A 144,179-nucleotide genomic window follows, 5' to 3' on the forward strand; every position below is an offset into this window, starting at 1 on the left:
CAGAATGGATAAAGAAATAAAATCCTTGAAAAATAGGATTAGTGAACTGGAAACAGAAAATAGCTCACTAAAGAATAAAATGGGCAAAATGGAAAAACATTCCAAAGAAAAAATTGGACAATTAGAAAAAGATATAAAAAAAGTGAGTGAAGAAAACACTTCACTGAAAATAAGAATAGAACAAATGGAATTGAATGACTCGAGGAGACAAGAAGAATCAGTCAAGCAAGACCAAAAAACCCACACAATGGAGAAAAATGTGAAATATCTTCTGGGGAAAACAACAGACCTGGAAAACAGGTATAGGAGAGACAATCTGAGAATCATTGGACTCCCAGAAAAATATGATGAAAAAAAGAGCCTGGACACTATTTTCCAGGAAATTATCAAAGAGAACTGCCCAGAAGTCATAGAAACAGAGGGGTAAAATAGACATTGAAAGGATCACCGATCACCCACTGAAAGGATCCTAAAATCAAAACACCAAGAAATATAGTGGCCAAATGCCAGAACCCTCAAACAAAGGAAAAATACTCCAAGCGGCTAGAAAACCCAATTCAAATATAGAGGAGCACAATAAGGATCACCCAAGATCTATCAGCATCCACATTAAAAGATCAAGGGCCTGAATATGATATCTCAAAGGCTAAGGAACTGGTATGCAACTAAAAATAACTTACCCAGCCAGAATGAGTATCTTTTCTAGGGAAGAAGATGGTCATTCAACAAAATAAGTGAATTTCACCTATTTTTGGTGAAAACCAGAACTTAACAAGAAGTTTGATCTGCAAATATAGAACTCAAGAAAACCTAAAAAGGTAAAAAGAAATCTTGGGAACTATATTTATGCTGTAAAGATGTATAAAAAATACATGTATACCTTGTTCTAGAAATCAGAGGTGGAAAGGACATTGTATCAGAAAAAAGGGTAAAGTGAGGGTACTATATCTCACAAAGAGGCAAAGGAAACCTATTATATCTGAGAGAAAGAATGGAGGGGGATGAATATAGGGTATTTTAATGCCATAAGAATTGACTCCTTAAGAGAAAAATGTTAGACATATTCAATATATGGTGAAACTTCTCCCATCTCATTGAAATGTGAGAAGGGAAAAGTGAAAAGGGAAGGAATAAGCTAAGCAGAAGGGAATACAGAAACTGAGAGGGAAAGGAGTAAGATAGGGGAGGAACCTAAGGTGAGGAGGAGGGATGCTAAAAGGGATGGCTGTGAGAAGCAAGTGCCTCAAGTTTAATACTAGGAAGGGGGTAAGGGAAAAGAAGGGAGAAAAGCATAAATAGGAGTTAACAAGATGGCAAGTAATACAGAATTGGTAATTTTAACCATAAATGTGAATGGGGTAAACTCCCCCATAAAGAGGAAGTGATTAGCAGAATGGATGAAAAGCCAGAATCCTACAATATGTTGTTTACAGGAAACACACCTGAAGCAGGGAGATACATGCAGAATAAGGGTAAAAGGATGGAGCAAATTCTACTATGCTTCAGGTGAAGTCAAAAAAGCAGGGGTAGCCATCCTGATCTCAGATCAAGCAAAAACAAAAATTGATCTAATTAAAAGAGATAAGGAAGGGCACTATATCTTACTAAAGGGTAGCATAAATAATGAAGCAATATCAATATTAAACATATATGCACCAAGTGGTGTAGCATCTAAATTCTCAAAAGAGAAATTAAGAGAGCTGCAAGAAGAAATAGATAGCAAAACTATAATAGTGGGAGATCTCAACCTTGCACTCTTAGAATTAGATAAATCAAATCATAAAATAAATAAGAAAGAAGTCAAAGAGGTAAATAGAATACTAGAAAAGTTAGATATGATAGACCTCTGGAGAAAATGAAATGGAGAGAGAAAGGAGTACACTTTCTTTTCAGCAGTTCATGGAACCTATACAAAAATAGACCATATATTAGGACATAAAACCTCAAACTCAAATGCAGTAAGCAGAAATAGTGAATGCATCCTTTCAGACCACGATGCAATAAAATTACACTCAACAAAAGCCAGGGAAAGTAGACCAAAAATAATTGGAAACTAAATAATCTCACACTAAAGAATGATTGGGTAAAACAGCAAATCATAGACATAATTAATAATCTCACCCAAGAAAATGACAATAATGAGACATCATATCAAAATGTGTGGATGCAGCCAAAGTGGTAATAAAGGGAAATTTCATATCTCTAGAGGTTACTTGCATAAAGCAGAGAAAGAGAAGGTCAACGAATTGGGCTTACAACTAAAAATGCTAGAAAAGGAACAAATTAAAACCCCAGTCAAACACTAAACTTGAAATTCTAAAATAAAAGGAGAGATCAATAAAATTGAAAGTAAAAAACTATTGAATTAATTAATAAACTAAGAGTTGGTTCTATGAAAACCAACAAAATAGACAAACCCTTAGTAAATCTGATTAAAAAGGAAAGAGGAAAATCAAATTGTTAGTCTTAAAAATGAAAAGGAGAACTCGCCACTAATGAAGAGGAAATTAAAGCAATAATTAGGAATTACTTTGCCCAGCTTTTATGGCAATAAATTGACAACTTAAATGAAATGGAAGAATACCTCAAAAATATAGCTTGCCCAGATTAACAGAGGAAGAAGTAAATATCCTAAACAGTCCCATCTTAGAAAAAGAAATAGAATGCTTATTAACCAACTCCCTAAGAAAATCCCAGGACCAGATGGATTTACATGTGAATTCTACTCAAACATTTAAAGAACAATTAACCCCAATGTGCTATATAAACTATTTGAAAAATAGGGACTGAAGGAGTCCTACCAAACCCTTTACAACACAGACATGGTACTGATACCTAAACCAGGTAGGCTGAAAACAGAGAAAGAAAATTATAGACCAATCTCTCTAATGAACATCGATGCTAAAATCTTAAATAAAATATTAGCAAAAAGATTACAGAAAATCATCCACAGGATAATACACTATGATCAAGTAGGATTTATACCAGGAATGCAGGGCTGGTTCAATATTAGGAAAAAACTATTAGCATAATTGACTATATCAATAAACAAACTAATAAAAACCATATGATCATCTCAATAGATGCAGAAAAAGCATTTGATAAAATACAACATCCATTCCTAATAAAAACACTTGAGAGTATAGGAATAAATGGACTTTTTCTTAAAATAGTCAGGAGCATATATTTAAAACCATCAGTAAGCATCATATGCAGTGGCGAAAAACTGGAATCTTTCCCAGTAAGATCTGGAGTGAAGCAAGGTTGCCCACTGTCACCATTACTATTCAATATTGTATTAGAAGCACTAGCCTCGGCAATAAGAGTCAAGAAAGAGATTAAAGGAATCAGAATAGGCAGTGAGGAAACCAAACTATCACTCTTTGCAGATGATATCATGGTATACTTAGAGAACCCTAGAGATTCTACAAAAAAGCTATTAGCAATAATCCATAACTTTAGCAAAGTTGCAGGTTATAAAATAAATCCCCATAAATGCTCAGCATTTTTATACATTACCAACAAAATCCAACAGCAAGAGATACAAAGAGAAATTCCATTCAGAATAACTGTCGACAGCATAAAATATTTGGGAATCTATCTACCAAAGGAAAGTCAGGAATTATATGAGCTAAATTACAAAACACTTTCCACACAAATAAAGTCAGACTTAAACAATTGAAAAATATCAGTGTCTGGATAGGTCGAGCAACATAATAAAGATGACAATACTCCCTAAACTAATCTATTTATTTAGTGCTATACCAATCAGACTTCCAAGAAAAATATTTTAATGATCTAGAAAAATAACAACAAAATCTATATGGAATAATAAAAGGTCAAGAATCTCAAAAGAATTAATGAAAAAAAAATCAAATGAAGGTGGCCCAGCGGTACCTGACCTAAAACTATATTATAAAGCAGCTGTCACCAAAACCATTTGGTATTGGCTAAGAAATAGATTAGTTGATCAGTGGAACAAGTTAGGTTCACAAGACAGAATAGTCAACTATAGCAATTTAGTGTTTGACAAACCCAAAGATCCTCACTTTGGATAAGAATTCATTATTTGACAAAACTGCTGGGATAACTGGAAATTAGTATGGCAGAAATTAGGCATGGACCCACACTTAATAATAGTATACCAAGATAAGATCAAAATGGGTCCATGATTTAGACATAAAGAACGATTATAAACAAATTGAGGAACATAGGATAGTTTACTCTCAGACTTGTGGAAGAGGAAGAAATTTGACTAAAGAAGAACTTAGAGACCATTATTGATCACAAAATAGAAAATTTTGATTACACCAAATTAAAAGCTTCTGTACAAACAAACTAATGTAAACAAGATTAGAAGGGAAGCAAATAAACTGGGAAAACATCTTCACAGTTAAAGGTTCTGATAAAGGCCTATTTCCAAAATATATAGAGAGCTGACTTAATTTATAAGAAACCAAGCCATTCTCCAATTGATAAATGGTCAAAGTTGATATGAACAGACAATTTTCAGATGATGAAATTGAAATCATTACCACTCATATGAAAGAGTGTTCCAAATCATTATTACACTAGAGAAATGCAAATTAAGACAACTCTGAGATACTACTCACACACCTGTCAGATTGGCTAAGATGACAGGAAAATAATGATGAGTGTTGAGGGATGGGAAAAACTGGGACACTGATACATTGTTGGTGGAGCTGTGAACTAATCCAACCATTCTGAGAGCAATCTGAATTATGCCCAAAAGTTATCAAACTGTGATACCCTTTGATCCAGCAGTGTTTCTACTGGGCTTATACCCCAAGGAGATACTAAAGAAGGAAAGGGACCTGTATGTGCTAAATGTTGTGCAGCCCTGTTTGTAGTGGCTAGAAGCTGGAAACTGAGTGGCTGCCTATCAGTTGGAGAATGGTTGAAATTGTGGTATATGAATGTTATGGAATATTATTGTTCTGTAAGAAATGACCAGCAAGATGAATACAGAGAAGCTTGGAGAGAATTACATGAACTGATGCTAAGTGAAATGAGCAGAACCAAGAGATCATTATATACTTCAACAACGATACTATATGAAGATGTAATCTGATAGAAGTGGATTTCTTTGACAAAGAGACCTAATTCAGTTCCAATTGATCAATGATGGACAGAAGCGGCTACACCCAAAGGAAAAAACACTGGGAAATGAATGTAAACTGTTCTTATTTTTGTTTTTCTTCCCGGTTACTTCTACCTTCTGAATCCAATCTCCTGTGCAACAGGAAAATTGTTTGGATCTGCACACATACATTGTATCTAGGATATACTAGGACATATTCAATATATATAGGACTGCTTGCCATCTAGGGAGGGGTGGAGGTGGAGGGAAAAATCGGAACAGAAGAGAGTGCAAGGGATAATGTTGTAAAAAAAATTACCCAGGCATGGATTCTGTCAATAAAAAGTTACTATAATAAAATAAAAAAAAAAAACAAGCTAAGGTAAAGATGGAATTTAGATGAATTGTTGATAATGTCCTGGACTGAATTTTAATGTAAGGTTAGATCTATTTTTTATAGATAGTAAATACATTGTAATTCCACTTTGTTTTTAATTTCCTCATTTCAGAATTCCTGTGAATTTTGCAACTTTTCTTCTGTGTCTTTGCCTTCGGAGGCAGGGATTTCAGATCTTAGCAAAAACATTGGGACAACCCAATATAGATATTTCCTGCTTTTTATTAAATCACATTAAAGATGGACCATGGTTTTCCTTTAGATTTCCATCATCCCTATCTCTGTATCATATTTGCTGACAAACATCCTTATTCAATATAAAGAATTAGAGGTCATAAAAGATAACACTGAATCCAAGGTCAGTATTCTGACATAGAGGAGATAAAGCAAATGCATATGGAAAACTGCATATGTGGAAGATGAATATAAATCAACTAAATTTTAAATGGCTTAAGATATCATCTTTGTTTCCCTTTTTTCCCCTAGAATCTATATCAGCTTCTTATTTCAATTCTTATGTGAAAAACAACTGTTATTCTTCAGTCTAGTAAGTAGCCTTAACTGAGTGTCTCCTTTCAAGACAACTAATCATTATAAATCAATAGTTCTTGAAGATTTTTTTTAACCCTTTTGGGAATTTAAAAGCAAAAGTTTTCGAAGGATAACACATAAAAGTTTATTAAATGTTTTGCTTTGTTTTTTTTTTTTTCTACAATGTGTAAATTTATACTTTTCTATAAAATTCTCCATATTTACATATAGGAAGGAAGTTGTAAGGAAAGGATTCTTGGAGGTAAAGTATTATTAGAAAATGAGTGCTCAAGATTCAGTACTCTATAAAATTCCAGTTACAAGCCTATTCTAGAAGAAGGTTAGACTGGGTCATTATATATCCAGCTTTCCTCTACTTTTGAAGAGGAATCATTATCTCTAAACCAGTAACTCTGGTGTCTGATGGTTTTGATGCTATTGTACACCTCTTAGAGAAGTTATCAAAAATCATAGAATCATAGAATTTTATAGTTAGAAAGAATCCTGGAAATCTAATCCAACTTCTATAAATGATCAGATATAGAAACTAAGGCTAGAGAATTTGTTTTTTTCTCATTAATGGACATGACCAGTGGATGGTAGGAACTAAAACACATGTTTCCTGGATCCTTAAAAAGCAATTTTCTGAATCAAAGGGGAAAATCCCTTGAATGTGCACAGAATTATATTTAGGCATGCTTCTGTGCCAAATGAGAAAATAGGAAAAGTTTGTTTTTGACAATCTTCTACCTCTATTTTTTGCATCATTTTTACTTCCTAGGGAGATACAATTTCCATTTCCTACATCTTGTCAAGCTCTTAAATTATGAAGTATTTAGTAACTCCATGAGACCTCTCTCTTTTTAAAAAGAAATTATTTTGGGGGGGACCATCCCCTTCCTGTCTTTCAAAATACATAATATAGAGTAATCCAGAGCTTATTAAATTTTTATTTATGTTTACCTTGGGAAACTATTTTTGGAATTCAGCTCCTTGGAGCTTCTCCCCCTCTCCACATGTTCTTAATGAGCAGGCAGGAAGGGAGATGTGGGAAGAATTTGGTATTGTTTTAATGCCCCTGATAGGAGGAAGTGGCAGAATCTATATTACATTACACTAAGTATGGGGCCTTCTTCCAAGATGGGAACCAGAAAATTTATGGGTTAAAGTTACATAAAGGAGATGATAGGGCAATTCATCCTTTAACTTACTTAATTTCCTGATCAAATGAAGGAGTTTTGATGAATTTTATTAGAAGACTGGTTCAGCTAAGAACTATAAGACATTGCAACTACCACTCCAAAGAGAATATTGTCATGAGCTATCCTCTAGATATGGTGCTGAGAGAGTAATTTTCTCATTGTCATTGAGAGACATCTCAATGTCAAATGACATGATATCTATGTTGGAGCAGGTGCCAAAAATCGCCACACTACCAGTGTGAATTGTTCTGGAGAACAGTGATTACCAAAATGGAGAGATCTTGGTATCTATTGCTTTCCACCATATTAGCATGAGTTCACTTTGGGAGTAAAAACATTATTTTTTCCTGCATATCAATATAATTAAAGAGAACTGAAATGAAAAAAAAAATGATTCTTCACTACTTCCCTATGTCACTCGCTGATTATCAAACTTTAGCAACCACATCTATGATAACTCCAATATTTATAGCTCTTTGTGATTTTTAAAATCATAAATAACCTATAACGTAAGGGAAGCAAATATTTCTGGTTTTCAGATGAAGACACAGAATCATTGATGAAGAGAAGTTAAAAGACATACTCATTTTGTCAGAACTATGACTTGAGTCTAGGTTTCCTTCCTCTTGTTACAATATCCCCACTCTATCTCTATAAAATCCCTGCTAACTCTTCTAAATGTGATTGGCCATTCTTGCATTGTCTAGGATAAACTTATGACAGTAGGGGATATTTTAATTTAGTTGGTTCGCCCTTATCATCAAAGGAGAAAGAAAGACAATTTATAGAGCCAGAAGTGATCTGAAGTTTGAATGATCCAGGACTGACATAATTCATAGAAGATCTTGGCTTATGAAGAGGTATTCATCTTCAGGATTCAATAATCTATGAATGACTACTAACATGCTGAAAGTTCCATGAAGATAGCAGCACTCTAGGCATTATAGGATTTTTTTTATCATTTCATGTAGTTCTTCAAACATAGTTGATTTTATATATTATTTTGAAATTATATATTATTCGAACACAAATGTAATGTGAATAAGTATGAAGATTTAAGTGATTTATCTTTCATCATAATAAGCCTCATGAGTAGGTCTTGAATGCATAACTTTCTGATTCCATGGTCAAAGCTGATCTCTATTTGTCTGCCTGTCTCTCTTTATCTATCTATCTATCTATATATATATATGCATATATTATTTATATTTACATATCTATATTTTTATTTAAACTTATAAGGATAGTAGAGAGTAACTAGACTTTTGATTTCATTGGTATAGATGTTGCTCAAATGAGGAAGCTATACAAACCAAAACATTATATAATATTATATTATTATATTGATGCATGATATTGTGCATATTATATTGTGATGATAAATTTGTGCATGCATAAATTTATTAATTTGTATGAATTTGCTTCTCATACTGTTTCTCCACATAATTAATTTAAATACAGGGCTTATAATTTGATTGTGCATACTTTATCCATTGTATAGAAAACCTTTAAGACCAAAGTCTTATTCATATAGTTGTTTCTTTTCAGGCCAAAATATACACTGGTTTATGAAAAAAAAAATTAAATCCTATGGACCAGAGTGTGGGCTGAAGACTTCTTCCAACTATTTTCTCTGTTTCTGATAAGACAATTGGGATGTTTAAGTGACATGAAATTGACCCAGCGATGAATTCAGGGGGGGATCACAGTTAGATAAGAGATTATTGAGACAAAAGAGAGGTAGACCTGACAGAGGTCAGCAGTTATCATGTTTACCAGCAAGGTGAAAGCCACAGGCATTGATGATTATATTGGTTGTAGGAAGAGTGCTGGGTTAATCAGGTGAGAAACAGGGAGATAAAAGAATAGGTGGTATAAAGAACATAGGTCAAGGGGAGATTTCTAGTCCCTGAAATGATAGTAGACAATTTCCTAGATTTAATTTCTAACATGGTGTGTTCTTTAGTCAAGAAAAGCATTCTATTGTTTTGTGATTTAGCTTCCCCATTTTTAAGATGTTATTATTTCCTCTGAGGAATGGCATAAAATCCTTATATGCAATATATTTTGTTTCCATTTTTTTCTTTTACATGTTTATAGTATATGAGATCTTTATGACAAAAATGAGTTTTAAATGAACAATATTTGACTGATCATTTTCAACATAGCAAATATCTAAAAACAGAAATAGGAGAGGAGTCAAAATGGAACACTAAAATTGGGAGATGTAAGGGAGACTTTCCTTTACTCAACATTTGGTTTTATATTTCCTTTCTTTGGGTTTGTGTTCACATTATGTATGCTACCATTCTAATTGACTATAACTCCTGATTTTCACTTTAATATATCAGTCTAGCATTCATTAAGCACCTGCAAAATATCAGGAACTGTGCTTGGTGCTAAAGATATAAAACCAAAAATAGTAAATTATTATTGTGATACTCCAGTGGTTCTTTCAATGTGGGAATTCACTCTAGCAACCTTACACTGCAATGCACACATATCTGCACATCCTGTGAGACATCATAATCTGTCCATAAAGTGACTAGAGTCATGGTTGGCATTTTTCTTATATTCTCTTCACTTTCTGTGTATAACAAAGAAGCATGTAAGATGACCATTGGTAGTCTCTTAATATCACTATATGAACAATCTAACATTTTCCCAGTTATAAAAGACAAGCACAATTACATAGTATAAAAATACTGGGGTATTAATCCCAGAATCTAAATTCTGCCTTTGCTAATTATTAATTATATCACCATGTGCTTTTAAAATAAAAACCATTTAAGTTTATCAGCAGTCACAATGCTTAACATATATTTAGCAAACACCCTTATAAATCAACTTTCAATCTGACCTTGCAAGAAAGAACTCAACAATACAATTATCAGAGGAAAGAATAAAAAATAAAATAAAAAATGAAAACACAACACAACACAACAAAACAAAACAAAAAAACTAATCAGGCTTGGTTGGGGCAGGTAAGGTAAGAGAAATGAACATGTAACCTAATTTATGTATACCTTGAGCAAGAGTTGAATTAGAAATGCATACAACTAGCAGTAACAATTGTGAGAAAGGTAAAAGGCAAGTAGCGTTCTCTATTTTTCTGTAGGTATTTTTTTTGTTTTTCATATTAAAAACATTTACTATGGTCTATTTTTAAAGAAAAAATATATTTTAAAAGGAGTAAAAGGAGAAGGATGTTAAATATTTTATGCTAGCCAGACCTTGTTAATAAAAATCCTCTATATTGTGGTAACTTTCTCTAGCTCATACATTCTTGAGTGCAGTGTGTGTGTGTGTGTGTGTGTGTGTGTGTAAATATCTGTGAAAGATAGTGGCCTAATTATTTAATGGAAGTTCCAATGCCATTTAGATAAAGTTCTGGTAAAGAGATTAAAGTTTTTTTTTTTCCCCCAAAGATTACTCTGTGTGACTTCAGAAGGATTCTGTTAAAATACTTTACAATCCCTTACAAATGCTCATTATTAATACTGAACATACTAATAGATAAATTGAAGCTGCTTCAAGTTTATGGAATTGTCAGTGGCTCACCTTTACACAGGCTTACACACACACACACACACACACACACACACACATACACACACATTCATTTTGCCTCAAAGCCTGGGGAAGACTAAAAGTTATTGGCCACAAGCACTTGGCTAGAAGTGGCCATATTCAGAGCTATTTAGTTCCACAGCAATGGGAGAAGAGGAAAAGATCAAACACTTTAGTTGGAATGTTTGTCAGTGGCTAGGGGACTCAAAGCCATAGTAAAAGAGTGTTGGTGATTAACTAGACATGGCTTAGAGTTCCTAATAACAATGATTGAGACAGTAACAGAAAGTGGTCATTTCAGGGAGAAGTAAAGGGATGGACAATAAGAAAAATATACATTGGATATTTTTTTCTTCTCTTTCTACACTAAATATATATCTGTACTTTCACGCATCCTCATTCAGTAAAGCTCCCTATCTATTGCAGGTATTGGTGTTAAACATCTGGGCAATAGCTTCAAATATTAGGCAACATGAACAATTTGTATTAATCCTCATCCTCCACAAAAATCTACCATGAAGTGGTACCCAAGTACAGACACTATATGTCTGCCAGGTTGAAATGATTATTAATATCCCCAAATGAAAAGTGCTCATTCATGTGATGTTCAGTATAAGCTGTACTGCCCTAAGTTTTACCAGTTTCCTTATACTACTGTACTTGATGGTCATTGAGATCATTGAGAAGCTGTAATGTTTTAGAGATGATTGATTCACAGAGGCCTCCCAGGACTATGATTTCATTGTTTAAATTCAAGACTTCTAAGATATGGTAATACAACTAGAAGCATTTCAGCACCTGGTCCCCAATGTGGAACTATTCAAACAAGTTCAAAATGGTTAAGTTTAATGTCTCTTTTCCTACCTATGCCAAATGAGAGTCTATCAGATTCATCAGCTGGAGAACCCAATGGTCTAGTTCTCTATCCATAACATCTTGCTTATTTGTGCTCTCAAATGAAATATGGCCATCAATTACTGCATCAATAATGTTAACCAGACACATTAGTCATCCTTTTTGCACAGTGATATTCTTGAAGCTTGCACTGACTCCCTGGAGCAGCTCCTAGTATTTTTGGGGTGACTGATCAAACACTGGACAAAGAATATCTATGTCGTCTTATGTTCACAGGAACCAATTGTAGAAAAGTTGATCCAACTGCTATTGAATCAGTCCTATACGATGTGCATAAACTCCAAGCATGATGTGATATAGATTCTGATGACTTCCAGGATATAGGTTTCCAGTTTGAGGAGCTCTGGGTTCTGTAGTTTTGATATAGAAAGCCAATTGCTGCCATGGTTCAGGAGATAGTACCCTCTATTTGGAGCAAATTCCCAGTGATGGAAGCTTGTCACTATGAAGTTAACTATTTCTGGATAACCCCCAGATAGTTTTCCACCTTAACCAATTTCCCCGGCTGGTAGTTTCTTTTCTATGTGGACAGAAAACTTCAGAATTCATTGTAATTGTCTGGATCTGACAAATTCGGTGGATTTTCCAGTATTCACTTAATAACATCAACAAGATGAGAGAGAAACTTTGCCCTTTCTGCATTATTAAAGAGGGACCTGTGAACTGAAGCAATTTCTACTAAACAGTATAGGACCAGAGGTGAAAATGAAGGAGGGATGGAATGATACAGGTCAAAAAACAGCTGCAGGGTGGAAGAATCTAAGAATTCTGATCTTCAACTAGTGGGAATTTATACTGTGCACAGGTCATCTGAGTACTCATGAGATGATTTGCTGATAAAATCAAAGTTTAGGAAGCTATGGGTGAGTTTGATCAGTTGCATGAACAAACCATGCTGACCTTCATCATTCAAATTCAGATATTTTCCTGAAGCCTATTTTAGTAAATGACACAAGATATTGCATAATGAAAAATTTTGAAAAGAGGAGGCTATTTTTCTTTTTTGGTCAGAAAAAGGGTGCAATCTGCTTGATTAATTTCATTGGTTATCTGAGACACCCTTACTCCAATGATGCAATGTTCAACACCATCCTATAAAAATCTTATGATGTCTATGATTACATTTCGGAAGAGTTATTCATCTTTCTGACCGTCAAACCAGCCCAGCTTTTTAATTTGAGCATATAACTGAATAAGGGCTTGAGTCAGAGAAGTAGTGAGCTTTAGCAAAGTGGCAAGACAGATGAACACATAGTTCTGAGTGTCTATGCAATGTTCCAACAGCGAAAGGGGTGTGAGCACATAATATAAGCTTTGTTAAGCATGTAACTGAAAGTATGATGAACTCACTCTTTCTAGGAAGAAATGGCACTTGCTCAGGCAATCAAGACTGGTGGTAAAGTCAAACAAGGTATTATCTGCCTGGAGTCAGGTCATTATGTCAGTAGTTTTGTAGACTTCTTATATAACTTTTCTAGTTGGATCTTTTTTTGGGTGGAAGGGAACAGACAATGGGGATATGGGTCATATAGCTAGTATGTTTCAAGTGTCTGAGGCTGGATTTGGATTCAGGTCCTCATGACTCCAGACCTGGCGATCTATCCACTGAGTTTCCTATCTTCCCTAGATGTTTTCTTTCCAGATTTTATTGTACCACTAAGTTATTGAGTTTCTTAACCTGTACATGATTTGTCATTTCATGCTCCTCTGTTGTTCCCCCTTCTAACCCTTTTTCTTCCCTTCCTCAAACACGTCAGCTGGTCTCTGCTGCATCACAGATGTGCCTGAGTGCTAGGATTTCCTCTCCCCCTATACCTATAGTCACTACAGTTGTGACAGCCCCTCATTTTCATTTCAAATCTAGCTCAGACTCTTGTTAGTTGTGTAATCCTGGGCAAGTTAGTTATTTCTGTCTCAGTTTTGCTGACTATTAAATAAGGTAGAGAAGGAAATGGCTAACTGCTTCAGTATCTCTACCAAGCAAATACCAAATGGAGTCATAAGGAGTGGAATACAACTTAAAAATGACTGAACAAAAAAAAGTTTTAATCTTGCATTGTTGACATTTTAAAGGCATTGTTACACAAGCACTTGACACAACAATACAATATAACTTTGCTATAATTGAAGTTAAAAGAAAATATTTAAATGTTTCTAAAATTTGTTATTTTATGGGTGTAATTACTCCCACTAATATCTAAATGGAATTTAGATGTTTTTAAATGATCTGCAATGCTACTGATCTATGAGGCTGCATTTGAGTCTTTTAATCTCAATCTCAATTTCTCTCTCTCTCTCTCTCTCCTCTCTTTGTCTCTCTGTCTCTGTCTCTGTCCAAATGTCTATCTCTCTAATATATATATATATATATATATATATATATATATGTATATACCCATGTGTATGTGTGAGTTTGTGTATATGTGTAAAACATCCAAAAACTAGATTTTATGGAATGTTGCTTTCAACGGAATCAAAAATTTATATTAAATCAACCTAATTTAATAATTAGAAATGAAAACTGATGAACTTTAAATTTTCTTTTTTGGAAATAATGTCTCAGAAGCTGGATCTTTGAAGTATCATAGGGATATTCTATTCTTTATTGAAACATTAATGAAATGAAATTACCAATGATTTCTAAGAGTAAGGACTAGATCTTCTCAGTAGATTTTGCTTACTGGAAGGATAAATAAAAATGTCTTTTCAAAGATTTTAAGAACATCAGGGATTTCACTGAAAAGCCCTTGTTTCACCATTCAGTTAATAGAATATACAGACAAATCTGGTAAAAAGAGAAATAGCAAGTTTTATGTTGACTTCACTTTAGCATAGTGTATGTCTGTCTTATGAATGACAGCTGGATAGAAAGATAGATAGATGAAGAAATATGCATGTGTATGTGGACAAAGATATCTATACACCTACATATCTATACATATATGCATATATATTGTGAAGGTGAATATTTCATAATGATTAGTTTATCTTAATCAATAAAGGACTATTTAAATTTTAAATTTAGGAAGTATAGAGATTATGGTTTCTTAGTCAAAGATGACATCATTCCTATAAAAGCCCATTAAAAGGACTAATAAGGATCAATTTCAATTAGACTCATATAGAATGTTAGTATAGATGGAATGGTAACATAATATAATTTTTGCAGGAATTACTATAGTTAAATATCTGAATACTCATTATAGATCTAATTAAGAGAGTTTATAATAACAACTTTAGTATACTGTGGGATCAAAGTTATTTTACAGAAATGCTTTAGGATTTGGAGAATGCACAAATATCATTGTTTTTCTATTTGTGAGCAAGCCTGGAGAATGTTTTTCTTAGAGTTCAGATTATGAAATTTTGAATACAGGTCTTCTTACATTTAACATCACACATTTGGTGAAAAAAATCTCTTAACACTGAGATATAGTTATGTTTCTGATTTAGCTATAAGACAGCAAGCATGCTATGTTTTTATTATAATACTCCATAACAATCATTATCAGAGAGAACAACAGAAAATCAAATATGCCAGCATTTCCTTTGTAAGATTAATAGTCAGAGTGAAGCATATGACTCCATAAAAATGTAAAAATCTATATAATTGTGAAAATCTTGAATCTTCCATGTTGCTATGATAGTTTTTTTTTTTAGTTAAAACCATTAATTATGTCTTTTCTGCTTACTAAATCAGTGTCTTTCATCTTTAGGAATAAATTATTATACAAATTTTCTATGGAGAAATTTTCTAGGTGTCATTGGCAGCTATATGATTATACTTTGTGACTCAGAGTGTGTTACTTGAAGCATTGTTAAAAGTGAGCTCACTATATTTTCAAAAAGGAGAATTGGAAATTTTTTCTGAGAGCATGTTATGTTGAACTGCCTAGTAATGATAGCTTCTTATTCCCTTCCTTCCCCAGAAAAGCAAAACAAATAAAATAGCTCCTTTTACCAAATGAGATAGAATGAGATATAATGGAAAAAATACTGGATTTGGAATTTGTTGTGACTAAAACCTGCCCCTGTTACCTACTATCCATCTGACCATGGGATCAGTCACTTTGTCTTTTTGGACCTCAGTTTCCTTATCTGTAAAATGACAGAGGTAATCTTGACATCTAAAGAATAGGGAATTGATAGATTAGCAAGGAATAAGAAGTCTGCATTCATAATATTATGTAATCCAAGAATTGGGAGATATTTAAATTATAATCTAGGTCAAATCTTTCAGTATTTAAATGAGGAAAAAAAGTCACAGAGTTTAAATAATTTACTGGCAGCTAGTCCCACAGCTAGTTGATGACAATGTTGGGGTCAGAATTGATATCTCCTATTTTATATTTCATTCCTTTTGACAGAACATCAAAACTGCTTTAAGAAAAGGATTATGGGTTTTTCTCTAAGTTTCTCAACAGCTTCATCTTTATTTGAAAAGAAAAAGAAAGCTATATCATCTAACTTTTCATGGTTTTATGGAAGCAATAAACCACTCATATTTCTTTATTGTAGAAACTTTGTTTAAAATCTTTAGTCTCCTTGTAAAGTTAGTATATAGGACTGCTAAGTAGTGCAGTGGGTAGAGCATCAGTCCTGAAATCAGGGGCACCTAAATTTAAATTCTCCCTCAGATATGTATTAGATGAGTGACCTTGGATAAGACACTTAACTCTGATTGCTTCCTGTATGCAGCCAAAGGAAAAAAGAAAGAAAGAAAGAAAAAGGCACACTATATTATATCAGGGTAAAACTTCCTAATTGTTTTTTATTAAAGCATGCAAAGATTAAGATTAGAGGAAACAAATAGATCAACAGAAAAGTGATAGTAATCCTACTTTTCCAATTCAAGGATTATCACCATTCAGTCTGTCAATCACATTTAAAATGTACTTATGAAGGTATTTTGTGGAACAAGGTCAAAACTGAAATAGTCTATGACCTCAAGAAAATTTTATTCCATTAAAATGATCAAAAAAAAATTATTGGGGGGGGGTCACAACATATTTAGGGATAGCAGGGATTATAAACAAAACAAATACAACATGGCCAGGAAGATGATAATGAGTGTATACACTATGATATAAAACTAAGACTTGTTTTTATGAAAAAGCAACAAAATAAACATTTGGCTACTTTGATTAAAAAAGGAAAGAAAAATGACAAATCACCAGCATCAAAAATGAAAAGGGTGAACCTACCATCAATGAAAAAGAAATTAAAACAATAATTAGAGGCTATTTTGCCCAACTGTATAGCAGCAAGTCTGACAATCTAACTGAAATGGATGAATATTTACAGAAACATAAATTGTCAAGATTAACAGAAGAGGAAATAAATTACTTAAATAGTCCCATTTTAGAAAAAAAGAAATTGAATAAGTCATTAATGAAAATCTCCAAGGCCAGATGGATTCACAAGTAAATTCAACCAAATATTTAAAGAGTAACTAATTCCAATACTATGTAAACTATTTGGAAAAATAGGTTAAAAAAAGGAATATTGCCAAATTCCTTCTATGACACAAACATGGTACTGATACTTAAACCAGGGAAGAGTGAAAACAGAGAAAGAAAATTACAAACCAATCTTCTTAATGAATATTGATGCAAAAATATTAAATAACATATTAGCAAAGAGATTATAGCAATTTATGAGCAGGATAATACACTATGACCAAGTGGGGCACTAGTTCAATATCAGGAATATTATTACCATAACTGACCATATCAATAACAAACCAATAATCTCAATGTAGAAAAATATTTTGACAAAATATAGCACCCATTTCTGTTAAAAAACACTAGAGAGAGAACGAAAGGGAATGTTCCTTAAAATAATAAGCAGTATCTAAATAAACCAACAGCAAGCATTATTTGTGACGGAGAGAAACTGAATGCAATCAGTAGACTTGGTGGGGAGGTTACAATTCTACATTACACTAGAAATGCTATCTTTAGTAATAAGAAAAATAAATAAATTAAAGGAATTAGAATAGGCAATGATAAATGAATCTATCACTCTTTGCAGATGATATACTTAGAGAATACTAGAAAACCATCCAAAAACCTACTGGAAACAATAGTTTTATAAAGTTGTGAAACGAGCCAACCATTCTGATTCCAGGCCCTTTGATCCTTTAATGTGGATGCTGCTAGAACCCATATTCCTTATTGTGGCTCCTCTATATTTTATTTGATTTTTTCTAGCAGCTTGTAATATTTTTTCATTGGTTTGATAGTTCTGGAATTTAGCCAGTATATTTCTTCTAGGAGTTTTGATTTTAGGATCCCTTTCAGTAGGTGATAGATGAATTCTTTCAATGTCTATTTTACCCTCTGTTTCTAAAACTTCTGGGCAGTTCTTTTTGATAATTTCCTGGAATATAGTGTCCAGGCTCTTTTTTTCATCATATTTTTCAGAGAGTTCAATAATTCTCAGACTGTCTCTCCTAGAACTATTTTCCATGTCTGTTGTTTTCCCAAGAAGGTATTTGACATTTTTCCCCCATTGTTTCATATATATATTTTTGGTTTTGCTTGACTGATTCTTGGTGTCTCCTTGAGTCATTCAATTCCATTTGTTCAATTCTGATTTTCAATGGATTATTTTCTTTACTCATTTTTTTTATTTCTTTTTCTAATTGTCCAATTGAGTTTTTAAATGAGTTGTTTTGTTCTATGGAATTTTTTTCCATTTTGCCAATTTTATTTTTTAGAGAGCTATTTTCTTTTTCCAATCCACTAATTCTATTTTTCAAGGATTTGGTTTCTTTATCCACTCTCTCTTTAAATGAGTGGGACAACTTATCTGGACACTCTTGTCAAGCTTCCCTTTCCTTTTCCCATTTTTCTTCTAGCTTTTTTGTGAGAGCCTTTTAAATTTCTTCTATGAGGGTCTTTTGTGTTGAAGACCTGATCATATTCCCTCTTTTGGGGATTCATCTGGAGACAATCTGTTTTCAGTCTCCTCAGGGTTTAAAGTCTGCTCTCTATCCATATAGAAGCTATCAATGGTTAGAGTCCCTTTTAATTTTTGCTCATTTTGTCAAAGAAGAATCAAAGAAAACAAACTAGCCAAAAACCAAAACCAAAACCAAAACCAAAAAACCAAAAAAACAAAACAAAAAACACAAATGCAGTCTGCTTTTTTTGGGGGGGAAAGGGGGCGGGGGAGCCGGGCTGGAGCTTCCTCTACAGACTGCAGGGAGGGGGAAGGGGAGGAAGGGGATGGCAGCAAGGCACTAGCAGGACAGCAATGGCTGCAATGGATCTGTGCTCTGAGATTCTGAGAGTGTGCTGAAACACTTGAGGTGGGTGTGGCCAGGTCCTGAGAGACCTTTGCTTTTCAGGGTTATAGTCTTTACCTCCTGTCTTTACAGCTCCTCTGCTGGTCTACTGGTTTGCTGTGAGTGCAAAGTAGCCACACTGTGGTAAAGTTCTCCCCACAGAAAAGGCTGAGATCACACCCCACCCTCCTCAGTCAGCTCCATACTCTGTCAGCTGTGCTGCAGCTGCCTTCTGTCTGCCTCTGGTCTAACCACCCCCACCTGTGAGCAAAAACAGACCTTTTCTGATGAATTTCAAGGATGACTTCTGTTGGTAATTATTTGTGGTTCTAGTACTAATTCTGAGCCTTCTCATGAAATAAATTCTGAGAGCAAAGATGGAGATTAAGTAGACATGTGTGTCCTCTCAGCCATCTTGGCCAGAAGTTGATCCAACCATTCTGAAGGGCAATTTGGAACTGTGCTCAAAGGGCTATAAAATTGTGCATACATTTTGACCCACAGTCTTATTACCGAGTTTGTATCCCAACAAAATCATAAAGGAGGGAAAAGGACCCACTTATGCAAAAATATTTTGTAGCAGCTCTTTTTGTAGTAGCAAAGAATTGGAAAATACTAGATGTCCCTCAATTGAGGAATGGCTGAACAAATTGTGGTATATGAAGATAATGGAATATTATTGCTCTATAAAAATGATGAACACGCTGATTATAGATGGACCTGGAAATATTTACATGAACTGATGCTGAGTAAAACAAGCAAAACTAGGACTACACTATACACAATAACAGCAAGAATGTGTGATGATCAACTATGAAAGACATGGTTATTCTTGGTCATTTAGTGATCCAAAGCAATCCCGATATACTTTGGACAGAAAATGCCATCTACATTCAGAAAAAAGAACCAAGGAGACTGAATGCAAATCAACAATGTTATGTTCACTTCTTTTTTCTGTTTTTTTTTAATCTCTCCCATGTTTTTTTTTCCTTTTGCTCTGATTTTTCTCTCCCAACATGATTCAAAAAGCAATGTGTATTGAGGCAGTTGAGATGGTTGCTAAATGAAGTTTTATATTTTAAGAATCAGAGGTAGAAAGGAAGTACATTTAGATATGTGGGATTAGCCTATCACAATAATGGAGATGGGAGGTAGAATGTTTTCTAGGAAGTAGGGGAGAATAGCTAGGATACATATTAGTAAAGCAAATAATTTACAAAGCATTTATTGCTCAAAAGCCAATTAAAGTGATTAATCAATAACAAAATTTGAAGCATCCCTGATACATTACAATTACATAATTTACAGTAAAATATAAATGGATAATATATTTTATTACATGTCCATTCTTTGCTTTTATAGGCTTTTAGAGTAAGATAAATAATAAGAAAAAAGTCTAGAACTCTGAATATGTGTTCACAAAAGGAAGAAATTGTTTACTTCAAATTTTTTAAGTTTTCCAGGATCTCACACTAAAGAACACCTTATGAGGTCTTGTCCTTTTAATTATTTGCTAACTTGCATTGGACCTTCCTTCCCTTGGATAGCCTTTGTGTAGCCTTTCTTTTACCAGACTGAATAAGAAGTCTAGTTGTAGAGTTCTAGAAACAAAGGGATTTCTAAAAATGATCCATATAAATGTTAAATATAACCATAAACATGTCAAATACTGAAGTTTCACCTATTCAGTCCCTTTTCTACTGCCTGAAGTAGAAGAATTGCACTGGAGTCAGCTATATGAGAAAGTATTTCTCTAGGGCCATAGGAATAAAATCCACATCCAACAGAAGGCAAAACAAAAGTTTTTTTTTTCCTTTTCCTAAAACAAATTTTAAAAGGCAAAGCAGGAGAATAAAAAAGAAAAAAAAAAACAACAAAGAAATAGCAATAGTCATTTGCTTTGTGTTATATAATACAGTGAGAAAAGAAAATATATCTAAACAAATAGTAAGGAAAGGGAAGACAGAAAGGTCAATATCTAAATCTTTCCTGGTTTGGTATCATACCATTAATATTTATTTTTAAATGTTATCAATTATTTCCAAATACACATCTCACGAATGAAAAAATTGGCACGCCAGCTATAAGACTGGATGCTATTGAACTGGTTAAAAGTTTAGAGGGATTTTTCCCTTTGTTATAGCTTGCATACAGTGATTTAAGATTGGCCATTAGCCAGCTGGTCATTAAATATTTTAAATTCTGAAATGAAATGCTTCTCAATGGGCTATACACAGAGTTAAAAAAATAAACTCAACTTCATTACTTCACTTAGGCTCAATCATCATTTAACAAGGTATGAACAATGTCTTTGCATTGTAATGAACTAAAACAAGTGACCTCAGAAACTGGGAATAGCTGCCAAAATTTGAATTACATCCCAAACAAGAATGTCTGTTTTCCCTTACAATCTACTTAATGCAGAATGCATTAGACTCTCAGTACTGCACAGCTGTGATTCCATCTAAGGAGAATAATGCTTGCTTTTAGATTTTTTAAAATGTTCTTCATAATGAGGTTTGGTACCTCTATCTGAATTCACATCACAAAGTTTTTTGCCCAAAGTTCTACATCCTTGAAACACTTGCTGCCTGAATAGTACAAATAATGTAGTAGTGGTAACTATTTCAACATCAGCTCTCACCTAGAGGATTTGTGTAGGCTTTGACAAACATATAAGAGTCGAGGACCATTTTGGAAAACAATCTACTTTTTCTTTCATATTTCTAGCCATATATTGATTTAAGCAAATGGTCAAAGCAATGGAGGGAGAAAATGCTGTCAGTTTACATCATTTATTTCTTTAGTTAGTAACTGAATTGTTATAGGTGATTTCCTGTTGTGAGACTACTATCAAGTGGCCTTAACTTGCCACAGATAACTTAACAAGCTGATGACACCATGCTTTGCAACACTGTGTGGCTGCTTCATTTTAGTTTCAATTAGATAAAGTGACTGTGTGTACTTATTATGAATCTGGTTCTTTTTATGTTTTCATATAGTATAAAGAAGAGCAAAACAACACCTTTGAAAGACATATATCTATATGATGCAATATGAAGTTCATGTTCCTTTACTCTCTATGATACTTAAGACATTTGACCATCTGAAAAAAATGAGTTAACTCATCATAAATGTTGTGTGAACAGCCTTGGGATTCTTTCATTCAGTGAAACTTTGGGCAAATGATTTCTCTTCTTGGACCTCAGTTTACACATTTGCAAAATGAAAGATTCGAATTAGATAATCTATTAAATTCCTTCAAATTCTAATATTTTATAGTTGTTTAGATGATTTAGCCTAGTCTTTCTAAAGTACTTACTGACTATTCCATATTCATTTTAATAATTAGAGAAAACACCACTGAATTACTTTAAATGATATATCTTTATGACAGAATTTAGAAAATATGGAAGAAAAAAAGCAAGGAGAAAAGATAACAGCATTGGATTTCTGCCTTTTCACTTCTGTATGCTGATGTGAGGAGTACAAAAATTTGAATTTAAATTTAAAATTTAAATTTAAAAATATTTCAGTAGATGGGAGCTTGATTACAATAGGCTCCCAGATCCTGTCCTAATAATTTTTTTTCTCATCTCTTAAAAATTTTAACTAAGCGCTCTCTCTCTGATTTATTAACATGCCTGTTTTAATCTCTTATTTACTCATGTTTATAATAGTTTGGACATTCATACCTGAATGTTTTCCAATCTTTACAATTGCTAAACTCAACCCTGATTTCATTTAATTAGTGTATATAAGCTGGTTATCCACACATTTAAGTGACATTACCTCATTTCTTCAATTCAGAGAAGCTCATCTATTGGAATAAAAATGTGAAAAAGAGGAAAAATGAATTCAGATCTATAGTGGTAATGACCATAGACTTGAAGAATGATTGAGTGGAAATAAAAGGAAGGAATGATAATGAGACAAATATTTTGAGAAGGTTGGAGGATATCCCGGCATGTCTGTAAAAAGCTACAACTTCAGGTACAACTTTACCCATCCATACACACACACACACACACACACAAACACACACACACACACACACCACCCCCACCACCATCATCATCATCATTTTTAGAGAAAATATGTTCTGTTGAGTCAAACTTTTCTTAAAAGATAACAAGGCAATAGCTACTAGGTCTGGATCTCAAAGAGATCATAAAGGAGGTTCTCACATGTGCAAGAATGTTTGTAGCAACTCTTTTTTGGTTTCTAGGAATGAGATATTGAGTGGATGCTCATTGATTGGGGGATGGCTGGATAAATTACTGTAGATGAATTTAATGGGATATTATTGCTCTGTAAGAAAAGATTTCAGAAAAGCCTGGAAAGACATGAACTGATGCTGAATGAAATGAGCAGAAAACTAGGAGAACATTGTACACATTAACAGCAAGATTATGTGATAATCAATCATAAAGGACTCCAGGGTTCCTTAAACTTTTTAAATAAGGGGCCAGTTCACTGTCCCTCAGACTGTTGGAGGGCCGGACTATAGTAAAAACAAAAACTTTGTTTTGTGGGCCTTTAAATAAAGAAACTTCATAGCCCTGGGTGAGAGGGATAATCGTCCTCAGATGCTGCATCTGGCCCACAGGCTGTAGTTTGAGGACCCCTGATAGTCCTTTTTAGCAATATAATGATGGGGATGATTCCAATAGACTTGGGATGGAAAATGCCATCTATATCCAAAGAGAGAATTGTAGAGACTGAATGTGGATTAAAGCATACTATTTCCCTCCTCTCCCTTTTTATATCTTTTGTTTTGACTTTTTTTTTACAACATGATTAATATGAAAATATGTTTGAAATGATTGTACATATATAAATATATCAGATTGCTTGCTCTCTTGGGGAAGAGGGATGTAAAAGAGGAGGGAGAAAAAATGGAACTCAAAATCTTATAAAAGTGAATGTTGAAAACTATCTTTACATGTAACAGGAAAAATAAAATATTATTGAGAAAAAAGGTAATAAGATTATAAATTCTTTCTGTAAGCTTTTACATGCTTCAAAATAAGACAAAAGAGTTTCCTAGTCAATGATTACATAGACAATATAATTTTATCCATCTCATAAGTAGAAATAAGAAAGCCCAAGCAATTAACAGAGAACAATTGATGGATCTCTAAGTTCAAGGTTGACAAAGCCCAAAGATTAAATTTTCCCTTTATTGCATGGTCATAATTAAAAGGAAAATTTATAATTTGAAAACTCTTCTTGTGAGCTTCACTCTATCCAACAGGTATCTTCATAGTCTTAGAAACCTGAGAAACTTTTCTTTAAAGAAAGATCAACCCTTCAAATTTTCAAAGAATTCCTTTCCAAAAAAGAAATACCTCCTCAATTCTCTCACATTTTTCAAATATTTTTAGGAAGAATTTCATGTTTAGTTATACACTAGGCAAAGACAGTAGTTTAAAAAGTCTTTGAATCTGAACTGCACTCACCATAATCTGGTTAAAATTATCTCTAGCACTACCTGTAATTATTAACATGCAAAATGGGAGAGGAAATACATTTAGGTCAGATATGATATTCTGATTATGGACCATCAACTGCTCATAGTTTCATTTTAGGATGATGGCTGTAAGCTTTTCAAAAAATTCATGATTTTTATGGAGTTGTTGGAGATATTACATCTTTAATTAAAATGTTTTTTTTTTTCCCCTAGGAATCTTTAATTTAGCTTAGTAGTTTTTCCATTGAAATCCTAGAAGAAGATTTGTGAGTCTTTTACATATTTCAATCTTTGGGGCTTGTTTTTAATCTTCAAGTTTAATAAATTTCATTGGCATTGAAAATTGTTATGTTGTTTCAGAAAGTGATAATGTGACCTAGCATAAGCATCAATGCATTAACCATTATATCCAGTTTAACAAGAGCTACATAGATGAATTTCAAATGTGTGGTCCTGATAATGACTAATGTCTGTGGCAAATGACTAATGACTGAGATAATATCATTTCAGGCCAACCTAGGGAATAGCAATTTAACTGTCTTTTATTTTCCTACTCTTGGTCTTTGTTGGCAATAATTTGCTTTTTCTGGGTATTTCTTCTGCTTCATATATTTCTTGGAGACTTGACCAGGACACATTAAAGATTACAAGTGGGGAGATTTCCAAAAGACTTGAATTAAAGCTAGAGCATTTGGGGAAAATCAGTTAGACCAAGAAAACCTTAGGCATGCTTCAGAAAGTTAGAATCCCTTGAACCCTCTACTAATCCCCAGAAAAGATTTCCCAACTTTGGCTATAATGAAGGAGAACTCCAGTTCTACCCTTAATTTTTCAAACAGGACTTAATGCCTTCATTTCTGAAAAGAGTATTAAGTTTTTCAGTTTAATTTGGATTTCACTTAATTTTCTTCCAGAATGTGAACATGGCAAGTCACAATCATTTAAAACCTCATTGTTATTAAATTATTAAAAGGAAAACCAATTACCTATTCAAAATAACAAATATTTATGGAAAAAGCACCTAATTTGTATAGGTTATATGTATATTTATCATCCATCCATTCATCCATCTATGTATCTATCCATCTATCCATCCATCTACCTACCTATAGAGCTGATCAGTTCTTTCAATTATGTCTGACTCTCCATGATATTATTTTGGGTTTCCTTGGCAAAGATATTAGAGGAGTTTGGCATTTCCTTCTTCAGCTCATTTTACAGATGAAGAAACTGTGTCTTACTTTGGAGCACACACCTAAGAAGTGTCTGAGGCCAGATGAACTTAGGAATGTGAATTTTCCTTATTTCAGGTCTGGAACTCCATCTACTGTGCTACAAAGCACATATATACATGTGTGTCACATATGCTATGTGTATACATGTAAACATGCACAAACATATGTGTTTATATATGAGACTATTGTGACAGTATAATGGGTAGTGTGATGGGAGTCAGGGACTTCTCAGTTCAAATTTTATCTTTGATTATCTACTGTAACCTTGGATAAGTTATGAGAGCTCTCAATGATGCAAAAAACTTTCTAATACTGTAAGTTACTAATGAGGTATCTCCATCCATGAAGGGAGTTTCCTTATCAGAATGGTGAAATCATAAATGTAAAGTTTCTATTAATCTTTCTCAAGTCCATACAAAATTTATGGATATGTATATATACATGTATAAATTAAATTTATCAGATATCTCTAGTATGTTTCTATGCCCTAAAAGTAATAAGCCTTCTTATTGATCTAAAAATAATCAGAACAATTGTTATCTTCTCTATGTATAGGGTAAATGGAATGCCAGATGTTAACTTATGCACTTTTATTCTGCTACTCACTGCTATTTTGAATGTTGGAAGCATTTTGAATGATAGAAGGGGACAAAGAGAGAAGAGGAGGTCATCTTCCAAAATCTGATAAAATACTTATTTGACTGCATGTCATGTGCACAGTGATTATGCCAAATTACCCATAGATGTTGCCGTAGGGTCTACTTAACTTGAACTGTGATGCTATTATTTAAACCTTCCTTGCTTATCTTATCTTTCTGCTCCTCCTGAAATCTTTCTATGAAATTCATTATTTCTCTACCCACATTTTAAGACATTGCCAAGGAATTCTTTGAGTATTAGGCTTTGTTTGGAAACCTCATGATGTGATTGGGTGTGCTAAACACATTCAGGTCTTCAAAGCTGTTTGTCTAGTGGATTTTGAAGAATAATTGGATGCTTTAAGGTAACTCACTCTGGTTTCCATTAGGGCTGCATAAGGGCTTTTCCTCTGGTATGTTTCTTTCTATCTGCACATTTCTGTCGAGACATCATTTTCCCATCAATTCAATTCTCCCATTAAGCATGTAGACTATTATTAGAGTTACTGCAATGTTATGGCTTAATGATTAGAGAGATGGCCACAAAATCAGGAAGACTTAGACTTAAGAATCACTTCTTAAAAATTATATGGCATAGTTTTAGAAACTTTAAAATTCAAAGAACTTAGATTTTCTGTCTGTTGGATTTCTCTTTCAGAACAATTTCAAAATTCACAGCTGGGCAGCTGTTCTTTTATGGTAAGATTCACCAGAAATGAAAATCTAATTGTAACTTCTCAAGTATCAGGGTGCTATTTCATGTCTTCCTTCTGAAACAATAAAGAGTTAAAATAATAAAAGGTTAAAAAAAGAACAAATTCTGATCTGCAGAGTCTCTATGACCCTGAAAAATGTTATATAACATTCCTGTGTCCTATAACTCTCTAAAACTATAAAAAGTTACAGGGAATGTTTAATGATTTGCAAAAGTCCCATTGCTAGGAATTATTTGAAGCAGAATTGAATTCAGGTCTTTCTGATTTGAAGTGTAATATTCAAACCATTATTCTATAGGGAAAAAAAGAGTAACTCTTATTTATCCTATGGACAAAGGGAAATTACTGGAAATTTTTTGAGCAAGGACAGACTTATGCCTTAGGAATATCAATTTGTCAGCCATGTAGAGCTTGGATTGTAGAGACCAGAAACAGGGAGAATAATTATTCTTTTATTTATTTATTTATTTATTTAGGCAAGGGAATCGGGGCTAAGTGATTTGCTCAGTCATACAGTTAAGAAGTGTTAAGTCCCATTTGAACTCAGATCCTTCTGATTTTAGGATCAGTGTTCTATCCACTACACCATCTAGCAGCCCCTAGGGAGAATAATTATGAGACTCTTCATGAAAGAAGTGATGAGAGTCTAAACTTGTCTAGTGTTTGAGAGGAAAGAAAGAGACATAAATGAGAGCTATTATGGAGGAAAAACCAAAAATACTTGACAACTAATTGGGTGTAAAGAATAAAGGAAAGAGGAAGAACCAAGAATGATTCTCAATTTGCTAACCTGGGAGAGTCGGAAGACAGAAACAAGCAGTTTCTGGGTTTAACAAAGATAATGCACTTAGTTAAATTATTTATTACATAAAGTTACATTTTAAAATCCTTGAAAGCCAATATTAGAGAATATTTTATATTAGATGCAAGTATGGGATAGGAACTGGACTTAAACTTTCATTGATATAAGTAGGGTTGTTTTGGTAAATATTTACTAATCAGCTCTCTAGTATGCCCAATATTATTTTAAATTTAATCAACATAATTAACATTTTTTCTATTACTTTCTTGGATTTAAGAAGTCACTAAAACTTTAAATCAAGCCCTGACAGATATCATTTCTGATTTCCAAAGAGTAAATGTTTTCAATGAAAAATTTAATAACTGACTTTCACAAAGTAGTTTGTGGTGGTTCCTGCTCTCCTAGGTAAAGGGAATTCTGAAATGAGGAAGTTTTCTCTATCAATGCAAGTCACTTCTATCCTTTAGACCCCCTAGAAATCTTCATATATCAGCTCAAATGTCCCATCCTACAGAAGGGCTCTTTCTGATCCCTCTTCTGAAATATTTTCTGTCAACTTTGGCTATATTTTTTATAGTTATCCCTTCCATATCACAAAGCTTAAGAGCATAGTACCTCCATAATCTGGAAAATCTGGGTCAGTTTTTTTTATTCTTCCTCAGTATCAAAGAAATATTACACTTTTATTGACTTCTTTCTCTTTATATTTTATGCATTTTTTAGTTTCTAAACTTTTTCTGTGTTGATTACTGGCCTTTGTGTGTCATCCAGGGCTTCTGCAACCCTCCCCCAAATTCTTATTTAATTTCTTATGCCAAACTATGATGTATCAAAATGTGATGGAAAAGTCACGATGTTGAAGAGATAATTATAGTTATTTCTCCTTCTACATTCTTTTTCTTCCTATTAGAATTCAAACACCTTGGTATGAAGATTTTATTTTGTGTCTTTGATTTCCAGGCTTAAAACAGTGCTAGGCTCAGAGTGAGTACCTAATAAAGTATCATTTGAATGAAGCATTTATTTATAATTATGAGGAGGAATTTATAATAATACAAAATCATTCTCCAATTGATAAATGGTCAAAGTATGTAAACAGATGATGAAATTAAAGCTATCTATAGTCATAGGATAAATGCTCTAAATCACTATTGATTAGAGAAATGCAAATTAAAACAATTCTAAGGTACCATCTCATACCTCTAAGTTTGGCCAAGATAATAGGAGAAGACAATGTAAATGTGGGAGGAGATGTGGAAAAAATGGAACGCTAAGGCATTGTTGGTGGAGTTGTGAAATGTTCCAATTATTTCTAGAGAGCAATTTGGAACTATATTCAAAGGGCTATCAAACTATGTAAACCCTTTTATTCAGCAGTGCCATTACTAAGTCTGGATCTCAAGGAAATCATAAAGGAGTGAAAAGGTTCCACGTTCACAAACATGTTTGTAGCAGCTCTTTTTTGTAGTGACAAAGAATTGGAAAGTGAGTAGATGCCCATCAACTGAGGAATGGCTGAACAAGTTGTGGTATCTGAAAGTAATAGAATATTATTGTGCTATAAAAATGAACAAACAGAATTTAGAAAGGTCTGGAAAGATTTATATGAACTGATACTGAGTGAAACAATAGTTAAGAGCAAGAGTGTGCAATGATCAACTATCAGATAATTGGTTCTCCTCAGTATTTCAGTGATTCAAGGCACTCCAATAAACTTTGGATAGAAAACGCCATCTGCATCTAGAAAAAGAACTATGGAGACAGAATGTAAATCAATACATTCCATGTTCACTTCTTTTTTCTGGTTTTTTTTTTTTTTTTCCTCTCTTATGGGTTTTTCCTTTTGTTCTGATTTTTCTCTCCCAACATGACTCACAAAAAAATATGTATCTTAAAAAGTTAATAAACATGTATATCCAGAAAAAATAAAACAACTAATAAAAAAGAAAAAAAAATAAGAAAATGAATGAAAGGATAACATAGTTGATAGAACACTAACTTCAAAGTAAGAAAGCCCTGAGTTTAAAGTCTCTGATATATGTTATGCTGAGCCAGTCTCCATATTTTCCAGGCAAATTTCTTAAGTTGTAAATCACTATCAATTTGTTTACCTGAAAATGTTGAAGATTTCTTCCATGCTAATAGTTCCCTACACTAGAGTAATCACTATTCTAGACCTCCATGTTTCCAAATGAACAAACTGAAAAAGATATAAGTAACAAGACATACAAAGATTTTCATATTTTGACTCACAGAAGGTCCTGTTTCAAAGCAAAGATCTCAGAACTAAATATCTACATTCTGTTCCATTGTCTTTTCCTTTTATTCACTATTTAAAGAAAGGGATGAATCTTATTTCTGGCCTGAAGAACATTATGACTGCTTTGTGGTAATATCACGTTGGGTTTCAGCATTTGGAGCCAAAAGTCAACAACCTCACTCACTCATTTCTAAATAGCTAACTGCTCAGGCAAAGGATAAATCTTTGTAGAATGATGTTTTATTTTATTTTTTTTTTTTGTAGTGAGGTTTTGGCAGAGGGGTTAATTTATAAGTTAAAGCACAATATTATCAATCCAAACCACTAAGCATTTGTTCCATGACATTATCCTAGGCATGGGAAGTACAAAGATCATGTGAAAACAGTACTTAGCATTTTATATCTTATTTTTTTCATATTTGAAATTTAATCAAATTAAACATAGAAAATTTTGCCGATAATTCCTCTCATAACCTGCCCCTTTCTCTCTGATTTTCTTTTACTTTACCTTACATTCACAGAGTCTATAAAGGAGCAACACTGGTTTGACTGTAGTTATTTGAACATAATATTAAAACTCCCTTCTTGGTGAATTCTATGTACTCCTTTTTCAATTTTCATTACACATGGTTGGAACATTCTCATGTCCACTTTTTAGTTCCCCTGGCTTCCTTTAAGAAAATTCAAATTGCAACTTCTACAGGAAGAAGGCCTTTCCAAACCAAACATATGCTAATACCTTTCCCTATCTTCCATCTATTGTTATATTGCGCACCTGTCTAGTTATTTACATGTTGTCTCCCATATTAGAATGTAAGCTCCTTGAGGGCAGAGACTATTTTTACTTTATATCTGTAGAGTATAGCATAGGGCAAATATAACACATATATGGTAAACACAACAAATTCTTATTGAATGACTTAATTCTTGGCAGCATATATGTGTACATATACGCACACATAGTAATAGATCTACTTTCCTACTACAAGAGCTACACAATTTTACATTGTATTAATTAAAAGAGATCCCTTATATTAATCATTAGCCATAGAGTAAACATAGATGAAAAGACTCAAAGATATTCCAAAATATCTCCTATGTTATACACCTATACAAACCTTTTTTTTTTTTTTTTTTTTTTTCATGAGCTGTAATGTGCTGAGACTTGAGTTGATGCACTGAGGTCCCAAGCACATGAGGCTAAATAGTAATTGGACTATACTCTATTAATATACATGCTTGGATGAAGAATGACCCCGTCCACTCTCTGTGCAAGTCTTGATGTGTTGTATAGGAAATGACGATTTTGGTGGGTGGAGGCAGAGGGGAAGAAGAGAAGCAGGGAGAGACTGCTGGCTGGGTTCTGCTCTGGGGGCTTCTGGTCTCGTGGCTTCTGGCCTGGCTGGCTTCTCTTTTTACCTCAGATTCCCTTTTATCTTCGATCTTTCTTCACCTCTACTGAGAATAAAGACTGAAGATTTTCCCTTAACCTGAATTCCTGACAATGGTTGATTTTAAAATACATGGTCATCCCAATGAATCTATAAAAATTAAAAATTTAGCCTGGAGTTATTAGCAATCTTGTGTTAAGATCTTTCTGACACATTTTGACACATGGATATAGAACTAATGATCTGAACTAACTGTTCTGCCAGGTAGAAGGGCCAGCTGTTGAGGCTGAGCAAAAGATTATAGTGTGACTGCTTCTCAAATGGTACTGCCATAGCATATGTTGTTATAGCCTTGGACTCATGGTCTACCTCAAGTTTTTATTATTTTTTTTTCTGTCAGAGAGCTTTGCTAGTCCTTCTCCAAGTCAATCCCATTGTGCTCATTGTAAACCCTATCCATGACATAACATTCTCACCTATTTATAGACAGAATATAAAATTTTTCTTCCAGTACTTTTTAGTTCATCACTTTAACCAAAAAGGATAGGTAGAATAGATAAATCCCTTTCAACTACTTTCATGTAAAGCTACTTCTATGATTCCCTATCACTCACCAGACCAGGAGGCCATGGAGAATTATTTTCACATTATTCCTCTGCATTGCCCTCTCAATAACCTTTTCTCCTTTAAAAGTCACACAATCCAATCATACCAACTCCTCTTTATCTTTGTCATCATCTACAAACTTCCAAATTACTCAATTTTCTCAATGTACTTCGCCTCATATAACCATTTTCAGCCCATCTTTTTTAATATTCATGCTGATAACTACTTGAAACTTGACTTCGAATTTTTTCAATCTCAATTCAAACAACTTTCTTGTTCACCCCCACTAGACTATATTCTGTTATTTTTACATGTTCAAACTCAAATTTTATTCATTTGTACAATCTATAAGATTATGAGTGTCATAATCATTTTTGCCTTTCATATTTCTATTCATATATTCATACTGAATTGGTTTCTTGTTCTAATTGTGGAGAATATTCTTTAGACCTTTCTATCTACATTTTTTTGCAAATCCTTGTTTCTTTTTTTTTTTTTATTTAATAGCCTTTTATTTACAGGTTATATGCATGGGTAACTTTACAGCATTAACAATTGCCAAACCTCTTCTTCCAATTTTTCACCTCTTATCCCCCCACCCCCTCCCCTAGATGGCAGGATGACCAGTAGATGTTAAATACATTAAAATATAAATTAGATACACAATAAGCATACATGACCAAAACGTTATTTTGCTGTACAAAAAGAATCAGACTTTGAAATATTGTACAATTAGCTTGTGAAGGAAATCAAAAATGCATGTGGGCATAAATATAGGGATTGGGAATTCAATGTAATGGTTTTTAGTCATCTCCCAGAGTTCTTTCTCTGGGCGTAGCTGGTTCAGTTCATTACTGCTCCATTGGAAATGATTTGGTTGATCTCGTTGCTGAGGATGGCCAGGTCCATCAGAACTGGTCATCATATAATATTGTTGTTGAAGTATATAATGATCTCCTTCTCCTGCTCATTTCACTCAGCATCAGTTCGTGTAAGTCTCTCCAGGCCTTTCTGAAATCATCCTGTTGGTCATTTCTTACAGAACAGTAATATTCCATAATATTCATATACCACAATTTATTCAGCCATTCTCCAACTGATGGACATCCATTCGGTTTCCAGTTTCTAGCCACTACAAAAAGGGCTGCCACAAACATTTGTGCACATACAGGTCTCTTTCCCTTCTTTATAATCTCTTTGGGATATAAGCCCAATAGTAACACTGCTGGATCAAAGGGTATGCACAGTTTGATAACTTTTTGAGCATAATTCCAAACTACTCTCCAAAATGGTTGGATTCGTTCACAACTCCACCAACAATGCATCAATGTCCAAGTTTTCCCACATCCCCTCCAACAATCATCATTATTTTTTCCTGTCATCTTAGCCAATCTGACAGGTGTGTAGTGGTATCTTAGAGTTGTCTTAATGCAAATCCTTGTTTCAACCAAAGTTTCCCACTTTCATGATTCACCAACCAATACTGTGAAAGCATTTATATAAACTTTCCTTCATTCTTGATCTTATCTTCTTAAAATTTGCCTACAATCACTGATTCTTTTTTCTATTCTTGTTCTCAGCCTGCTATACAATCCTGCAAAAAATCATACAATCAAGTTGATTTCATCTGCTCTAAATTTATAGTATAAAATGTCATAGTGGTTTGATTTCAAAATGAAGAAAAATAAGATTCTAAGAACAAGTCATATAATCTTTTAGAGCCCTCAAGCAAATGTCTAATTTAGTAAATTGCAGCTTTGTTGATGATCTACATGAGTGAAGAGAGTTTATTGAAACATGTAGATACCAATGAAATCATAGATCTGAAACAAGAAAAAAATATAATTTGGGCACAAAGTCTTGCTCACCAACTCATTACTGACTACCTATTAGTCCTAATTGTGTCCTGGTAGGAATTTGGGTTCTTTTGAAACTATGTAAACACACACACACACACACACAAGCTCTTCCCTGTTTCATAAAGTAGAAAAGGCTTAAATAGTATCGTTTCAGCAACAGGCCATTTGTTCTATCTAAAGATGAACCTGTGTGATTGGCTCATTACCATATTGTGTACAACAACCAATTATAAAACCTGATTTTTTTTTCTAAAAAGTCTTTTATTCTGTACCTCTGTTGTTCATTCTCATGAAAAAAATAGAAATAATTTATATTTTAATTACAAATATCTTTGGACTTATGGTGAATTTACCTTCTCACCCTATTATCTGCAAGTATAACCATTTGTAGATGTTTTTGTATGTGCTTTGACAATCATTATTTTTATGGCAAATTTTTTGCTATTAAGTGAAACCGTTCTGAAATCAATCTTATGGAATGTAAGCAATCTTTTTGATGTCACAGGTGTGACTGTGGGAAAAGTTTATTTGTTTATAGCATCTAATTTTGTATAGAAAATGGCTCTTGTCTTGCATACACACAAATATTTCATCTTATTTTATTTGCAAGTATACTTTTGAGATGTCATTTCAATGTATTAGCTTTCAAATTATCTGTAGCTTAAATATTCATGCAAAATAACCACAGTGGTCTTTTCTTGTTTTCAATAATGGTACTTATAAATCCCAATGATTGAGTGCATCATATTTTCTGGATCTGAATTTTTATTTTATTTATATATTTCTACAATATAAAAAAGTATTTTCTTTGCTTGTATTGATTCCAGCCACTCCAATGGATTTACTCATGGAACAACTGTTATGCATTTAATGACCATGAAAATATTATTTCATATAAAAAAAAGATAGAAAATCAGTCATTTAATTTAAATCTAATTTGCAATTTGATTTAATTAATACAACTTCAATTATCTAAAATTTTGTTACTTCAACTTTTAAAAAGTTATAGACTATTTGAAAATCAGCTTTTTATATACCATATTTGATAAATAAAAGATGCTGATAAATGCAATGTTGATATTTTTAACTTTATCTCAAAGATTATTTAACTTCATTTGTACTTTTTGTTTAAAATCACAAACAACGTGATACAAATTATCTGTGCTGTGTTTGTAAAGTGATCTTCGTGGATCTTTCAATAAAAATTATTGTGTCAATTTTGGCCTCATTTGTACAAAATGTTCAACAATATCCACATTGTACTCCTCATCAATTAAAATTGATTTGTTGTGCTGGTCTTTCCTTTTTCCATTTTGACTTAGGCTTTGTTTTCATAGAAAAAGAAGTAAAAATTCCAATTCAGAAATTTTCTCTAAAATCTAAAATAAATCTAGTCATTCCCAGGTGTACTTAACCCCCTGTTTCAGAGAATTCATTACTAAATTGTGGAGGGTTAGATGGATATATTGAAATTTACATTTAAAAACAAAAATACATCTTTGAAATTTTGAATTAAGAAATATTGATTACTAAAATCATTCAAGCCAATTGTTACAAACCTATGAAACCATGAAAGCAATCTTTTGTTTTAAAAGAAAAAATATAATAACAGAGTATAGAAATGCGGGCAGTATTTACTCTTGAACATTACCGCTTTTACAACTTAAAGACAATATAGTTATTATTATTGATTGTACCAGTTTCTAAGTTTAATTTAAAAATAATCCCTTTTCACTTAAGAAATTGTGAACTATGTTATCTAAAAAAGAAAAATTTCAAATTTAGTAAAAGAAAATTATAAAATTAGTAAAATTGACTTGTATTAATATAACCAATAATGTCCAAAGATAGCAATAATCAGTCTTTAAAGTGATCAGTAGTCTTTTTGCCTTTGTAACGGAATTTATTTTCATTATTATCTAACAGTATTTATGCATCTCATTACTTTGGCAGTTCAGCTAGGTACTGTGCTGGATAGAAGGATGGATCTGAAGTGAGAAAAAACATCTTCCTCAGCTGAAATCTGACCTCAGATATTTACCAGCTGTATCACCCTGGGCAAGTCACTTAGCCCTGTATGCCTCAGTTTCTTTGTTTGAGAAGAAAAGGGCAAACCATTCTAGTATCTTTGTCATGAAAACTCCAAATGGAGTCAGGTACAACTGAAAAAAAAAAACTCATTTTAAAATTAAATGGTAGCTATTCATTAGTGTATTTATCATTGAAGAGTAATAACATTTGGCTGAAAAATTTTCCTTGAATATATACATCTACATATGTATATTTGCTAGAAACATAGACTTGTATGTATATCTCTCTATGGAGTGTGTGGTAGGTCTAAACCTATGAATTCATTCAAATAAGAAGTTTGTGTGTGTGTGTGTGTGTGTGTGTGCATTTGTGTAGAGATACACTTCAAAAATACACATAATCAATCCAACTTTACAGAATTTCTTGGGACACAGAAAGATTAGGCTATGATCTTGCAATCAGAATATGTTTGGGGGAAAACTTGAATCCAGGTTCCCAAGTCTAAGACCAGATCTCTAATCATTGCATTATAATCCCTTTCTTTGTCCAGTACTCTAAGAGGTTAACCAAATTAGAAGTTATGGAAATTAGTGTTTGTACATGATATTGAAAGTAGTTTATTGATAATAAAGTAACAAGAATACATAGCATTTATGTTCTGTTAGCAAAGGCAATACATTTTAATTTATTAAGAAAATCTCTTTGCTTCATTTTTATTCTAATGTGTAAATATATTGAGGAATCCCCAACTAGTATTTGAATAGTGCTAATTAATTGAATGAATGATTGATTTATTTGTTCAATAAATTTTTGAGTAGCTATCAAATACTGGATGGAACTTGTGATAGGTGTTATTCATTGTACAATGATGAGTACACATCATAGTCTGAGACCAAGTTTATATAACCTTGAGCTCAGAGAGGAGTAAACATGGATAGTCCCCTACAATTATGACAGTAGGATACAACCCTTTGCAAGATTTTTTTAAAAAACATTGTTCAATATGCATTCTCTTCTCATTACATACATGTTTTGGACTAATTGCTCCTCAACTCCATTACATTTACTTGTCTGTCTCTCTAGATCTAACCTTCACGGATTTCAAGGTTTCTCCTTGAAAAAGCAACCAAGTTAACTTCTGAATTTCTTAGTATTTAAATTGCTTGATCATTTCTCTTTCCACTTATTCCAGGAGAACCACGGACTAATTTTAATTTATTATGATATTGTAGATCATCAGAGACTTTTACTTTCCTTGTTTCTTAAAGCCTAAAGCAGGCATATGCAACATTCAACCATAGCTGCCCAAAAAATGTAAAGTAAGAGCTTCCTTTTCAATAGTGAGAACTAATTTATGTGTTATTAGGGAAAGCAAAATTCACACATTCTTTCATTCAACAAACTTTTAAAGTATCTATAATATGCAATGTACTGTATTATTTCATTCGTAAGCAAAGAAATAAACAAAAAATCCACAATTAAAGACACCTACAGCAAGGTCGTACATTAAGACCTATTCTTCCTTCACTCAGTGTTATACTATAGCCTGTTTACAGCAGGATATAATTTATAATTTGAAATAAAACCTACCCTTGTTAAAATCAATAAAAAGCATTTACTTTGTGATAGAATGCTCTTGATTTTATAAATCATGCTTCTAAATCTGCTTATCTTGAAAGCTCAATCACCTAGGCCTCTTTATTGGCTAGCGTTGGTAAGATTCTACTCTATATCTCAATAATAAAGTTTCTGAGTGTTATTTTTTCAGAAAATTTTACATTCTCTTCTCATTACATACATGTTTTGGACTAATTGCTCCTCAACTCCATTACATTTACTTGTCTGTCTCTCTAGATCTAACCTTCACGGATTTCAAGGTTTCTCCTTGAAAAAGCAACCAAGTTAACTTCTGAATTTCTTAGTATTTAAATTGCTTGATCATTTCTCTTTCCACTTATTCCAGGAGAACCACGGACTAATTTTAATTTATTATGATATTGTAGATCATCAGAGACTTTTACTTTCCTTGTTTCTTAAAGCCTAAAGCAGGCATATGCAACATTCAACCATAGCTGCCCAAAAAATGTAAAGTAAGAGCTTCCTTTTCAATAGTGAGAACTAATTTATGTGTTATTAGGGAAAGCAAAATTCACACATTCTTTCATTCAACAAACTTTTAAAGTATCTATAATATGCAATGTACTGTATTATTTCATTCGTAAGCAAAGAAATAAACAAAAAATCCACAATTAAAGACACCTACAGCAAGGTCGTACATTAAGACCTATTCTTCCTTCACTCAGTGTTATACTATAGCCTGTTTACAGCAGGATATAATTTATAATTTGAAATAAAACCTACCCTTGTTAAAATCAATAAAAAGCATTTACTTTGTGATAGAATGCTCTTGATTTTATAAATCATGCTTCTAAATCTGCTTATCTTGAAAGCTCAATCACCTAGGCCTCTTTATTGGCTAGCGTTGGTAAGATTCTACTCTATATCTCAATAATAAAGTTTCTGAGTGTTATTTTTTCAGAAAATTTTACATCATTGGCTTGATGACTGTGTGGAAAGATCACTGCATTTGGAGAGGAACTATCTTTGAATCCCTTCAGAAGTTTATTTAATTACCTTGGTCAAATAGCTCTTATTTACAAAAATGAGGATGTTGGACGAGATGACTTCCAAGTGCAAATTTTATAAAGCTCATAGGGATAAGTATAGAGACTAGAATTAATATAGGAAATTATATTAATGGGTGAGGAAAATCTTAGTAGTAAGCACCTTTTCTGAACTTTAAATACTTAGATAACTGTCTGGTACTTTTAAGTGACTTGCCTAATCACACAGTTCATATAGTGGCAAGACTTGAAAACAGTTTTTCCTTATTCCAAAGCTAGCTCTGTGTCCATCATGTTATTTACTGTGTGTCCATGAACTTTATAAGACTATTCAGATGTCATCTTACAACAATATGCTTAGCACAGTGCACCTAGTGGGTAGTTAATGTCTGTTGATTGAGGGACTGATTCTAAGGCTTCTTAACAAAGCAGCTCTTTTTGAGGTAGCTAAGAACTAGATGGTGAGAGAGATGACCATTAATTTGGGAGTGGCTAAACAAGCTGTAATATAAGATTGTAATGGAATATTATTGTGTTGTAAGAAATGATGAACAAGATGATTTCAGAAAAACCTGAAAAGACTGACATGAACTAATGCATAGTGAAGTGAACAGAATCAGGAGAATGTTGTTCAGTGAAGAATTGTGAATGACTTATCTATTCTCAACAATACAATGATCCAAACAATCCCAATGGACTAATGATGAAACATATCATTTGCCTCCAGAGAAAGAACTGATACTGTTTGAATACAAACTGAAGCATGCTATTTTTCCCTTTCTTTCTTTCATTTGAATCTTCTTGTACAAAATAACTAATATGGAAATGTTTTACATAAATGCACATATATAACCTACATCTGATTGCTTACCCTCTCAAAGAGGGGGTGGGATAGAGTTTGAAACCCAAAACATTAAGTAAAAATTTTGAAAAACTGGGAAAAAAGAACCTTAATACACAACTTTTAACTGGAATGAATCAAATTTTTATTTATATAAAGTCTTTCTCAAGGAAATTAATTTTTTTTTAACTTTGAACAAAGTTATTCTTACTTGATAAAGAAAAATATAATCTTAAAACACAAAATGCAAGATTTATGGAAAGGTCATTGGAATTTTAATCAGAAAGATCTGAGTTTAAGTCTTTCAATTTATAATATATGAGATATTGGGCAGATCATTTAACCTCTTTAATTCCCATCTAGAAAATGGGGATATTGACATCTAACCTGGTCATTTTTCAGAGTCATTGTCAAAAAATACATCACATAATGGATATAAAAGCAATATCAAAGCTTTCAAGTGCTATATAAAATCATTAATGTTATTTTACATGTCTGTTCATCATCATTAATGATAATATAGTAAAGATGATTAGGTGATAAGTGGGAAGATATTCTTCTAGACTAAGTTTAACTTTTTCTTTGGGGGAGAAGGGTAGGGTTAAATCCTAGAGAGCATTTGGAAGCAGAAATATTCTGGAGTGTTGTATATTCTTTATTGATTATTGATCATCTATTCACCAAGTGGAGTATGCTATATATATATATATATATATATATATATATATATATATATATATAAACATGATTATTCAAATTAAAAAAAAAAACCTGAAAGGTAGAAGAAAAAGTACCAGCAAAGATAAAAATATTTAAAGTTCATAGAATCAGAAAGTGAATTTCAGGAATTCAAATTCATTCTTCATTTTGATTAATTTTTCTAAGTTATTTAACCCTGATTTACATAAGTAATGACATATGAAATTTAAAATATCTATATCAAAGATGACAGAATAGAAAAAACATAGATATTTATGTACATTAGAATATTTCTAGGTAAATGGCAAGTATCTATTTTAAAAGAAAATTTTTTTGAATTTATTAAATTAAGAAATTATTATAAAATTATCCTATAATTAATTGCAAGAGAGCTAGACTCTCAACACATCAATTTCAATGTATTATTACCTTTGAGACAAAACTATAATTTTTTGCTTCACTAAAGCATTTAAAGTTAGCATGCATTTTAGTGTCTGAATAGTTTCCAAATATTTTAATAAACCAGTGAATACCATGAATGAGGATCTGAGACTGTATAGTTGGGGACTGTCATATAATAAGAATTAAACATTATTTACACATGGGCTTATATCTTACTGATTAGAAGATATTCTAAACTGCCAAGTCACATATCATTGATGTATGAATGGCTCTATGTTTTTTGTTATGATACAAATGGCTTTGTGTTATTTTGTTATGATACTTCTAATGAAATGGGTATAATATTTAAATGTTTGTTAACAGGAGGCAGAGTCAAAATGGCAGAATAAAGGCAGAAAACTCACCCAATCTCTTGCCCAAACAACTCCAAATTCCTTTAAATAATGACTCTAAACAAATTTTAGAGTATCAGAACACCCAGAAAGATGGAGTAGAACTTTTTCCAGCTGAAGACAACTTAGAAAGTCAATAAGCCCCAGTCCTGGCTCCCCACCAGTAAAATTGTTTATAGATCTAGGGTTCTCAGAATCTACATTAGCACTGGTGGCTTCTAACCCAGAGATATCAAAGACTACCTGGGAGGTCAGCAGAAAAGGTCTGTGGAACCAGAATGGGAGGTGAGCTCTCAGGGCAGGCTGCCCCAGCACTGGTTACTCCAGCTCAGTCCAGGTCTTGACCTTAAAGTCAACAAAGCAGAACTTCTGAATCAGTGGTGGTAGCTTCTAGATCTCTTACCCCAGAGATACCAGAGGACTTGGAAGGTCAGCAGAAAAGGTTTGTAGCAAGAACATGAGAGTCCAGCACACAATCCAGTGCAGCCCCAGTCCTGGATTCAGGCCCAGCCTTGGCCCTGTCCCAGCCTGGCTCCTGTGCAGCCCCAGTGCCAGTTCCAGAAGCAGCAGACATTTAGCACACTACAGTGGGCCAGGGACACTTCTAACACTTTCAGAGCAGAAAAGAGACTTTTGGTCAAGTTCCTAGAAGGATCTCGGAAAAGAGCTTGAGATAGTGCATCCTCTACTCTGGAAATAAAATCTGACTTTAAGAAAAAAGTAAAAGCTGAGCAATAGGTTAGGAAAATGAAAGACAATAACAACAAGAAAAGCTTTGGACCATAGAAAGTTACTATGGTGAAAAGGAAGAACAAAACATACATTCAGAAGAAAACTAAGTCAAATCTGCTATATCAAAAGCTTCCAAGAAAAATAAGAATTAGTCTCAGGTCATAGAAGGGCTCAAAAGAGATTATGAACATTAAGTAAGAGAGATAGAGGGAAAAATGAGAAGAGAATTGAGAATGGTGCAAAAGGAATTATACAAAACTAATAAGAATTCCTTAAAAAGAAAAAAAAAAATTGGCCAAATAGGAAAGGAAGTACAAAAACTCATTGAGGAAAATAATTCCTTTAAAAATGGAAGCCACTGCCTTTATAAGAAAGAAATTAAAATACAAAAAAGCAAAACATTTTTAAAGGAAAAAAACAGAAAAAACGTGAAATTTCTCATTGGTAAAACTTATTTGGAAAATAGATACAGGAGAGGTAATTTAAAAATTATTGGTCTACCTGAAAATTATGGCCAAAAAAAAAAAAAAAAAAAAAAGACCCTGCTCATTATCTTTCAAGAAATTATCTGGGAAAATTGTTCTGATATTCTAGATCCAGAGGGTAAAATAAAAATGGAAAGAATATACCAATTATCTTCTAAAAAAGATCCTAAAATGAAAACTCCCAGGAATATTATAGCTAAATTCTGGAACTCCTAGGTCAAGCATAAAATATTGTAAGCATCCAGAAAGAAACAATCACAGTATAGTGAAGACACAGGATAACACAAGATTTAGTAACTTCTACATTAATGAACTGGTAGGCTTGGAATATAATATTCTAGAGAGCAATGGAGCTAGGATTACAATCAAGAATTACCTACCAGCAAAACTGAGTACAATCTTCAGAGGAAAAGATGGTCATTCAATGTAATAGAGAATTTTCAAGCATTCATGATGAAAAGATCAAAGCTGAATGGGAAATCTGATTATCAAATACAGAATTCTGGAGAAGCACAAGGAGGTAATCAAGAAAGAGATATCATAAGGGATTTAATATGGTTTACTGTTTACATTCCTACTCAGAACTTTCTGATTATTTTGGGAGTATATATAGTTAGAAATAGTTTTATGTAGACAGAGGGCACAGGTGTGAATTGAATATGAAGGGATAATGTCTAAGAAATGATGAAATTACCAAGATAAGAAAGGGAGAAATTGAATGGTATAAATTATCTGTCATTAAAAGGGAACAAGAAAAAGCTTTTCCAGAGGAGAAGATAAGTGAGTGAATCTTACTCTCATTAGAATTGACTCAAAGAAGAAATAACATACACCCTCAGTATAGGTACAGAAATTTATTTTGCCTTGAAGGAAAATCAGAGGGGAATGGAATATGGGTAGGGGGGAAGGTGATGAGAGAGAATATATTGGGTAAGGGAATGGTCAAAAATACTGCCCACTGTTTATGGGCAAAAGAAGAGACGGTGAAAGGAGAAAGATAATAAATGGGGGAGATAGGAAGAGTAATTTTAAAAAGAATTTTGAAGCAACTTTCACTGATAAGGCCTCATTTTTCAACCATAGAGGAAACTGAGTCAAATTAAAAAAAAAATAAAAGTCATGCCCTGTTGATAAATGATCAAAACATATGATCTATGTCTATTCATACATTCATGCATATCCTTTGACCTAACAACACTGCTACTTGTCATGAATACCAAAAGAGATTTTTTTTAAAAAAAGGAAAATGATCTGTCTATATGTACAAAATATATTTATAGCAGCTCTCTTTTCAGAGCAAAAAAACAATGGAAATTGAAGGAATGTCCCTTAATTGGGCAATTGGGGAATAAACTGTGGAATGTATTTGTGATGGAATATTTTTGTTCTATTGGAAAAATGGGGAGGATACTCTTGGAAAAATCCCTGGAAAGTTCTCCATGAACTCAAGCAAAGTGATATGTGCTGGATATAAAATAAAAGCAATGTTTTGGGATGACCAAGTGCACATGGTTTTGCTATTCTCAGCAATTCGATGATCAATGACTACTCTCAAGGACTTCTGGTGAAAAATGCTATCCATACCCACAGTAGGAACTCTTTGTGTATGAATACAGAATGAAACATGTTCTTGCTCCTTCCCTCCCTCTACTCCCCTTTCTTTTATTCTGTCTGTCTGTCCGTCTGTCTCTCTTCCCTCCTTTCTCTCACCTCCTCTCTTCTCTCCCTCTCTTTTTTAAAAACTTTATTTTTTCTTGAAGTTTTTTTTTTTCCCATTAGGATGGAATATCTGTTTTCCTTAACAATATAGCTTTTTTGGGAAATGTTTTGCATAACTTCACATGTGGTTTCTTAATTGATAGCAGGAATAAGGAAGAGAACATGGAACTCAAAAAGTTTTTAAATTAAAAAAAAACAAATTTAAAAAATTGTTTTAAATGTAACTGAGGAAAATATTAAATAAATAAATTTTTGAAATTCAGTGTTTGTAAGATAAAAATTTAAAAAAGTGTGAAAAGCCCATTAAAAATGGTGTAGAGTGCTCTTTTGGGAGAAAGAGAAGTAGTAGAATTCCTTTCTTTCTCTATGGTGCTTGAAAAGCTTCTAAATCTTAAAGTGATAAAGGAGGCTACCTCCACTATACAATTTACCACAAGAGTCACATAGTCCTTGTTACCTACTTTCTGTTTTGATCAGGTTATATCTAACTTTAAGCCACTATTTAGGAAGTCTCAAATATATATAAGCATCTAATTCTAATCTATGACCCAAGATCATCTAATTCAAATACTTTTTTCTTTATTTTTGTTTTCGTTTCCTAATAGTATTTTTCTGAAACATATCCTCCAGAATGTTAGATAATTAAATATATAACTAAAATATAGAATTATTATTATGGCTAACCAAAAAATGTAGCTCATTAGCAGAATCCTTTGAGTGTAAGCCAATCAGAAATATAATCTATTCCAATGAATATGTTCATTTTTTGTTAAAACTAAAATCAATTAGAAATGAAAATAAATCACAAGGCTTATTCCTGCTTTCGAGCCCATGGTTGCCTAGTATGCCACAGGCTACAAAGAAATAAATGAAATAGGATCATAACAGCTTTCTTTTAATATTTAAAACACAGTTCACAGGATTGACTTTTGAAGCTACATCTTATAAAAGCAAGAGAAATACTTGATGTATTATCTTCTACCAAGGTTATGGTAGATTGGGATTGGACCTAGATCCTGAGACCTTGACCATGAAGGCGAAACACTGGCAAATAGACAATGCCAGTGAGGGTTATATTATAGAATGGACCATCTTGTTTTGAAATTAAATGTATATCTTAAAACACCTTTTTAAATGAATACACAGTATTATTTGAAATGCACTCACATTAGGCATTTAAAAAAATTGCAATATGTCACTATGTTATAGGCACAAGTTATTGTTATAACACTGGGTAAATTTGGCTCGATTAATGTCTGGATGGACCATATTGCATTTCTTGCATATATTCAGTTTGCCATATGTACATACTGTATCATTCTATTTTGGCAGCAGTTTAAAGAGTTCACCATCTGGACTAGGAATAAAGTGATCAAATATACCAGGGCAGGGGAGGAGGGAGTAATAATAGAATTAAAATGAACTACTTTTTATATGATATTTTTATTTCTATAAAGGGTCATAAAGCTATTTTGATTATGGTCTGTTAAGATATCCTTCCCATCAAGAAATCTTTTGCATGCCTAAAGAAGAATCAATTTTTTTTCAAACAGAATTGTTTAGGTAGCCTAGTAGACAGAGTGCTAGACCTAGAATCAAGAAGATATCAGTTCAAATTCTGCATTAGACACTTACAGTTGTATGATCTTGAGAAACTCACTTAACCTTCATCTGCCTCAGTCAATGCATTTGTGAAACAGTGAAAATTGTAGCACTTGCTTTTCAGTGTTGTTGTAAATGAAGATAATACATGAACACATGAAAATGAGACAATATTTACAAAGTGTTTTATTAGCTTTGAAGAGCTAAATAAACATTAGTTATTAATATTATCATAAATAATTATTAGTTATTAATATTACCATTATTGTTATTATTCATAGGTCAATTAGATTTTATGTTGTTTTTATATCTCCTAAGAGGAAGGGAGGTCAGGCAGAATACACCAAATGAAATTTCTCACAGATATCAAAGAAATAATTAAGAACCCCTGATATAATTATCCTGACCCCTGAGGTCTTCTTAACCCCTGAGACTTCTTAAATAGTGGATTAAGGTCTTAAACCACTATTTAAGAAGTCTCAGATATTAGATATAACCATCTAGTTCCAATCTATAATCCAAGGTCATCTAATTCAAATACTTTTTTTCTTTATTTTTGTTTTCTTTTCCTAATAGTACTTTTCTGAAAACATATCATCCATATTGTTAGATAATTAAAAATATAACTAAAATATGGAATTATTATTATGGCTAACCAAAAAAAATACTATCATGTATTTAAAATAAAAAGGGTGATAGCTATGACAAATTCTTTATTCTCAAAAAGAGTTTACTGAGTTCCACTTTAGTACTTGTGCAAAAGGTAAAGTTCTAAGGGGAGAAACAATATTCCTCATGTGTTTTTTCTAGAATTATGAGATTGCAATTAAATTATCCAAAAGCATAACATGAGTCACCTTTCATAGAAGCCTGACTAAAGCAATCTGTTCCTACAACTTAATATTTTCTAAAAATGTCATATTTTCAGTTTGGTTCAAAATGTCACCATGGATTTATTGTAATAGTATAATTGTGTCTTGCCTTAGGATGTGAACCTTGTTTTTCAGAAATATGCTGAGCCTATTTGTATCACTGATTACTAATAAATTCATTTTTTAGCTTCTAAGAGGATCGAAACTGAAAAGTGGCTAATAAAGAATTTTATCTCTCCCTTAAAATTTTGAGTAAAACTGGGGAAGGTCTGAAAATAGTTATATTCTATGGGACTACATCTGGCCAATTATTTGAAGAATTAAAAAAAAATAAACAAGCTGAATAATTTAGGGAAAACATACATTTTTTTTTACCTGATTAGAGAAAATGGGACTGCCTTCACTTATGGTCTCCCTGTAAGCTACCCCACCTTCTGCATACTTTATAAGTCAGAATCCTTTTTAAACAATAATTTATAAGCCCTCGCCAATATGTTTACTTTCAATAGTAATATTAAGGATACAATTAAAAGCAAACACAAACAATGGGATAGCATAGTAATAAAATAATAACAGATTATCTCCTACCACTAGCACCACTATTCCAGACAACATGAGATATTCATATTTTTAGATAATCTTTCATGATAGAAATGTTCTTCCTTCTCAGCTCTGCCTCCTGAAATTCCTGGTTCCTTTCAAGTCTTATTTCAAATGTCTCTTCCTTTAAGAATTTCTCCCTGATTCCTCTACTTGTTAGTGCTCTCTCTCTAATACTGTGTATTTTACCATGGACATATCATGTTTTTATCTGAGAACATGTGGTCTCTCTATTGGAAAAATTGAAGATCATTTTGTATTTATATCCCAAGCTTTTAACACCTGTTATCTGTTATTTAGTATCTGATATTTAGCTAGCACTTAAAAAGTCAATGTTGATTGATTATTGGTCTATTTCTTTTAGATACTTAAAGTGAGACCAGAGAAATAAAATAATTTGCCCGAGATCACACAGCTAGTTAGCATCAATCAAACATAGACTCCAGAGTTATTGAGAGAGAAAGGAGGAAGGAAAGGAGGGAGGGATGAAGCGAGAGAGAGAGAGAGAGAGAGAGAGACAGAGAGAGACAGAGAGAGACAGAGAGAGACAGAGACAGAGAAAGAAAAGAGAGAGACAGTTACAGAAACAGAGACAAATAAAATCTCTACCTCACCATAAGTCTGTAAGTAGAATTTTTAATACAAGTACTTATAAAATTCTCAAAAAATACATTTTTATACTATCTAAAGTTAAGGGATTTTCAACCAGTAATTTGACATTTGTTACTTGGTAGTATCTAAGGATAGTCTCTGAATCATTATGGTGTTTTTTTCTTTTCTTTTCTTTTTTTTTTTTTTTTTTTTTGGTCCTAGTAAGGACAAGTCTATCTCTTCCTAATAATAGAATACATGAGTTTGGGTGATTACTCACACCCGTCTGCTATTATTATAAGTGTGGAATTTTTTCCCCTCTTTTCAGGATTGCGTCTATAGACATAAATTTTTTTATATTTTAAGGTATATTAGACAGTGAGAAAAAAAGAATAATTGTAAAACAGTTGGCTTTGCTTAATTGCCTTGAAAAATGCATTTTTAAAAAGCCAAATTCCCCCCTTCCCATGCACATTCAGGATTCTGACTGTAGTTGAATCCTATATTTGGTAACTTATATAAACTAGAGAAAAATTCCAAACTAGTGAACAAAATGGCATCTCATACTGCATATCTCATTAGATGAAGCTGTTGTATGCCATTGAGAAGATCTATTTTAACTTTCATTTTCAAGTTCTCTCCTGAGGAGAGTCTGCTATTTTATTTCAAGGTCAAGGTTTTTGATGGATGAGCAACATGAACAGTGATCTCAGTTTCACTCCAAACTGGAAAGAACAACAGAACAAAAAATTAATCTGCCCCAATTAATCTAAAATGCAACTAATGGCAAACAATTGTTAGAATGGTTTTACCCTGACATTTAATAACATGAATTACTAACATCATCATCATTTTGCTAGCTCTTAGTTACATATTCTTTGTCCATAGCTAGCAAGATAATGCATCTTTGAGAATTAGGTATAGTATTTTAACTGATTAATATTGCTATTTTTCAGTCATCTGGATATCTAAGACATGCAACCTAAAGTTAAAGAGTAGTTTTAGGAACCTCCAAAATTATTGGTGAAGACTGAATTATGATGGAGTTGGGAAGATTTGAATCACCCTGCGTATCAAATACCTAGGCTAAACCATCTCCTCCATCTTATTTGGTGTCTTTTGTCTCTCCTTTTTATACTTCTATCAATTCAATTAGATAAATGTTTACTAAGCACCCAATGGTTACTGAGCATCCACTAAATGCATGTCTCTTCTTCCCTAAATCAGTTTTACTCCTGTAATACTGTAACATGTGGAGATTAAAGAAAATTAACCAGACTCAGTTCTTCGGTCCCTCTTCAGCCAAGACCCAGGACTGAGATTTTTACTTTCTTCCAATAGTGACATGCCTAAAGGCAAAGACCAGATCAAATTCTTTCCCCAAACTTTTCTAGATTCATAGTCCATTATTCATTTGCATTATTCACATAAGAGTATGTGCATGTGTATATATATATATATATGTATTATATATATATACATATCTATATCTATCTCTACACATAGAAAATGCATGTGTAGGAAATAAAGAGCATTTAAGATGATTGATAGTTGAATATATTATGTAAACATATATATGTATATACAAAATAAATATTTTTCTATCAAAAGCAACATATATATATATATATATATATATATATATATCATATTATTTAATGTGATCACAGGAGTTAGATATTTAACTAATGTACTTGTTCATACCACCCCCATTATGAGCCTTTGAATGTCTCATTTACCTAGGCAAGATTACATCAAACTTTCATCATTATTTTGAAGAATTTTAGGAGAACGAACATTTTTGGGAAGCTAAGGACTTGAAAGATCATCTAGACCAATCTTCTGGTTTTGCAGATAAAGAATCTGCTTTTTCAGAGAAGTTAAAAAGTAGCCAATTAGCAGTGGAGCTAGACCTTTTATGTGAACTACATCTTTGAAAGTTTATTCTCTCCCTCAATGGAAAATGTAAGAAAATAACTATTCATTACCCCAAGGACTAAACTTTAGGGGCATGTTTAACATAAAGTACATATGCAATTTTTAAATTAGAGGGCATAAGAAATAACAACTTTTGAGTGTGATAGGAATTATATCTGCCATTTTATTGGTCTAGAAATTACAGTGAGGAAAGTAAATAAGGCCAACACTTAGCTTCAACTTAAAGTCTTTGAGAACTGCCTAGGATATTTAGAAATTAGAAAACCAGTCTATGTCACAAAACTAGTATGAAAAAGAAGTGAAATTTGAATCTAGTTCTTGAACCCAAAGTGAACTCTTTATCTAAAACAACTTACTGTTAGAATCCTTACAAAGTGTAAAGTCATTAGAGTTGATAGAGACAATAATCATCTAATTTAGCATGGTTCAGTATGATTGATCTGATCTTATAAGGAGATGTTATGGGCCAGAAGAAACAAGGTACTAAGTATAACTGCTTGTGTTCACACCTTTAGAGAGCTCATATAAGCAAGAAGCTTGTAGGGCCAGAGAGTACGCTGGGAGGAAACCCGTAATCCCACTCTCAGATCCCATAATCCCACTCTCTTAGAGGAGGAGTTAACCTTTGGGAGATGATATATAAGATGCAGGCAGAGGCTCAGTCGGGAGTTCGGCTAAAAAGATTGAGAGGGGAGCATCAAGTTAGTTCAGAGAGAAGCCTTCTCTTGGAGGCACAACCAGATTCACTTCATCTCACACCACTGTAGTGGCTGGGCTCCTGCACTTCCCCCACTGAGACCAAGGCTGGTCTGAAAGGCTCTCCAGAAAGCTGCCCAAACCGAGGCAAGGAGACAAGAGATTCATTCCATTTTCCACCTTTGTGCTGGCTGGAGGCTGAAGGACAAACCTTTGGATTTGTAGACATTTGGAGAGAGCTCTTGGAACCAAGCAGAAAGATAGACTTCTAAGAAAAACTAACCGGACTATTTTGGAAAGAGAAAATAAACGTTTGCATTTTATCATCTGGCTGCATTTGGGGTGATTATTGATCTGAACTGAAAACTAAGGCTGCCTCCAGAAAACCTCCTCAAGAAACCTGCTCCCAGAAGAACTATTACATAAAAGAAGAAAAACTCCACAATTTACTATTTCTTAATTTCTAAGCTGCAGTATCAATAACTGAATAATCTTCATCCATGAGGTCTGTTATTTGCTTGCTTTTTACTTCTAAATTATGGCGAGGAAACTGATTTCTATAAATATGTTTTTTGGTGAATTTCCTATATGTATTTATGGACAATATTTATGGACAAAAGTTTTCACTGATTTGACTGGCAAATGTATCAGGCTTAATTCAGTAAAGATAGTGGATTCAATTCTATGTCTGGGACTTCATCACATCACTTGATTGGTTGTTTTCCTTTGCTGACCACATAGACAATATTGGCACTATACAGACAAATTGGACAATAGATTTTCTTACATTTCTGGCTCAGGAGTTCAGTATGAAACTGTTACACAACTGAAGAAAAAGCCCTATGTTTTCTTTATAAATTGCCTTTAACTTTAGTTGAACAAATTGAAATAATAAAAGTTACATTAAAGTATGTTTCTTCCACAAAGAAATATCCATTTTATATGTTTCTGTTAAAGTAAAAAATGGTTTTTAAAGGTAATTTTTATACATGTGAAAGACACATATTTTCCTACTACTTATAATTAACTCAGGATACTTATAATTCAGAGATTTCTTTCCATAATGGGGCATGGATTATCTTAGATAACAATGGAATATAGCATTTATATAGAGTAAAACAAGTTGGTAGAATGCTTGAACCTTTCATAAGACTGCTAATCATAACTCTGGGGTCATCCAGCCTGGATTGGATAAAGATAAATCAGAGCTATGACTTGGAAGGGAAACCAGAACTTTGTTTTAAGATATTGAAATTGGAAGTATATCTATACCACTTTTGGTATTTAAGCAACATATAAACTACTGAGCTTAGTATCTAGTTAGCATGAATAATTGATACAACAGAAAACTACCAGATGGAAATTTCTTTCAGATAATAGCTGCAAGGCATGTGAACTCCCCTTAGGCCTTAGAGCATAGTCTCCCATCAGCCATGGCTACATGATGTCTTGGGAGCTCTGTTACATACTCCCCTCACTTCCCAATTAGGATTGAGGACTACTTTTGTCTGGAAAAATTAGATTCTGGGATAAGGTTAGGAACATTATATCCTGAATATAAAATAATTCTGAAAAATTAAAGTTTTTTCACTTAATCTAATGCAATTTACTTTTCCTTAGGCAAATGGAAAAGTGGATATAAAAACATGATTTTTAAAAATTTAATGTTTTCAGTGCATATAAAAGTTTGATATTTGATATGGTGATTTGTACAGGAAGACTCACCTTGAGTTCAAATCTGGCCTCAGATACTTACTAGCTGTATAATCCTGAGCAAGTCACTTAATCCCATTTGTCTCAGCTTTCTCATTTACAAAATAAGCTGGAGAACACAATGACAAACTACTCCAGTATCATTGCCAGGAAAAACCCAGATTGGGTAAAAAAGATGATCATAATATATACAAATGTGAGGATTTCAGAAATTTTAAAATACACAGTGTGCACCAACTTAAAATAAGGCATGAGTGCTTTAAATATGAATCTAAAAGTCATGTTGAAACAATGGACAATAGCAAAATCTAAAAATACTTTACTCTTTTCCAGGCAAGACACATTGAGCATAAAGCTATAAAAGAGAAATTAGTGTCTAAATATATTAAGAAAATTGCTGAAATCAGAGTTCAGTGCGAAGAAAGTATTTACAGGAATTAAAAACTACCTATTTTCAGACTTAAAATTGTGGGATTGTAACTGTACCATCACTGATTTGAAAACCATTCTGAGGAAAACTCGAAAATATTAACAAAATATATGGTCTGTCATACAAGGACATGTATAGTAACAATATTGTTACAGATAGGAAACAGGAAGAGAGCTAACAAGTCAAAAACATGCAAATACTTTAAGAAGAAGCATATGCCATTTCATGGAGTGAAAATGAAGGCTATTGACAAGTATATGCTACTGGATTTCTTGAATGCAACTGAATGTATTTTACCCCTGGATCTAACCTTTGAAATAGACTGAATAATTTTAAATAGCATTAACGTAATTGAAAAAGAAGTGTCAAATAAGTGGCTAAGGCATGCAGAAATAAAGAAGCAAAAAAAAGAGGGATTTATATTGACAATTCAAAATAAGGCCGTTGCCTCTTGAAATTAAAGATGGGTCATCCTTAAGGAGTCTCGACTCATTCATCAATACATAAAATTCAGAAAAATAGTAGAAACTGTGTAACACACATCACTTCAGGCTGAAAAATATAACACCTATCAAGACATGACCTAGAAGCTATCCGAAGCAATTTAATTTCATGGATTCACAGATAACAAATTCCAATAAACGTGTGCCGGCATGCAGTGATATGAGAGCCACCAGCTTAAGTTAATTCCTCCGTCCACATTCTCCTCTCTTCCACAGTATTACCGTCAGTCTGGACAATGCGGAAAGGATGCCAGACAGTTTGAAGGAATTTTGGCTTCAGGCAGACTAACATAAAATATATCTATAGATTCAGGTATATCTAAAGATTGAGAAGAAGGTTTCTGAGGTCTTACGGACTTTTTATGTTGGCTTCATTGGCTTCCTTTATCACCATGTGGTATGGTTTTATTTTAGGAGTCACTAAGCATGTTTCTAATAAATAGTTTTGTTCTGAACGAACAGACTTTGAATAGTCTGGTGCTTAAGGCATGGGAATTCTATTGGGATGCTATACTACAAATGCAAACCTCAAAATATCTATGAGAATTCAGCCAATCAAGTTTACCAGAATCCAATCATGATCATAACAGACCTATTACCCCTAATTAAGGACATTTACCCATTAATTTTTCACAATTTAAAAACATTTTAGTAGATGACATCAAAGTCTCTCAGTTGCATGGATTAAAGAGATTTGAAAATATAAAGATCTAATAGAAGAACCAAAATCATGTCAAAATAAAATAAGACATCTTTATCATCCTGCCTGCTAGTGCAATCATAGTGAGGATCCTTTCACTGAGTACAAAATATCCTAAATATATATATCCTAAAACTTTTTTTTTCAAACATAAAGAACAGTTATTGTATTGCACGTTTTTGATAGTTTATAGACCATTGAATATAAAAGAAAAATAGCATTAGACTGACTTTTCTCAGGATCATTATTTCCATTTGAATGTTCTTGAATAATATATGATAAAGAATCATAATTATGATAGTTACTTGCTTAAGTTGATATAAAAGAAAATGCCAAATTACAAATAGATTATGTTCAAAAAATTATTTGTAAGATAGCTGTTGGCAACAGAAATGCATTTTTTTTCTTCTAAAAATATTTATAATAAAGTAGTAGAAACAAGTCCACAGATTTCTTTGTCAAGCCATAATCTGGCTGACTCTTTCTTACTATGATGAAAATAGTCTTTCAACATTAGAAATTAATGCAAAACAGAAAACAAGAAGTTAATAATATTATTTTAAAAATCATCAAAACTCAGTTACTTTAGGAATATAAGGTCTAATTTAATGTAAAATAGGATAAATTGGTGGATGGAATTTTTTTTTTTTTTAGTTTAGAGATGTTGATTAAGACTTGAAGGGATCTTTTAAGGACCTTGAGAGTGATGGCCCTGTATCTTCCTTTTATCAAATTTAATATTTTTGTTTGAGGCTTTAAAAACTAAAGTCTGTCTGGAACTACTCATTGGAGGTCTTTGGTACCAGCCCGAACCTTGATCATTGGTGAAGAGTAAAGAGATAGAATTCACAACGATGGTTAAAATAGGAATTTGTTTATTCAAAATACCCTTACATAACTATAGCACACTGCAGATGTACTAACTATATACTGTGCATGTGAGACCACATAACCAACTTGTTATTGTGTACAGATGTTTCCTTGGCACTTAGTATAACTCTGCTTAAATTACAACATACGTTGTCATGCCCCCCTGACTTTTCAGGAAGGCTGAGACACCTCCAGATGTGATAGGGAGCCAAACCAGACATTGTCAACAGGTTCCCTGGCTGGGTTGGAGGGTCTTATACCTCACCCAAAGTTCCCCCACTATCTGTGGCCTGTTACAAAAGTCATAGTTTTATTCATGAGAAATTGAGATTATAAAAGGAAAATTAGTGGCCAATGACATACATATAGCTACTCAGGTGAGAATTTAAATTCAGGGCCTCTGACCCAAAAACCCATGTTCTTTTTCAGTAATTCATGTTATTTTTATGCATTTCCCCTCATCTATGTATATCATTAACCCTACTGTTAGAATGATGAATAATTAAATGTTATTACATTAAATAAAATAATTAAATAAAACCTTAATTAGTTTTTTTTTAAATAGATAAAATAAAGAGTTGAGGATGCTGAGTAACATATCAAGGAGAGAAAAATTAGAAAAAAGCCAGAGGCCAAAGTATATTTTTCAGTAGTTTTTTAGTCATTTCCAGTCCTTTGTGACCCCATTTGAGATTTTGTTTTTTGGTTAATGATGCAGGAGTGATTTGTCATTTTCTGATTTCAGACTTGACACCATCCACTACCCCACCTAGCCACTCTTATGCATACACATATGAAAGTTATTTCCTAGATTCTGTCCTTAGTTTTTCCAGAGGCTACTGTTTGACTTCACTTCTGTGGATAAAACACTTCTATCTTGGACATATTTTTTTCCTTTATCTACAAAAGGAGGAGGTTGTGCACAGTGATGTCTAAGTTCCCTTTTATCACTAAAATTTTTTGAGTCTTATAAAAAATGGCAATTAGAAAGACACTTCTGTTAATAATGTAACACTATTGTCATAATTCTTAGCTGCCAAATCCTTCTAGGTTTGATAATGTGTAATTATACTAAGAATCACTTTTCACTAATATGAAAACAAAGGAGGAAGGTAGTATTCATTTAATATATCCCATGAGTTACCTTGGTAGCAGTGCTAATGTGATTCCAAGACTGTTAACGGCATTAAAACGGAACATGATGTCGGGCAAATAATTTGTCCTCAAATATTAGTTTGAGCTTTTTAAATAATTGGAGATTATTTAATATATAATTAATGTTCTTTCCGTTTTTTCTATTTATTTAATGGGTATATGAATTAACTGAGCTGTGTCTGGTGAAGGGCAGAAAGGTTGAATGCATGATGTCCCTTAGAGAAAAAGAAATCAAGACCATTCTCACCACCAATTGGTGTCATTTTCACAGAACAATTTGTATGTTATCCAGGGGAAAAATAGAGAAGACATAATTTGTGTAGGAGAAAAGAAAGGATTAAGGCCATCTGTTGACAAGTGATAATTGTGGCTACAATGGAAGATCATCTGAGGCAGACCATTTGACTTTTGGACAACCCAGACTGTTAGGGAAATTTTCAATACATGAAATTGAAATATTCTTGCAAGTTCTACCAATTACTCCTAGATTTGACTTCTGAGTCCAAGTAAAACAAATGTAACCACTATTCTACATGGTACTAATTTAAATACTTGAAGACAGTAATCATATTCCCCCTAAGGTTTTTTTTTTTTTCTTTTCCTTGTTAACTCTCTCAAGTTGCTACAATCAATATTAATTTGATACAGTTTAAAATACTTGGACCACCCTGTCTGCTCTCCATTATATACCCTACAACTTGTTAATATCCTTCCTAAAATGAGTCAAGAATCAAATATAATACCACTGTGTGATTATAGCAGAGTATCCACATTTCCCTTATTTTGCATGCTATTTTTCATCCACTTGAGATCCCATTAGATTTTGTTTTTGAGATTCAATAATACTTGATTTATATTGTGTTTGAAATCCAACACCAATGGGTCTTTTTCAAAAAACGAATTTTTGTCTAATCTTGGTTTCTCCAATTAGAATTAATGGTGTAAATTTCTCAGATCCAAGTGTAGAACTTTATATTTATCTTCATTACATTTCACATTCCAAATTCCAAGACCGGGGAATCATTCTAGTCCCTTTGAGAAGTTGTGGAATTCCAATTTCTTCATCTAATTTTTTTTTTTTTTTGCCAAATGATGGATTATCTTTCTTGATCCTATACATTATTCACCAGAATCAAGTAATCTCTCTTAAAATTAAATCTAGCTATAAAGGATAGATCCTTACATAACAAAAATGCAGATAAGGCAACCATGGGAAAAAATTGTTATAGTTAAAATTATTCAGGACACAGACGACAATATAATCATTTCTATCAAGATGTCAAGTTCATTTTTTCCTAACCTTTTTCAGCTGTCATTAGCTATTATTATTCTACTTAAAATCATCAGTGAACATGATGATTTGCAACATGGTATTCATAAGCATTATGTGCCACATGGCATGTCAAATATGTACAGTCTTACAGTGTTTGAATATTATGACATTTTGGTATAAATGTATTAATACAATTCCCCTCAAACTAAATAATGCAGAATCAAATGTTGTTTCTTTCATGAGTCAAGACAGATGCTTGCCTTTTATGTGTTCTGTTCAGTGTCACTGGGAAACAAAACACAAATAAATCAATCAGATTGTGGAGATAACATCTGGGTGTGTGCATCTTTTGGCCCAGGTGAAAATAGGCTCCCTTAGGGCTCTTCATCCATAAAGTTCTGGGGACTAAATACTTGTTATGTTGATCTGAATACTTTAGTATTGTTCTTCAGAGAAATATTAATTTACTTATACTGTAACTATTGCATTTGAACAAAATATAGAGTGGGGAAGAAAGCTTGTTTATTTGACCAAGAAGGCAAATTGTATATATATGTAAGATGGAAGAGCAAAGTATTTAGCTTGATATGTGATATAAAGAAAAAAAAAAAAATAGCACCATGGAATATAGAGCCAAAAATCACACTTAAGTACATCCAAATGTCTTATTTACAAGTAAGGAAACTGAGCCTGAGAGAAGTTAAATATCTTGCACAGGGTCACATAGCTATGAAGTTTTAGAAGCATATATTTTATTCCATATCTAGCACTCCATTCATTATACTATAATGCTTGTCTATAATTAAAACTATTCAAGAATTGGGTTCTCTTAAGAGGCATTGAGATAACTCTCATTCCAATTTTCAATTGTAAACAGGATGAACACTTGAGGATAATTTGAAATTAGTTCCTGTTCTGTGAGAGGTGGGCTATTTTGGAAGCCCCGACTCTTTACCTTCAAATCTGTGATTTTGTGAAACTATAAGAAATCATATCTTATTTGAAAGGCCACACTTATGCTAATTAAGCTAATAAGACTATGAAAAATAAGGACTTTCTTTTGCTAAAGATTTTCTTAAAATTTAGAAGAGAAAACTTTAAAGCAAATAATCAATTTATGTATCATTGACTAAGGAAAAGTCAGTCACCTTTTTGATCCTACTCAAATTCCTCTCATAAAATAGGGCTGATTGTGAAGATCAAATGAAGTAATATATACAATATGTTTTACAATTTGTAATCACTTTATGAAAGTTTGTGATGACCGCATATTTTAAAATCAGCCGGAGTCAGAAATTCAGGTTAAGGGAAAATCTTCAATCTTTATTCTCAGTAGAGGTGAAGAAGGGTCAGAGGTAAAGGGGAATTGGAGGTAAAGGGAATTGGAGGTAATTGCGATAGCAATGTGTGTAGTGAGTCAAGAAGCTAGTCATACCAGAAGCCACGAGACCAGAAGCCACCAGAGCAGAACCCAGCCAGCAGTCTCTCTCTGCCTCTCTTCCTACCCCTCCACCCACCAAAATCATCATTTCCTATACAACACATTAGGACCTACACAGAGAGTGGGTGGGAGCCATTCTTTCTCCAAGCGTATATATTAATAGAGTATGGTCCAATTACTATTTAGCCTCATGTGCTTGGGACCTCAGTGCATCAACTCAAGCCTCAGCCCATTACAAAAGTTAATTTGTAATAATAGAATTAATATTTTTATTACAGCCATATCTTTCTGTACATTTTATTAGTTTGCTCTAGCAGTGTGACAAATAAGCCATATTATGCCTATTAACAAAAGATCTTAGAATAATAGCTCTAGAGCTTAAAGGGACTTTAGAGAATAACCAGCCCAATTTGCCTCCTCTTACAGAATTGAGTACCTGATCAATTAAATGACTTGTTTAGGGTTGCTTAGCAATTGTTGAGGCAATTGAAACCAAGCATTCTTGATATTAAACTTGCCAATCTATTTACTACACTACCTGTTAAGGACTGCTTTGGTTATTTTATATTATGCTTTAAAATAATTATATCACAAAATACTATATATAATACTTCCATGATCATATAGTTTATTTGTCTTTTAATGACTGTGCAATATTTTACTAAATTACATGCTTTATTTTTTGCACTAAAGTTGTATAGAAATCTATTTATTAAACATCTTTAATTAGGCATAAGCCTAACTAAATATAGAAGATATAATGTTCCCAAGTAAGTATAATACTTAAGTATTTTGTGTGCATTGAGTTACTGCAAGATAAAGATATCCATGGCAACAAAATTTAGTCACTTTCAAGCAAGTGAAAAGGTTTGTCTCTTTAACATTTATGGTTTTCAAAATCTTTGCCTTAATGAAGTTTGTGATTCTATTCTCCATAAGCTTCTATATATTAGGTAAATCAATATTGTTTTCTTAAAACCAATAACTAATTCAATAAAAACAACAACAAAAAAAAACCCACAACCCAAATACAAATTATCCATCAATTTTGACACTGTGACATCACTCTAGAGAAACACCAGAGCTTTCATTTGTTTATTCTTAAAAAAACAAAACAACAACAACAACAACAACAACAACAACAACAACAACAAAATAACAACAACAGCAACAACAGCAGCAGCAACAACAGCAACAACAAAACCCTAAACAGCTTCATTAATGTACTAAAACTAAAGGGTTTAAAGGAAACTTTAAAGTTATTTAAAGTCACTGGACCTCATAAAAGGGAACAATTTCCTAGTGCATGCATTACTTATTTTTTTTTCCTGAGTAAATAATGCTATACTAGGAATAAGAGAAAAAATGTGTTCTAATCCCATTGCTACTCCCAAATTGTATAACCAGGAAGAAGATACATAATACTTCAGTTCAAAGAAAGGTTTTAGCTCTATATTCTTGTGAATTTAACTATGAACTCCACACATTCAGTGATTCAAACAATTCAATTCACTAACATTTTATTAAAGTTTATATTATGTGCTAGCTACTAGAACTAATAAGAGAAATAATAAAAACAAGGAAAATGAAGTGAGAAAGAGTAAGAGATGAACAGTTCCATTTTGTACATTTTAAAATTTGAAGTACCCATAGAAGCAAAGAAAATTAAAAGTATTTTTTAAGAAAGAAATTTCAATTCTCAGTAGTCTTATGAAAAAAGGTCCAAGCTATTTATAATTAGGGAAATTTAACGTCAAATAACTCTGAGGTTACACTGCACATCCATAACATTAGCCAAGTTGACCAAAAAGGACTATGATAAATATTGCATGAGCTGTGGGAAAACAGGCAAATTAATGCACAAGAAATTAATGCAAATTAAGGGGAAAGATGAATGGGAAAACAATTTAAAACTATGCCCAAAGTGATTACACTTGTGCATAGTGTTTGATAATAGCAATACAGCTTCTAAATACATACTCTAAAGATACCAAAGAAAATTTTAAAGTATCCATATATAGAAAAATATTTTTCTAGCAAATCGTTTTGCTTTGGCACAGAACTGGAAATGATGAGGATGTCTAGAAGTTAGAGAAAAGTTGAACAAATTATGATTTATTAGTGCAAAGAAAAACTATGGTATTATAAGAAATGATGAAGATGCTTTCAAACAATTGTATGAAATGAAGTGCACAAAATCAAGAAAGAATTTTTTTTGATGATAACAAGATTGAAAACAAATTTGAACATTTTAATTACTGATCAATCCATTGAAAACTTCTCTTTTAGACACAATATGATGTAACATGCTATCTACCCCTTTATAGTGGTCTGTAGTACAGATTAAAATATATGTTTTTTGATCAAAGATGATTTGACATGTTTGTTTGACTATGAATATTTTTGGCAAAAATTTTCTTTTTCAATCTAAGGAATTAGAAGGAAGATAAATTACATTTTCTAACACTGAGAACATTAAAGTGCAAAAAGAACAATCAATTAGAATTAACCAGAAGGCTGTAAGAATTTAGGGACCTGAGCTATTACAGAACTTTGGAGTGAGAGATCAATTCTGGGGAATCATTTATATAATTAAAATAATATGAATAGTTGAGATCACCAAGGAAAGATAGGTAAAGGGAAGAGAAGAAGAAAGAATCTCTGGAAAATATTAAAGTGCAAAAATTGGATACCCTTAAAGACAAAGGGAGTAGCATCAAAGAAGTAGGAGAAAACCACAATTATATATTCTCACCCAAAGTAAAGAATGTGCTGGTATGAGGGAGGATGTGGTCAATAATAGAACAAATATGTTGATACTAAAGAAAATGAGGTCTAATAATATTCAAATTTGAGATTCGTAAGGCATTAGTGAATTTGTCAAGATGTTAATAGATGAGAATATACTAAGTTGTAGGTGACTGAAGAGTTAGGAGTGAGTAGACCGTGAGGAACCTGGGGGAGTAAATTAACATTTAGTTATCAGTGGGAGATCAGAGAATATGTAAGTGTGTCCAGAGGATTAAAGTCAAGGAAAAGCAAAAGTGTAAATACTTCAATTATTTAAAGAAGGGAAAGGTATCTATGTTAACAGATTCAAAGATAGCTTACTTATGAATCTGAAGCTACTGAAGTTTTAAGTTAGCTGAATATTATCTTCATTCTAGGGATCCATGTCTTTCCCGTGAAATGTAAAAGATTAGTATGAAGCAAGTAACCTATTATAGATGAAACAAGTTGGCTCTTGTCAATACAAAGTAAACTTACAAGCCTTTAGAAAGCATCATGAAGATTTTCTCATTTCAGCATCTTGACATCTTGCTTAGTATAACTTTTGATTAATCATAAAAATCATGTATTTTACAAATAGAAGGGATCTTAAAAATCATTCAAGCCTATTGCCCTCCTTTTACAAAATAAAGAAGCTAAATTTCAGAGAGGTTTTGACTTGCCCTGAGCCTAAAAGATAATCCATGGCAGAGCCAGGACCACCAGCTTTCCTATGTCCAGTCTTACATTGTGATGCTATATGCTGTATCCAAATACCAAATAGCATATGTTCTCATCTCCTGCTGTATCCCTACTGCTAGACAGTATTAAATAATGGTTTGATTTCATGTATTTTTAATTGTCAGTTTCTTATAAGTAGGTGCTACATTTTTAATTTCCTCTTTTTCTGTAAATGCACCACATCATTCCAAGAAATATGACTGTGCTGACTGACTCATATTTCCTTCAGTTTGCTGATACTTTAGTCAATTAATTTTTCTTTCAGAGTTTTAGTTTTAGATTCATTCTTTCGGTAGGCAACTATCTGTACCAATTATACTTGATCAAAAGGTGAGGAGATATGCTCCACTACCTGAAAGTTGAAGAAATAGTCAACAAAGACACACAAAAACTTTTTTAAGTGAACACTGTGATGGCAACAATGATAACCATCATTATGAGCAATTAAAATATTTTTAGATTTGACTTAGTGATCATAAACACATAAATACTGCATGCCTTCACTTCAAGAAATCTAAGTAATAAACAGACAATGATGAATACTGAGACTGAAACTGCTGAAATGTCTTCACTTAATGTACTAGTTGGAAAAATTTATAATATATTTGAATTTCTCAAACCCTGATATATTCGTGGGTACAATTAAAAATGAAGAATAATACAAAGTTTATTCTCAATTTCTTTTGGTGTAATCTGTGGGTCATCTATTTTTAGTTTAACATCATCAGGCTTGGATGACTAAAAGTTCAGGATTTCTTGAAAAGCAATGAGGCAGTATTGAAAGAGTACTTGTTTCACTTCCTAAAGAAAAAAAAAATCAGTCCCACTAAATAGCAAAGATGCAAGTCATTGGCTATAAACATTCCTCAACTCTTTTTGTTCCTATAAGCTAATTCATGAAAACCTGCATTTTTCTCTTCCTACTGATTGCTAATGCCTTAATGAAGAATAATTAGCCATTGGTATCCCAAGGTAATTCTCTGAGTACATTTTTAGTCATTGTGAATCAAAGGTTTATGGCCTTTGATTTTAACAACACTGAAAAAATTCACTGCATTTACTACCACTCAGAGGATTTCACAATTTTGCCCAGCAGCTCTGGAAAGAAATCAGTCCAATTTGTCTTGCTTAATTGAAATTTCACCTTTTAAGCTACAGCTGGAAATCAATCTATTTACTTAATGTGTGCAATATTATTCAACCAAGGGCTCCTAAAATATTTTATCATCTATAACAAAAATTAACTGAGGGTGTTTTATAATCTTTTTTAAGACTTTATCTATAATTGAGAAGAAATGTAATAGTTTAAAAAGAATACTTTGTGTATACAGGTATGCATGTTCCTGAAACGTCCTACTTAGATACTTGCTTTTGTCATCTGATTCTGAACTATGCAATATCACTTATATTATTTTGCTTATAGGTCCATTATAGTATGTAGATAGAAGTGGAAATAATTTGAATGCAATAGTATAGTATCTGACAAGCTATTGAAGATATTCCACAAGTAGAATATAATATTAAGTATTTCTTGAGTATGACCACATAAAAATAGAGCCATCAAAGACTTGAAAATGAATAAACTGAGATCAAGAGAAATTTTGTGATTTATGGAAGGTCAGTTATTTGTTATCATTGATAAGTAATCTAGCCCATTTACCCCTCCTTCCCCTCACCCCCTCCCCTAGATGGCAGGTTGACCAATACATGTTAAATATGTTAAAGTGGTATGAGTCTTTTAAAAGTGAAATTAGACAACATCACCATTCATCACTGAACATAGCAAAATGCTTTTTTAAAAATGTCCTTTTTGGGTGCTGTGATGAGAATTGCTGTTTAGGCTGTCTCAGTTCTTGGCTTCTACTGAGCAAAGACTTAGATTGCCAATTAGGCTTAATTGTGATAAATTATGTGCCTTATATGCATTCTAATGGAGAACTACTGCCTAGCAGGTAATAACCCCAAACCACTAAACTAATTGTGGTTAAAACCTTGGGTTAGATTTAGAGTGACCCTAAATGTGAGAGGCTAGTGCTTCATCTACTAGGCCATTATTGCTGCTTTCCAATTTACATACACAATTAATTTTGTGACAGTGTGTGAAGTTACTAACATTAATATGGTTAACAAGGCTTGTCGATCCAGTATGCTATCAGTATCAGCACAACCATATTAAGATGAGAAAGAGAGAATAAAAGAGTGAGAGAGTAAGTGAGGGAATGAAAAATACAAAAGGTTAAGTTTCCCTGAATGTCATATTTGGATGCTTTTCATTTGGATTTCTGCTATAGTTAGTTCCTTTAAGTCTTTTCTACTCCATTAAGGATCCTATTCAAAAGGTTTAAAAGGCAAGAGTAACCTACTAGGCCTTAAGTTAAAGAGAGAAAGAGAAGGAGGAATGACAATCACAACAAAAAAAAAAAAAAAAAAAAAAAAAAAAAAAAAAAAAAAAAAAAAAAAAAAAAAGAAAAAGGTTTTTTACTCTTTGATCATTTTCTTCTTACTGATTAGAATTTCAAAATCTTCTAGTCATGCAATTTAGAGTCCAAGAGTCTATCTAGTTCAGTCTCACATAATATAAAATATACACTATCTTCTCTCTGTCAGCTAACCTCTTTGAAGAAAAAGTCTATATTTAGTGCCTCTGCTTCTTTTTCTTACATTTGATTCTGAACTCTTTGGCAGTTTGGATTTTATATTATCATTTTGATTGAAGTTACCCTGTCCAAAGTCACTAGTAATTTCATAATTACTAATCTAATTTTCCCCCTAAATATCCATATTTCTTTACATATCTTCAATCTTTAATAAGTTTCTCTTCAATATCCTCTTTTCGGATATGAACAGACAATTCTCAGATGAAGAAATTGAAACTATTTCTAGTCATATGAAAAGATGCTCCAAGTCATTATTAATCAGAGAAATGCAAATTAAGACAACTCTAAGATACCACTACACACCTGTCAGATTGGCTAAGATGACAGGAAAAAATAATGATGATTGTTGGAGGGGATGCGGGAAAACTGGGACAATGATGCATTGTTGGTGGAGTTGTGAACGAATCCAACCATTCTGGAGAGTAGTTTGGAACTACGCTCAAAAAGTTATCAAACTGTGCATACCCTTTGATCCAGCAGTGTTACTACTGGGATTATATCCCAAAGAGATTATAAAGAAGGGAAAGGGACCTGTATGTGCACGAATGTTTGTGGCAGCTCTCTTTGTAGTGGCTAGAAACTGGAAATTGAGTGGATGCCCATCAGTTGGAGAATGGCTGAATAAATTGTGGTATATGAATATTACTGTTCTGTAAGAAATGACCAACAGGATTATTTCAGAAAGGCCTGGAGAGACTTACAAGAACTGATGCTGAGTGAAATGAGCAGGACCAGGAGATCATTATATACTTCAACAACAATACTATATGATGACCAGTTCTGATGGACCTGGCCATCCTCAGCAATGAGATCAACCAAATCATTTCCAATGGAGCAATAATGAACTGAACCAGCTACGCCCAGAGAAAGAACTCTGGGTGATGACTAAAAACCATTACATTAAATTCCCAATCCCTATATTTATGCCCACCTGCATTTTTGATTTGCTTCACAAGCTACAATACAATATTTTCAACAAGTACAATATTTCAGAGTCTGATTCTTTTTGTACAGCAAAATAACGGTTTGGTTATGTATACTTATTGTGTATCTAATTTATATTTTAATATATTTAACATCTACTGGTCATCCTGCCATCTGGGGGAGGGGGTGGGGAGTAAGAGGTGCAAAATTGGAACAAGAGGTTTGGCAATTGTTAATGCTGTAAAGTTACCCATACATATAGCCTGTAAATAAAAGGCTATTAAATAAAAAAAAAATTAAAAAAAAAGAATATCCTCTTTTCTTTGTTTACCTAAAATTCCTTTCTCCTGATTTTCTTCATTTACAGCTTCTTTAGGAAGATTTCCTCTAGCATTGTTCACTAACTACTGGTATCAGCCAAGGTACTATCTTTTGTCTTCCACTTTTTCCCCTATGTATTTCTCATTATTTATACAACTGGATTGCCTTAGAAAATTATGCTAAAGATTTTTAATAATTAGAGGAAATGGGATGATGAGTTTTCAACAACAACAACATCTAACTCATCATTATATAAAATTTGCATTTTGAAGGTCCCTGTTTAAAAAAAAAATCATGACAAAGCACACAATCAAAGCACACAAAAACGAAAAATATACATGACGCCACTAAGGACCTACTTATGTGCAGTTGGTTTTTATTTCAATGAATGTAGATAAGTGATTTCATGTGGAGGAACCTGGAATCATCATGATAAAATTGCTTCACAAAGAGTCTGAGGCTTGACTGAAAGGTACCATTATTTTAACTGATTTTTCCAATTCTGCTTTCATTGATGCATATTTTAGCCATTTCTTTCTATGGCTACACAGCTGGGTCAAGTTTTTTCTATGCATCATTGCTGATTTTGACATTGTCTTCTTAGATGGCAGTCTTACAAAGCTTAAACAATCTGACGCTTATGACAAAAGTCCTTTACTTGCATGAAGCAGGGTAGCAATGGAATTCAAACAGAAAAAGTCACTTGGGCAAATGCAGTACCTTTGTCAAAGTTCAAAGCAAATCAAAGTATGCTTTGCTAAAAACCAAGGTTTCAATTAATTAAAAAGTTCAGTTTCAAACTGTGGGAGCAAATTTCATTGACATTAATTTCAGTGTCCCAAAATATGTTTTGTTTTAATATTTTTCAATTAACTAAAAAGGTAAGATTCAAAACTCGAGGAGCAAATTATTTGTTTGGCATCATATCCACAATATCTAAAGTGCTGAACAATCTCAGAATTAGATTGATATTGTTCCTTTTGATGATATTAGAAAAACAGTGCTCTTACTCCTTTTATTTTCTAACTGGCAAAATTTGATTCTAAGTATTAATACATGTTATAAAAATCACAGAATCTCAGAGTGGAGGGGCTCTCAAAGACAATTTGAGGTCACTTGTACATGATGGAGAATTACATTTATAAAATCCCCAGGAAATAACCACCCAGTCATAGCATTAAGGTCTCCAGTCAGGTAGAACTGACTACCTCCTTAAGCAACACATTCCATTTTGGGATAGTTCTAATTGTTATGAAAGATTTCATTATATTCAAAGGAAATTTGCCTCATTGACCTTTTTGCTTGTTGTTCCTACTTCTGCTTTAAGTGAATGTATAATAGATATAATCTTCTTTCTACATGATAGTCATTACATTCTGAAAGATAGTTATCATGGTTCTGCTAATTTTATTTTCTGCAGGCTAAAAATCCCCAGGCTCCAATACTACTTCTGTTAGATGAAGCTATTATTACCACACCAAAATTTTCTCTTCAACAGGCTAAACTTCCCAGGTTTTTTGGATATGATGGGAACTTGAGATAATTTAGATTGTCCTCCTTTAAATACTTTTAAGCTTATAAAGAAATTTTTTTAAAATGGTATTTAATAGAGAAAAAAAAGTATTTACAGATGTGGTCTCATTCTGAAGTCATCATTTTTATAGCCATATGGTGGTTGAGAGCTTGATGGTTGCCAAATAGAGTCTTGTATAATGAATGAAAACATCATTCTAATTAAGGTGTTTCACACAAAGTATAGACTTTCATAATTAGAAGGACTCAATATATAGTTCCAACATTTAATGTCACCTATAAGGGTACCAAGGATAGGTCAGACAGCATAGGTAGGAAAGCTTGGTTCAAATCTTATCTTTTTCAGTTATTAACTGAACCAGTCTAAACTTTAATAGTCTCATCTATAAAGGAAGATGATGAGCATAAAACTTAAAACACTATAAATATGTGAGTTCTGACTTGAATTTAGCCATGGCTATAGGTTGTATGTTACAAAGGCAAAATAAAAATCCAGGTCAAGTCTTTAGATTCTAAATGAAATTTCGGGGAATCTTGCATTTTGAATATATATATATATATATATATATATATATATATATATATGTGTGTGTGTGTGTGTGTGTGTGTGCATGTATGTGTATGTGTGTATGTATAAGCAGAGTTATAACTGTCAGAATGCTGACCAACCAAAAAACATAGTTTACAGGCAAAGATGGGCAGAATGACATATTCCCTTCTCTTTGATTTTTGAGTGGCTCATATATAACATGCAATGAAAGTAAAGGAGAATGAATCATCCTGGTTTACATATGTAGAATGAAATACAACAGCACAGTATGTCAGAGCTTTATTCAGTTAAATTTTTGACTACTGTGAATAGTTGGCTCAGTGGATCCTTCCAGTTAAATGATAGATTAGAAAATGGGTTATAGATATAGATGTGAAAAGGAAAAACACACATACACACACATACACACACACACACACACACAAACAAACACACCCACATACCCACCGAAGATTAACTACCCAAATCTGAGAGTGAAATAGTTTGAGCCCTTTCTACTTTAAATGAAATGAGATTTTTTTTATCTTAAAATTCTAAGAAAACATTAATTTTCTCTAGTTCATAATTCTGATGACATTATTGATTGTACCATTTTCATTCATATTTATGTTTCACCTAAATTATTTTTAAGCCATATATGAATGACAAACTAAAATATGACAGTGTGAATTTGACATATAATCATATCTACCTCAACACAATCACAAAAGATGGTGTACTGTAATAGAAAAGGGCTTGGTTTCATGGGATGAAGGTGTGATTATTGAGCCAGTCATTTACAAGCTAATCCCTAATTTTTTATTGTTCTATTTTTCATCAATGCATTCCTTTCATGCAATATTTATATATTTAATAACTCAACCAAAGCATATTTTTATGGCTCATCATGACAAAGAGGTGACCTGGAATCTTAGAGGCTATGCATAAAAAAACACTAGTTCTAACAGGTTCTACCATGAAGGAAAGACTTTGTGTACAGTACTGGCAACAGATTAACCTTTTTTGTTTTTTCCTCCTGAGAACTATTCTAGATTGTTATAGAAAACAACAACAGCAACAAAAGCAACTTATCAAGAGGCTGACCTCTTGGGAACGCATCTTTGATCATGCTGTGCATCCGAGAAAAATACAAAATGAGTTTTGATCCTATATGGTCCTTTTTCCCTTCTGTATGGAGGTATATATGAAGAGAAAATATGTTGGAGCTCACAGTTTTTACATTGTCTATGTACTTTAATATAGCACTTAGCATTTTAAAGGGAGATTCTTGTTCAGTGGTTTCCATATAATGTTGCTTGCCCTCAATAACAACCCTCCATTTTGCCATACTTACAGCAAAAACTCTTATTTTGCCCCACCAACTCTTTTTGACTCTGAGTGGTCAATTTTCATCTTATGTCATTTAGAACGAGGCGCCACATAATTTTCCAATTATCTAAACAAAATGCTATTTTCTCCCATTAGAAAGTAAGCCCCTATAAAGCTGCCAAAATGATTTTATACAACTAGAAAAACTAATAAAATTCACCTGGAAGAATAAAAGATCAAGAATATCAAGATCATTAATGAAAAAAAAATATATATATATAAAGAATGGTGGCCTAGTAGTGCCAGACTTAAAACTATATTATAAAGCATTAGTTATCAAAACCTTTAGTACTGGCTAAGAAATCTAGTGGAACAGGTTAGATACACATGATACAATAATCAATGACTATGCTAATCTAGGATTTGATGAATCCCCAAACTCTAGCTTCTTGGATAAGAACTCATCATTTCACAAAAATTGGAAAATATTATGTCAGAAACTTGGCATAGGCATACATCTTACACCCCATACTAAAATAAGGTAAAAACAGGTACATGATTGGGGCATAAAGGGTGATACCATAAATAAATTAGGAGAGCAAAGGATATTTTAGCTATCATATCTTTTGAGAGGAATTTATAACCAAAGAAAAACTGGAGAACATTATGAAAGACAAAATGGACAGTTGTGATTACATTAAATTAAAAAGCTTTTTGTAAAAAGTCAACGCAAACAAGATTAAAAGGGAACTACAAAGCAGAAAAAAATTTTTTTTTACAGCTACTGTTTTTGATAAAGGTCTCCTCTCTAAAATCCATAAAGAACTATGTCAAATTTATAAGAATACAAGTCAAATGTTCAAAGGATATGAACATATAATTTTCAGCTGATAAAATTAAAGCCCATCTATAGTTATATAGTCTATATGTCATATAAAAATGCTCTAAATCACTATTGATTAGAGAAATGTACATTAAAAAAAACTCTGAGATTCCACCTCACACTTCTCAGATTGGCTAATATGGCAAGAAAATGTAATGATAAATATGGGAGGGGCTGTGGGAAAACTGGAACATTAATGCATTGTTGTGAAATGATCTAGCCATTCTGGAGAAAAATGCAAAACTATACCCAAAGACTATAAAACTGTGGTAGCAAAGAATTGGAAAATTAGTAGATGCTCATCAATTGGGGAATGGCTGAATAAGGTGTGGTATATGAAGGTAATGGAATATTATTGTTTTCTACAAATGATAAACAAGCTGATTTTAGAAAGACCTGGAAAGATTTACATGAACTAATTCATGTTGAGTGAAATAAGCAGAAACAGGAATACATTGTACACAATAATAACAAGAATGTACAATGGTGAAGTATGAAAGATTTGATTCTTCCCAATGGTTCAGTGATCCATGGCAAACCCAATAGACTTTGAACAGAAAATGCCATCTGCATCCAGAAAGAAAACTATGGAGACAATGTAAATCAACACATGCTATGTTCACTTCTTTTTTCTGCTTTTTTCCCCTCTCTTGTGGATTTTTCCTTTTGCTCTTCCAACATGATTCATAAAGAAATATCTATTTTTAAGACAACTCTAAGATACCACTACACACCTGTCAGATTGGCTAAGATGACAGGAAAAAATAATGATGATTGTTGGAGGGGATGCGGGAAAACTGGGACATTGATGCATTGTTGGTGGAGTTGTGAACGAATCCAACCATTCTGGAGAGTAGTTTGGAACTATGCTCAAAAAGTTATCAAACTGTGCATACCCTTTGATCCAGCAGTGTTACTACTGGGCTTATATCCCAAAGAGATAATAAAGAAGGGAAAGGGACCTGTATGTGCACGAATGTTTGTGGCAGCCCTCTTTGTAGTGGCTAGAAACTGGAAACTGAGTGGATGCCCATCAGTTGGAGAATGGCTGAATAAATTGTGGTATATGAATATTACTGTTCTGTAAGAAATGACCAACAGGATTATTTCAGAAAGGCCTGGAGAGACTTACAAGAACTGATGCTGAGTGAAATGAGCAGGACCAGGAGATCATTATATACTTCAACAACAATACTATATGATGACCAGTTCTGATGGACCTGGCCATCCTCAGCAATGAGATCAACCAAATCATTTCCAATGGAGCAGTAATGAACTGAACCAGCTACGCCCAGAGAAAGAACTCTGGGAGATGACTAAAAACCATTACATTGAATTCCAAATCCCTATATTTATGCCACCTGCATTTTTGATTTCCTTCACAAGCTAATTGTACAATATTTCAGAGTCTGATTCTTTTTGTACAGCAAAATAACGGTTTGGTCATGTATACTTATTGTGTATCTAATTTATATATTAATTTATTTAACATCTACTGGTCATCCTGCCATCTGGGGTAGGGGGTGGGGGGTAAGAGGTGAAAAATTGGAACAAGAGGTTTGGCAATTGTTAATATTGTAAAGTTACCCTTACATATAACCTGTAAATAAAAAGCTATTAAATAAAAAATAAAAAAAGAAATGTCTATTTTAAAAGTTAATATATATGAAAAGAAAGAAAGAAAAGGAGAGAGAAAGAGAGAACGAGAGGAAAGAAAGAGAGGAAGGAAGGAAGGGACAAAGGGACAAAGGGAGGAAGGGAGGAAGGGAAGAACAAAGAAAGAAAGCCCCCTGAGGAAAGAGATTTCTTTAAACTATCACTTCACTGTGCATCTGTTGCTCTACCTCAGTTTGACTGAAGCATGCAGTGATTGAGATTAGGTAAGAAATGAAGCTAAGAATGGACTTGATTGCCTTGTTAAAAAAAAATAAAAGAGAAAAGAAAAGGAAAGGGGGAAAAAATCAATCTGAAGGGAAAGCCTTTTATCAAGTTTTGTTTGTTTGTTTGTTTGTTTTTGTCAAAACAGATATAATTGTTATTTACATTTATTCTGAGCCAATTAGGAACCAAACAACAATCATGTGGGGCTTGGGTTGGGACCTGTTGTTGGTCAGTGAGAACCACAGTGATTTGGATTTAATGGGTTATTTCCCTGATTTCATGGAGGACAAATAACCTCTATGAGTAGTTGGAGGAGGACCAAATAGGGACCCAACTGTTCAAGTGCCAAAATACTTCTGTCTCTGTCTCTATCTCTCTGTCTCTTTTTTCTCTTTTCTCCTCTCTTCTCCAGTTGTTCTGATCTATATCTTGCCAGAATGACTAAACGTTGAAGAGGCTTACTAAATGTTTATAAAATTGGCTTAATTGCTGGTATCTGTCCTCAGTGTTTGTCACTTTATACGGCACATATTAAGTACATAATAAATTATCATCTTACCAGTGGAAGAATTTAATCATATAAATTAAAATTCTCACTATGAATAAAACCAGAAGAAAGGAGAGCCACTACTAAACATAAGATAGAGAATAGAAAATACAAAAGCAAACATGATGTGACCATGAAATGACCTATATTGGAATGTGTAAATGCAAACAGACATACTTAGCATCTAAATAATTTAACTGGTAGATAATTGCTAAAACAAATAAGAATTTAATGTTATTAATATGTCTCTGTGGTTGTCAGAAATTTTTCATAACATAATACAATACTGGAAAATTCACTTCTATTTGATTGCTCAAACATTCTGGAATATGACAATCTGTAGTCAAGTGGCCTACAAGCCAAGAAACTGACAGATATTCATTTAGAAAGGGTGTGGTCCTCCCATTTCTTACATCATGTCAGAGAGATTAATATTCAGTGCATGAGAGAAATATTTATCAGTGACAGTGAATAGTCATTTGAAATATTCAGAGTATATTCTGTTATTGAAAATGGTTTGCAGAACTCTGTGTGTGTAATTAACTCAGTGAGGGCCCACTAGGAATACATGACATTTATCTACAAAAGTGTCACTATTCTGTTAAAATGATGTTTCCCACTAAAATTGTTCTAGTGCTTTCTCCTCATCATGTTTTCTTTGGGAAAGCACCAACATTTTAAATTACTTCTGCATTAGAATTTAGGACTCTGGCAAAGAATTAACCATATCCTCCATTGAGATTTTAGACATGGCATATATACTTAGTCCTAGGAAGGACTATGTCACATTGCTGTTAAGGCTTAGTAGCTGAGGCACTTGGATAAAGACAAAAAGGAATCAATAAGGTAAAATGTGAAACCTAATGTTGGAAATTGGTGACCAGGTTTATTTAAAATCTTTAAAGGTTGACATTTCATTCAGATAACTTCAGAACTCACCTTTTTGGTGGGGGAGAGGGATATACATTTTAAAATTTTTTTAAAATGCTCTATTTAGGAAGGATAGGGATACTATTTTACAAGATACTGATGAGAGGGAAAGAGAATTCTTGTCTCTAAGTAAACTTAATGTAAAGTGACCCTTTGCCCAGTATTCACCCAGAAAACTCCCAATAAAAAGTTATCTGGAAGAAATTTTTCAAAGTCCATATTTGGATCACAGGGTCTCCTTCTGCCAAAATATTTTCAAATGTTCAGGTTCTCTAATGACATCCTACCATAACAGGAGGGGTAGGGCAGCAATATTGATGAAGCCTAGCGTCTAGTTCTATCACTGTTCTAAGTGCCCATGGGAAAATTACTTTACCTAGTATAACATAGTGCAAAGACTACTGACTTTGGACTTAGGTATGAATTTCAGCACTTCTACTTGCTGGCTATTGGACTATTGGAAAATTCTTTTTAACTCTGCACCTCAATTTCATCACCCATAAATGAAGGGATTGCACTAGATGGCTTCTCTGATTTTGTCTATTTTTGTACCAATAATTCTATCTGACTTCTCTGGGCTTCCATTTTTTTTTTCATTTTTAAGATGAGCTTTAACATCATTTCCAACGCCAATATGATTCTAAGATAGTATTGTAGCCATTCTCAATAACTGCTATCTATCTATCTATACATATATATGTGTGTGTATGTATATTTTTTGTGATATATATATATATATATATATATATATATATATATTATACGAATAAGTATTGCTAGTCTTGCTCCCAAACTCTTACCACTTCTACAAGTCAGGGAAATCAAAGGAATCAAACATCAGTAAGGTGTAACATGACAGATCAACAGTAGGATGATTTTAGAGAGGCCTGGAGAGACTTATATGAACTGATGCTAAGTGAAGGGAATAGAACCAAGAGATGATTGTACACAACAACAACAAGATTATACGAATCAATTCTGACAGATGTGGCTCTTTTCAATACTCAGGTGATTCAGGCCAGTTTCAAAGATCCTGTGATGAAGAGAGCCATCTGAACCCAGAGAAAGAACTATGGGAACTGAATAGTGGATCACAACTTAGCATTTTCACTCTTTTTGCTGTTGTTTGCTTGCATTTTGTTTTTTCTCATTTTTTTCCTTTTTTGATCTGATTTTTCTTGTGCCGCATGGTAATTGTGGAAATATGTACAGAAGAACTGTATGTGTTTAACATATATTGGATTACCTGTAGGGGAGAGATTGGGGGGAAAGGAGAGAAAAAAATTGAAACACAAGGTTTTGCAAGGGTTAATGTAGAAAATTATCTATTCATATGTTTTGAAAATAAAAAGCTTTAATAAAAAACAAAACAAAACAAGACAGACCAAGAAAGGAAAATGTAGCTTCAATTCATTCAGCCAAATCCTTCCTTGCTCTAGATTATTCAGTTTGTTGAAATTTATTATGCCCTTCTGTAATACAACAGCATAATGGGATTTGGGGAATAGTGACACACACACAAAAAAGTGAAAACAGTTCCTTCCCTCAAGTACCTGGGGAAACTAAGCATTTACACAAGAAACAATTCCATGCCTACTAAGCAACTTCTTATCACACAGTACCATTCAACTTGGAACCCTGGTGGTCTGAAGAAATTAATGTCCCTCATCAAGGAGACAATATGTCATCACTGAGGCAGAGATTGAGAGAACACAAAAGCCATGTTAGTCATGGTGTGTATTAACTTTGTTATTCTTCCTCAACCTAGTTGGCTTCCCAGAATCTTAGACAACTTCCCAGAGCTAAGATTCCCCACAGAGAGGAAGCATAATTAAGCAACCATCAAATAGGAATGATTACCGAGAAGTGGGATATTTACAGGAGCTACAGGCAATTAAGATGCGATGACCTGTTCCTGCTTTGCACTATCTCTGCATTATACCAGGCCACATCTACCACTGTAGTTTTATACCTGCTGCATAATTAAAACACTCACAACTTCATGAGTTCCCAGTTGACTAACTAGCATGGTATTTTATTGCGGTGATCAGATTTTTATTTTCCCCAAAGGGTCAGTAGCTAGGTTGAGATGATAGGCAACAACAGTTTGCCCACGGGATCAATGGCTGGCATTAGCAGCTTAGTACAGCTTAATCTTCCTGTCAGAGAGTATGTTTCATTCAGAGTAATACTCAGAAACACTTGGTTTTCTTTTTTATAAATTATTTTTTCTTGCTACTGATGCTTAAAGCAAATATACAAATGGATTTATGCTTTTTGCTGATTTTGCTGTAATCTCCATGATGCAAAAGTTTAGCCCTTCTACCTACCTATGGGAATCTGTGTGCTTCCTCAATTCAACATAAGAAACCCATCCAATGGATTGGAGAACTTTCTTCTGATTTTATGATTATATCCAGTGGAGTAGTCAGATAGTCAACCAGTAATTGTTGTCATTGTCATGTGATAAGCCCATCTTCCCTTCTAGCCATCTGTTTCTCTAATAGCATTTTTATGCCTAATTTATTTTCTTTGAAAAATATTTCTTTATTAGAAGTTACTGACTTCCCCCAGATATTAAGGTCCATCTTTTTTAATAGCAATATTCTAGTGACATTGTTATTTCACTGGGAGACATGGAACACAACAGTTTGTGAAGAAAAGGAAATGGATATCACACAGAGGGGAATGGAAAAATACAAAGTAGGTATAAATTTTAGTCATTTATAATATTGACTAAAGACTGGTTGATATCTAAAAGATTCTTTCCATCTCTAATGGGCTAGGTTTTTATGGAAGATTTCAGTCATATAATAAGTCAACAAGCTACTGAGTCCTCATTGTGGGTAGATATACAGGAAATAGGCATATTCCCTGATTTTAAAGTTTACATTTTAGTGGTGGAAATAAGACAACTTAGAAAAATTATGCAAGAAAAATTTCTTTGTATATGAAATCACAAAAAAAAACTACATTTAATTAGAATTACAGACAGAGAGAAATGTGAGCTAAGGGACTGCTAAAGTTGAAAAAGAACTTTTGAAAATTGGCTAGAGTTTACTCTGGATTTTGCATTATAGCATTATCACTATTATCAAAATTATAACAATTCCAACATGAGAGTTTGCTACTAGATAATAATTTTTTTATCTGTACATTTGTGTGAATGAGCATATGTTTGTGTGTCTATGTATAGACATATGGTCACATGAACTCATGAAGTTATTTATTAAGCCATGGAGAATGTTGCAATCTGTACTGATTGAAAGAATAAAGATGAAAACCCACAATCAAACAAAGAAGTCACCAAATCCAATCCATTCTTAAACAAATATGTTTTCAATGACATTAAAAGCAGGACATTGAGATTCTTCTGAAAGAGCAGTGATGGAAAAAAGGAGGCATAATCTATTACTTTTTAAGACAATTCCAGAATTTTTTTCCCAACTCTAAATTTTTGAAAGATACTCTTCCCATGAAGCCTAAATGTTTTCCTGCAATTGTCACCCCTTGTTCCTGGTTCTACCTTCTCAAACTGAATAGAATAAATCCCAACTTTCTTTCACATGACAGACCTTCAAAAACTTCAATATTATTATTATGGAACCACTAAGACTTCTCTTTTCTAGGTTAACTACAATTAGTTAACTATAGTTATTACTACAGTTGTTTCACTCAATCAGGCTTTCCATTATCCAGGCTGTCCTACTCAAAATACACTCAATTTTATTCAAAACTTGTAGAAATATTCTTGTAAGTACCAAAGTTAACAAGGATCAAGAATATAGTATTATCACAGGTCCTAATAACTGACCTTATATTTACATGGTACTTAATTGTTACTGATTGCTTTAGGCACATTATCTTATTTCATTCTCACAATAATTTTGCGAGGTAAAGTGTGCAGATATTATCGTGCCTGTCTTATAGAAAAGGAAATTGAGGCTCAGAGAAATTGAGACTTATTCAGGTAACATAGAACAGAAGTTATTTTCAGATATCTCAAACCCAAGTCTTCATACTACATTTTTGTATTATGGGGGATTTTACCATATGCTGCCTTTTAAAGGTTTTGTTTTTAAATCACCATTTTAGAATATATGTAAAACAGAATTAAATAAAACTACACAAATGTTTCTTATAGGTTTTTAAAGGGTAAAAGAAAAATGCTATCCCTCTAGCATAAACAAAACTAATGACCCATTCCAATTAACTCTATAGTTGCTTAAAGATTATCATGCAGCAATAACTAATATTTCAGGGAATTTTAATTTTCAAAAATATGTTATGTATGTATATATATATATATATATATATATATATCAATTGATTTTCACAAAAACCTTATGAAATAGGTAATATTATTAGCTTATTTTTTAGAAAACTAATAGAGGTTGCAATTTCCCTCATTTCATAGATCTACTAGGATTTGAACTTGGGCCTTCCTAACTTTTCCACACTCTATATGTTGTCACCTAGATATCTTTATTTATGTGGAATATCAGAAAATGAAAATATGTCCAACTTGGAAAGCAACTTCTGTTATTATAACAACACAATGGCAATGATATTGGAATTTCTATAAAACCTTATTTAGTATTTATTATTGCATTGTTATCATGGTAAAATATTTTGAGCTAATCAAAGATTAATTTCATAACACATTTCCTTACTTTATCAATAAGTGCCATAACAGTTGTATATGGCAAATTTCATAGCTTAATAGTAGTAAAAAATATTTTAGAAGAGAAAACAAGATATCCATCTATATAGGACAGCTTATTATGGATGCTCAAATGTCAAGTAGCATGAGGAGTCATGCAAACAAATCACTTAAAGTTAAACAGGAATTTTTAGACATTACTCTAGAGCTCAGTTCTGGAACAAAATCATATCAATTTACTTTGAAACTTTCATTCACTGTGCTAATGCTAATTATAGAAGTTATTTGAATTTGACCCTATTCTAAGAATTCAGCTCCTCTTGCTATATTTTGCAATATTTAGGATTACATTGAAATATCAAAGTTTTTTAAAAATAGAAATGAATGATATTCTTTTTAATTTGTACTGTATTATTACCATGTCTCAAAATGACATGGAGAGAAACTTTTGGTCAAAAATGAACAATTTCCAATTAAGAAAAAGAAAAAAAGAGTATCATTGAGAATGTTGAAACTGACCAGCAGATTATCAGGGTAAGAAATATGAAGAAGCTAACAGGATCAGTGATTTAATTAGTAATTTAAATGCTGCAAATCATTTCTACTTTCTCTAAGAAACTGCTATGAATATGTTTTATACTCAAAGTTAAAAGGGAAAGTGAACAAATATTACATTGGAACTGTGGCAAATATGGTATTTTAAGGTGGCCTTGAGCAGTCTCATCAGAGTTAAAATTTAACTTTATAATAAAGTATAAAATATTTCCTACTTGGATAGTTTCCCACACAGACAAACATATGCTCACATTTAAAACCCTACCAAGCTATTTTTGATGAGGTGGAATAAATTCGTATGGGAGAAAAGAAAGTCTTCAGGTCAAAACAGTTTTAAAATTTCATTGATAATGTGTAACATATTGAGAGAAGATAAATCAGCATGATGAAAGACCCATATGACACCATACACAGGTGAACCTAAAGAAACTGGATGGTTTAGAATGGAGAAGTGGCTTAAGGGTGATATGTTAACTGTCTTCAGGAATATGAAGGACTGCCATGTGGAAAGGAGATTAGATTTGTTTTACTCGGTGCCAAAAAGCAAAAGCAGAAACAACAATGTTAGAAATTGTAGACAGAAAAACTTTTCTAATATTGAGTTGTCCAAAAGTAGAATGAGTTGCCTTAGGGGATAATGAATTTCCCATCACTGAGGATAGAAGCTAGAGGATAAATTATCTGGGATGTTTAGAGGGGATTTTTGCTCAGATAACAGTTAGACTGGATTGGCTTTGATGTACTTTGTAATGCAGAGCTTCTTTGATTTGACATTTTTTGGTGAATTTTCTTATGTGCTGTCTCATAACAGAAAGCCATTCTCTTCTTTTCCATGTGATACAGAACCCAAATAATAAAAATCATCTGGAAGATTCCTCCTCCTACAATTTGGGTTGCACAGTCCTAATAAAAGCAAAGTACTCAGAAACTAGGAAGAGTCTGAAATCAAGAGTTGATATCTGAAGACTTCCTTAAGAATTTCTAAAGTTTTTCTCTTTCAGAAATTAGACTAGTCTTTACTTTTTATTCACTGAGGACAGCTAACAGTATCAAATTATGTAAGACTTTCATATTGTACACAGATGGTAAGTCTGAAACTATTATAAAAATTTTAATTTTCACTTGCAGCTAACATATCTAAACCCAGGTCCCTAGAGGAGAAAGTCTAGCCCATTAAAGGATAGTGCTAACGACCCAGGCTTTCCTTAGTTCCTTCTTAACTTTTTTGTTGCTGACATATAGCAGATATTAAAAAAAAAACTACTTAAAAATCATACATTTGTATGCACAGCATTTATAAGAATAGCCAAAAACTTGTAAGCAAATAAAGGTTGATAGAACATCTCAAAGTTTGTATATTCCTCATTAGCTTATTCAGATATAAGACACAATCATATACATGTTTGGCTTCTGCAAGTTTTATTTCTTTTTATTTCCTCATCTTCACCTGCTCGTAAATTTGAAAAAATACCTAAGGAGACCTTTCTCCCCCTCCCCTTTCAATCAATTTCACAGGAAATGACTGAAATATTTAATCTGAAGCATTTTGAAAGTATTTTTTGTCCTAATGAACCAAAAATAACTTATTTTTTGGCAATGCACAATAGTTATTGATAAATAGATCACGGACTTCCGGCCAAGATGGCGGTGAGGAGGCACACAGCTGTGTAAGCTCTGCATTTTCTCTCAGAATCCATCTCATTACAAACCTCTGAATTAATGCCTGACTAAAAAAAAAAAAAACACAAATAATTACCAAGAGAAGACATCCTTGAGATTATCCAGGAAAGGTCTATTTTGCTTGAGGGCGGGGATGGTTTTAGATGAGGCACAGGCTGAGGGCAGGCAGCAGCAGCTAGAGCACAGCAGGCAGCTGACAGCTGAGCAAACCCGAGGGGGTTGGGCTGTGATCTCAGCCGTCTCTGTGGGGGGAGCTTTGCTACAGGCCTGGATACTTTGCCCTGGCAGCAAGTGAGTAGCCCAGCAGAGAAGCTAAAAATATCAGGGGTGAAGAATACAACCCCAAACTGCTAGAGTTTCTCTGGACGTGGTCACCACTGCCCCACAGTGTCTCAGCATGCTCTCAGAATCTCAGAGCGCAGGCGCAGCACAGCCCTGCTAGTGCCTTGCTGCTGCCCCCGCAGTGTGTAGAGGAAGCTCGGTAACACCACCCAGCCCCTACTTCCCAAAAAAACAGATTCCATTTGGGTTTTTTTTCTTTTTTTCTTTGCTAGTTTGTCTCTGATTCTTCTCTGACAAAATGAGCAAAAAATTGAAAAGGACCTTAACGACTGACAGCTTTTATATGGACAGAGAACAGACTCTCAACCCTGAGCAGACTAAAAACAGACTTTCTCCAGGTGAATCCCCACAGGAGGAGATCATCTGTTGCTCAGCACAGATGAATCTCATAGAAGAAATTAAAAAGGCTCCCACAAGAGAGCTAAAAGAAAAATTGGAAAAGGAGAGGGAGGCTTGGCAAGAGAGTCTGGAGAAGTTATCCCACTCATTTAAAGACAGACTGGATAAAGAAATCAAATCCTTGAAAAATAGGATTAGTGAACTGGAAACAGAAAATAGCTCTCTAAAAAACAAAATTGGTGAAATGGAAAAAAATTCCATAGTACAAAACAACAAAATTGGACAATTAGAAAAAGATATAAAAAAAGTGAATGAAGAAAATACTTCATTGAAAATCAGAATAGAACAAATGGAATTGAATGACTCGAGGAGACAAGAAGAATGAGTCAAGCAAAACCAAAAAATTCAAACAATGGAGAAAAATGTGAAATACATTCTTGGGAAAACAACAGACCTGGAAAATAGGTCTAGGAAAGACAATATGAGAATTATTGGACTCTCAGAAAAATATGATGAAAAAAAGAGCCTGGACACTATTTTCCAGGAAATTATCAAAGAGAACTGCCCAGAAGTCATAGAAACAGAGGGCAAAATAGACATAGAAAGTATTCATCGATCACCTACTGAAAGGGATCCTAAAATCAAAACACCAAGAAATATAGTGGCCAAATGCCAGAATCCTCAAACGAAGGAAAAAATACTCCAAGCGGCTAGAAAAACCCAATTCAAATATAGAGGAGCCACAATAAGGATCACCCAGGATCTCACAGCATCCACATTAAAAGATCGAAGGGCCTGGAATATGATATTCCCGAAAAGGCTAAGGAACTCAGTATGCAACCAAAAATAACTTACCCAGCCAGAATGAGCATCTTTTTTCCAGGGAAGTGAATTTCACCTATTTTTGATGAAAAAACCAGAACTTGACAAGAAGTTTGATCTACAAATATAGAACTCAAGAGAAACCTAAAAAGGTAAAAAGAAATCTTGGGAACTATATTCCTGCTGTAAAGATGTATAAGAATACATGTATACCCTGTTCTAGAAACTAGAGGTGGAAAGGACATTGTACCAGCAAAAGGGTAAAGAGAGGGTACTATATCTCACAAAGAGGCAAAAGAATCCTATTATATCTGAGAGAAAGAATGGAGGGGGATGAATATAGTGGGTATTTTACTGCCATCAGAATTGGCTTTAAGAGAAAAAATTTTAGACATATTCAATTTATGGAGAAACTTCTCCGATCTCATTGAAAAGTGAGAAGGAAAAAGTGAAAAGGGAAGGAATAAGCTAAGCAGAAGGGAATACAGAAACTGTGAGGGAAAGGAGTAAGATAGGGGGAGGAACTCTAAGGTGGGGAGGAGGGATACTAAAAAGGGAGGGCTGTGAGAAGCAAGTGGTGCTCACAAGTTTATTTTATTTTATTTAATAGCCTTTTATTTACACGTTATATGTATGGGTAACTTTACAGCATTAATAATTGCCAAATTTTTATTACAATTTTTCACCTCTTATCCCCTACCCCCTCCCCCAGATAGCAGGATGGCCAGGAGATGTTAAATATATTAAAATATAAATTAGATACATAATAAGTATGCATGACCAAACTGTTATTTTGCTGTACAAAAAGAATCAGACTCTGAAATATTGTACAATTAGCTTGTGAAGGAAATGAAAAATGCAGCTGGATATAAATATAGGGATTGGGAATTCAATGTAATGGTTTTTAGTCATCTCCCAGAGTTCTTTCTCTGGGCGTAGCTGGTTAAGTTCATTACTGCTCCATTGGAAATGATTTGATTGATCTCCTTGCTGAGGATGGCCAGGTCCATCAGAACTGGTCATCATATAGTATTGTTGTTAAAGTATATAATGTTCTCCTGGTCCTGCTCATTTCAATCAGCATCAGTTCGTGTAAGTCTCTCCAGGCCTTTCTGAAATCATCCTGTTGGTCATTTCTTACAGAACAATAATATTCCATAATATTCATATACCACAATTTATTCAGCCATTCTCCAACTGATGGGCATCCACTCAGTTTCCAGTTTCTAGCCACTACAAAGAGGGCTGCCAAAAACATTCGTGTACATACAGGTCCGTTTCCCTTCTTTGTGATATCTTTGGGATATAAGCCCAGTAGTAACACTGCTGGATCAAAGGGTATGCACAGTTTGATAACTTTTTGAGCATAGTTCCAAACTACTCTCCAGAATGGTTGGATTTGTTCACAACTCCACCAACAATGCATCAATGTCCCAGTTTTCCCACATCCCCTCCAACAATCATCATTATTTTTTCCTGTCATCTTAGCCAATCTGACAGGTGTGTAGTGGTATCTTAGAATTGTCTTAATTTGCATTTCTCTGATTAATAATGACTTGGAGCATCTTTTCATATGAGTAGAAATAGTTTCAATTTCTTCATCTGAGAATTGTCTGTTCATATCCTTTGACCATTTTTCAATTGGAGAATGGCTTGATTTTTTATAAATTAGAGTTAATTCTCTATATATTTTGGAAATGAGGCCTTTATCAGAACCTTTGACTGTAAAAATATTTTCCCAGTTTATTGCTTCCCTTCTAATCTTGTCTGCATTAGTTTTGTTTGTACAAAAACTTTTCAGTTTGGTATAATCGAAATTTTCTATTTTGTGATCAGTAATGATCTCTAGTTCTGCTTTGGTCATAAAGACCTTCCCCTTCCACAGGTCTGAGAGGTGATCTATCCTGTGTTCCTCTAATTTATTAATAATTTCATTCTTTATGCCTAGGTTATGAACCCATTTTGACCTTATCTTGGTATTAAGTGTGGATCAATGCCTAGTTTCTGCCATATTAGTTTCCAATTTTCCCAGCAATTTTTGTCAAACAGTAAGTTCTTATCCCAAAAGCTGGGGTCTTTGGGGTTGTCAAACCCTAGGTCGCTATAGTTGTTGACTCTTTTCTCCCTTGAACCTAACCTATTCCACTGATCAACTAATCTATTCCTTAGCCAATACCAAATGGTTTTGGTAACTGGTACTCTATAATATAATTTTAGATCTAGTACAGCTAAGCCACCTTCATTTGATTTTTTTTTTTTTCATTAATTCCCTTGAAATTCTTGACCTTTTGTTTTTCCATATGAATTTTGTTGTTATTTTTTCTAGGTCATTAAAATAGTTTTTTGGGAGTATGATTGGTATAGCGCTAAATAAATAGATTAGTTTAGGTAATATTGTCATCTTTATTATATTTGATCGCCCTGTCCAAGAACATTTAATATTTTTCCAATTGGTTAGATCAGACTTAATTTGTGTGAAACGTGATCTGTAATTTTGCTCATAAAGTTTCTGATTTTCCCTTTGCAGATAGATTCCTAAATATTTTATATTATCAGTAGTTACTTTAAATGGAATTTCACTTTGTAACTCTGACTGTTGGATTTTGTTAGTGATATATAAGAATGAAGATGACTTATGTGGGTTTATTTTATAACCAGCAACTTTGCTAAAGTTGTGGATTATTTCTAATAACTTTTTAGTATAATCTCTGCGTTTCTCTAAGTATACCATCATATTGTTGGCAAAGAGTGATAATTTGGTTTCCTCGTTTCCTATTTTTATTCCTTTAATCTCTTTCTCAGCTCTTATTGCCAAAGCTAGCGTTTCTAATACAATATTAAATAGTAACGGTGATAGGGGGCAACCTTATTTCACTCCAGATCTTATTGGGAATGGTTGCAGTTTGTCACCATTACATATGATGCTTACTGATGGTTTTAAATAGATGCTGCTGATTATTTTAAGGAAAAGTCCATTTATTCCTATACTCTCAAGTGTTTTTAATAGGAATGGATGTTTGATTTTGTCAAATGCTTTTTCTGCATCTATTGAGATGATCATATGTTTTTTGTTAATTTGGTTATTAATATGGCCAATTATATTGATAGTTTTCCTAAATTTGTACCAGCCCTGCATTCCTGGTATAAATCCTACTTGATCATAGTGTATTATCTTGGGGATGATTTTCTGTAGTCTTTTTGCTAATATCTTATTTAAGATTTTAGCATCAATATTCATTAGGGAGATTGGTCTATAATTTTCTTTCTCTGTTTTCAGCCTACCTGGTTTAGGTATCAGTACCATGTCTGTGTCATAGAAGGAATTTGGTAGGACTCCTTCATTCCCTATTTTATCAAATAATTTATATAGCATTGGGGCCAATTGTTCTTTAAATGTTTGGTAAAATTCACATGTAAATCCATCTGGTCCTGGGGATTTTTTCTTAGGGAGTTGTTTAATTGCCTGTTCTATTTCTTTTTCTGAAATGGGACTATTCAAGCAATTTACTTACTCCTCTGTTAGTCTGGGAAGTCTATATTTTTAGAGGTAGTCATCCATTTCACTTAGGTTATCAAATTTATTGGCATAAAGTTGAGCAAAATAACTCCTTATTATTTCTCTAATTTCCTCTTCATTGGTGGAAAGTTCTCCCTTTTCATTTTTAAGACTACTAATTTCATTTTCCTCCCTCCTTTTTCTAATCAGATTTACCAAAGGCTTATCTATTTTATTGGCTTTTTCATAGAACCAACTCTTAGTTTTATTAATATTTAGTTCAATAGTTTTTTTTTACTTTCAGTATTTTTAATTTCTCTTTTTAAATTTAGAATTTCAAATTTAGTATTTGATTGGGGGTTTTTAATTTGGTCTTTTTTTAGTTTTTTTAGTTGCAAGCCCAATTCATTAATCTTTTCTTTCTCTGTTTTATTCAAGTAATCCTCTAACGATAAAAAATTGCCTCTTATTACCGCTTTGGCTACTTCCCACAAATTTTGATATGACGTCTCATCATTGTCATTATCTTGAGTGAAATTATTAATTGTACCTATAATTTGCTGCGTCACCCAATCATTCTTTAAGATGAGATTGTTTAGTTTCCAATTACTTTTTGGTCTATTTCCCCCTAACTTTTTGTTGAATGTAGTTTTTATTGCATCATGTTCTGAAAAGAAATCATTTACTATTTCTGCTTTCTTGCATTTAATTTTGAGGTCTTTATGTCCTAATATATGGTCAATTTTTGAATAGGTTCCATGAACTGCTGAGAAGAAAGTATATTCCTCTCTATCTCCATTCAATTTTCTCCAAAGATCCAACATACCTAATTTTCCTAATATTCTATTTACTTCTTTAATTTCTTTCTTATTTGTTTTGTGGTTTGATTTGTCTAATTCTGAGAGTGCAAGGTTGAGATCTCCCACTATTACAGTTTTGTTGTCTATTTCTTCTTGCAACTCTCTTAACTTCTCCTTTAGGAAGTTGGATGCCATACCACTTAGTGCATATATGTTTAATATTGATATTGCTTCGTTGTTTATGCTGCCCTTTAGCAGGATATAGTTACCTTCCTTATCTCTTTTAATTATATCAATTTTTGCTTTTGCTTGATCTGATATAAGGATGGCTACCCCTGCTTTTTTGACTTCACCTGAAGCATAATAGATTTTGCTCCAGCCTTTTACCTTTACTCTCTATGTATCTCCCTGCTTTAAATGTGTTTCTTGTAAACAACATATTGTAGGGTTCTGACTTTTGATCCAGTCTGCTATCTGCCTCCTCTTTATGGGGGAGTTCATCCCATTCACATATATGGTTAGAATTACTAATTCTGTATTTCCTGCCATCCTAATAACCCCAGATTATGCTTTACTTTTTCTTGCCTCCCCCAACCCTCTTTCCCCTTTTTGAACTTATGTACCCCACTTATATCATGATGCTTACCCTCTTTAGAATCCCTCCCTCCCCCCTTTGAATTTTTTCCCCTTCCTTCCCTTATTACTCTTTTTCTTTTCCCTTTTCCTCTCCCCCTTTTTTAATGAGGCGAGAGAGAAGTTTCTCTAAAACAAATGACAATTATTTTCTCTTTGAACCAACTCTGATGAGAATAAGATTCATACAATGTTCCTCCCCCTCTCTAAATTCCCTCAGATATGATAAGTTTCCTTTCCATCTTTGTGGGAAGTGGTTTCCCTCTTTTTATCCCTCCTTCCCTCCTTATTCTGCCATCATCCCTTTTCCATATCTACTTCCCTTTTTTATGTTATATCAGTAAAATCAAATTATACATGTATTCTTTTTGTATATCCACAATAGAAATACCATTCTCAAGAGTTCTTTTTACCTTTTCTGTATCTCTTGAGTCCTATGGTTGGAGGTCAAAATTTTTGTTTAGTTCTGGTTTTTTCCTTAGAAACAAATGGAATTCATTTGTTTCATTAAATGTCCATCTTCTTCCCTGGAAGAAAATGCTCAGCTTAGCTGGGTAGTTTATTCTTGGCTGCATCCCAAGTTCTTGTGCCTTTCAAAATATTATATTCCAGGCCCTTCGTTCCTTTAATGTGGAGACAGCCAGATCTTGGGTGATCCCTATTGTGGCACCTCGGTATTTAAATTGTTTATTTTTGGCTGCTTGTAAAATTTTTTCCTTCATCTGATAGTTCTGAAATTTGGCCACAATATTCCTTGGGATTTTTATTTTAGGGTCTCTTTCAGAAGGTGGTCGATGAATTCTTTCAATGACTATTTTACCTTCTGATTCTATTATATCTGGGCAGTTCTCTTTGATGATTTCTTGTAAAATAGTACCTAGGCTCTTTTTTTCATCATAATTTTCAGAAAGTCCAATATTCCTCAGATTATCTCTCCTAGATCTATTTTCCAAGTCTGTCGTTTTTGCAAGTAGATAATTCATGGCTTTTTCCAGTTTGTCATTTTTTTTTGTTTTTGCTTGACTGATTCTTGCTGTCTCAATGAATCATTAGTTTCTATTTGTTTAGTTCTAATTTTTAAAGAATTATTTTCTTAATTAGCTTTTTTACTTCTTTCTGTATATGTCCAATTGAGCTTTTAAATGTATTTTTTTGCTCTGTTGATTTTTTTCCATTTCACTAATTTTTTTAAGGGAATTATTTTCTTTTTCCAATTCACAGATATACTTAATTGTGAGTTCTTTGTCTTTTCCAGTTCACAAATCCTACTTTCTAGTGAATTCTTTATTTTTTCCAATTCACAATTCTTACTTTCCTGAGATTTTTTTACTTTTTCCAATTCACAAATTTCGTTTCCCTGCACTTCTTGGGAATTTTTTATTTTTTCCAATTCATATTTCAGGAAGTTGTTTTTCTCTTGTAAGGCTTCTCTTTCCTTTCCCCATTTATCTTCTAACTCTCTTTTGAGACTTTTAATGGTCTCTTCTATGAGAGCATCATATAAAGGAGGACAATCTTGTGCATTTTTGCTGTTTGCGGTCTCTTCAGGTTTGCTGACCTGCTCTTTTTCTGCATAGAAGCTGTCGATCGTTCTTTTCATCTTTTTATTCATGTATTAAAGCCTTTAGGGTATGCCTCCTAGGCAAGGGGGTTACCAGCTTCCTCTGCAGAACAGGAGAGATGTAAACTAGTTTCTGGCTCTGAGGTATGGGAGTGCTCTGAGTGAGAGTTTTCCCTTCCCCCAACAGGAGGTGGATTCAGCACTGGCCAAGCTGTGGAAGTGCCCAGTTGGGCTGTATGGTTTAGCGATTGCCCTTGGCTAGAGACTAAGGGGTGAAAGTGTCACTGCCCCAGGCCAGAGCCTCTTGTGGGGCTGTGGGTATTAGAGAGCTGACTGCAGACCGCTGATTCTACTGAAAGTCTGCCTGGAAGTCTCTGCCCCAAAGTCTTGGCCCCAGGCAAATCGGCCCTGCGAAAGCTCTATGGCCCCAAGCCAAGTGCCCCACTGTGCAGATTAGAGGCTAACCTGAGCTGTGCCCTCCTGTGGTGCAGGTTCGCAACTGCCCCAAGGAAAAGCCCCATATTGGGGGTTGGGGCTGAGAGCTTGTGCTGAGATTTGTGCTCTCACTTTCGGTTTGAGGTTCTTCTGGGAAACTAATTTTTCTCCCAGTCTATGCTGATCTCCCCCCTGGCCCCGGAACAGACCTTTTTTGGCGAGACTGCAGATTTTCTTCGGTTGGTGAGTTGTTATACTTTTTTATCTTTATGAATTGTAGCAGTCAAGACTATTTTTGAGGCTCGATATAATATTGATAAAGAGGGTAAGAGAAGAGCTTAGAAAGTCGCATGTGCCTTCTCCACCATCTTGGCTCCGCCCCCCTCAAAAGAATTAATGAAAAAAAAAATCAAATGAAGCATGTGGCCGAGCTGTACCTGATCTAAAACTATATTATAAAGAAGCAGTCACCAAAACCATTTGATATTGGCTAAGAAATAGATTAGTTTTTCAGTGGAACAGGTTAGGTTCACAAGACAGAATAGTCAACTATAGCAATCTAGTGTTTGACAAACCCAAAGATCCTAACTTTTGGGATAAGAAATCATTATTTGACAAAAACTGCTGGGATAACTGGAAATTTGTATGGCAGAAATTAGGCATGGACCCACACTTAACACCATATACCAAGATAAGATCAAAATGGGTAGCCCAAAATGTGGTAGCCCTGTTTGTAATGGCTAGAAACTGGAAAATGAATGGATGCCCATCAATTGGAGAATGGTTGGGTAAATTGTGGTATATGAATGTTATGGAATATTATTGTTTTGTAAGAAATGACCAGCAGGATGAATACAGAGAACCTTGGAGAGACTTACATGAACTGATGCTAAGTGAAATTAGCAGAGCCAAGAGATCATTATATGCCTCAACAATAATAATGTATGAATATGTACTCTGATGGAAGTGGATTTCTTTGACAAAGAGACCTAATTCAGTTTCAATTGATCAATGATGGACAAAAGCAGGTACACCTAAAGAAAAAAACACTGGGAAATGAATGTAAACTGTTTGCTTTCTTGTTTTTCTTCTTGGGTTATTTTTACCTTCCGAATCCAATTCTCCCTGTGCAACCAGAAAACTGTTTGGTTCTGCACACATATATTGTATCTAGGATATACTGAGACATATTCAACATATATAGGACTGCTTGCCATCTAGGGGAGGGGGTGGAGGGAGAGAGGGGAAAAATCAGAACAGAAGTGAGTGCAAGGGATGATATTGTAAAAAATTATCCTGGCATGGGTTCTGTCAATAAAAATTTATTATAATAAATAAAAATTAAAATAAAAAAGATAAATAGATCAGTTCTGAAATCAAAAGGTCAAAGGCCTTTTCATAATGAATATGAAAATTTTAAGTCAGAAATAAGAATCTTAATTAAATTAAACAAACTTTTATTAAACACATTCTGTGGAAGCATATGACTGATTTCTGCTGAACAGCATTTGGCCAGCAGAAATCAGTCATATGCTAATCATATCAGTCAATCAATCACATCAGAAATCAGTCAACATCTGATAGCTCTTCAGATATTTGATGTGTGGTTAAAAAAAATGAAAGAGAGGGATAGGAGGGAGCCCTATAAAATTTCCAGCAAATAGCTGATTAAAGAATTATGTTTCAGCTTCAGCTCCCCCTCTTCATTGTAAATTGTTAATATGCACCACATATGGTGAAAGAATAACAGTAGAAAGAAGATAAAGAAAATTATTTCCTACAAAGAAAGTTATGGTAGTTAAGGCATCACAGAAGCTATTCATATCCAAGTAAGCTTTGGGTAGAATAAAGATCTGGAGAAATTAATTCTTTTTTTATTAAAGTTTTTTTTAAATGAATGCATGGATATTTTTTTAACATTAATCCTAAGAAATTACTTCTTAACTGGAATAGAACAGGAAAGATTTTTGAGACATGAAAATATGTTAGAAATATGATAAATGAAGTAGTTCCAATGATCTTAGGGGGAAAAAGGTGAGATGGGGGATAGAGTTAGGATTCTAAAGATGGGGGGGAAGAAAAATCAATTTCCTGGGTTCTATAAAGAAGGGGAATTTAGTGTGTTAGAGAGGAGGTTTCCTCAAACAGAACAGAATTAGAGAAATGATTAAGAAAAATTGAAACCCAGCATTTTGGATCAATAGGGGACAGGAAGGGATAAGAGGAATCTTGGATTAGATTCTAATATGTAATGAAAATATTAATGCTTATTTGTGCCTTTTTAAAAAGAAGTAGAAATATTATAGTAGGATTTGATTGAGGAAAAACAAAATTAAAGCACTTGTAATTATGAATGTAAATAGGTTAAACTTACCTATAAAATGGAGGCATGTAGTTGAATAGATTAGAAAAAAAGAAATTAGTTATTTGCTGCATTTATGTACATTTAAAGAACAAATGCTCCTTCAGAATTAAAATTAAGGATTAAAGTAGAATATACCTCTTGTGAAGCCAAAAACAAAGTGGCCATTATGATCTTTGACAAGACAACAATAACAATTGTTTCATTTGACAGATAAGCAGCAAAAAACCATTATGTCCCAAGATAAGAAACAGAATAATATAATAATGTCTAGCATTTATTCAGAACTTGGCTTTGAAAATTGCTTTAGATTTTTCGTGTTATATGATTCTCACAACAACCATGTAAGGTAAATGTTATTATCTTCATTTTTCAGATGAGGAAACTAAGACTTGACAGAAGTGAAGTGACTTATTTCAAATTGTCTAGTTAGTGTCTATTATTGTAGTTTATCCTTTGTTTTTTAAGAGAATCATGACATCGAGGAGGTGATGCCTGACAAGCAAGTGAATTAGATTTAAGTGAGGGAGGGCTGTGCAAGGTCACCTGCCTCACTTTCCCCTCCAGAACTATCTGGGTCCAATGGGTAGATATAGATCTGATCTTTAACAGTTTTCAGTTTGTCTGAGGCAATGCACAATTAGTGATTAAGGCTTGATAATAAATGAGGCATAGAATGTCCTCTTTTAATAAACAGTTAAGAAAGAAATCAATCTGGGAGAGAAAGATTCTTAAAGTTTTTGGTCAAAACAAAAACAATTGTTATTTACATTCAAAATCAAAAGCTTTATGTAATCAATGATGTACAAGGAGATATTTTTCTTTAACTTATTTGCTTTCTTCATAATCCAGCAAATTTGGCAATTTAGTCTCTAGTTCTTCCGTGTGTTTGAAAGACAGCCTGCTTTTCTGGCAATAGACTAGATGTTCCTCTAAAAGGACTAGAAATTTATAGAAGAGAGGTAGTAATGTATAACATAATTAACCTTCCATTAGTAGGAGCCAGTTCTCTATTCATAGTTACTTGTTCAGAATATCATATGAGAGTGTCAATCACTGTTATAACTAATTAAAATTTTGCATATTATCACTTCTGATTCTAAGAGTGGTCAGCATAATATGAAACAATGAACAATGAGTTTGGACTTTAAAAATCTGCATTTGAAACTTTGTTCTCCAGTTTTCTATCTGCACATAGATAGATCTCTTGCAAAATGAAAGGGTTGAGCTAAATTTTCTCTATAGTGCCTTTTGACTTTTAATCCTATTATAATAATCCTATGATAAGTAGAACAGTCTTTAGATTTATAACTGAGGGTAGAGTGCTTGGGGCTTTGCCCTAAGACGCAAACATTTAGAAGACACAATTTTAACTCTTGATCTCCTTGAGATCTTCATGGTTTCTGGCCAAAACAGAACCAATTGCTATTTACATTCACTCTGAACCAATCAGGGCTCAAACAATGACCAAGTAAGGCTTAGCTTAGGATCTATTCTAAAAAAAATGGAAGGGTTTTTTTGGGAAGCTGGGATAATAATTTTTCTATGACCCTAAGATTAGGCCTCCCTCCAAGAAGTACAGGCATTTCTTAAGCACTTATTTCATGGCAAGTCATATTATGTAGGCTGCTCTAGAGTAAGTATCTGAGGCAATATTTAAAATCATATCTTTTTTATCTAGTGTTTGACAAACCCAAAGACCCCAGTTTTGGGGATAAGAATGCATTATTTGACAAAAATTTCTGGGAAAATTGGAAATTAGTACGGCAGAAACTAGGCATTGACCCACACTTAACACTGTACACCAAGATAAGGTCAAAATGGGTTCATGATCTAGGCATAAAGAATGAGATCATAAATAAATTGGAAGAGGATAGGATAGTTTACCTCTCAGACCTGTGGGAGAGGAAGGATTTTATGACCAAAGAAGAACTAGAGATCACTATTGACTACAAAATAGAAAATTTTGATTATATCAAATTGAAAAGTTTTTGTACAAACAAAACTAATGCAGGCAAGATTAGAAGGGAAACAATAAACTGGGAAAACATTTTTGCAGTCAAAGATTCTGATAAAGGACTCATTTCCAAAATATATAGAGAATTGACTCTAATTTATAAGAAATCAAGCCATTCTCCAATCGATAAATGGTCAAAGGATATGAACAGACAATTTTCAGATGATGAAATTGAAACTATTACCACTCATATGAAAGAGTGTTCCAAATCACTATTGATCAGAGAAATGCAAATTAAGACAACTCTGAGATACCACTACACACCTGTCAGATTGGCCAGAATGACAGGGAAAGATAACGCGGAATGTTGGAGGGGATGTGGGAAAAAAGGGACACTGATACATTGTTGGTGGAATTGAACACATCCAGCCATTCTGGAGAGCAATTTGGAACTATGCCCAAAAAGTTATCAAACTGTGCATACCCTTTGATCCAGCAGTGTTTCTACTGTGCGAATATAACCCCAAAGAGTTCTTAAAGGAGGGAAAGGGACCCATCTGTGCAAAAATGTTTGTGGCAGAACTCTTTGTAGCGGCCAGAAACTGGAAACCAAGTGGATGCCCATCAACTAGAGAATGGTTGAGTAAACTGTGGTATATGAATGTTATGGAATATTATTGTTCTGTAAGAAATGACCAGCAGGATGAATACAGAGAGGATTGGCGAGACTTACATGAACTGATCTGAATGAAATGAGCAGAACCAGGAGATCATTATATACCTTAACAACGATACTGTATGAGGATGTATTCTGATGGAAGTGGATTTCTTCAACAAAGAGAAGAGCTAACTTAGTTTCAGTTGATCAAGGATGGACAGAAGCAGCTACACCCAAAGAAAGAACACTAGGAAATTAATGTAAATTGCTTGCATTTTTGTTCTTCTTCCTGGGTTATTTATACCTTCTAAATCCTATTCTCCCTGAGCAACAAGAGAACTGTTTGGTTCTGCATACATATATTGTATCCAAGATCTACTGTAACCTATTTAACATGTATAGGACTGCTTGCCATCTGGGGGAGAGGGTGGAGGGAGAGAGGGTAAAAATCGTAACAGAAGTGAGTGCAAGGGATAATGTTGTAAAAAATTACCCTGGCATGGCTTCTGTCAATAAACAGTTATTAAAATAAAAATTAAAAAAAAGAAAACAAAAACAAAACAAAACAAAACAAAAATAAATAAAATCATATCTTCTGGCTCCAAGTCCATCTATTGCATCAGCTAGTAGCCTGACTCCAAATCAACATCAATGTCAAATACATATACTCCATAGTACATAATGAAAAATCTAAATGAATTGCATGAATAATAAATGCCTCTATTTTCTCTCCTCTCACTTTCTTCTAAACCGTCTACATTCTGGTGAGGTGAAAACCTCATCATTTAACCTAAACTAGTGCCTCAATGATAACTTATTAGTGATATCTTAATTATCACGTCAAATAGTTTTTTTTTTTTCCTTACTCCCGTTCTTCTTTGATTTTCCTACAGTATTTGACACAGTTGATCAGCATTTCCTCCATGATATCCTCTCTTCGCTAGGTTTTGGTGACACTATTCTCTTACAGTTCTCATGCATGTTTGAATATTCCTTAGTATCTGTTGCTAATTTTTTATCAGTGTCATATTTTGATAAACTAACCCACTTACACTTATAAATAAATAAAAAAAGAAGCTCTGTGTACTATCATTTTACTCTATATTCATGTTGTGTTCTCTTCAATTCCCCTTGATTCATTCATCATCTCTACATATATGAATCTCATTCCCTGTTGAGCTACAATCACAGATCTCCAACTACTTTTTGTATACTCTCCTAGACATTTTAATTTATTTATTTTGAAAAGAGAACTCTTTGGGGACTTTCTGTTCTTTAGAGGATAGCATTTCTCTGTTTCATTTTTGACCTCTGTTACTCAAAAACATATCTAATTTATTGAGAAATCTTATGTGTTTTTAACACTCACAATATCTCTCAAAGAAATCACATTTTCTTGAATATAGAGCCTAGTTGAGGCATACTTTTGTCTGGATTACTACTGTACTTTCTAACTGATCTCACTGTCTTAAGTTTCTATCATTTCAATCCATCTTCGACTCAATTGCTACTGTGATTTTTTTCTTCACTTTAGGTTGGACTATACATTCTCCATTTCCAAGATTCTCATTAGGTCTCTCTATACCTTCAATTTCAAAATTAAAGCCCTCCAACTAATTCTTAAAGTTCTTTATGATGTGACTTATTCAGTCTTTGTCACACATTAATCTCTGCTACATAATCTAAAACTAAGATACACTGTCCTACTTATAATACTTTGAACATCAATCTCAACTTCCTGCCTATATGCCTTTGTTCTAGCTGTCCCCATGACTGTAAGGATCATCCTTTTACCTTTGCTACTTGTTTCCTCAGCTTCATTCAAGATTCAACTCAAATACAACCTTTGCCGAGGGTCTTTGCTGGCCTCTGGATCTTCTAATGCCTTTCCTCCTAATGCCTTCCTAATGCCTAATACTCTCCTCCAGAGTAATTCAATGGGAACCTAAGTTCAATTGTGAAACCTTAAAAAGCTGCCCAGTGGGAGTAAGGACAGAGGAGAGTATCATGTCAGTGGGGGTCCAGTGACCATCACTGGTTTTTCCAAGAAGAGCTCACTCATGAAAATTCTGGATCTTTCTAATGCATACCTTAATATATTTATGTATATGCATGTACAAACATGTATATATGACTTTCTATGTTATGAATTGCCTTAGTTCATGAGATTTTTCTCTGCTGATGAAATTATTGATGTTTTGTCTTTGTAAAGTAACAATTCATACTAAAAATGTGAGCAAATATATATACACAGTACTTTACAGTCTGTAAGGCAGAACCCTCAAAATCGTTCTGCTTTAAAAAAAATTCAAATATTTATATTTATTTTACAGATTGAAAACAACAACAACAAAAAATCATGTCCAAATAGGTTCAATGGAAATCTTAAGGAAGCATAGGATAAAGAAGTTATGAGAAATCTGAAAAGATTCTGGGGTATGGAGAGTGAATGTCAGATTAGGCATAAATATAGTGCTCTGGTTGATAAGAGGGAAGACAAAAACAGCAAAAAAGTCACTGGTCATGTGGAAGAAATTGTCTGAATGTGAGGTGGGACACAATTTTCCTAGTTTGTGAAGTACTCTTATAGTTACATGCTCAAGACAATCATGAAATGATTCCATTAAATTGAAGATGACTCTCATTCTCCTAATTGTTGGTGAGTATCTGATAAGTGAGAAAGTTGTTTAAATTTTGTTCATTATAAACACAATTCTGTGATGCTCCAAATACAATATTGCAGATAATGATTAGGATACCAGATTAAGGTTATTGTGAAAATGTATCTTCTCATATTTATACAGTAAGTCATCTTGTGAGATGATTTTGAATATGAAATAAACACTGAGCTATTTGTTTCCATTAGGGATTTTAGTAATAGTTGCATATGGTAGAGGCTGATTTTGACTTCAGTTTAAAAATAACCCAGCTCAGATGCAGGTGTACTTCAGAAACACTGATATTGTGATATTGTATTTCCTAGCCTGAAATCCAAAGTCTTCTAGAAAGTTGAACATAATGAAGAGATGGGGCAAAGCAGAAGTTTAAAAAGCTGTATTTATCTACTTTAATGAGAAATTCAGGAAGTTCTATTTTTAGGTTTGACAAGCATTATTTCTACTAGAGAAGGAAACTAACAGCTCTAACAAATTTGTAAATGGAAGAGATCTGTGAGTGCAATAGATCAAAATCATTTCCTTTGGGCACACAGGTGACTCTGTGGCTGTATACAGACTGCCACTATGTCAGATGGATAATGACAGATGCAATGTATATAGGATCTTGGCTGATTGGAGATTCTTTGTTTTAACCTATGAGGATCATGAATTAATGCCCTGCATGTAGGCAGTCCTCAGTGGAACACACTAACAAAAGTGGTCATGGCAGCAGCAACAACACATGATCAGAGCTGTCTTTGTGGTTTACAAGTGGCCATTTTTCAAAGGATCACTAGCTGAGAGTAGGGAGAATGCCTCTCAACAAATGGAACTAAAGCAATGCTGTTTTCACACAAGCATTTCTGGGAAGGAGCTATTATCAAATATTCATGGTTAGCTTCTTTGTCTGTATTAGTCTGCTTCAAAGAATAATAATCCTGACTCACCTGGCACCAAATCTTAGACCCTTTCCCATTCCCCATCTTGCAAATCTGTGGCTGTCAGTGATGGGAACTGATGGGAAATGATAGCCTTATTGAGCTGCCTCCTGAACTGTAACTCATTTGTTCTGAAGACCCAGACTGACAGCCCTTGCATTTCTCCCTTGGAGCAAAATTGAGTATAAATCACTTTATCATTTTTCCCCATGACAGTTTATCAGAATTCTGGAATTTTTTATGAAGTCATAGGGGCTGAGGCTAGAAAATGAAATGTCTGATCATGTTGTTGAAGAGCACTGCCCCTTTAAAGATTTTAATGCAATCATAAAAACATATAAAAAGGAAGGCTCTTCTTAATCCATATATTCTCCACCTCTCTAAACAGGTCATCCCCAGGCTTTTTTAAAACTTGGTTTTATTAGAATTAGTGGGGGTGGGAGGTAGGGCAGACATGGTGGAAGATGAGAAAAAAATGGAGCTAAGAGATAATTATCACTTTGTCCTTAAACACAAGCAAAGCAATTCTCCTCCAGAGTAATTCAATGGGAACCTAAGTTCAATTGTGAAACCTTAAAAAGCTGCCCAGTGGGAATAAGGACAGAGGAGAGTATCATGTCAGTGGGCGTTCAGTGACCATCACTGGTTTTTCCAAGAAGAGCTCACTCATGAAAACTCTGGAGTAATTTATCAAAGTCTGTGATGCTTGCTCTGGATACTTCCCACAGGGCAGCTTTGCTCTCCTTTATTTTAATCCAAGCACAAGAGGCTCCCCTTTATGAGAATTCAACTGGAGGTGAAATTTATTAAAACAATTTTTATTGATAACATTACTTTTATATTGCATAATTTCCTCTTGTGTCCTCCCTCTGTCCTGGCTGACTATTTTTACAAAACTTAAATAAAAGATGAAGAGAAAATTCAACAATATTGATCAACATATTAAAAAAATATCACATATAATGTTTTACATCCATTCATTTCAAACTTTACAAAAGAGAGAGATGGTATCTTCTCATATCTCTTCTTTAAGACCAAGCTTTGTCATTTTAATTTTGCAGCCTTCATATGGTAGATAAATAGATAATTGGCAGTTAGGTGGGTAGACATGTAGGTAGATACTCAAATAAATAGAAGATAGATGATGATGATGATGATGATGATGGTGATGGTGATGATAGACACAGACAGACAAAGATATAGATAAATGGATAGATAGATGATAGATAGAAAAATAGATAATATAAATATAGATCATACTTAGGTAAGTATATATTTAGATAAATAGATAGGTTAGTGAGAAAAAATGAACTAAGTTTTATGTCAAGCATTTCAAATTATATTGTTAATTTCTTTTTTGTTTGCTTGGAACTTTTAAAGAGGCACCTAGCCAAAATGCTGAAGAGAGGATTTATTTTAGACTAATTGGACAACAAAGAAGTAATCAAAATCAGAGTTTCTATGTGGTGTGTGCATATAATCTAATTCAGACATACACATTGTATATCTATTTACCTCTAATGCATGCACCATTAGATATATCTGTTTCAAGAAAAAAAGGGATGCAAGGGAAATACTTCAGCTTTTAGACTATCTCAGATACGCAGAGGAAAGCAAGCAAAACCTTCCCCTGGACTCCTGACTTATTTTAACTCCTTTTTCATAGTGAAGATTCAAGAAATTCAAGTCAAGTCAAATCCATAAATACTAATTAACCACATAATTTTAGAGTTGGAAAGGACCTCAGCATCCTTCAATATCTCTATTCCTCTAAAATATAGTAATACAGAAGAAGATGAAAAGTTGTCCTCTAGTCCTCTAGACAGTCAATCAATAAACATTTATGAAGTGCTGGACACTATTCTAGGGATTCAAGATAAAGGTAAAGGACAGACTATATGCTGGGCACTATTCTAGGGATTCAAAATAAAGGTAAAGGACAGACTGTATTCTCAGATACCTCATAGTTAAAGGGGAATGATCACATGCATGCAGCTATGAGCCATATACAAACAAATATATATATATATATATATATATATATATATATATACACACATATACACACACAAACACTCATACACATATATATGAAAATCTGTTGATAATCACAATGGGAAGGCATAAAAGGAAAATTTGAGAAAGGCTCTTTGTGGGATTTTTGTGAGACTTGAAGAAACCCAGGAAAAGCTAAAGATAAGAGATGAGGAGGCAGAAAATTCCAGGCATGGAGAATGGCCAATGAAAATGCAGGCTCAGGAAACAGAACGTCATGTTCAGGGAATAGCAAGGAAGCTATGGTTACTAGATCATAGAGTGGGTAAAGAGGGAAATAATGTATAAGAAGACTTCACCTCCAAAGACTAAGGTATAGCTCACTCTTACATATGACATTAAGTTAATGAAACAGAACATATAGAAAAGCAAGATACTATGAAAACTAGAATGTACTGGTGGTAGGTTTGTTTTTCAAATTTCAGAGTCTATCACATTGAATATGTAGAATATGTAGGTAGTTGGTGTATGAGAGTGTGGGTGAGAAAACAAATGAGTGTCTGAAGATAAAGCATTGTATTTTTTGCCATTTCCCACTTTAGACCTTTTTTTTTCCCCTGAAGGTCATTTCTTGCTCCACTTTACCAAGTCCTTCCCCCTTTAATTTTTCTTTAGATTGACCTAAGGTCAACCATTCTCCTATTACTACACAAATTTCTATTGAGTTAAACAAATATTACACATTTTTTACTATACAAATTTGCATAGACTTGAATATATAATTTTCAAGACTTTTGTTTTTCCCTTTGCAAGCACCAAAATTTAAACCTTTATTATCATATAGTTGTCTGATTTTTTGCCAATAGGTCTATTTACAGATTTATAGTTTATTTTTACTTATATAAGAATGATAATGAAATGATCACTTTAAACAATAATGTATTTTCAAAATAATCCTGGTAATTGTGCAGATTCTCTCTCTCTCTCTCTCTCTCTCTCTCTCTCTCTCTCTCTCTCTCTCTCTTTTACCTGAGGCAATTGGGGATAAGTGACTTGCCCAGGGTCACACAGTGAGGAAATGTTAAGTGTGTGAGATCAAATTTGAACTCAGGGCCTCCTGACTACAGGACTGGTGTCTATCCACTGTACCATCTAGATGCCCCAAATTGTGCAGATTTTCACTGAGTTTGTAGATGAGTTATTCTAGTCATTTCTAGTCATTTTTATGAAACAAAAGGCAAAATAATGAATAAATGAGAAGTCTGTTGTGATTTACAACTATGGTTCTTATAATCAGTAAATAAAAAGAGTAGAGGCTTGGACCAGTTATTTCATGGAAAAAGCTCCTTGATGTAAAACAGTTGAGAGTTTCCATTTCCTGAGCAGCCTCTTCTTGTGATGAAGGTTCAGAATCAGTCTCTTTCATTCTGTCATAATCACATTATCCACTATTCCCAATAATTCTTAGAATAAGTATTTTAAAAATATACAATGAATTTTTTATTGTAAACTTTTAATTTCCTATCATCCTTCATCTCAAAAGTTTTATCTAAAAATTATTAGAAGTAAAAAAAAAATTAAAAAGAAGCCTGGGAATATTTGGAAAATTCATGATTTTTGCTATGGGAGTTGTTTTTGCCTTAATTCATTTTTAAACTAATTACATGAAAAAAGAGATAGGATCTATAGACATAATGAGCTGGCGAAAAAGTGAGAAAATACTTGAACCAGATTCAAATCCTGCCTCTGATTCAAAATGGTTACATAATTCTCAGCATCCCAGGTAACTCTCTAAGAATTTAAATTAGAGAAGATATTTACATCTTTATTGGAAAAAATGGCTTCGTGTTGAGTCTTCCTATAATAATGAAGTTATAGGTGAAGACATAAAAACAGTAATAATCTCAAAATAGTTATATTTTTCCTTATGTATTATGTCATTTTCTCTTTTATTTCTTTAACATTGAAGGAAAACAGCTAACCCTCAAGATATTTTTTTAAAGTAAAGGGAGAAAAAACCTTACAATGTACATTACCTTTATTTTTCTAAATGTTTTCAATGCTTTATGAATGCTTCAACATGCTGAAAGTTTCTCTGAGCCTATCTTTTCTAGATATCTGCATGAGTTATTTTTCCTTTAAATTACTATAGTATACCTTTATCACAAGCTGTTAGACACATTCAATCATTATTTTAATAGTTTACTTTCCTTATAGATATGATGGTACTATGCAGCTGTATGTTATACTTAAGCTTTAGAATTTTAAAGAAAGTTCATTTCATGTTTTTATTACTTAATATTTTCTTCTGAAAAATTTCTTACTTCCTCTTTTTCTTGAATCTGACATCATTGCTTTCTTGCATCTACCTGACTTTCTCTTTTTTCTTCCCACATAAATAATCCTATCTCAGCAAGGTTTCTACTGAAGCTTCTTACCAGAATTCAGATTTATTTTTAGAAATTTAATGAGTGCTCTGACAAAATCCCTCTATTATTTCAGGTTTGGCGCAGGAAAAAAGCATGATTTCCATTCATGATTTCATGATTTCCACTCATAATCTTGTTTCCACAAACATAGGTGCTCAGATCAAATTTAGTAATATTTAATACATTCAGTAAATTTAGTTTTTCACACATTCAAATAACTTATTTAAGTTGTTGTATCTTCCTCTTTGGAGTGTAGGGTTTCAGAGAATGATCAAAAATGACTTTTTAGCATTTGACACTAGGCTATCAGTCTAGCACCTAAACTAAAACACTTATGAGTGCATTTTCCAATTATGCCCAAAGGAAAGGGATTGAGCTTGGTTTTAAACACTATCCAACAAATATTTATTCAGCAACTGCCATTTGTTGAATTCTATGCTAACTGATGGTCCCCATACAAAAATTGTACAAGCATCCTACTTGCTCACAGAGAATGAGCAAGTTAGTGGGAAGATACGATAAAACTCCCAAATCTCTAATACAAATTATGTCCACATACTCTTAGCAGTTACATTTCAATGCCTTTCTTTTTGCATAATTACAAGTGATTTCCTAATATTTACTCTCTGTTTTTCTCCATTGCAACTTTAATTTACACTGTCTTCATTGACAAATGAGAATCATCAGTCCTTAATTAATTTATAATATCCTTTCATGTATTTTCTGGAGTTCAGGGAGGAGTTCAGGCAAATGTGAATGCATCTGGTTTCAGGTCTAGGAAAGGAAAAGCATGAACTTTTAGTTGGTTCCCAAGATATACCATCATGTTCTGTGGAAGGTAATAGTGATACTACTGCAAGGCATCAAAGCCATAAGTTTTAGACTCAACATTTCAGGAAGACTTGTACTCCTAATTCTGTAGGGGTTTTTGCTCAATTTTATAAAAGGGACCACTGAGAATTAGTCATATGTGTGTACCTGGTTCAATTTCTACTTGAAATAACAAGGAAATGAAAAATGAAATGTATAAATGAAAAGTGAGAAATTCTTCAAATGCAACTGAATTTTCAAAATCACCCATGCTGAAAAAAAATCAATGAATTATGTAATTGTAAGACTTTAGCAATGTCAGGATATTAGAAAAATAAATATAAATAAAGCCAAGAAATCAATAGCCTAAGCAAAAAGTGTCTTTAATTTACCAAATTAGTATATAGCAAAGTAAAACCTCAGGCTTGGATCCCTTGTTTCAATTTTTGTTTTCCTTCCACTAAACCACCTATGGTTCTGAATGTATTATACAATTGGTCTAAGGGGCATCATACTGAGATATCAACTAGCTTGAAGACAACTAAAGAAAATGGAAGAGCGTTGGTAATTTTGCAATTGGCTCTCAGAGTGGGTAATTGTAGTAGAAACATAATTATTAACAATGTAATTATTAACATTTAAATTATAAGCAAATCATATAAGTGTTTTAATTCAAACATTTTGGTATAGCAGTATTTTGGTATCATGAACTTTCTAGGCCCCCAGGTTCATGACCTTACTATCATTCTCATTCAGTATCAATCAACTCTACATATCAAATAAGTTGCTAAATATGGTCTTATATGTCTCTTTATTTTACATATATCACCTTCCTTCTCTCTAATTAGTCAGCATGTCAGTTGAAACTTTTAACACCTTTTCCCTCGACTATAACTATATTCTCATACTTGTTCTCTCTGCCTCAAGTTTAGCTTTACTTCTCTTTCCTCCATATAGTAGATAAGGTAATTTTCCTCCAGTGATTATCATACTATCTCTTCTACCCAAAAAATGCCATTTGATTCCTACCATTTATAAAAATAAAGATAATTTTTGTTGACATTTAAAGCTCTTTACATCCTATCCTCGTCCTACCTTTTCAGATTTCTTATACATTTCCCTATATGCATTGAATAGTCTAGCCATATGATCTTATTATTCAGACTTTTTATCTCTATGCCTTTTTACTGGCTATTCTCAATGTCTTGTATGCTTTCCCGTTAACCTCTGAAATTATTTGTTTCTTTGAAGACTCAATTCAAGGGCTCTCATGTGCATGAGGTTTTCCCCAACTTTCCTTTCTGTGAGTACCTCTACTTTGAGATTAACTTGTTCTGGTATTTTATATAAACTGGTATAAAGGAATTTTGAACATACTTTTATATGTACAAGAACCTCTATTATGCAAACTCTGAAGCCAAAGACTACTTGACTTTTATCTATGAATCCAAAGTGCTCAGCAGACTATTTGGCAGATAGGAGGATAAATATTTCCTTGAGGAATCACTTTGCTACACAATACTTTTTTTTTTTTTTTGATAAGTCTCTGATGTTCAATATAACCATTCATAAAATGTGAGAGTTAGACCATTTGGTCTTTCGAGGTCTGTAACTAATGTTCTTTTATTTTGAACCATGTTGCATAGAGCCTTTAAGTAAGAGTTCTTCCTTAAATATACTGGAGATTTCTATAAAGCCTTGGAAATAAACTTGGAAAGATGCTTGGAAAGACAGGCTTATTATCATTCAAACAAACATTCATATATTTTTTTCTCTTTATGTCATGATGAAAATAATAATAAATTTAAATAATTAATAAAAAAGAATACTAGATTATGAAACACTATCTTCTATGAAACAACTTTGATGATGAAAACTCCAAAACAGGGAGGACACTGTAGAGAACAACTAATAAAATTAAAAGAATAGAAAATAACACATTTTTTCTTTGTTACAATTACTAGGAATATCTTTAAATTTTATGAGCAATCCACATGGCCTTTAAACATTAAGAGCCACCAGCAAATCAAGGGTTTAAAAAATTAAAAGTGTTAATCAATTCTCTAAGTACAGAATGGGTTTAAAATGTAGCCTGGGATTTGCTTTTACTATGAGCATTTTTTTTTTTGGTAAAGAAGATTGCTATATATTTGAAGAAGGTGCCAAATGATGTTGAGGGAATGAATTCTTAGAAGCTTTTTGAAAGTTTGAATCTCATTTGTCAGGAGTGATTTCAGGGTAAATCCTACCTGAAGGCAATGAAATGGATTAGATGACTTTCAAGTCTCATTCAATCCTATAATTCCATTATTCAGGGATTCCAATTGTTGGCAAGCTTATAGACAACAAATTATTTTGTTGTTATTGTTGTTTTCCACACCCATATCCATGCAAAATTCCTCTTTATGGATTGAGTCAATTTGAATTTTTAGAATGAAAGAGGATAGGATCATATTCTACAAAGTAGCTCATTTTGTTTTGAACCTAGATATCTATATATGTACATGATTTCAGTCCACTAAAATAGTATAGCTCTTTGTGGTACTTTTTTTTGGGAGGGGGTGGTCTCAAGGACTATGATAGTACAGCACAAAATCTAGCAGGTTTGTTTTAAGATAGAAATGCTGGGAGAAAGAAATTGGCTATATGTCTGACCTACCACTAAGGATAAAGGAGCTCATAATCAGAGATTTGGCTATGAGGTGATTGATTTTTTAGCTATGATATATCATTATACAGATTAAAATACAAAAAACCTTTCAGTCATTCCACTTACAGATTAAGAGTGATAAAGAAAAAGGAGCAATGATTACTCAGAATCATACAGATGTTTGATAAAGTAGAAAAAAAATTAAATTAAAAAAATAAAAATATTTTGATATCTATATTTTGATATATTTCTCTAAATGTATTTTTTGTAATCTTAGGCATCTTATTTTATGCATTTAAAAACTCATTTTGAGAATTAGACCATAGCTTCACCAGATTTCCATAAGGGGCTATGACACAAAAAAGTTTAGAATTACTAATCTAAAAAGATTAATTTTATTTTTGCTATTAAGTACATATTTGTGTAGGAAAATAGAAGATTTTGTCTCATCCTTAATAAAAAGTCAATGCGAAGTATCATTTTTCTTTAGGGGTGGGAAGAAGAAGGGACTTCATAACCTTATCATTTCTTACCTTTCTAATCTTATCCTTTACTCTCTCCATATACTCTATGATTCAGTGATACAGGCTCCTTATTACCACTTAATTAAGATGTTTCATCTTCCAAATAACTACATTTTCACTGGCTGTCCACCGTGAATGGGATTCTTTGTACCTCATCTCTATCTCCTGGAATTCCTGGCTTCCTTCATCTCAATTAAACTTATATTTTCTAATAGAATCTTTTCCCCAAGTGCACTGATGTTAGTATGAATTTCCTCTATGAATTTTCCTTTTATGCTTTCTATTCTTTGCTATTATATAGTTGTTCACATATTGTCTCCCCAATTAGATAGTAAGTTCCTGGAAAGTAGGGCCCCATTTCTTTGCATGATCAGCACTTATCACAGTGCTTAACACAGAGAATGCACTTGATCGATGCTTGTTGACTTGAATTGACAAATGACTCTCCTTGGTAAAGAAATGAATCAATGTATTAAAGACATATGATTTTGTTGTCTGTGTACTACCTACAAGTGAAATCACTATAGCCAACATAAATTGTAACACATACATAACTGATAGTCTTTAAGAGTTGCCTGAAGCTCAGAGACATGAAATGCCCTTTTTGAACCTCATGGTTTTGGCAAAGGCATAATTCTGACTCATGCTTCCCTGATTCCCAGTCCGTATCATTTTCTATTATACCTATCTTTATAGTTGAAGAAAAAGAATTGGATAGTATTGCTTTTTCTTTGTTGTTCATTACCAGCCATTCTGCTCTGTACAATTGTCACATTCCTTCTCTGATCTTTTTCTTGCCCCTAAGATAGTTAACATTAGCATGTCCATTTTAGTGTTTTTATCATTTACTATTAGCTTCAGTTTATTCTGAAACTTTTTGTTCTTATCACTGTTCCTAAAAGGACATCTTCTTCTTTTGTATTCAGTGTCAGATACCTGTATACTTCTTCTATCATTTATTTGTTCCTTTCTTTTCATCTAAACTAGTCTATGCGTTAACTGCATATCCATAATGATTCTTTTATATAGTTCATTTCCTTCCCTCAACTATTTTTCTTTATTGGAATAATTTATGATAATTATTAGAAGTTCATTCTTGAGACATACCAATGTCTCTTGGGCAAACATCCCTTGAAAAACATTGCCATATGTACCTTTTTTTCTGAAACCCTTATCTAATTCTTCCTGACTTCTCTCCTTTCTTTTCCTTCTATTTATATTGAAGCCAAAAGAATTTGTTAATGTATACAGTTAAAGAGGAAAAGTAGTCAAATGAGCTATTTGAGATCAGAGACAAAATGTACATTTAAGTGATTGACTATTTTTTTTTTTTTTTACTGAATTCAAGGATTTGCAATGATTTGCAATGATGTGCATAAGCACATACTTTGTGCTTATGGCGGAAGAGCTTTAAAACTAAACCAAAAAAATTCCTTTGTTTAAAAAAGTACATATGCCAAAATTGTTGCATAATAAAACATAATGAAATGCGGAGCTTTAAAACAGAGTTAAGATAACAGATGTAAGTCTAAAATTGGAACTAATAAAATGATATATAAGAAAACTTACTGAGTTTTATTTCCTCTCATTTTCTTTCATTATATAATTTATTATTCCATTGATTATATTTGATTTCTTCTTATATTTATTACTTTCAAAGTGGTACATACTACAGTATGATGTTTTCTAGTATTTAATGATTTTAGTCATCAAAAATGATTCAAGAATAGATAATTAAATTCTTGGCACTACATTTTATGTTAATGTAAATGATAAAACAAAAAAAAAATCTGGCTTATCCAATTCATCTATAATTTAGATTTTTAATAATATAGCATTTAGATATTTTTAGGTTTAAATGTCTTTTTTCCCCCATTCTATGTATTGGGAATATTCAGATATGTTGGTGTTGGTATCTAGTTCAAAATATTTACATTTTCAAAGAAATAAACAATTCATTATAGAATGAGATTGTAGAGTTTATTCATTGTTTATAGATTAAAAAAATTGTCTTCAAATTCCATTTCTCATCAATGGATCATATTATTGTTTTAATTTAGATAAGTATTTAATCATATTCCTTCACCAAAGTTCTTCTCAGATCTCCAAGGCTATTCCAGGAGTTCATGTTTTCTGACCTTTAAATTGAAAAGTTCTTGAGTAGGGATTCCATGATGAACTATATGACACTGCTTTGAAGATGTTAATCAGAGCCTCATCTCCAGGTGAGCCACTGAGTGTTAATTTATTTTGGCTACCTGTCAGGAAAACAATCTACTAAGGTGTGAATATTAGTGGTAACTCCAAGAGGAGAAATACCTATACCAATTAAATCTTGGATCCTTGATAGTTGATGACTGCTCCTAAAATGTGTCTACAAATGCAAATAGGAAAGAGACAATAAAATCAAGATGTATAGTAATATTAAAAAATTAGCCCCGCATTTCTTTAGATTCCCATGAAACCTTTGTGAAATTTAGTTTTAATATTATCTTTTTACTAGGAAATAGGAGGGAAAGCAAGCTATAGCAAGAAAGAACATAAAAATTACTTCCAGTGTCTCTAGCCCTAATTTTCAACAATGCTCAAAAAAAAAAAGAAGCATTCCATTTAAGAGGTTGAAAGGAATTAAGGAGTTTTAAACTCCAAAATCCTCTTTTTTTCCTTTTTTTAAATAATAATTATAATTTTTTTATTGACAGAACCCATACCTGGGCAATTTTTTACAACATTATCCCTTGCACACAATTCTGTTCTGACTTTTCCCCTCCCTCCTTCTACCTCCTCCCCCAGATGGCAAGCAGTCCTATACATATTAAATATGTCACAGTATATCCTAGATACAATATATGTGTGAAGAACCGAACAGTTCTCTTGTTGCACAGGAAGAATTGGATTCAGAAGGTAAAAATAACCCCGGAAGAAAAACAAAAATGCAAACAGTTTACATTCATTTCCCAGTGTTCTTTCTTTGGGTGTAGTTGCTTCTGTCCATCACTGATCAATTGGAACTGAGTTAGATCTTCTCTTTGTCAAAGATATCCACTTCCATCAGAATACATGCTCATACAGTACTGTTGTTGAAGTATATAATGATCTCCTGGTTCTGTTCATTTCACTCAGCATCAGTTCATGTAAGTCTCTCCATGACTCTCTGTATTCATCCTGCTGGTCATTTCTTACAGAACAATAATATTCCATAGCATTCATATACCACAATTTACCTAACCATTCTCCAATTGATGAGCATCCATTCATTTTACAGTTTCTAGCCACTACAAACAGGACTCTCACAAACATTTTGGCACATACAGGTCCCTTTCCCTTCTTTAGTATCTCTTTGGGGTATAAGTCTAGTAGTAGCACTGCTGGATCAAAGGGTATGCACAGTTTGATAGCTTTTTGGGCATAATTTCAGATTGGTCTCCAGAATGTTTGGATTCATTCACAACTCTACCAACAATGCATCAGTGTCCCAGTTTTCCTGCATCCCCTCCAACATTCATCATTATTTTTTCCTGTGATCTTAGCCAATCTGACAGGTGTGTTGTGGTATCTCAGAGTTATCTTAATTTGCATTTTTCTGATCACTAGTGACAAAATCCTTTCTTTTAGCTACTGAAGTGAGTCAGTCATTTGGCCATGCCCCAAAAGCTAGTGTATGAAATAGTTGGGAGTCAAATCCCATTAATCAATAAATAAATCAGTTAATAAACATTGTAACACATTCTAAGAATACAAGGAGGCAAAAGAGAATCCCTGTCCCAAAGGGCAAACAAATATATGCAATGCAAGCTATTTGTAGGATAAATCACAAATAACCTGGAATGTCCTGGATATAAAAGGGTTGGGAAAGGCTTCCTTTACAAAATATCATTTTATTTGGGACTAATAGAACCCAGGGAAATCAGCAGACAGACTTGAAGAGGAAGAGTGTGGAAAACTTGGGGGAAAGTCAAAGAAACCCAGAGCAAAGAGGTAGGGTGTCTTCTTCATGAAACAGGCAGATGACCAGTGTCACTGTATCAAAACCATGTAGTGAAGATTAAATGTAAGAAGACTGGAAAGGTAGGAGAAGGATAGGTTATGAAGGGTGTTGAATATGAAACAACATTTTGCATTTAATTTTGGAGGCCAATAAGGGGTCATTGGAGTTTATTGATTTGAGGGTGATATGGGTGAATCTGTGATTTAGAAAAATCCCTTTGTCTACTGAGTGGAAGATGGATTAAAGGGGGGGAGGAAAAACTACATAGGCAGATCGCTTGATCCCCCATACCACTCCACCAGCAGTTATTGCAGCAGTTCAGTCATGAGGCAATGAGGGCCTCCATTAGGGTAGTAATGGTGTCAAATCAGAGAAAGGGTTGTATTAGAGAAATGTTGCAAAACTAGTCCAATGTTCCTTTTCCTATACTAAACTATTTCATTTATTTTTAAATAACAAAGAAATGCAGAATTGGGGATTTGAAAAGGAATACAAAGGTCAAGTCCAGTCACCACCTGAAAGAAATCCTATAGTATATCTGAGCCTGTATTGGGACAGACTATTCTAGCTTTTTAGAGCTTTTATTTTTTTTAAATTTTTATCGTTAAAAAGGTGTTGTATATATCTGATCTTTTCTTTTTTTATTACTTGAAGTTTATATTTTCTTTTTCAAAAAATCATTCGTTCATTTATTTCTTTTTAATACACATTGCTTTATGAAACATGTTGGGAAAAAAATCAAAACAAAAAGGAAAAGCCATGAAAGAGAGGGGAAAAAAACAGGAAAAAGAAGTAAACATAGTATGTGTTGATTTGCATTCAATCTCCATAGTTGTTTTGTTTTGTTTTGTTTTGTTTTCTGGATACAGATGGCATTTTCTATCCAAAATATAATGGGATTGCATTGGATTAGTGAATGCACTGAGAAGAACCAAGTCTTCCATAGGTGATTATCACACATTTTTACTGTTACTGTGTACAATGCATTTCTGGTTCTGCTTGTTTTACTCAGCATCAGTTCATGTAAATCTTTCCAGGCCTTTCTAAAATCAACTTGGTCATTACTTGAACTACTTTACTAAGGTAGTAAGATGACAAAGCTCTTATCAAATCTAGAGAGGAGAAGGCTTATAGGGACTTGGACCTATCTTAATAGTATGCAGTAAACTCTCACTGATGAAATCACAAAACCAAAAGAAGTGTTGAAGAATGGGAGGAGGGGAATTAGATCCTTGGATAGATAAGGAGAAGGGGTTGAGGGAGAATACAATGCTCACAAAAGAAGCCAAAGGGATGTTCAATTGCTCCAGACATTTGGCAAGACATTGGCCTAATTATATTTCAGCACTTAAAGAGTTTAAGGGCCACTTTTGATACTGTTATCACCAGGGCAACCACATGCATACTCATAATGGTCCCACTCAGAGCTACAAACTTCTTATCCTACTATAAATCAAGGAATAGAAAGAAAGAGCCAATAGTATCTTATGTGACATTTGGAGGCCTCTCCCAACTTGAAGACCTTCAGACTCACGCTAGTCATGAAGCTTTGTTGTAGCCTGAAAACAGGTGGTTCCTATGTATAGAAAATCATCCTGTAGCAATTAAATGAATCCCTTTTGGAGTCCAACAATCCAGATAACTAAGAGTCCCCATTAATGCATTTTTGATGGAGTTGTGAATCACTTACTTTTTTTTTAAATCATATTTTTTTTCATTTTTTCATTTTTTTCATATATTTTATTAAAACGTTTTATTTTTCAAAACATACACATGGACAATTCTTCAACATTAGCCCTTGCAAAACCTTGTATTCTAATTTTCCCCTTGACCCACATCTTCCCCTAGATGTCAAGTAGTCCAATATAAGTTAAATATGGTAGAAATATATGTTAAATCCCATATATGTACACATATTTATACAATTATGATGCAGCACAAGAAAAAAGAGAAGCGAAATAAAATGCAAGCAAACAATAACAAAAAGAGTCAAAATTCTATGTGGTGAACCACACTCAGTTCCTACAGTCCTTTCTTTGGATGTAGATGATTCTCTTCATCACTGGAATTGGTTTGAATCACCTCATTGTTTAAGAGAGCCTTGTCCATCTTAATTGATCATTGTACCCTCTTGTTGTTGCTGTGTATGATGGTCTCCTGATTCTGCTCATTTCACTTAGCAAAAGTTCATGTAAGTCTCTCTAGGCCTCTCTGAAATCATCCTGTTGGTCGTTTCTTACAGAACAATAATATTCCATAACATTCACATACCATAACTTATTCAGCCATTCTCCAATTGATGGGCATCCTCAGTTTCCAGTTTATTGCCTTCACAAAAAGTGCTGCCACAAATATTTTTGCACCTGTGGGAATCTTTTCTTCCTTTATGCTCTCTTTGGGGTATAAGCCCAGTAGTAACACTGCTGAATGAAAGGGAGTGCATAGTTTCATAACTTTTTGAGCATAGTTCCAAATTGCTCTCCAGAATGACTGGATCTGTTCATAGTTCCACCAACAATGTATTAGTATCCCAGTTTTCCTATATCCCCTACAACATTTGTCATTCTCTTTTCCTTTCATTTTAGCCAATCTGAAAGGTGTGTATATGAATCACTTATAAAGCAATTTGGATCTATGCCTTCTCCAATGCCTTTGTGCTCATGTATGAGACAGATCTCCAAAAATTGTGCCATGAACTATGGGACAATTATCCTGGATCCTAGTCAGCCTGGTACTGCCTTCCTCTCTCTTCCAATGTACATCATTAAGAATTATTGTTAAACTAAATTCTGCTTACACTCCTTCCCCCAAATGGGGGAAATGATCAAATGCTCTCCAATCAGGGTTGCCATTCACTTATTAAAGAATGTCCCAGTCTTCCACTATCAGGAAGGAAGACCAAAATTTCAGTTAGTGCTGGCGATGCTCCCTTAGTATCTTAGATCACTTAGAGAGACCACTGATTTCAATTTATTGATTATTTGCTGATCTATCTTAATAAAATGATTTTCACACCCAGAAACAATTATTGGCTAATATGAAAAGAATATTCACTTTGAGTGAAAAATCTACATTATTGTTAGACCATGAGATGATTACAAAACCCCACAAAGATTCTATTGACCTAAGAGAGTTCAAGACCTAGGATTCATTTTTGTTGAACCTTAAAAGACAAATAACTTCAACAAAGCACTGCTACTACTTGGCTCAATGTAATACCAGTCCTTGTGAGTATATTAAAGATGCCTTCCATAGTTTAGAGTTGAATGACCTTTTATGGATTAAGATGACATGCAGATTTGTGGTTTAATGGAAAACATACCAAATGCAAAGTCAATGACTCTGACATGCTATGACTTTTAGCAAATGACTTTAATTTTTTGAGTCTTAGTTTCCTCTTTGAAAGATCATATCTATATAATGGGGTTTTGTGAAGGCCAAATAAGGTAAAATAGGCTACTTGAAAAGCATTATATAACCACAACTAATATCATTATTAATGAGTAGTTAGGTGGCATAGTGAGTAGGATGCTAGATTTGGAATAAAGAAGATCTGAATTCAAATTCTCACTTGTGACCCTGACAGGTCACTTAATTTCTGTTTGCCTCAGTTCCTTCCTTCATAAAATAGAGATAAAATCATTGTGGTGAAGATAAAGTTATTTATAAACATAAACACACACACACAAACATATATAGGTATATATATATATATATATATATATATAAACATACGGACAAACACATACATATATGTAACATATATATCTATATATAAATATAAACATTTTGCTAACATTAAAACACTATAAAATACAAGTTATTTTTGTCAACTACAAACAACTAAAAAAAAAAAAAGGAACTCATCTCATTATCCACTCAAGTATATTGTATCAACATTTACATATATACTGTTTCAGAAACTGAAAACCAACAACAGAGTAATCAAGTTACTGCTCTTAAGTAATTAGTAAATGGAAATATTCTAAGCCAAGAGAATAAGATTGATACACAATATAATCATGGCAGGAAAATGAGCTTTGAAATGGTATCATATAAGATATCAGAAAACAATATTATTCTCTAGATACATAAGGTGCAGCTGATTGTAATTGAGCAATAAATTTATTTTGTTATGGCTGAGGATTAAACCCTATGAATAGCAAGAATATCCATGTACTTGTCATATTATTGAATCCAATGGCAAACTGGAATGACAATCTTTTAATTATGTCAAGCACTGTCAATACTCACAAACAGATAAAATCTCCTTAGAGTGGAAGCAAATTAATGATTTGTTAATCATTCAATATATTATGGAATGAGTATCATGTCAAACACTTGTCATATCCTATCATCTAGCAATCAAACTGCTCCACAAATTACTTTCTTGTTATCATTTCACTCTATTTACCAGCATACTCTTTACTCTCTACCTTTGCAAATTCACACTACCTGTCATTCTCTTCAACTTTTAGTAACCAATTCTGCTGGACTATTCAATTTAATTCCTTGAATAACAAGAAGTATCATTTGCATAGCACTTGTGTAACAAGAACCTTCTTTGGTAGTATAATGATGATTTTCAACATTTTACAGACAAGAAAACAGACTAAGGACACATCCAGAAACTATGTGAACACAATTACAAAACACTTTTCTCACAAATAAAGTCAGATTTAAACAATTGGAAAAATATCAATTGCTCATGGGTAAGCTGAGTTAATATAATAAAATTTACAATTCTACTTAAATCAATCTATTTGTTCAATACTGTACTAATCAAACTGGCAAAAATTATTTTATAAAGCAAGGAAAAATTAATAAAAAAGATCAAGAATATCAAGGGAATTAAAGGAAAAATGCAAAGGATGGTGTCCTAGCACTGCCAGTCTTAAAACTTTATTATAAAGCAGAAGTCATCAAAATCATTTTGTATTGACTAAGAAATAGTAGTGGATCAGTTGGAATAGATTGGATACACATGACAAAGCAATCAATGATTATAATAACCCAATGTTTGATAAACCACAAAACTCCAGTTTCTAGGATAAGAATTCACTATTTCACAAAAGTTGCTGGGAGTAATGGAAAATAATATATTAGAAACTCAACAAAGACCTCACACCGCATATCAAAATAAGGTCAAACTGAATACATGATTTAGACATAAAGTGTAATACCATAGGCAAAGTAGGAGAGCAAGGGAAAGTTTACCTATCAGATCTTTGGAGATGGAATTTATGACCAAAGAAGAACAAGAAAACATTATAAAATGAAAAAAAATGAATAATTTTGATTACATTAGATCAAAAAAGTTTTTGTACAAACAATACCAGATGAAAATCAGAAAGCTGGGGAAAAATTTTACAGCCAATGTTTCCGATAAAGGTCTCATTTCTAAAATATATAAGGAACTGAGTCAAATTTATAAGAATACAAGTTCCCAATTGAAAAAAATGGTTAATGCTTATAAATAGACAGTTTTCAGATAAAGAATTAAAGTCATATGAAAAAATAATGTAAATCACTATTAATTAGAGAATTAAATTCTCACAAATTAAAACAATACTGAGGTACCAGCTGACATCTCTCAGATTGGCTAAGATTACTGGAAAAGATAATGACAAATGTTGGAAGAGATATGGGGAAATGGGGAATCAATGTGTTGTTGGTGAAATTGTGAAATGATCCAATCATTCTAGGGAACAATTTGGAAGTATGTTTAAAGGGATATAAGTATGTTTAAAGGAATACCCTTTGATTCAGCAGTGCCACTACTGGGTTTGTATGTCAAAAAAATCTGAAAAAAGGGAAAAGGATACACATGTCCAAATATGTTTGTAGCAGCTCTTTCTGTAGCAACAAAATAGTGGTTTGGAGTTGTTTAGGAAGAATGACATGGAGATAAGGGGAGATGAGAAAACAGAAAGGTAGACAAACTGGGATCAGGAACTAGGAGTGAGCCTGTGTATGAGATAGAATGGGCATTAGAGAAAGTACCCTAAATTAAAAAGGAACTGTTTAAGTGTCCCTCTTGCAAATAAGCAGTATTAAGAATTGAGCACAGGCAAACCTGATCAGATTCTCCAAATACAAATGTTAACATTTTGAACTTATCAGAATTTCTGTAAAGGAAAATATACTGCCTGGCAGTAGCAGGTAGCTACAGAACTTGGTATGTGAGATCAGTGACAAGCTTCTATCCAAAGATGTAGGGGAGTAAATGAGATCTAGAGGAATAGATGATATAGTTTTGTAGCTTTTTGAGTTATAGTCAACTATCAAGGTGAAGCTATATGAAAGAACATAGGAATGTAGGAGTCTGGACAGAGAATTACATGCATAATAGGAATTTAGATAATAAGGCCATGGATTTGGAACTAGAAGAAAGTTCAGAAGTCATCTGTTCCAAATATTTCATTTTACAGGTAAATAATCTGAGATTAAATTATTTGGTAATGCTCACGCAGTTTATGTTAGAGGTAATATTCATAAAATTCTTCCCCTTCCCTCAATGAACTGAATGAAAAAATGAGAATACTAAGGAAAAGAGAGTATATGAAGATAAAATTTCCTAATAGTAAGGACACATTGATGAATGTATAAGCTTTATGTATTAGAAAGAACCAATGAATCAGGAAGCAAATGTGTGGTCAGAAAAACAAAAGGAGAACAAGAAAACAGTTTCATTGAAATAAAATGAAGAGAAAAATCAAAAGAAGATGTTTCACAGTCTAAAATATCAGAAATGTCACAGAAAATGAGATCTGGGGCAAGAGCATTAGATTTGACAAATAAAAGGACACAATGAGTTTTTCTATTTGTAGTTTCAAGGGGTCAGTACACAAATTGGTAGGCCTAACCACCTTTCCAATGCACTGTTCTCCCAGGACTGCCATCTCCTCATCTTCCATGATGTTTATTGCCACTATATCTCAGCCAATAACAGGAAGGAAATCAATTTAAGACTATAATCTGCATCTTAAATAGCACTTACTCTCTTCCTTCATGATTGCTTCTAATTTCTCCATTCTTTCCTGTTCTCAAAGACTATTACTACTTCACTTTTGCCTCTACTAATTTTATCTATAACCTTCTTTATGATTTTTTGTACCTAGAAATTAGAAATTAACAGTTACATCTGTGAATGTGCAAGCAGATAGCCCTTCATATTAAAACCTCAAAGATACTATACATTCAGGATGAAAAATGGTACATATGATAGTATATCCAAAATCAAACTATCATATTAAGTATTTGTTGAAAGATAGAATCTCAAGTGATTAACCCTGCTAGTGCATAACCAATGAACAGAAGCAACCCATTTACTGCAGCATCTGTTAACTATAATTCAGCTAAGTACTTTTTAAAATGACTGTGATAGTCAGATCCAAAACATTTCACACATTGAGGTGCCCAAGCTGAAAATAGATGGTATAGCCACATAGGGATAGGTTCTAGAAAAGTAGGCTGATGAAAATTCACTTTCATATGTAACCCTTTACCTACCATAATTCATCTCCAGGTTTGGACAGTCAGTCACCGAATCAAAAAGCATTTAAGTTTATACTGTATTAAGTACTAGGGACATGTAGAAAAGCAAAAGACAGTTCTTGTTCTCAAGGAGCTCACAATCTAATGAAGGAGACATCTAAAGTATGTACACACAAGTTATCTATAAGATGCATTGGAAATCATCAATAAAAAGAAAATATTAGAATTAAAGATAATCAAACAGCCAATAGGTATAAGTGCTTCCTATGAGTCAGACATTATGATAAGTACTAGAAGATAAATAGATAATAAAATTCACTGCCATCATGGAGGTAACATTTTTTTTTTTTTGAGGTAAACAACATATAACAAAATCAAGTAGAAACTGAACATTTACCTTATAAATGCAAAATAATTGAGGGAAAGAGAGAGCATTAGGAGCTGGGGAGAGTACCAGAAATTTCATGCAGAAGGATATATTTAAGTAAATTCTGGAAAAATAACACTTTCTTACACACAAAGTATTCTAAAAGGTTATCTAGTCACTCTTCTTATTAAGTGCATATAAAAAAAAGTAGTTGAGTAATACAAACAAAATGAAACAAAACCATAAAATCAAGAAGGAAATAAGATATTGTACAGGATGGGTCAAAAATGATAGAAACAAAAGAATATAGAATTGAATATATTATGCTACTGTTTTTCATCTTGCATTATAATTTTTAACAATCCATTTATTGTGTGTGATTTAATATCATCTTTATTATTTTTTCAAAATGATACAAGCTACAGTTTTCTTTTATGTAACAATTTTACTTACCAAAAATTAGAAAATTCATTTCTTGAACTGAACTTCATGTTAGTGTGAATTTTTAAAAAGAGAAAAATGGAACACATGTGTGTATTTATCCAACACACTTAAGTATTTAATTTAGAGAATACAGATATTTATATTATTTAGGTTTTTAAAAAATTTCCATTTTCATTTTCCTTAGTTGTAAATCAATTTTCTTCAATGTCATATTGTAATTAGTATTTTATTTTATCTCCTATATTAAGAATAATCTACTAGATTGAAAAGTTGCATTAATCTAAGTTGCAGAGAAACTGATTTGAAGTCAGGGAGAAAAACACCTTCCTAACCATTAAATCTGGACAAAAGTGAAATAGGTTATCCTGTATAGTAGTAGGTTCTGTTTCCTTGGAAGCAGTTATGTGGAGTCATAAACAGAAAGAGGACAATGCTAAAAACTTCATTATAAAGCTAAATCTGACCAATATCTCTCCATAATTCCTACTTCTACCCGTTGGGGACAAGCATAATTTGAATCATTGCTTTTCTCAAGAAAGTCCTTCCCATTTTTTGAAGATACCTTCCATTTCTGCCCAAGACCACCTTTCAAGACTAAACACATTTAGTCTCTTAAATTGATCCTCCTATACTAAAGTTCCTTGTTCTTTTCCTCTTAATGTGGAACCCAGAACTGAGCACAGTATTTCAAATATACAGTGTGACTAGAACAGAATTAATTCTCATATATGTGCAGCTTTTTTTTTTTTCACTAAGTACAGGGTTTTACACTTATACCTATATAATGTCACCTTCTTATAGTTCATCATGCTTATTGAGTTAATTTTAAATCCTGATTCTATGATTAACTATTAGGTATATCAATTTGTTTCTCTTGCAAATATGATAGGTATATTTTATATCTTACCATGACTCAATCAGGATTATGAAAATAATGAAAACAAATAGGATGAGGATAAAGGCAGTGTTTTATGGTATAATACTTGTTCCCTTCAGGTTGCCATTAATCCATTCATTAATCTTTAAATACAGCTATCTAACAAGCTACAAATCCACCTAACACTAAAGATCATACACTGTTTGATTTATTTAAAATAAAATCATTAACCCCAATTCTTAATTTGTATATTTTCATTTTAAGACTACAATATACAATAAGTAAAATGTTTACTATTATCTCCCTTGGGAGTACAGAAAATAGTTCTTAAACTGAAGTATATTGTGTCCACAAGAGCAATTATTTAATTGGTTGAAATTTTTTTGGAACCCTATCAGTTGGAACTAAATCTAGTTACACACTTGAGCATGGACAAAGCCAATCAATCTTAGCATTTTTGACATAGAAAACAGTGTTGCATACTCAAAAGTGGCAGATAATATAATAATCATCATAATAAATAGCTAGCAGTTATATAGCACCTATTCAATGTCAGGTATTATATTAAGTGATTTATTAATATTATCTCTGTTGATCCTCTACACAAATTTCAGAGGTAAGTGCTATTATTATCCCTATTTTACAGTTTAGAAAATTGAGGGAAAAAAATTTAAGTGACTTGTCCGAGTTCACACATACAGCTATTAATTGTCTAAGGTTAGATTTGAACTGACATCTTTCTAGCCACAGATCTGGTGCTATCCACTGTACCACCTAGCTGCCACATAACAAAGTTATTCTTCTTTGATACAGATTTTCTGATGATATCTAATATATCTTGTTTGGAAAAATAGATTAATTTATCTATTATCAATTATCTAATGGAAAAAATAGGAATTTATAACTCTGATAGGGTTATTCATAACTTTGCATTACTAGATAAAATACGCTTATTGGAAGCCAAACTGTTAGCAATAATAATGGGAATTTGAAAATTTGTAGCTAGTGTTTTGGCCTCAAGACAAGACTATGAAATAGAGAATAAGGTTAGATAATTTCAGAACTGCAAAAAAGAAAATAAATCCACAAAACACAAAAATTTACAAATTAAATGGATCATAAATTAAACCATAAATATATTCCTTTGTTCAATATATTCCTTCATTATATAAACAAAGTCAAGTGCTCAATAAACATTGGTTGAATAAGTTAATTAACAAATAAATTTCCTGGAGCTTAACTGCACTTCTCTTGTTCAATTTTGCATCTTATAATGAAATCAATCCATAAAAGCATTCTAATTCTAAATGCAGTAAATAGACTAAAACTACTATGATAGTGGCAAAAACAAACAAAAAACACCTATCCTTTAGGAAAAAAAAAAAAAAATTCCCAAATGAAGAAACTTCAGATACTAATTTGGTAATAAAAAAAATCTCCAAAAAGTTAATGAATGTCCTATAAATTTTTAACGATAGATACAGGTTACAGGTGAAGCATGGATTATTACTGTCTTTTGGTCCATACAAGTTCCTGCTCATTGAATATTCATTATATGCAACTGTAAGGTACTGCTGTTTTGTTTTGTTCTTTTTAACTGTGAATATTTTATTATACTGAAAAAGGGAATTTTATGATGGGAAAAATAAATCAAAGAAGCTTTAGTTCTGGTCATTGTGTTAAATATTTTATGAATATTATCTCATATGTACTCCTGAGAGGTAGGTATTTCCCATCTTATAGAGGACAAACTTGAAGCAAATAAGACTGGCCCAAGGTCACACAGCTAGTGGGAGCTATCTGAGACTAGATTTGAATTGAGCTCTCCTTGATTCTAGGCTTAGCACATTTATCTAATTAGCTAACTAGTAGTTTTGTTCAATAATGTCTTGAAAAGTTTCCTGAATTGTCCTTGAAACTTCAGAGAATTGACTTTAACTATACTCATCGTTTTTCATTGTCCTACTTCTACATATTGCTTTTTATTGCAACTTTATTTTTTTCTCAAAAGTATCTAATCTTTCTAATTACAAATATAGTTTTCAACATTCATTTTTCTAACATTTTTCTCCCTCCCTTTCTTACTCTGCTTCTCCACCAGACAGTGAGCAATTTGATTTAGATTATACATGTACACTCATTTAAAATATATTTCCACATTAATCATATTGTGAAAGAAAAATCAGAGAAAAGGGAAAAAAAAACATGACAAAAAAGCAACCCCAAAATGGTGAAAACTGTTCTAATCCTCATTCATTCTCCATAGTTTTCCCTCTGATTGCAGATGGCATTATTCATTCCAAGCCTATTAGAATTGTCTTGGAAGAGTTAAGTATATCATATTTGATCATCACATAATCTTGCTATTACTGTATACAATGTACTCTTGGTACTGTTCACTTCATTCAGAATAAGTTAATGTAAGCCTTTCCAGCCTTTTCTGAAATCATGCTCCTCATAGCTTATGAATTTTGCATTCACACACCATAAAATTCTTTCTCCAATTGATGGACATCTACTAAATTTTCAATTCCTTGCCACCACAAAAAGATGTTTCAAACATTTTTGCATATATTGGTCCTTTTCCCTCCTTTATGATCTTTTTTAGATACAATACAATTAGTGACACTGTAAGATCAAAGGATATACAGTTTTCTAACCTTTTGGACATAGTTTCAAATTTCTCTCCATAATGATTGGATCACTTCAAAACTCCATCAACAACGCATTAGTGTCCCAGTTTTTCCAACCTTTATCATTATCTTTTCCTGTCATATTAGCCAATTTGAGAGGTGAGAGGTGGTACATCAAAGTTGTCTTAATTTGAATTTCTCTAATCAATAGTGATTCATGACCTTTTTATATGGCTATAGGTGGCTTCACCTGAAAATCGTCTGTTCATATAATTTGACTATTTATCAATTGGTGAATGACTGATATTCTTACAAATTTGTGTCAGTTCTCTACATAATTTAGAATTGAGGTTATTATCAGAAACACTAGATGTAAAAATTGTTTCCCAGTTTTCTGCTTTCCTTCTTAGCTTGACTATATTAGCTTTGTTTCTCCAAAACCTTTTTTTAATTTAATGTAATCAGAATTGCCCATTTCTCATTTCATAGTATTCTCTTGTTCTTCATTGGTCATAAATTCCACCCTTGTTCAAATATTTGACAGATAAACTATCCTTTATTTTCCTAATTTGCTTATATTGTCATTTTTTTTGCCTACATCACAAACTCCTTTTGAACTTGTCTTGGCATAGGTTATGATATGTCAGTCTATGCCTAGTCTCTGCCATACTAGTTGGCAGTGTTTCTAACAATATTTAACAGTGAGTTCTTATCCCAGAAGCCAGAGTCTTTAGGTTTATCAAGCAATAGATTACTATAAACATTGATTATTGCATTTTTACACCTAACCAATTCTAATTCATCATCCTATTTTTTATTAAAGCTTTTTATTTTTCAAAACACATGCATGGATAATTCTGCTAAATTAGCCCTTGCAAAACCTGGTGTTCCAATTTCCCCTACTTTACTCATACCCTCTCCTAGATGGCCAATAGTTCAATATATGTTAAACATGGTAGAAATATATGTTAAATCTAATATATGCATACATATTTGTACAATTATTTTGCTGCACAAGAAAATCAAATCAAACTGGAAAAAAAGAGAAGCAAAACTAAATGCAAGCAAACAATGACAAAAATAATGAAAATGCTATGTTGTGAACCACACTCAGTTCTCATAGTCCTCTCTCTGGGTGTAGATGGCTCTCTTCATCACTGAACAACTGGAACTGGCTTGAATCATTCCATTGTTGAAAAGAGCTACATCTATCAGAATTGATCATTGTTTGATCTTCTTGTTGCTGTGTACAATGATCTCCTGGTTCTGCTCATTTCACTTAACATCAGTTCATGTAAGTCTCTCCAGGCTTCTCTGAAACCATCCTGCTGATTGTTTCTTACAGAACATTCCATAACATTCATATACTCACTCAGCCTTTCTCCAACTAATATGCATCCACTTAATATCTAATTTCTTGACACTACAAAAAAAGGACTGCCACAAACATTTTTGTACATGCCCCACACTATTTCTTAACCAATACCAAGTGGTTTTGATGGTTGCCACTTTATAATACAGTTTCAGATATGGTAGAGCTAGGTTACCTTCCCTTTCATTTTTTTTTCATTATTTCCCTTTATATTCTTAATCTTTTGTTCTTTCAGATGAATTTTGTTATTTTTTCTAACTCTATGAAATAATTTTCCCTATGAAATTTTTTTCATATTTTTCTCTGTAAAATGATTTTGGTAGTTTGATTTTTATAGCATAGAATACATAGATTAAATTTAGGTAGAATTGCCATTTATCTATGAGCAATGGTTATTTTTCCAGTTATTTAGATCTGATTTTATTTGTGTGAAAAACATTTTGTAATCGTGTTCATATAGTTCCTCAGTTTGTCTTAGCAGATGTGCTACCAAATATTTTATATTTTGTACATTTATTTTAATATGGAATTTCTCTTTCTATCACTTGCTGATGGGCTTTGTTGATAATATGTAGAAATCCCAATACTTTATGTGGGACTATTTTACATCCTGCGACTTTGTCAAAGTTGTTAATTGTTTCAAGTAGTTTTTAGCTGATTCTTCAGCATTCTGTAAGTATGTCATCATATTATCTGCAAGGAGTGTAGTTTTGTTTTCTCATTGCCTACTCTAATTCCTTCAATGCCTCTACATATCATTGAAGGTAGGTATCTTGTCACAAATGAAGCAGCATGGACTGTGCAGTTAAAAAAAAAAGAAAAAAAACCTAAAAATCCTCACATGATAGCCTATCTTTGATGCATGATGCCTATTGAAATAATATCTATGACCTCTTAAAATGTTAAGGTCTTAAATAACTACTACCTCTCTGAAACTATAATGTTACTTAAGAGAGGAAAATATCTAAATTAAAAAATGAATAGTCTTCTTATTAAAGAGCAAAAAAAAAAAAAAAATAAAATTCTGTCCTCACTTTATATTCCCTGGCTTTGCTTGAGTAAATCAGAAAATAAGCACAAATAGAAACTAAAACTTGGCTATATTGAGTGTTGGGAGAAAAACTTTATAAAGTCAGTGATGACCTCTGCCAAACAGACAAACAAAATGAACTTTATAACAAAATGAAAAAGTCAGATATGGAGAGAGAAGACTATTATACTTTCTTGTCTTTTAAGAATGGTAAGAAGTCACTAACTTACTTTCATGTTTTTTATTTTATATTTTTTTTCATCAGTGCCCAATAAATAATAATCAAGAAGATGTCAGAGCTTTTTTCCAGGAAGTTTTCAGTTATATTTCTTCCCCAGATTTGTCTAGGATCATGAGATTCTTATGATGCAGATAATGAGTATCTATATAAGGTTCCTCTCAAAACTTTATGCAATTCAGAAGTTTATATTTATATATTTTTAAAGTCCAGAAAGTTCTATTTTCCTTGTCATTCCACTGAATTCTTACTCCTGTACTTGCATTTAGATTCTCTGAAACAAACTAAGCAAATAGTTACACATAAACAGAATACATATTATGTGTAACCCACCATCACAATTCTCTGTTAAATATTTCCATTAATATATATATGTATACACACACACACACACACACACACACACATATATATTACCCTAGGTGTACTTTGATTGGTAAATGTTACAGTTTCTACTGTTATTATTTAATTAGCTAGGATAAAATATTCTGGCATAGCATGATTGGAACAATAACATACAATTTTAATTGATAAGATAACATAGTAGAAGGGCTTTTCTAAAAATGGTAACAGATCTTTCAAGTATCATATTACATAGTAAGTTATTAAAATTATAGAACATATAATCTATAAAATGAAAGGTACCAGAAGAAATAATTTCCAAGATCCATTTCAACTCTTACTTCTATGAGTAAGTTCAGAAATTGGAAAGTTCAGAAATAAGAAAACACATTCTGTTCTTTATCACAAAAAGAAAGAGAACATTAAAAAAAAACTTTTTGGATTGTTTAAATAATTTTACTATTTCCAGATATAAAGACTTAGGGTTAATTGATCTTAGCTTTACCTTTCCAACTTTCCCATGTTTGGCAAATATGCTAGTACTATTTTTACTGTCTCTTTCCATTCTCTAGAATTACCAGTCCCATCACTCTAAAAAGTACATGTGTTTTAGAAGCTTGAACTTTGTATATTGATCAATAAGGTGTGAAGCACTGTTGAGTTGGAAATTATCAACCCTCCAATAGCAGAAAAAAATGATCACTGGTTCCATGCTATGAACCAGGTGAAAGCCCCCTCTTCCATGTAATTCTTTTCACTCTCTCAAGTACAGATTTTAGAGCAGTTTGTTATCAAAACATTGTCAACAGATGAGCAGGCTTCTCTGATTGATAATAAGTATGATACAGATTAGAGATTATGGGAGGAACAAGAATTGATTAAGTACCTAGTATATGCCAGCTATATTGCTAAACAATATAAATATTTCATTTGGTATATCATATACTGCTTACCTTCTCAATGGATAGGGGAGTTACTGAAGGAAGAGAGAGAATTTGGAATTTTAAATTTTAAAAAAATGAATTAAAAACAAACAAACAAGCAACTCATTTAATCCTTACCACACCCTTGGGAAATAGGTGCTATTATTATCTCTATGTTCCAGAAAAGGGAACTGTATTAGATAAGAATTAAAGAGCTTATGGTTGAGCCTAAATATGAACTCAGATCTTCCTGACTTCAGAATCAGTATTCTTCCTACTGCATGAACTAGAAGTCTAATTTGTGGAAAGAGAAAAATGGTCTGTGAGATCAGGCCACCTTAGCTAATTTTTTTTCTCTGACATTAATTATCTCTAGGAATTGAGGAAAATCACCTAATCTGCTTGGGTTCAATCACTCATTTAACAATCACTTATTGCACATTAACTATATGCCAAAAACTATGTGAACCACTGAATACACAAAATTAAAACTACTTAGTTTTTTTTCATTTATGAAACAAAGAATTTGGACTAGACTTGCAAGATCTCTTCTAACTCTATGCTATGCTAACCACGTTAAGAAAGCCTTATTTAGATATTAAGCTACACATTTGGTGAATTAGATACAAATCTGTTAAAAAAAAAACAAAAAAAAAACCAAAACCAAAACCAAAACCAAAAAACCTTTCCTTAACTTCACCATCAACATCACTCCATTTACCTACCTTTACTGAGTAATTACTCTATGCTATGTAGGGCAGATAGGTGGTACAGTGGATGGAGTACTAGACTTGGAATCAGAAAAATTCAGCTTCCTGAGTTCATATCTGGCTTCAAATATTAGCTGTGTGACCCTGTTTGCCTCAGTTCCTTATTTGTAAAATGAAGTGAAGAAGAAAATAGCATATGACTCTTTTATCTTTGTCAAGAAAACCCAAAATGAAGTCAAAAAGTGTTGGACATGAATGAAAAAAAACAAAAACATATCATTTAAAGATAGATAAGGCACTTGGGATAAAAATGTAAACATCAAATAATATCTATTTTTTAAAAAATCATAGATAATACCTTAGTAGTGTGCTTAATAGTAAGATGATGCTTTAATTAAAAAATGATGAGGGAACCTTTCTGTCCACTTAGAGGCTGAGGGTCTGGATAGCTTTCATCATGCAGTAGTATTCTAAAGGAAATGTGGGAATGGGGCTAAAATCCCATGTGCTGGAGGCATAGAAGTCTGTCTTTGTTTTTTGGTTCTCAGAAATGGAACTATCCTGTGAGCAAAACTGAATTTCCAGTAAACTTTTCTTTCTCTGTTATTGCTTGATCACAATATAAGAAAAACTAATCAGTCCACCATAATTTATGTTGTATCTATAAGGAGGAGGAGGGAAGAAGACTTATGAATTGTGTAGTGATAGCATATAATGTCTAGCAAGACAAAGCAAAATAATGGAAAATAGATTTTCAAAACATCATAATGTTGTTAGTATTGGAAAGAACTTCATGTAAAGAACTTAAAAGAAGATCTTTCCTTACTAAATGTGCCAAAAAATGAGACAAGGAATTCCCCCATCCCAATTTAAAAGAATAAATTAATATTCTTATGTATTTTATGTTGTATATTGCAAGGATCTGACATCCTACAGGACTTAAACATAAATGTTTGACAGCGTGAAATTTAACTTGAGTAGAAAAACTTTTGGTTGCTTAATGTTCAAGACAGTTTTAATGAAACAAAACTCCATTAGTTGAAGTCAAGAATCTTGATAGAGATGCCAAATCATGGTTGGCCACATAGAGGAAAGCAGCACATAAGGCACAAGATTTATTTTCAATTTTTTAAAATCCTTCCTCACCTACAATGAAAAAACAATGTCTCTCTCTCACACACACACACACACACAAATACATATTTGCTGCAAGGGTTTTTTTTTTTTTTAATCAAAGTGATGGAAGATAAAGAAAATAAGTATTTGTTAATTGGAAAACAAAGTGAAATAAATACTAAAAACAGAAAATAACAATCATTTCATCATATTTCAAAAAAAAATCTCTTCCTACTGGGAAAAAAAAGGATCCAAGTTTCAAAAAATCTGATTTTCAAGTATAGTTCCAGGTATATTTCTTTAAATTTTTTGAAATAATTCACCCCACAAGTTAGGAATAGGTACTATGCTTCAGTCCCAAAGTTAATTATTTCAGAAACACCATCCATTGACAAAAAAAAAAAAAAAAAAAAAGAGTAGATCACAGTCAGAAACCCATTTCAATCACGTCTTATATTTTTAAAAAATCACTAAAAATTCACAATAACAAAGATGAACATTTTCCCAAAGAGCTGATTTCCAAAGAGCAGAATAGAGAAATGAATTTCCAGAAGAATGACTGTTATATCTGGATCTAATGGCATCTACAAAAATACTCCAACAACAACTTTTCCTTTATTTCTTCCATGAATCTACATGGAATCCACAGTGGTAACACCTTAGAAATATCAGGCATATTAGTTATTCTTATCTTTTCCTCTAACTAGGTTGGCTCAAAGGATGTTATCACCTATGTTACTTTTTTTTTTTTAAACATATGATCTATTTATGACCTACTCCTTTGATCACAATTTTTTTTAAGATTCCCATGACCAATTTGAATGTGTTATAAACACACATATAATTTATATATGTATATATTATACATGAATATACTTTAGTATGATATATACATATATAAATATAATTCTCTAAAAATTTATATATAGCATAGATGGCAATTTTTTTTTTGGGGGGGAGGTTTGAAATCAGTGAGGAAAAATTGTCCCTCATGTGGTGACCTATAAACTGTTAGATGATTATTATATTTTTTAAACTAACTATTGGGAATGACATAGGATACAATAGATAGAAGGCCAGCCCAAAGGTAATTAAAACCTGTATTCCAGCATGTATCTGAAAAAGCACGCTCTACAAAAATGGCCGTTGAAAAATCATCTAGTTTTCCTTTGAGGATGCCCAGTTCTGGAGAACCAAATCAATAAGTTCCAAAATAGCCTTTTCTACTTCTGGACAGTTCCAATAAATAACAATTATTTCTGTTTATCAAGCCCTTTGGTAAATTTGCATCACTCTTCTCAGCTCTGTCCTCTGGAATCAAATAGCCCAAGTTGAATTGTTCTTTCATATGGTAGTTTTTAAATATTTGAAGGTAGATATTAAAGATACCTTTTTAAGTCTTAAATTTGCAAAATATGTTACATTTGTTAATTAATACAATCCTTGCAAGAAACCAGTGAGTGAGTATTATTATTATTCATTTTTCCAGATAAAGAAACTGCAGTTAAAAGTGTTGCATAACTTGCCTTAGGTCTCAAAGTTAATATGTACCCAATACATGACTCAAACACTAGTCTTCATGAACTTCACTTCTAATGATTTATCTGTTATACCGCCTTGCTATCTATTTTATTTATCTTTCCTAGTTTTAAAACTCCTGGAAAACTGACATCAATGGGGAACTCGCTAAATTATCTATTAAAATTTTCCTTAGCAAAAGATTACAGAAAGATCCTTGGGGGCAATACATTAGTGAATTACTTCAAGGTGTATTGCTACACATTAATGTGTTTTTTTCAGTCTAGCCATTCAACTATTCTTTCAGTATTGTAATGCAGCTAACAAAAGATGCTCAAAAGTCTTAATTCAGCTTTAAGTATAAGTAAATTCATCAAATGCTTTGGAAAATGCATTGATTTAATGGAGAGAATACTGGATCAGGATTTGTATCGCAGCTAAGCTACTTAATATACTTGTGACCTTGCACTAGTCATTTACTGTCTTTTTAAGGGCTTATTTGGAAAATGAGGGATTTAGATTATTATCTTTAAATCTCCTGATAAATATAATCCTATGAACCCTTATCTACAGCCTTTATTTAATGTTTAAATAAAATGATTGTCCTAAAAGAAAATAAGATTAGGCTAGCATAATTTCTTCTGACTGAAGTCATGTGGGTTCCTAGTGATGACCACTTCCATTTCTACATGCTCACAAGATATCTCTTAATAAAATCTTTTCAAGGGATGGAGACAAGATAGTGGAGAGTAGACAGATCTTTGTCTGAGCTTTTCCTGGCTTCCCTTAGATAAATACCAGACCAAGTCTCTGAACAGATTTTGGAGTGACAGATCAACTAAAAGCAAAGATAGATCTAATTGAAAGAGATAAGGAAGGAAACTGTATCTTGCTTAAAGGATACTATAGATAATGAAGCAATATTTATACTAAACATATATACACCAAGAGGTATAGCATCCACATTCCTAAAGGAGAAGTTAAGAGATGCAAGAAGAAAGACAGCAAAACTATACTAATGGGGGATCTCAGCCTTATACTATTAGAACTAGATAAATCAAACTGCAAAATAAATAAGAAGTTAAGGAGGTAAAATAATTTTAGAAAAGTTTGTTATTATATATCTTTGGAGAAAAATTTATGGGAACAGAAAGAAATATATTTTTTTTTCTCAGAAGTACATGGAATCTACACAAACATTGATAGTTTATTATGGCCTAAGAATCTCAAAATCAAATGCAATAAGGCAGAAATAGTAAATGCATCTTTTCCAGGTCATTATACAATAAAAATTACATGTAATAAAGGGCCAAGGGAAAATAGATAAAAAATTAATTGGAAACTAAATAATCTAATTCTGAAGACTGGGGCAGCTAGGTAGTGCAGTGAATAGAGCACCAGTCCTGAAGAATCTGAGTTCAAATTTGGTCTCAGACACTTAGCACTTCCTAGCTATGTGATCCTTGGGCAAGTCACTTAACTCCAACTGCCTCTGCAAAAAAAAAAAAAAAAAAAAAAAAAAAAAAAAAAAAAAGACTGAATGGGTGAAACAACAAATAATAGACACAATTTATAATTTCATGCAAGAGATTGACAATAATGAGACAATAAGACAACATACCAAAATTTCTGAAATGCAAACAAAGCAATGTTAGGGGAAATTTTATATCTCTAGATGATTATTTGCATAAATTAGAGAAAGAGAAGATCATTGAATTGGGCATGCAACTAAAAAAGATGGAAAAAAATTAACCCCCAAATTAAATAACAAATTTGAAAATTTGAAAACCAAAAGAAAGATTAATAAAATTGAAAGTGAGAAAACTATTGAACTAATAAGCAACATTAAGAAAAAAACCCAAAATAGATAAATTTTTAGATAATTTGATTAGAAAAGGAGAGAAGAAATTTAAATTGCTATCAAAAATGAAAAGGGTGAACTTTCTACCAATAAAAGGGAAATTAGAGCAATAATTAGGAGCTATTTTGTCCAGTTATATGCCAATAAATCTGATAATCTTGGTGAAATGGAAATAGTTCCATTTTAGAAAATAAATTGAACAAGCTATTAATCAATCCCAAAGAAAAAAATCTCCAGGGCCAGATGGACGTACAAATGAATTCTACCAAACATTACAAAACTATTAATCCCAATATTATGCAAACTATTTGAAAAAAATAGGGAAAAAAATTCTACCAAATTCCTTTTATGAGAAAGTTATGGTACTGATACCTAAACCAATTAGGGTCAAAACAGGGAAAGAAAATTTTAGACCAATTTCCCTAAAGAATATTGTTGCAAAAACCTTAAATAAAATATTAGCAAAGAGATTGCAGCAAATTATCACCTGAGTGATAATTGGTCACCATGACCAAGTAGGATTTATATCAGGAATTCAGGCCTGTTTCAATATTAGAAAAATTATTAGTATTATTGACTTCATCAATAAATAAAATAACAGAATCATGTGATTATATTAATAGATCCAGAAAAAGCATTTGACAAAATCAAATACCCATTATTATTTTAAACAAACAGAGAGAATAGAAATAAATGGATTTCTCTTTACAATGATCAGTAGCATCTCTTTAAAATCATCAGCAAGCATCATATATAATGGGGACAAACTAGAACCATTCCCATTAAAATCAGGAGTGAAACAAGACTGTCTACTATCACCATTTGTATTCAATATTGTATTAGAAATGTTAACTTTAGCAATAAAAGAAGAAAAACATTAAAGAATTTAGAGTGGGTAATGAGGAAACCACATTATCACTCTTTGAAGATGATATGATGGTTATATTTAGAAAATCCTAGATAATCAACAAAAACTAGTTCTTATCACAATTTTAACAGAGTTGCATGATACAAAAAAAAATCCACATTAATTTTCAACATTTCTACATATTACCAACAAAGTCCAGCATTGAGGGATACAAAGAGAAATTCATTTAAAATAACTAGATAACATAAATTATTTGGGAGTCTACTTGCCAAGACAAAGTCAGGACTATATGAATACAATTACAAAATGGTGTTCATGGGTAGGCTGAGCTAATATAATAAAAATAACAATAATATCTAAATTAATATATTTATTCAATGTCATACAAATCAAACCACCAAGAAATTACTTTACACAGCTAAAAAAAATAACAAAGTTCTTCTAGAAGAACAAAAGGTCAAGAACTTCAAGGGAATTAATGAAAAAAATGCAAATGAAGGCAGCCTAACTGTGTACCAAATGTAAAACTATATTATAAAGCAGCAGTCTTCAAAACCATTTGGTACTGGCTAAAAAATAGAGAGCCCACACCTGTCAGATTGGCTAGAATGACAGGAAAAGATAATACAGAATGTTGGAGGGGATGTGGCAAAACTGGGACACTGATACATTTTTGGTGGAATTGTGAATACATCCATCCATTCTGGAGAGCAATTTGGAACTATGCTCAAAAAGCTATCAAACTGTGCATTTTGACCAGCAGTGTTACTACTGGGCTTATATCCCACAGAGATTTTAAAGAAAAGAAAGGGACTTTTATGTGCAAGAATGTTGGTGGCAGCTCTTGTTGTAGTGGCCAGAAACTGAAACTGAGTGGATGCCCATCAATTGGAGAGTGACTGAATAAATTGTAGCATATGAATATTATGGAATATTATTGTTCAGTAAGAAATGACCAGCAGGATGATTTCAGAAAGGCCTGGGGAGACTTACATGAACTGCTGCTGAGTGAAATGAGCAGAACCAGAAGATCATGATATACTTCCACAACAATACTATATGAGGATCAGTTGTGATGGATGTAGACATCTTCAGCAATGAGATGAACCAAGTCAGTTCCAATAGAGCAGTAATGAACTGAACCAGCTACACCCAGGGAAGGAACTCTGGGAGATGACTATGAACCACTACATAGAATTCCCAATCCCTCTATTTTGTCCACCTGCATTTTTGATTTCCTTCACAGGCTAATTGTACACTATTTCAAAGTCCAACTCTTTTTGTACAGCAAAATAACTGTTTGGACATGTATACATTTATTGTATTTAACTTATGCTTTAACATATTTAATATGCACTGGTCAACCTACCATCTGGGGGAAGGGGTGGGGGGAGGGAGGGAAAAAGTTGGAACAAAAGGATTTGCAACTATCAATGCTGAAAAATTGCCTATGCATATATATTTTAAATAAAAAGCTGTAATAAAATTTTTTTAAAAAGAAATAGAGTAGTAAATTAGTACAATAAGTTACGTTCCGAAGACACAATAATCAATGACTATAGTAATATACTGTTTGATAAACCCAAAGACCCCAGCTTCTAGGATAAGAACAGACTATTTGACAAAAAATTGCTGGGAAAACCAGAAAATAATATGTATGATATAATGTATTTTCAATATTTTCCAGGTATCAAAGGCAAACTTTTTTATTATAGCTTTTTATTTTTTTAATAATTATAATTTTTACCGACAGAAATACAAGTGTTAAGTTACAGTCCATAACTTCCACTGAAAAACTATTCATTTTTTTAAATTTTTATTTTTATTTTTATTTTTTTTGAAAAAAATTCTTTATAACATTATCCTTGCACTCACTTCTGTTCTTACTTTTTCCCTCCTTCCCTCCACCCCTTCCCCCAGATGGCAAGCAGTCCTATACATGTTAAATATGTCACAGTATATCCTAGATATCCTACTAGGTAGGATATGATCTACGTGTGCAGAACTGAACAGTTCTCTTGTTTCACAGGAAGAATTGGATTCAGATGGTAAAAATAACCCGGGAAGGAAAACAAAAATGCAAACAGTTTGCATTCATTTCCTGGTCTTCTTTCTTTGAGTGTAGCTGCTTCTGTCCATCATTGATCAATTGGAACTAAATTAGATCTTCTCTTTGTTGAAGAAATCTTCTTCCATCAGAATACATCCTCATACAGTATCGTTGTTGAAATATATCCATCTATCTATCTATATATATATAATGATCTCCTGGTTCTGCTCATTTCACTTAGCATCAGTTCATGTAAGTCTCTCCATGCCTCTCAGTATTCATCTTGGTGGTCATTTTTTACAGAACAATAATATTTCATAACATTCATATACCACAATTTACCCAACCATTCTCCAATTGATGGGCATCCATTCATTTTCCAGTTTCTAGCCACTACAAACAGAGCTGCAACAAACATTTTGGCACATACAGGTCCCTTTCCCTTTTTTAGTATCTTTTTGGGGTATAAGCCCAGTAGTATCAAAAGGTATTATAGCTTTTTATTTAGCTATATGAATGGGTAATTTTTCAGCATTGACCCTTGCAAAATCTTCTACTCCAACTTTTCCCCTCCTCTTCCCCACCCCCTACCCTAGATGGCAGGTACACCAATACATGTTAAATATGTTAAAGTATATGTTAAATATAATATATGTATACATATTTATACAGTTATCTTGCTGCATGAGAAAAATCAGATTTAGAAATAAGGTAAAAATAACCTGAAAAGGAAAACAAAAATCCAAGTGGACAAAAACAGAAGGAGGGGAATACTATGTCATGGTCCACACTCATCTCCCATAGTTCTTTTGCTGGGTGTAACTGGTTCTGTTCATTATTGAACAATTGGAACTGAAATGGTTCATTGTTGAAGAGAGCCATATCCATCAGGACTGATCATCATATAGTATTGTTGTTGAAGTGTATAATGACTTCCTGATTGTGCTCATTTCATTCAGCATCAGTTCGTGTAAGTCTCTCCAGGTCTTTTTAAAATCATCCTGCTGGTCATTTCTTACAAACAATAATATTCCATAACATTCATATACCGTAACTTATGCATCCATTCTCCAATTGATGGGCATCCATTCAATTTCCAATTTCTAGTCACCATAAAAATGGCTGCCACAAACATTTTTGCACATAGGGGTCCCTTTCCCTCCTTTAAGATCTCTTTGGGAGATAAGCCTAGTAGCAACACTGCCAGATCAAAGGGTATGCAAAGTCTGGTAACTTTTTGATCATAGTTCCAAATTGCTCTCCAGAATGGTTTGATGCATTCACAATTTCACCAACAATGTATCAGTGTCCCAGTTTCTCCACATGCCCTCCAACATTCATCTTTATCTTTCCCTGTCATCCTAGCCAATCTGAGAGGTGTATAGTGGTATCTCACAGTTGTCTTAATTTGCATTTCTCTGAACAATAATGATTTGGAACATCTTTTTATATGGCTAGAAATAATTTCCATTTCTTCATATGAAAATTGTCTGTTCATATCCTTTATCAAAAGCATACTTACTGGCCTATAACTTGAAGATTCTTTCATGTACATTTAAAAAAAAACTGAGACAACATATACTAATCTTCAGTTCCAGAACACTAGTTATCTATATATTTTCTAAGAGTAAAACAGCTCAGGAAGTAAATAATGATAATAACAATATCAACAACATTATTTATTACAGTTAGCATTTTTATAGCATTTAAAGATCCCAAAATGCTTTACATATTATCTTATTTGAAACTTTAAAAGGTAGGTATTATTATTATCTCTATTTTATAAATGAGGAAAATGAAGTATATATACAAGTTTCCTTAGTATGTGCTATTGCTTGTGTAATCCTGATGAATTTGATTTAATTGAAAGAAACTTTACACTGTCTATCTCTTCATTTATATTGGGTTTCTATGCCATGATAATTATTTTTGTTCTATACTTTTTAGTCTAACGATCATATTCTCAACGAGAGAAAAAATATATAAAACAAGGATTGCGTCACTTAGTCTTCTCACAATTATTTATTTCTGTTATCTCATCAACCTAAATTATTTGATTATCCTTTGAGTTCTAACATAAATGGCAATATTTTTATACTCCTTTAGCATATATTTTATAGCTTCACCTATTCTGAGTTTTAGTGTTCCCAATATCACATTGGGAACAAAGGATCATCACAACACTCTTTATCCTCATCTGTTTCTCCTTGCTTCCATATAATATATATTAAAAAATTAAACTGATAATCAATTTCCTTAAAATCATATGAATTATGGAGGTAAAATGGCAATTGGAACCAAGAAAAAATAAAGTGAAGATTTCTAATAAAGAGACCTTCAATATGAAAAATAATGTAAACAACTTCATTATCTTACATAATAACATATCAACCAAGTTATATAGTAAACAAATTATGAAAACAAGCACAAATAGGAATTTAATCATAGCTAGTAAACATTGATAAATATAGTTATGCAAGCTCACTAGAGACAATTAACTATCACTCTCCTCTTGGGTTATCATAAAGGTAGATTCCTGAACTCTCAGCACATGAGACTTCAGTGATCCTCCCTGTATTTGCTTAAGAAGAGTATGGTTTTAAAAATTGACACTAATGAGACAATGTACCAAATCCTATGGGATGTAACCAAAACAGTCCTTAGGAAAATTTTATATCTTTAAATAGCTACATGAATAAAATGGAGAAAGAGGAGATAAATGAATTAGGCATGCAGTTAAAAAAGCTAGGAAAAAATTAAAACCCCCAATTAAATACCAAATTATATATTTTGAAAATCAAAGGCTAGATTAATAGACTAAGAAAACTATTGAACTAATCTACAAAACTTACAGCTGTTTTATATTTTAAAACTAACAAAATAGATAAACCTTTGGTTAATTTGATCAGAAAAAGGAAAGAAAAAAACAAAACAAAACAAATCATCAGCATCAAAAATAAAAGGGGTGAATTCGCCATCAGTGAAAAAGAAATAAAGGCAATAATCAGGAGCTATTTTGCACAACTTTATGGCAGCAAGACTGACAATCTAACCCAGTGGATGAATATTTACAAAAATATAAATTACCCAAGTCAATAGAAGAGGAAATAAAATACTTAAGTAGTCCCATTTTAAAAAAAGAAATGTAAAAAGTCATTAATGAATTCCCTAAGGAAAAAATCTCCAGAACCAGATGGATTCACAAGTGAATTCTATCAAGCATTTAAAGAACATTTAATTCCAATTCTATGGAATTGTAAATTATTTATAAAAATAGGTAAAGAAGGACTCCTACCAAATTCCTTTTATCACACAAATATATCACTAGTACTTAAACAAGGAAAGGCCAAAATAGAGAAAGAAAATTACAGAGCAATCACCCTGATGAATATTAATTCAAAAATTAAAAATAAAATATCAGCAAAGAGAGTATAATTTATCAGCAGTATAATAAACTATGATCAGATAGGATTTATACCAGGACTTCAGGGATGGTTCAATATCAGGAAAACTATTACTATAATCAACCATATCAATAAAAAAACCAATAGAAAACATCTGATAATCTTAATAGATCAGAAAAAGCTTTTGACAAAATACAGCACTCATTCCTATTAAAAATACTAAAAAGCATATGGATAAAGGAAGTTTTCCTTGAAATAATAAGCAGTATCTATCTAAAACCTACAGCAAGCATTATTTGTAATGGAGAGAAATTGAATACATTCCCAGTAAGATCAGGGGTGAAATAAGGATGCCAATTTTAACTACTATTATTCAATATCATACTAGAAATCCTGACTATAGAAATAAGAAAAGAAAAAGAAATCAAAGGAATTTGAATAGGTAATGAGAAAATATAACGATTATTCTTTGCAGATGATATATTGATATATATAGAGAATCCTAGAAAATATCAAAAAAACCTACCAGAAAAAATTCACAGCTTTAGCAAAGTTGCAGGATATAAAATAATCCCTCACAAATCAGCAGTATTTCTATAGATCACTGACAAAGTCCATCAGCAAGAGATAGGAAGAGAAATTCCATGTAATTTTATATGGAAAATAAAATACTTAAAGATTTACCTGCCAAGATAAGCCCAAGAACTATATGAATGTAAATACAAAACTCTTCTCACACAAATAAAATCAGATCTAAACAATTGGGAAAATATCAATTTTTCGTGGTTAAGCTGAGCTAATATAATAAAAATGACAATTCTGCCTAAATTGGTCTTTTTGTTCAGTGACCTACCAATTAAACTGCCAAAACATTATTTTATAGAACTAGAAAAAATAATAACACAATTTATCTGGAAGAATAAAAGGTCCAGAACATCAAAAGATTTAATAAAAAAAAAAAAAAATACAAAGGATGATGGCTTAGTAGTACCAAACCTAAAACTATATTATAAAGTAGCAGTCATCAAAACCTTTTTGGTATTGACTAAGAAATAGAGTGGTAGATCAGGTGGAATAAATTAGATACATACAACACAATAATAAAAACTTATAGCAATCTAGTATTTGATAAATCTCCAAACTCCAGCTTCTGGAATAAGAATGTACTATTTGACAAAAATTACTTGGAAAACTGGAAAATAATATGTCAAAAACTCAGCATAGCCCTACTTCTCACACCCCATACCAAAATAAGGTCAAAATGGAAACATGATTTGGGCAAAAGAATGTTACCATAAACAAATTAGAACAGGTGATAATTCACCTATCAGATCTTTGTAGAGGGAAGAATTTCTGACTAAGGAAGAACTGGAGAACACTATGAAATACAAAATGGACAACTCTGATTATATATTAAATTAAAATGTTTTTGCCCAAACAAAGCCAACACAAACAAGATTAAAAGGGAAGTATAAAGCTGGGAAAAAATCTTTACAGATAGTCTTTTCTGAAAAATGATAAAGATCAATTCTAAAATATATAAAGAATTGCATCAAATTTATAAGGATACAAGTCACTTCCCAATTGATAAATGATTAAAGGATGTAAACAGACAATTTTCAAATGACAAAATTAAAGGCATGTATAGTTATATGAAAAAAATGCTCTTAGAGAAAGGCAAATTAAAACAACTCTGAGGTACCATGTGAACTGATGCTGAGTGAAACATGCTGAGTCAGGAATATACTTTACAGAATAATGGCAAGAATGTGTGATGATCAACTGTGGAAAACTTGGTTCTTCTCAGTGGTTCAGTGATCTGAAGCAATCCCAATAGACTCTGGACAGAAAATGTCATCTGCATCCAGGAAAAGATCTAAGGAGACTGAATGTAAATCAACACAAGCTATGTTCACTTTTTTAAACTATTTTTTTTTTATCTCTCTCATGTTTTTTTTTTTTTTTTTTTCCCTTTTGCTCTAATTTTTCTATCCAAACATGATTCATAAAGCAATGTGTATTAATGATGACGGTTCTCCAGAAAACTACCTAAGAGGGAAAGACTAAGCTACTTAGTAGGCAGTGAAGGAATTTTGTAGAGATGTTGGTACAAATCAATTAACAGATCACCAAGAATATAAGGTTTGGTTTGTTTCTAGAGGACCTAAGTGTTTCTAGCTCACTAGTTAATTTAACAATGCTAATTTGCATGTTGCAATTGTGCAATATGAACATTACACACTGTTATGGAAAGATACTTATTAATAATGAAGACAGTTTGCCTCTTTTCAGCCCTTAGACTAGACTTTGGAGATGCCTTAATGAAGTAGAAATCTTCCCAAAAAGAATTATCTGTTCCAGCTTACATTGAAATGCTGACATTCACCTTATCAGGCTTGCATAATTAAGAAAGTGATGTCCAACTTAGACTAGCTGTAGTTAATTAGAAAGACAAAGGAATAAATGCAACCCTAAGTCAAAGGGCTTCTCAGTTATTTAAAGTGCTTTCTCAGTTTCTCTAGATAGTTTCAAACTGGATATAACACATACTAGTTATTCTAGAATTCATCAATTATTTATTTTATTGCTTCCTAGATAATTGGAGAACAATAGTTTGAGTAGGGCAAAAGGATCCTTTCTCTGTAATTTTTTTTTAACCACCATGATCCCAGGGTTTCTTTATATCATTGTTTCCTAAATATTACCATCTGAGAATGGGAAACAGAAAATTAATTGTTGGAGCATAGTAAAATCCTCCTGCTTTCAAGAAGATATTCCATCTCTATCTTTTCAAAACTGCTTGATGCTTGACCAACTAGTTCTAGATGAAGTAAATCTTTTAGAATCATACTAGCGCATTCCTAAACCTCTGCCCTTATCTTTTCCCTGTCCTCTCAGTATCAGTTTAGAAGGTTGTTTTTGTTTTTTTTTGTAAGAACTACAACATATTTATTAAATATTTTTAAGAAAAAAGGTTAACAAGTTAATACTAAAAATAGGTGAATGCAATTTGGAATGCCAAGGTTTTCATTCTTCAATATCTAATTTTGTAAGTTATATTTCCAAGGAAATATATATATACACAAAACATTTACTTATATATTATGCAACTAATTTAATTTATCATGCATAGTTTTAGCAAATTATAGCAAGAAAATAATTTATATTTCATAATGTAATAGAATTCATACTACTTGAAAAATTCATATTTTGAAATGTTCTGGATGTTTTCATCAAGAATTTTCACATGTAAGTGATTTCACTTATATTTTAGTTCTAAGTAATGAAGGCCACACTAACTGTTCCCAACTGATTTTGTCAATGCCAATTTGGAAAGAGACAAAAAGAGAAAGCAAAAGTTGTTACTAATTTTCCAAACTTTTTCTCTGGATTTATTGCCATCTACAAGAGACTTGGCTATGAGAATGTTTGGATAAGTTCTGATGGACCTGGCCATCCTCAGCAACGAGATCAACCAAATTATTTCCAATGGAGCAGTAATGAACTGAACCAGCTACGCCCAGAGAAAGAACTCTGGGAGATGACTAAAAACCATTACATTGAATTCCCAATCCCTATATTTATGCCCACCTGCATTTTTTATTTCCTTCACAAGCTAATTGTACAATATTTCAGAGTCTGATTCTTTTTGTACAACAAAATAACGTTTTGGTCATGTATACGTATTGTGTATGTAATTTATATTTTAATGTATTTAACATCTACTGGCCATCCTGCCATATGGGGGAGGGGGTAGGGGGTAAGAAGTGAAAAATTGGAACAAGAGGTTTGGCAATTGTTAATGCTGTAAAAGTTACCCATGCATATAACCTGTAAATAAAAGGCTATTAAATAAAAAAAAAAAAAAAAGAGAATGTTTGGATAAGCCAAAAATAAGCATTGCCAAGATTTGTCAGCACTTCAGTTATAGTGAAACAAAAGAATTATTTATATATCTTAAGAAACCTATAAACATTGGACAATTTTTCATTTATTTATTTTTATTTTCCTCAGTTAATATAAAAATGACATTTTTACTTATACATGTATATTCCTTTTTTTTTTTTACATATTTCCTTATGAACAATGTTGTAGAGAAAAATCCAAATAAAAGAGAATAACCACAAGAGAAAAATAAAACAGAAGAAGAAGAAAAAAGTGAATATGGTATGTACTGATTTACATTCAGTCTCCACAGTTTTTTTCTCTGGATGTAGATGGCAGTTTCCATCCAAAGTTTATTGGGATTGTCTTGCATCACTAAACCAATGAGAAGAACAAACATGAGTCTGTCATAATTGATCCTCATGTTATCTTGCTTTTTCTGTGTATAATGTATTCTTGGTTCTGATTATTTCATTCAGCATCAGTTCATATAAATCTTTCCAGGCTTTTCTAAAATCAACTTGTTCATCATTTTTTTAAAAGAATGATAATATTCCATTGCTTTCATATACCATACCTTATTCAGTCATTCCCCAATGGGCATACACTAATTTTCCATTTTTTTTCCCACTATAAAAAGAGTTGCTCCATTTTTGAACATGTGGGTCCTTTTCCCTCCTTTATGATTTCTTTGGGATACAGACCCAATAGTGGCACTGCCAGATCAAAGGCTATGCAATTTTATAGCCTTTTAGGCATAATTATAAATTACTTTTCAGAATCACTTCCCACCTCCACCAACAATGCACCTCCATTATTTCTCATCTTTTTCTGTCATTTTAGCTAATCTGAGAGACGTGAGGTGGTACCTCAGAGTTGCTTTAATTTGCATTTCTCTGATTAATAGTGATTTGGAACATTTTTTTTTTTAATATGACCATAGATGAGTTAATATCTTTATCTGAAAACTGCTTGTTCATAACCTTTTTCATGAAGGTTCACCATTTATCATTCGGTGAATGACTTGTAGTCTTATAAATTTGACACAGTTCTTTATACATTTTAGAAATGAGACCTTTATCAGAAACACTATCTGTAAAATATTTTCCTCCTAGCTTTGTGCTTCCCTTCTAATTTTAGCTGTGTTGGTTTTGTTTATGCAAACACTTTTAAATTTAGTAGAATTAAAGTCATCCCTTTTGCATTTCATAATGTTCTCTAGCTCTTATTTGCCAAAAATGTCATCTTGCTCTCCTAATTTGCTTATAGTATCAGTCTTTACACCTAAATCACATACCCATTTAGACCTTATTTTGGTATAGGGGTGATAATTTTTTAATAACTGAAAGATTATAACTTTAGCATTATTCTTTTATCCTTAAAAGCTTATTGTTGAATCTATTTCCTCTTTGTCTCCCACATCCAAATAGTCACTAAGCCTCTCTTATTGGTCTTTAAAATTTATTTCAAGGACATAGAAGCAGAGTAAAGGTAGGGACCTGCCTGAACTCCCCCCCTCCTCCAAATTTTGTTAAATAACATCTCAAAGTACCATTACATACCTTTCAGATTGGCTAAAATGATAGGAAAATGTAATGATGAATGTTGGAGGGGACATGTGAAAACTGGGACACTAATGCATTGTTGGTGGACCTGATTCAGCCATTCTGGAGAGCAATTTGGAACCATGCCTAAAGGGCTATCAAAAAAATACCCTTTGACCCAGCAGTGTTTCTACTGGGTTTATATCCTAAAGATATCATAAAGGAGGGAAAGGAACCTACTATACAAAAATGTTTGTGGCAGTCCTTTTTGTAGTGGCAAGAAACTGGAAACCGAGTGGATGCCCATCAGTTGGAGAATGGATGAATAAGTTAAGGTATACAAATGTTATAGAATATTATTGTTCTGTAAGAAATGATCAGCAAGATGATTTCATAGAGGCCTGGAGAGATTTACATGAACTGATGCTAAGTGAAGTAAGCAGAACTAGGAGATCATTGTACATGACAGCAGCAAGATTATATGATGATCAATTCTAATGGATATGGATCTTCTCAACAATGAGATAGTTCAGGCCAGTCCCAATAGTCTTATGCTGAAGAGAGCCATTTGCAACCAGAGAGAGGAAAATAGGTACGGAATGTGGGTCACAGCATAATACTTTCTCTTTCTGTTGTTTTTTGCTTACATTTTGTTTTTTTTTTCTCATTTTTTCCCTTTTTGATCTGATTTTTCTTGAGCAGCATGATAATTGCAGAAATATGTACAAAATAATTGTATGTGTAACATATATTGTATTGCCAACTAGTGGAGGAATGGGAGGAAGGGAAGGAAAAAATTTGGAACTCAAGGTTTTGCAGGGGTCAATTATCTATGCATATGTTTTGAAAATCAAAAGCTTTAATTACAAAAATATCTCAAATCAAATTTTAGAGCATCTGAACACATACAAAAAATAGAGTGGAATAATTTTTGAATTGAAGACAACTTAGAGTGTCATATATATGAGGGTGGGAATCCAGCACAGTTCTGACACAGGCTGTGCCAGTACAACCCTCATCCCACCAAACCTGGAAGAGGCTTTGGGTCCTCTAAATCAGTGGCAGGACTAGCAGTTTCCAAAACTTTCACCCCAGAGACATTAAACATGCCTTGGAAGATTGTCAGGAGAGGTTCATCTCTCAAGGGTGAGAAGTCCTTGGGAAACCAGCAAATCAGAAGGCCTTGAAAGTCATTGAATCAGGGTGGCAATGGCAGAAGTGATGGTAGCATTTGGAGATCTCAGACCATAGATAATAAGGAGTTTGGGGGGGGGGGCGGAGCCAAGATGGCGGAGAAGACACACGTGACTTTCTAAGCTCTTCTCTTACCCTCTTTATCAATATTATATCCAGCCTCAAAATAGTCTTGACTGCTACAATTCGTAAAGATAAGAAGCAGAACAACTCACCGGCTGAAGAAAATCTGCAGTCTCACCAAAAAGGTTGGTTCGAGGGCCAGGGGAGATCAGCGAGAGAGGAAGGTTCCGAGGAGAGTCTCAAACCTGAAAGTGAAAGCACAGATCTCAGCACATGCGTCAGCCCAACCGCAGTACGGGCTTTTTCCTTGGGCAGCTGTGATCCTGCACGGCAGGAGGACGCAGCCCGGGTTAGCCTCCAATCTGCCCAGTGGGGAGCTCGGCTTGGGGCCATAGAGCTTTTCCAGGGCCGATTTGCATCAGGCAGAGACGCTGGGCAGAGTTCGGGGTGGTCTACAGTCTGCGGTCTGCGGTCTGCGGTCTGCAGTCTGCGGTCTGCAGTCTGTGGTCAGCTGCTAATACTCACAGTCCCACAAGAGGCTCCGGCCTGGGGCAGTGACTCTTTCACCACTTAGTCTCTAGCTGAGGGCATTCGCTAACCCACTCAGCC

At 33.0% G+C, this 144,179-nt stretch overlaps 1 pseudogene; it reads right to left on the reverse strand.

Annotated features, from left to right (window-relative positions):
- Positions 1 to 10,427: 10,427 nt before the first annotated feature.
- On the reverse strand, positions 10,428 to 55,627 carry LOC111720681 (annotated as a pseudogene).
- Positions 55,628 to 144,179: the final 88,552 nt, after the last annotated feature.

Source organism: Sarcophilus harrisii, chromosome 4 (genome assembly GCF_902635505.1).
Source record: "Sarcophilus harrisii chromosome 4, mSarHar1.11, whole genome shotgun sequence".
Classification (NCBI taxonomy): domain Eukaryota; kingdom Metazoa; phylum Chordata; class Mammalia; order Dasyuromorphia; family Dasyuridae; genus Sarcophilus; species Sarcophilus harrisii.